At 39.8% G+C, this 144,179-nt stretch overlaps 1 protein-coding gene across 3 annotated transcripts; it reads left to right on the forward strand.

Moving 5' to 3' along the window:
- Positions 1–4,259: 4,259 nt before the first annotated feature.
- SLC16A10 (solute carrier family 16 member 10) lies at positions 4,260–118,407 on the forward strand. 3 transcript variants are annotated; one of them, XM_044757552.2, is made up of 6 exons: positions 4,260–4,748; positions 73,663–73,807; positions 78,098–78,560; positions 103,247–103,390; positions 113,867–114,095; positions 116,953–118,407. In XM_044757552.2, exons 1-6 carry the CDS (start codon positions 4,466–4,468, stop codon positions 117,183–117,185), a joined length of 1,497 nt encoding a protein of 498 aa, XP_044613487.1. In that variant the 5' UTR covers positions 4,260–4,465; the 3' UTR covers positions 117,186–118,407. The 3 variants fall into 3 exon arrangements, with proteins under 3 accessions (XP_044613487.1, XP_070352740.1, XP_014721675.1); XM_014866189.3 differs by lacking the exon at positions 4,260–4,748 and adding an exon at positions 56,149–56,293; XM_070496639.1 differs by lacking the exon at positions 103,247–103,390.
- The last annotated feature ends 25,772 nt before the right edge of the window (positions 118,408–144,179 follow it).

Here is a 144,179-nt window from a genome sequence, read left to right on the forward strand (position 1 = left end):
GGATATTTTAGTTAATAAATAATAAGTTTAAATACAAACTACAGAGGAAAAGGCTTACACAAATGTAAAGCTACTGTTGGCACTTAGACCTAAGGAACACATATCTTTTATTTTCAACTTTGTTTTTTAAATTTATTTTTCCTGCCCTCCCCGCCCTGCCCTTTTCCCCTCTGGGAACCACCAGTCTAATCTCTATATCTACGTGTTTTGTTGTTGTTTTATCTTTTTATATTTTATAAATCCTTTCATCTCATAATCTCAAAGCACTTAAATAGAAACTCATTAAAGACCATACCATCACTATGAGGTAGTTATATATAAATAGTTTTATATTTTCAGATGAGAAGGTGAAGCAAGAGGTCAATCCAGTAACACAGTATAAGTTAGTGGCAGGTATAGACATAGAAATAGAATGTAGTTTCTCTTGGCACCCAAAACTTTGTTTCATTCAATAGCTTATTGGCATTTAGAAGTAAACACTTTCTTTTAAAAAACATTCTAACAAAAAATCTGATTTAATTTTTTCCCTTTAATATTAGCAAAACAAAAATGCAAACACAGGAGCCAGCCTGGTGGCGCAGCAGTTAACTTCACACGTTCTGCTCCGGCAGCCCAGGGTTCACTGGTTCGGATCCCAGGTGTGGAGATGCCACTGCTTGGCAAGCCATGCTGTGGTAGGCGTCCCACATATAAAGTAGAGGAAGATGGGCATGGATGTCAGCTCAGGGCCAGTCTTCCTCAGCAAAACAAGGAGGTTTGGCGGCAGATGTCAGCTCAGGGCTAATCTTCCTCAAAAAAAAAAAAGAAAGAAAAAGCAAACACAAACTTGGCTGATTTAATAAGAAGATATTCAGCCCAGAATCCAATTTGGGGTCCAGAAAATCGTTTTCACAGAGCAGAGAAACCTAAAGTAACACTTTAATTTTAATGTTTAAGGAACTTTATAGTTTTCAAAGTGCTGTCGTTTTATTATTTCATTTCACGTCGTAACATCTTTTCTTTCATGGACTTAGAAATTTGAGAAAAGCAAAGGAAAGCAGTGGAGGTGGAAGCAAAGCCAATCCCTCAAGTAACCCGAGTGGAACTGGACAGAAACTTCAGTTTTTATTAGTAAACTTGAGCATACATCCTTCACTCAGACCATAATCTGGAAGAATACTTCACCCTGGAGTGACTGAGCCAACCTTACCATAAAGATCAAGTTAGCGATGACAGAGAGATTTTGTATCCGATTTTGTAAGTGGTGCCTTTTCTGAGTTGGGGAAAGAGGAACTGGTGGAAAATAAAAAATTTCTGTTTGATGAATAAATATAATCGTTGAGGTCAAGGATGTCTAAGTTCCTAAATTTAAAAGTTTTTATATTTTAATTCCCCAACCTGATATATTTGTGATTAAAGGTTGTATTTATAAAAATGTTTGAATTATATATTTTGATTCCAATAAAACAGTAGTGACAGGGAGTCATTAGAAAACAACATCGACGTCATCAATAGTAAGAATAACTGCTAACATTTCCTAAGAGCGTGCTGTGTGCCAGGCACTGTGCTAAATGCTTTGTGGGTATTGATTCCTTAATCCTTTAAATCCAAGCTGCTCCTAAACCAGTCTCCTCTGAAAAGTGTCAAACGTTAATCTGAAAACAGTGTACAGTACATAACACTTAGAAATCATGTTGACACATAAATAGAAAAGAATTTTGAGAATGAGCTATATATTCAAAGATACCATTTCATAGGCTCGTTGTACAAATATTATACATAACAGTTACATATAAAATGAAACTTTAAAAATAAATGTATTCTATTAATACATTTTATGCACACATATATACATTTTTACAAGAATGGCATCGTGATACATATATTCTTTTAAAAATAAAGCTTATTTTTAGAGCAGTTTTAGATTTATTAAAAAATTGCAAAGCTAGAACAGAGGTCCCATATCCCTTCATCCAGTTTCTCCTATTATTAACATCTTAATTAGTATGCCGCATTTGTTACAATGAATGAGCTAATACTAATAATTACCTAAAGTCCATATTTTAGTCAGATTTCCTTAGTTTTTACCTAACTAACATCCTTTTACTGTTCCAGGATCCAGGCCAGGATATCACATTACATTTAATTATGTCTCTTTCAGTTCTTCTCGGTGGTGACAGTTTCTCAGATTTTCCGTGTTGATGACCTTGACAGTATTGAGAAATACTGGTGAGGCATTGTAGAATGTCCCTCAATTGGGATATGTCTGATTTTTTTCATGATGAGACTGGGATTATGGGTTTTGGGGAGGAAAACCACAGAGGTAAAGTGCCATTTTCTTCTCATCGTATGAGGGATACACACCTGACCATCTGGCTGAAGTGGTATTTGCCAGTTTCTTCAGTCTAGGGGCCACTCTGCTTTCCCTTTTTCATACTGTACCCTTTGGAAGGAAGCCACTATGCACAGTCCACACTTAAAGAGTGAGGCGTTGTCCTTCACCTCCTTGAGGCTGGAGTATCTACACAAATCACTGGGAATTTGTCTGCAGGAGAGATTTGTCTATTCTCCCCGATCCCATTTATGTACTTAATCACTTACTTATATCAGTATCAACTCACAGATATTTATTTTATATTTTGGGTTATAATCCATCCCTTTTTTTTTGTAATGTGCTTTCTTTGCCCAATAAAATGTTGTAGCCAACTTTCAAAGTCAATAGAGGCGGACATCATACCTTTTAGAGGTTATACAGTGTGAATTGAATCAATCCTCTACTGATGCACATTTTTGCTTCCACTTTTTCCTTATTTCCAACAATGCTGGCATAACATCCTTTTTTTTTTTTTTCTTTTTTTGAGAAAGCTTAGCTCTGAGCTAACTACTGCCAGTCCTCCTCTTTTTTGCTGAGGAAGCCTGGCCCTGAGCTAACATCGTGCCCATCTTCCTCTACTTTATACATGGGACGCCTACCACAGCATGGCGTGCCAAGCGGTGCTATGTCCGCACCCGGGATTCTAACTGGTGAACCCTGGGCCACCGAAGTGGAACGTGCGAACTTAACCGCTGCACCACCGGACTGGCCCCTGGCATAACATCCTTGTACATTCATTTTTGTGCACGTGGGTGACTATCCTGAGTTTACTCTTTTAATCCCATAATCCCTAAGACATATTGTATACATCTGAGCTTTGTTCCCTGTTCCTCAAGCACGCCCTGCTTTCCCACGCTATTTTCTCTACCTAAAATGCTCTCCCCGTCTTTGCCCACTGAAGTTCCCTGCATGATTCAGGGCTCAGTTCAAAGTCTCCTCGCTGTAGGAGCACTTCTCTAGTGTTTTGATGAGAATTTAATGCTACAATCCCACTTCTACTTATCATCTGAGCCTACTACTCTATCCCAGGACTTCTTTCTACTCGTTTATGAACTGGTAGGGGCAGAAACGTGATCAGTCACGCTCATCTGTTTATTCCATCACAGGGGTGGGCACATAAAATAACTAGCATAATTTTGACTCTAAAGCGAAAGATCTGAGTAACTGCGAAATTAAGAATTGTGCTCAATATTGCACAGCTAGCTACTCTTTCTTTCTTTTACATGGTTGCTCCAAGCTTTAGGGAACCGGAGGAGTTGAATACAGGTGTTAGCTTTCGTTTAAAGCGCAAACTATGCTGTAGTTTAAAAGCAATGCTTTCTAGCTGTCGTCAAACACGTTATTTGAAGACAACAGTCTGTGTCTTCCCAAATGAGCATCTTCAATGTGCCAAAGATTCATAGGAAATTGTATAATAATGCAGAAGAAATAAGGTAATTAAATAAGGTCTCTGATCCTTCCGACTCGCTTTGTAAGTAAGCAGGTGGCATAACGTATCTTACATATTATCATTAGTAATAAGAGGTGAATGTCAAAAAACAAAACAGGAACAAAACAAAGAGACAACGTCAGTTTGGCCGGCACGCTGTGTCAGTGGGCTGAGGCTAGAGAAGTTCCCGTCCTGCTGTCCCGATGACCCACGTGGCCTGCACCTGGAGGAGACGCGCCCTCGCCGATAACACGTGGAGGCGGGGTACCCACCTCCGCGGGCCCAGCCGGCCAGGAGGAGGCCCCGTGGCGGGCGCGCGCGCAGTCACTCGCCCGCACTGGGTCGCGGCGCCGCGGGGGTGTGTGGGGGAGGCGGCCCCGCCTCCACTCTCGCAAACCCGGTCACCTCAGCGTCTGCGGCCACACCCCCAGCGGGGGGCGGGGGGCGTCTTTAAGAGCCCGCCGCCGCCGCCCGCTCGGTCGGGCTGAGCGCCTGGAGGCCCGGGGATTGTTCCTGAGGCGCTCGCCGCCGCCCGCCCGCCCGCCCGCCCGCCGGGGGCTCCACCGCCCTCGCCTCCGCCGCGCTAGCCCGCCGGCCCGGCGCTCGCAGCTCCTCCGCGCGCCCGCCGGGAGCCCGCGTCCCTCGCGCTGCTCCCCCGGCGCCCGAGGTGGCCGCCTCGGGCTATGGTGCCCTCTCAGGAGGAGCCCGCCGCCGAGCGGGGGCCGAGCGAGACGCAGCCGCCCGGCCCCGAGGCGGCCGCCGAGAAGGTGGAGTTAGATCTGGCGGGGCCGGCGGGCGCCGAGCCCCCTCAGCCTCCTGAAGGCGGCCGCGGCTGGCTGGTGATGCTGGCGGCCATGTGGTGTAACGGGTCGGTGTTCGGCATCCAGAACTCCTGCGGGGTGCTCTTCGTGTCCATGCTGAAGACCCTGGGCTCCACGGACGATGACCTGATGGTTTTTAAGACAGGTGAGCGGCGGCGCCGGCCGCGGGCGGCCCCGGGAGGCGGGCGCGGGGCCCCGAGCGCATCCCGCGTGCGGAGTGTGCGCGCCGTCCGGGCGCGCGGTGGGTGCCCGGGGCGGGGGCGCGGGAGAGGTGGGTCTGCGCCGGGGCGCCCGCAGCCTGCCGCTCCCGGGGCCTCGGGGTGCCTGTCTCTCTGTGGACTCCAGATGCAGGGACTGTGTGTTTGGAAACAAGTCGCAGAACTTATTTGCCTTGATCTTCCTGCTTTTCTCTCTGCAGAGGAGGCGCTGAGAGTCTACAGCAGACTTTCCTCTTAATTTTTGAAAACGGACGGAACCTTCCAAACCCAGCGACACCGCACTGTCATTTTTACGGTCTGTTTCGTGACCGTGACGGTTGGGTTTTTGTTCGTCTGCCTCTGGGGCTGCAGAGGGGTGTATGTGTTGGGGGGCCGCCGGGTTGGCGAGGTGCAAGAGATTTAATATGCCAAGGTCACGGGAGTTCCGAAGGGAGCCCTGCAAGAGCCACGGTTTCGTGTTTTTTTTGGGGGGGGGGGCGCGAGGTGCACTTTGTGCTAAACTTGGAAAGCGTAGGAGGCAGCCGGGTTAGGGGCTGGGAAAAGGAAAGTGAGGGGTTGCCCTTTCCTGCTGGGTTCTTTGTCATATTTAACCATATGCCAGTGAAAAAGGTGCAGACTCAACATTTTTTCCCCGGTAGAGCGTTATTACACGATCTGTTGACTAATGAGGCAAAAAACAAGTCCAAGACCTTCTGTGTAACTCGTGTACGTACATTAGTTCACTTCATCCTGCGAGGCAGGCATGGTCGACCCCATTCAGGTGCGACCACTGAAGCTTGGTGAAATAATGTGTTTTGGTGAGTAGCAGAATGGAGACAGAACATACATAACTTAAAGGGCTAAGTGATTTCCATGATAAATCAGGCTCCCTTCCTGCCATTTGGGGAACTTTATATGATTAATAGTCTTTTTTTTAACCTTAATTTTCTGTTATTTTTAGAGTGAATGTTCCTTAGGTCTTTAGCGTGTGTACAAGGAATATGCAAGACTGTTATAACAAATTCTAAGGCAGAGGTAATATTCAGAGTTTTAAAACCTTGTGTAAATAGTATTATACTATATGTATCATTCTGCAATTGGCTCTTCTACTCTGTGTTATGTCTGTGATTTATTCACATAATACCTGAATTTGAGCTGGTAGCTTAAATTCTTTACATTTTAACTCATGGTTTTCTGTTGTATGACCATATTATATATACTTTATTTATGCATTCTCCCTTTAATAGACATTTAGGTTACTTCCACACTTGCTATAAAGAATGCTGCAATGAATATTCTGGTACATTGTCTCTTTGCGCATGTATTGAATAAGGTACCATATTTAACCTGGAATTTCTGTTCCATAAATAGCTCTTGAAGCTGCTGTGTTATGCAGGTCACAGGGCTACGTATGAAAGCGTTAAAAATGTAATATCATATGCTTACTTTTTAAGGAAGGCAGCCATTGGAAAGTTTAGCAGGATAGATATGCATATACAATAGTAAACAAAAATAATTTTGTGCGTTTTCTATATGAGTGTCAGGTATCTGGGAGGGAAAAGCTCAAGGAGGCCAGATTGACAGAGTTAACATTTTATGACTAGGTCCTGCAGCATTTAGCATATTCTTCGGCATCTAGCAGTATTCTTGCCTGGGATTACAGATTCTTAATGCAGTCAAAGCAACAAGACAACAGTCTTTTGTTTACCATTGTTTTTGCAAACTCAGATGAGTAAATCCATTGGTGTCTATGGGTTTTTTTTTCCTCCTTCCTTCCTTCCTTTTTTTTGAGAGAGAGAGTGAGCAACTGCTGGAGAAAGACCATCGTTTTGCCAGGGAGCAGAGTTTGCAGTGTTGAAGCCTCTACCTACCTTCCATCTCCAAAGTTCCTCTTGGCTATAGTGTCCCAGTACTGGGTAGCTGAAGGGGAGGGAAGGGATGGGAACCTGTTCTCTTGAACTTTTTGAAACTGCGTATTTTCAGTTTTGATGAAAATCTTTCTCCATTTACTGCTAAATCCTTGACAGCTTTCAGTTATGTTTGTATAGGCGTGGATGTATATCATATAAATCGTATCAGCAGTTATACAGGTAGGCCAATTGAATACTGAAGATCTTTGTGCTTATCTGCATGACTGCCATGTATGGGTGTGCCCTTGCTCAAAGGTGCCCAACTCGGGGTAAGTGGAGACTGAAAACCAGCCTGTGCTCTGGGTGCCCTTTATCTAAGTCCTACAAAGGAGCCCTATGCACTTGTGACGGGCTCGTACAATCCAGCAGCTAGAGCGAACAATGGCCTTTACTTGGATGCTGTGTAAGACATGTGCAGCAGACACATTTTAGGTCTGAGGAAGAAAACAGATTTAACCTCATTTGTGCAAAAAGGGTGACAAGATAGTCTTTAAGCCAGTTAATGTTGAGATATCTGTGCTTCCCACTGCTGCCCACACGGGTGTTTCATAAAGTCCATCATCTATAACAGGCACTGAAGTATTTGAAAATACCTGCTTTGAAGTTTGTTCAGGCTTTTTCACTTTGATATTCTAATGCTGAGTCATCTGTGATCAAACATGTGCAAACTTCAAGTACAACGCAAAAAATATCTGGAATTGTTTAAGGCTTTTCTTTGTCAAAGTTTTGGTCCATTTTCTATTACCTTATTCTTGATTGATAATCCTGGCGTTAGAGGGCAGTTAATTCTGTCTGCATGTTTTCATTAGCTTCTTCATAGTGAGTAGCTCAAGGATACACAGGGAGGTGGTAATGGAATGGGAACCTAAGTTTCCAAATGATGGTTCACGTTTCTTTTGTTTATTTATTTATTTTAAAGATTGGTGCCTGAGCTAACAAGTGTTACCAATCTTCTCTTTTTTTTTTTTCCTGCTGCTTCTCCCCAAGTTCCCTCAGTACATAGTTGTATATTTTACTTGTGGGTCCCTCTAGTTGTGGCATTTGGGATGCCGCCTCAGCTTGGCCTGGTGAGTGGCACCATGTCCACGCCCAGGACCCAAACCAGTGAAACCCTGGGCCGCCAAAGCGGAGCACTTGAACTTAACCACTCGGCCACGGGGCCGGCCCCTGGTTCATATTTCTTGAGAACTTCCTATGTGCCGGGCCCAGTGCTAAGCACTTTACAGGCAGTCCTATTTAAACCTTCCTGCAACCCTGTGAGATAGGCTTTATGTAATATCTTTCTTTTCAGATGTGGAAACTCAGGCTTACAGAATTTAAGTAAGCAGTGGAGCCAGGATTCAACCTCAGGTTTGTCTGACTCCAGAAGCTGGATTTTTAACGATTGATCATATTGCATTGGCCAGATAAGCCTGTCTGCTAATCCTGTGTTCTTTATGTTGTTGATTAATTCAATATTAGCAATTGATTGAGTGCTATACCTGAATTTCTGGGGTTAGAAAAGAAGTCTGAAAGATTAGGGACCCTGTTTCTTCATCTTACTTTGCTGTCAATAAACAATTGCCGGGCCAGCCATGTGGCCGAGTGGTTAAAGCTCCATGTGCTCTGCTTTGGGGGCCCGGGGTTTGTGGGTTCTGATCCCAGATGTGGACCTACTCCACTCATCGGCCACACTATGGAGTCATCCCACATACAAAGTAGAGGAAGGTTGGCACAGATGTTAGCTGAGAGCTAATCTTCCTCAAACAAAAAAAGAGGAGGATTGGCAAAATATGTTTGCTCAGGGCAAATCTTCTTCCCCAAAAACAAAACAATACAAACCAAAACACAATTGGCACTTGTTGATGTCTCACTAAAATAGATTTTTGAAGCATAGAGTGACTTCCCTGGAGAAACAACATAACTGCCTATGGCATTCGGGCAGAAGTCTGGGGTTTCCTTTGAGGAACCACGATGACTGATCCAAAGCAGGGCAGTGTTTCCAGGCAGAAGTGGAGAGGAACCTTTCCCAGGCTCACCTCACCTCTGCAGGGCTCACTTAACTCTTCTTAGTAACTGATGATCCACCCAAAACTTCTCAGGAAAGGGCCTGAAGAAATTCATTCATACTAAGATATAAGTGAGTTCACATGTCTTAATGTTACTCCTCATTCATTCTACAATGCTTACCAAATATGTGACAGCCTCTATGCTGGGCGCTGAAGATGGATGGTAACTGAAGGGACAAAGTCTGCTGTTCCCAAAGAGCCTTCGATCTGCTGTGGGATGCAAATAAGTAAAAAAGACAGAATACTTCTCTCTGACATTTTCAACATACTGGGACTCAATCTTATTCCATACGGCTGAAATTCTAAGGAAATTCCAGGCAATGGTGGGGGCTGGGAAAGATGTTTGATGGCTTCTTTCTCCATGGTAATAAATCTCACTTTGTGAAATTACGACTTTGGAAAGGGCAAGCAAGCTGAACTCCAAGTTAGGCAGTAGAAGCAATGAAAAATGTTGAGTGCATCACAGCCCCGCTATGTTATCCTGGCTGCCAGTGACATGGTACTCAGATATGCCTCGCTTCTACTGCTGCGGCAGTCCTGTCGGTCAGAGGGAGCAGGCTGAGCTTGAGTTGTCTCTTTTTGGTCAAGTTTTTACCTGTTCATATGTGCAGCTTCTTGCCTGGGTGGAGGAGAATCAGACACTTTTGGGAAAACTAAAACACATAGTACAATAAACTGAACGTTGTTTTCTCTTAGAAATTGCAACTTTGCTTTAACTTTGCAAGATATTGGAAACGCCATTTTTAGCTCCTCCATGGACCTGATAAAGAGCCTAGGGTTCTTTTATCTTCTTGATGCAGTGCTGTGGACGCTCTCTGGAATCTTACTAGGATATTAATCTAGTTTACTCACCTGCTTTCTTCCTGGAGAAAGAAATATATTTCAGTGGTATATTGGCTCTTTAAAAATATCTGTTTAAAACAACTATGTTTTCAGAATCAGTTTTTAGGGTAGTTTGTGGTATCCTTTTGAAGAAATTACGTCTTCGTGGTCCAGAGGCTTTATCGGGAAGACTTCTGCTTCTCTCAGTAATTACCAAAATGTGCTCCTTAATAGCCTTTCTTTAAAGTAGAGGTCTATGGTTAAATAAGTTTGGGAAACACTGCACGTTGTCCTCATCTCTTGGATATTTAAAGGACAAATCAAGGTATTAAAAATTCACTAGTTTTATCAAGAATGCAATACCATTCACAATCACAACAAAAAGAACAAAATACCTCCGGGTAAATTTAACTGAGCAAGTGAAGGACCTATATAATGAAAATTACAAGGCCTTTCTGAGAGAATTGGATGACGACATAAGGAGATGGAAAGACATTTCATGCACACGGATTGGAAGAATAAACATAGTTAAAATGTCCGTTCTACTTAAAGCAATCTACAGATTCAACGCTATCCCAATCAGAATCCCAATGACATTCTTTACAGAAATGGAACAAAGAATCCTAAAATGCATATGGGTCAACAAAAGACCCCGAATTGCTAAAGCAATCCTGAGAAAAAAGAACAAAATGGGAGGCATCACAATCCCTGACTTCAAAACATACTACAAAGCTGCAGTAATCAAAACAGCATGGTACTGGTACAAAAACAGGTGCACACATCAATGGAACAGAATTGAAAGCCCAGAAATAAAACCACACATCTTTGGAGAGCTTATCTTCGACAAAGGAGCTGAGGGCATACAAAGGAGAAAAGAAAGTCTTTTCAACAAATGGTGCTGGGAAAACTGGAAAGCCATATGTAAAAGAATGAAAATTGACCATTCTTTTTCACCATTCACCAAAATAAACTCAAAATGGATCAAAGACCTAAAGCTGAGACCTGAAACCATAAGGCTTCGAGAAGAAAACGTAGGCAGTACACTCTGTGACATCAGTATTAAAAGGATCTTTTCGGACACCATGTCTTCTCAGACAAGGGAAACAATAGAAAAACAAATGGACTTCATCAGACTAAAGAGCTTCTTCAAGGCAAATGAAAACAGGATTGAAACAAAAAAACAACCCACTAACTGGGAAAAAATATTTGCAAGTCATATATCTGACAAAGGCTTAATATCCATAATATATAAAGAACTCTCACAACTCAACAACAGAAAATCAAACAACCCAATCAAAAAATGGGCAGGAGACATGAACAGATATTTCTCCAAAGAAGATATACGGATGGCCAATAGGCACATGAAAAGATGCTCATCATTGCTGATCATCAGGGAAATGCAAATCAAAACTACACTAAAATATCACCTTATACCCATTAGAATGACAAAAATATCTAAAACTAATAGTAGCAAATGTTGGAGAGGTTGTGGAGAAAAAGGAACCCTCATATACTGCTGGTGGGAATGCAAACTAGTGCAGCCACTATGGAAAACAGTATGGAGATTCCTCAAAATATTAAAAATAGAACTACCATAAGATCCAGCCATTCCACTACTGGGTATCTATCCAAAGAGCTTGAAGTCAGCAATCCCAAAAGTCCCATGCACCCCAATGTTCATTGCAGCATTATTTACAATAGCCAAGACATGGAAGCAACCCAAGTGCCCATCAACAGACGAATGGATAAAGAAAATGTGGTACATATATACAATGGAATACTACTCAGCTGCAAAACAGAACAAAATCATTCCATTTGCAATAACATGGATGGACCTTGAGGGAATTATGTTAAGTGAAATAAGCCAGCTAGAGAAGGATAATCTGTGTATGACTCCCCTCATATGAAAAATTTAAAAATGTCGACTAAGACAACAGTTTAGTGGATACCAGGGGAAAGGTGGGGTGGGGGGTGAGCACAAAGTGTGAAGTGGTGCACCTACAACACGAATGACAAACATTAATGTACAACTGAAATTTCACAAGAGTGTAACCTATTATTAACTCAATAAAAAAAAAAATTCACTAGTTTTAAAGAAAAATGGACTATCAGAAAGGTCCCCAAAGGGATGCTCTTTGGCTGCAATCTTTAACGCAACTCTGCCTTCCCTGTGTGGAGGTAGATTGCTCTTCAGATGTAATCATAAAGTAGGATTTTTAATAGCATGTAGCGATGAATGCATCTTGCAGCACCTCTCCATATAGTCTTACCAGCACCTCTGAAACTTCAAGTCAGTTAGTGCTTCCTGAAAGTTTTTTTTTAGAAAAAGTCTCCACGTTTACAGTTATGCTGCTATCTACATACTGTAGTTGTATGTTACACCTAAACTTAACACAGGAGGTTTTGGCTGTAGTTCACAACTGATCTGCTATGTCTGGCCTTTATGCTAAGGGCTTTTTGTGTGTGTGTGGAAAGCTGTCTGTATAACCATCTATAAATCTTAGGAAAGTTTTTAGTAATGGTTCTTTGTGGAGCTGGTTACAGTGAATGAATGATCAGGTTCATGGTCCTGTCCATCTTTCACTGTAAGATAAATACCTGACCTTGTTTGCACCGGAAGAGAGGTTGAAAAGCTAAGAGAACTCACTTATGGCAGCTGTTATGCTTGAATTTCCTTCGTTCTCCTCCATCTTAAAAGATCCAACCTTATATTCCATGTAAATTCATCTAAACTGCCTGCTAAAATAAGTCATTAGGACGTAAAAACGGTTCCAGGATTTTGGAATAATAAAGAAATGAGTGTGGTATGAGCATTTCATATTCCATTTCCAGAATGTTTGTGAATTCAGAGCAAGACTGAATAGTGTGAATAGTGTATTGTGAATTTTAATTAAATATAACAATATTAGTATTCCTGTGGTGTTTTATCATGGGATTTTTATCAATAAAATTAACTGCCAAAAGGACCAAATCAACCTAAAATAAAAGCATAACAGAATTATGTCAGGAGAGCTTTTGAGGTGTCTTTTAGAATAAATTGTCCTCTGTGCTCTTGGTGTGACTTGCTGGATCTTTTTATGCGGTCCTTATTGAATCCATGGTGCGGTTCCTTGAGGCTTAGTCCCAGGCCATGTCCTTGCTTCACTTTTCCTGCCTTCCTTGGGTGTCTCATACACCCTGTGGCTCAAGCCCCTATCTTGGGGTTCTTAGTTTGAAATCTTTTCTCTGTGTTCAAGACCCATACTTACTGTTTCTGGTCAGTTCCATTTGGATGCATCGTACTCAACTAAAATGAACTCAGTTTTTAGCTGCCCCATATAATCTTCACTTATCACCGAAAAACAACAGCCCACCTGCAAATAGACATAACATATCTTCTGAATTCTCTCAGTGCATGACATCTCTGGTGCTTAAGTTAGAAACCTGGAATTCATCTTAATTCTTTATTTCTCCCCTTTCCTTACCTATATTATTACATTAGACAAAGTCCTTTTGTGTTTACTTTCTTAATACCTCATAAACCAATCCCTTCTTTTCCTTTACTGCTGTGTCTTAATTTGTGCCTTCATTACTCTTGGCCTCAACTGTTGTCATACCCTTTCTCTTGTCTACCTGGCCTTTGTTATGCACCTGAGTGATTTTTCTAAACATTGGACTGCATCATTTTTCTGTTGCAAAGCTGTCAGTGATACCCATTACTTCTAGGAAAATGTTGAACTCCTTACGCCGAAGGCTTTCAAGCTTGACCCTCACCTGACCTTCTAGCCTCACTCTTACCGTGCTCTCTTCTTGCTCTTTATGTTCCAGAAAGCTGAGGGTCCTTTGCACTTTCTGGAATTTGTTCTGCTGCGTTTTGTGTCCGTGCCTTTATCTGTACCACTCTTCTCTTCACTGTGCTCGTTAGTCCTTGTAAGATTCTGATGAAGTGGCTGGCCATTTTATTCCTTTTGTCACAATGGTGGGACAAAATGATTTTATGCAACTGTTGTTAGATTTTTGATGCCCTCAGAATGTTTTGGGGGTAGCATGAATTCAAATGAGCTATGAATTAAGCTTGAAGTGGAAGACAGAGAACTAATTTCAACCTAGTCTAATCTAGCATTCTGTGAAAGGCATTTTAAAGATGATACATATTTGCTTAAGTGATAATTTGCATGGTTTACCATAAAGAAAGGGCTTTCATATACATTACTTAATTTTATCTTTTAGAGTAGCCTTGTAGTGTGTCATTACCTCCATTTATAGATAAGGAAGTTGCAGCTTGCACAGTTTAGAGTTGGGCCACATGATATCAGTGTTCACATCCATTATGTTGAATTTAGGAGCATCTTTTTTTAGCTGGGTAAAAATTTGTACTTAGGTCAAAGTTGTCCTGAAATGTAGAACCCTGCCTTTTTTTCCCCTTGTAACTATTTTCTGCATGTTTACCTATATGTTCTCTAGAACCTTAATAGTGTCTCTACACAAGTTATCACAAATCCTTTGAAGTTGTTTTTGGAATAGCATTCCATTTAGTGTTATTACAAACTAACTACAGATCTGATCTCATTCAAATTAAGCAAACAAACCTTAACAAAAACAAACTAAACCCCTGACACTACTGGAACAGTCAGCTCACCACAGCTGTGTGTACCTGCCTAGCCTGGTGCCACCCACGCAGGAACTGTGGGTGTTTTTATTGGCAGTGATTCAGAAGGAGCACTTCCAGCATTCTCTGGGAGCTGGACAGACCCACCACACAAGAGCCAGCCCCACTGACACTGGAGTGATGGAGAAAACAGTGCTTTCAAATGTACATGTACTGAGTATGCACGATCTTACCTTCTTTGCTAAGGTTAGCATTAACAGCAAAGATAATTCCCCACCTTGTGTACAGAGCTAGAACTAAAGAGCTGAGGAACTGATTTGCTTTATTCCCAAGTTGGAAGTTTTTTTCCTTTTTAATTATGGGGATATATGTGAAATAATGTTTGTGGACCAAAGCAGTGTTTCTAACCCCCTTTGTTCCCTCTTACTAAACATAACAATTTCATAGTCCTTGAAAATTTTGATACATACCTCCAAGGATAGTTTACCTTTTGAGTGAGAATCCCTAATATTCAGAATATAAAGCCATGCTTCTGTATTTATCCACCAACTAAGATTTTGTCACTTTACTTTTAGTTGTATTATGGAAATAATTAGGATTCTTTTTTTGTTTCTTAAACTCAAAATTATGATATTGAATATGCTTTTTTGTTTTTCTCCCCAAAGCCCCAGTACCTAGTTGTATATCCTAGTTGTAGGTCATTCTAGTTCTCCGTGGGAGGCTGCCGCAGCGTATCTTGATGAGCAGTGTGTAGGTCTGCGCCCAGGATCCGAACCAGTGAACCCTGGGCCGCTGAAGTGGAACGCGTGAACCAACCGCTCGGCCACGGGCCCAGCCCCTTGAATATGGTTTTTGAAACTATGCCTCCCTGGAACTTCTGATAGCTCCTCCTGGTGAGGGGGAACTGTGCTGCATTCCTCCTGCAGTCCCCCTGCTTGAGAAGCATTTAAACTCAGTTCAAGGCTTTTACATCACTAGATAATTAAATCTAAGTGAAATTAGTGGATAAAAGGGAAAGATGCACTGGTCTGCAGTTTAGCTATTACACATTTTTTGCTAAAGAGTAAATTGTATCAACAGTATTCTGTTTGTGTTCAGAAAGTCAAATTTATTCTTGTGACAAACTTAGACTGGCTCCAAAAACCAATTGTGAGATACGTTTTATAAAAATAGAAAACCCCTACTCATTAAGTGGAGATATTTATTGACTTTTCTGGTTAGATAGGTGTTAATGCCAAGTCGGGTGGGTTAGTCTGGTAACTGTTTTTAATAGCGAAAACCTTTTCATCTTGCTTAATTATCCTTTTTATTAGTTTTGACTTCATGTTCCAGTGTTGAATGGCAGCATCTCAGAGGATTCGCATTTGTCAATGGATATTTAAACAACAACATTCCACAAAGTTCATTGATGTTTTAGTGCAAATGGGGGGCAGAAAGTTGTCATTGTTGTCCTGTCATAATGTAATACCCAAACCTTGGCAGCAATGCCCCCAACTCCGTAGTTATCCCTGAATGCCAGGTTTTTGGGTTTTTTACTTTCTGATGGTTTGTCTATATAGCTTCTAATTTTTCTACGTTGAATAAGTGTTGCTTTTATAATGGTAAAAATATTAATATTATAAAAAACTCACCATTAGCATTAGAAATATTAACTTTCATAACTGTAATAGTAAACTTGTCCTAAGAAACTGTTTTGTAGGGATAAATGATAGATTTATGGAGTTTCAGTTGTAGGTATTATGTTTTGTCTCCTTGTACTCAGAGAAAAATGTTAATTATGGAATAGGCTGGAACTAATAAAGGGACCTGATTTTAAATAAGATCAGGTTATTTGGCTGCATTTTGTTTTTGGATCAAAACGGAGGTATTTAACATCAAAGGGACAATCATTAAGAGCTAGACCATGCAGTGCTAACCGCCCTGAGCCCCAGCCAGACTCTGGCTGGTACTTTTCTTTTTCGGGGTGTAAAAGTGATAGAGAAGGCTCGGAAGAGATAATAGACTCATGATTGTGTTTGTATGCATAACTACATAGGAAACATTAAATCCAGAGTTGATAAATAGCGTTTAACCTAAAATCATCTTATTTTGGTGGTTCTTACGTGTTTCTGGTACACAGGCTGCTTGTATGTGGGTCAAAGGCAAATAGACCATTTCCCCACATTTTGTTGCTGGCCACCAGAAAAAAATCTCAGAGGGTCCTTGCCTGGATAAAAAATGATTATATTTTAAATGTTTATTTAAACTAAAAGATTTGAAGTAATGCTTTTTAGTGATGTAAATTTTCTATCAGTATGTTTAAGGGCCACCTAGAAAATTCTTTTTAAAACATGAGAGTGTATTATTTCTTTCAATAAACTTGTATCTGTGGATGATACTCAGTGGGACTGAAGACTGACCCTTTTCCAGAAATGCTGTGAAATTGTCTACAGAAATCTGCCTGTATCTAATGAAAAAAGAAATTGTAGTAAGTTCAGTTTTATTAGTTTAGAATTTGTAATTATTTGGAAAGGGATTTGTTTTATCTAGAGTTATTTGTGTTTTTCACACATTCCTACAGATGAAGCATTATAAGGAGCCTTCCTGAAAGAACACACTCCTTTCAAGCACTTTTTTCAACGAAGCCAAGGAATATCAAGCTTTAACTCTTTTACTTTAAATTTTCAACTTATGCATACATATGCATGTTGTCATGTGTGTATAGATGTCATCAGTACGGGGCCATAATCCCTTATCTGAAACTCTTGGGGCCATATATGTTTTGAGATTCAGATTTTTTTTGATTTAAAAAAAGTAACCAGGTCCATACACCTATATTTTTTAACATCCCCCAGGGGAGTCTGAGGCAGCACCCTGTAATCAAATACACTGATATTTATGCAGCAAAATATATAGCTATTCAGAGTAAGTGGGACACGTGGAGGACATAAATAGCCTCATATCAGTTCAGATCATGTTTTGCTTCCAAGTGAGTGTTGATACCATCTTAGAAAAAACTTTGGGTTTGGGATTTCAGAATTACAAATAAGAAATTGTAGATTTATACATAAATATTTACTTTTGTTTTCTGTTTCTCATTGAATGCTCTTCATATCACTTAATGTACCTATGTAATGTTTTCAGTAAGTGTGGTATTCTACCATATACTGGTCTACCCTAGTTACTCAACCAGGCTTCCTTTGCTGGGTGTTTGAATGTCAGACAGTCTTACGCAATGTAAGTAGCATATCTATATACATCTTTGAACAAATTTTTTTCTTTTTTTAAGGAAGATTAGCCCTGAACTAACATCTGCCAATCCTCCTCTTTTGGCTGAGGAAGACTGGCCCTGAGCTCACATCCGTGCCCATCTTCCTCTACTTTATATGTGGGACGCCTACCACAGCATGGCTTGCCAAGTGGTGCCATGTCCGCACCTGGGATCTGAACTGGTGAACCCCGGGCCGCCAAAGTGGAACGTGCGCACTTAACTGCTGCACCACCAGGCCGGCCCCTGAACAAATTTTTTTTTCTCCTTTGGATTGCTTCCTTGGGGTGTACATCCAAAAGTACGATTACTGGTTCAAAGGGTATGAACAACTTTATGACACTTGTTACCATTGCCAGATTGTTCTTTAGAGAACTTGAACTAGTTTACTGTTCACCAGCAATAATACACTGGCTTCCTGAAAGCCTTACCAATGTTAGGTTTTATTTTTATTATTTATTTTTAATATTTGCTAATTTGATAAGTGCCAATGGTATTTTTAAAAATTAGTTTTAAATCGTATTTTATTGCTTTTAGGGCTGTGTGTTTTCCCAGTTTTTGAGCCCTTCAGAAGCAGCAAATGGCTTGGCAATTTTATATAATATCTGGGAATACAAGTGGAAACATACCAGTGAATATTAGAGTAAAACTTTCTTATCACAGGTGGGAATATGAGGAAGGCCTGAGGTTATCCTAGCCCTTAGATTCTCAGGTGACATACCTTGGCAGGTGGAGCACACCCTTGTCCCCTTTCCTCTGCTCTCTTAGCCCAGATGTTGATCAAGGCCTTTCTTGGGGCTTGAGTGTGGGGATGTAAATTAACCATCAGGACACTTGGCCATGAGGACTTCCTGACTCTTCCAGGTGACAACTCACCCTTCAAGTCTGCAAGGCAGCCTGGTGTCTTCTCTCTCTGTGTTGTTGCCTTGCCTCAACCTCCTCTGGACCCAGCTAATTCTGTTGAAAATAGCTTTAATTAATTAATTTGGGTGTATGTGTGTTTAAAATTACTTTTTGCTTTTACTTATTTCTAAAAGAGATATAGAAAACATTTAACTTATTGAGCACAAACTATGTGCTAGGGGCCATGCAAGAAACAAATGAATTTGACCTATTCCATACTCTTGGGAGGTTATGAGGGGAGACAAAATGATATGGCATAAATAATTCTACAGCAACATGCTACACATGCCAAATGCAGTGTAACAAGACAGAGAATTTTAGAGGAAGGCAAAATGACTTCTGACTGAGCTGATGTGGGAAGGCTTCTTGGAGGAAGCTTTTGGGTTAGGCTTTAAAGGATTGGTACACTTTCCTCAGCAGATTTAGCAGAAAAAGATATACCAGGTGAAGGTACAAGGCCTGGCAAAGGCTAGGAGGCAGTCTGACAACGAATGTCATACTGTGCTTTACTGTGTATTTTATATTGTCTTGTTTTATCTATCCAGTAATCTTCTGATGTAACTGCTGTTGTGATCCTCATGTTTTAGATGGGCAACCGAGGCTGGGAAGTAGTGGGGCTGGATTTGAACTTAAGTCTGGCTTCAGGTCCCAGGTTCTTTATACCCAGCTACACACTGGACTTATTAAGTGAGTGACAAAGAGTTTGGTTTGGCTAGAGCCAAGGACATAAAGTGGAAAGTCACAGAAGATAGGCTGGAAAAGAATGATGGAGCTGAGGAATGGAGACTTTGAATCCCGAGTTAAGAGGTTTGGACATTATTTAATAGACAGGCAATGGGGAGATAGCAAGGGTTTCTGACGTATGCCTCAGAAAGATGTGACTGGGTTGCAGAGGGAGTGAAATAGGAGGAACGTCAATTACAAAGTCCTTGGCTGAGAGCTGGGTGAGATTTGAGGTACAGAAGTGGTAATAGGGAAGGTAAAGGTAAAGGAAGGGACAGATGAGACATTTCAAAGGACAGACTGGGGGAATTTTGGCAAATGGTGGGTGTGGACGGTGATACGTAAACAGAGATGCCTGCATCTGGAGCCTGCTTTTTAATACTTTCTTTTTTCTTTTTTTTTTGAGGAAGATTAGCCCTGAGCTAACTACCACCAGTCCTCCTCCTTTTTGCCGAGGAAGCCTCACCCTGAGCTAACATCCGTGCCCGTCTTCCTCTCTTCCTCTACCCCATATGTGGGACGCCTACCACAGCATGGCATGCCAAGCGGTGCCATATCCGTACCCGGGATCCAAACCGGCGGACCCCTGGCCACTGAGAAACGGAACGTGCGAAATTAACTGCTACGCCACTGGGCCGGCCCCATGCATTTTAATACTTTTTGAGCTGGGATCCCCACATTTTCATTTTGTCCTGGGCCCTACTAGTTACCTAGACACTCCTGGATGGTGCTGTTGTCAGGACCAGGGGCATGAGGAGGATGAGTTGACAGGGAAAGTCTGACACAGCTGTTAGACATGTAGAGTGTTAAATGCCAATAGGCATCCTCTATGATGAGAGGATGATGTCAGGCACATAACTGAAAATGCAAACCTGAAGCCTCAGAGTGAAGCTGAAGCCAGGGGTAGAGCTTTAGAAAGAACATACGTCTCTAAGAGGAGCACGATGTAACAACAGAAAGCCAGAAATTCTGTCTCAGGCATACCCTGGGGCTGCTTCTAGGTAGTTTAGTTAGTTTCCATTGAAATCATCATCTTTAAAAGTAACAAAACTTCATTCCTTAAAAATCTTCCCATGGGCTGGCCCAGTGGCACAACGGTTAAGTTTGCATGTTCTGCTTCCGTGGCCTGGGGTTTGCCGGTTCGGATCACAGGTGCAGACCTAGCACCACTTGTCAAGCCATGCTGTGGCAGGTGTCCTATGTATAAAGTAGAGGAAGTGGGCACACATGTTAGCTCAGGGCCAGTCTTCCTCAGCAAAAAGAGGAGGATTGGTGGCAGATGTTAGCTCAGGGCTAATCTTCCTCAAAGAAAAACAAAAAATCTTTCCAGCATTTAGATTTCTCTAATTTAGATTTGCAACTTTCCAAAGGTCAGAATTGTATTTTTACTATCATTGTCTTAAATATTTCTAAAATTTAGTCCTAAGACTTAGTTATTTTTTCCTTTTAACACAGCCTCTAAGACTATTGGCATTTACTCTTTCCTTCATGATGTAATTAAGCCAATCTGTAAGTCTTTTTTGTTTTTAAAGATTGGCACTTGAGCTAACATCTGTTGCCAATCTTCTTTTTTTTTTTCTTCTTCTCCCCAAAGCCCCCCAGTACTTAGTTCTATATTCTAGTTGTAGGTCCTTCTGGTTGTGTTATGTGGGACGCTGCCTCAGCATGGCCGGATGAGCAGTGCCAGGTCTGCGCCCAGGATCCGAACTGGCCAAATCCTGGGCCACCAAAGCAGAGTGCATGAACTTAACCACTCAGCCATGGGGCCAGCCCTGAAAGTCTTATTTTCAAGATGTTCTAGACAAAGAGACTGTGCAAATAGCTTAGAATAATTCCAATTAATTTATGTACTTCAAATTTAAAGTATTTTCTTTTAAGATTTTATTTTTTTATTTTTCCTTCTTCTCCCCAAAGCCCTCCAGTACATAGTTGTATATTCTAGTTGTAGATCCTTCTGGTTGTGCTATGTGGGACACTGCCTCAGCATGGCCTGAGGAGTGGTGTCATGTCTGCACCCAGGATCCGAACTGGTGAAAAACTCTGGGCCGCCAAAGTGGAGCCTGTGAATCCAGCCACTTGGCCACGGGGCCAGCCTCTAAATTGAAAGTATTGACAGTGGTAGAAAACTCGTTCAACAGGTAGATGGTATTATCTTGTAGATCAGTCTTTGCAGAGTTTAGTAACTGAGTCAGCTGCTTTGTTCACAACTCATAATGAAAACGGCTAACTTTTGAATGTAGGCTTACTCTAAAATGTTGTCTAGGAAAGGTACTAGAAAACTAGAATAAATGAAATTAAGTTCTCTGTTGACTAGCACTGGGGTGGAATATTGTACAGTTTGTTAAAAAACATGACTTGCTTTTTTGCACGCTCACGCTAGACATCTGAGGTTTGACAGGGGGAGGAGGAGGTGTCACCTTGTGCTCACTGGCCAGGAACAGACTCGGTCCTAGTTGAGAAAATAAGTGGGCACTGGCTACACACAGATGTGTTTTGCCTTAGTTTCCTGTCACACAGCTTAGCAGTGGGACTCAAGTAAGATAATGGAATGTCAAGTGCTTTTAAACGCATAAAGCACTACAGATATGTCAGACACTGTTGTTACTGAGCAGGTTGGCACGGTGCCTGTATGCGGGCGTGTGTGCTCACTCACGTGCTGCGCTGTAAACTCTCACGTCCTGAATTGCTGTCTTGTGATTGAAGCCCAGCTGCAGGTGCTGGAAGTGCAGTGACCCTGGAGGCAGAACCAGTAAAGGCAGAGGTGGAGAAAAGGGAATCGATAGTTGTGCAGGAAGAGGATATCTGCCTTTTTTTGCAAGTCCAGACACCCTTCCTCTTGCAGTAACAGTTTCGTCTTTTAATATCATTTGGCTTCATTTAGGAGGTCTGTATTAGCAGTTGGCAGGGGTGAGGGCAGTATTTGGGCCATGCTTGTGTGTTGTTGTGCTTGTTGGGATGAACGGAAGTACTGGCTCGCTCACGAGTAAATTTGATATCTAACAATTATGGGGAGAGGAGGAAAAAAGTCCAGCTGAAGCATTGTTTCCTCAGAGTTTGAGAAGCAGAAGCCATATAGCCTTTTAAATCCCATGCCATCACAGACACAAAGACACCAGACACAGAGACTTGCTGAGAGCCAAGGTAGGGATGGCAAAAGAGCCATGTATGTTTTGGTATTGACTTCAAAACACATTGTTTCCTGTAACTTAGTGTTTGTTGTGTGTAAGTTATAATAATTAGTTTTGTATATGTGGTAGTTGGTTTTTGTAACTGACTAGGAAACACATGCTGAGCCGTTTAAATCAAAAGGCAGACTATTACTCTTTTTGGAAAAACATTGGGTACAAATTAATGCTTAGTTCAATTAATCTGTCTTCTACCTCTAATTCATTATGATGACTTTGGGTGTCTGGTGGCAACTGAGAATGGGTTATGGAAAAACATCAAGGCAATGTATTCCCCATTATTTATGGTCACTTAAGAGGATAAATTAATCATTGGTCACTAATCTTTGGATAATTACTCTATGTAGCTGGAAATATCCTTAGTTTTTTGGAAAGCGAGTGAGTGAGTTAGTAGAACTGTCAAAATTGATCAGCTTTTCTAAGTCTAACAATAAGTGAGGGGAAACCAGCTGCCTTCAACCTTTTCTCCCCTGTGGTGTAGCATGATCATTCTATAACTCTGGAAACTGCATGTGGACCCACAGAGAAAGTACATTAATACACTACCTTGTGGTTTTCAGGTAGGCATTCAAAGCCTTATCCCAGCTGAGGATTAACAGAGCAGCCTTAACAGGTAAAGGCTTGCAACCTGTTCATGTGTTTTTGGTTACTAGAATTAGGCAAGTTAATAACACCATAGAATAGGTTTGAATATAGATTGTTTAGGAAGTGTGTCTTTGGGTGACAGCGATTCTATTTATTTATGCATTAAATAAATAAATATTTTGAAGGAGTCAACATTGTTTAAATACCGTATTTATTAGATGGTATGGGTGCGAGTGGGAATAAAGAAAAATGTACATTTAAATTCCAAGGAAAAAAAAAAGGAGGAAGTCCTTGCCTTGTGTTTTCCACATGAGGACAGTGTTTCAAAGGCAGACCAGTGTCCACCTTTTGGAGTTTGAGGTCTTCATTCAGGAGATTCTCAAAGAATCTTTATATTTGAGAGCAAATGAGGTTGCAATGCAGGTGGAATCAGAGACATACTACTTATTTATCACAATCAAAATCCTGTCATTTTCGGGGCTGGCCCTGTGGCGGAGTGGTGAAGTTCGTGCGCTCTGCTTTGGTGGCGCAGAGTTTTGCCGCTTTGGATCCTGGGTGCGGACATGGCACCGCTCATCAAGCCATGCTGAGGTGGCATCCCACGTGCCACCACTAGAAGGACCCACAACTAAAAGAAAATAGACAACTGTATACTGGGAGGCTTTGGGGGGAAAAAGGAAAAATAAAATCTTTAAAAAACAAAACAAAACAAAATCCTACCGTTTTAATAATAACAAAATTCACCTACTTACATTATCAATTGTTGCCTTGATAAGATTTCTGGAAATAAAACATAATTCTGCTATGTATTGCTGCCAATCAGTAGAGAAGGATGTCTGTCATTGTGAGAAACACTACATATGCTATTTTTGGGATTGAATTACCTTAGAGCTAAAATACAACTTAGGACTTTAGAATACAAATGCAGATTTAGAAATCTAAACTAGGACGCATTTTAGAAGACTCACTTTAATTTTTAAAGGTCAACTTTAGTGAGGGATAGTTTACATATGATAAAATTCACCAATTTTAAGCCTACAATTTGATGAGTTCTGACAAATGTATACAGTCATCAACCACCGTTACGCTCGTGATGTGGAGCGTTTCCGTCACCCCAAGATGTTCCCTTGATCTCCTGTGCAGTATTCCCCTACACCTCGGCTCCTGGCAGCCATTGATCTGCTTTCCATCACTATAGTTTTGCTTTTTCTGAAATTTTCTGTAAGTGGAATCATACAGTGTTTTCTTTTGTGTCTGATTTTCACTCAGCTTGATGCTTTCAAGATTGACCCATCTTGTTGTGTGTATTAGCAGTTCTTCTCTTTTTATTGCTGAGTAGTATTCCATTCCTATACCTAATTTTTTATCCATTCACATGTTGATGAACATTTGGGTTGCTTCAAGTTTTTACCTGTTATGAATAGTGCTTCTGTGAACATTTGTGTGCAAGTCTTTGTGTGGACATACACTTTCATTTCTCCTGTGTACCTTATTTTTATTTTAATTTAATTTTATATGCTTATCTGTATTTTTAATTTCACAAGAGGGTAATACTATGTATTTTTTTTAATTAAAAGAAATTGTTACTGAATGAGGAGGTGAAATAGAGTGGAGGACTCTGGAAAGATAGGTTTTCATATGGGTGATTGGGTGAATGGTGGTACTGTCCATCAAGAGAGTCAAATAAGGCTAAAATTTTTTTTTTTTTTTGGTGAGGAAGATTGGCCCTGAGCTAACAGCTGTCTCCAATCTTCCTCTTTTTGCTTGAGGAAGATTGTTCCTGAGCTAACATCTTCTGCTAGTCGTCTTCTGTTTTGTATGTGGGACGCTACCACAGCATGGCTTGATGAGCAGTGCATAGATCCGTGCCTGGGATCTGAACCCGTGAACCCCAGGCTGCCAAAGGGGAGTGTGTGAACTTAACCTCTATGCCACCAAGCTTGCCCCTAAGATTTACTATTTTTAAAAAAGACTGAAGAGGGTCCATTGAAATGAGTCAGTGAAATCACTGATGACTTCAGCCAGGGTACCTTCATTGGCCTGGGTGTGCAGGGAGTGGGGCCTGATTATAGTGTGTGGAGCAGTGACTACAAGGTAGACAGGGGGTGCAGGCTAGGAAGTGAGGAAGTGACATCAAGGGGAGAAATAGGGTGGTAGCTAGAAGAGAAATAGGGTCAAGGGAGGGTAATAATTAATTGTTTTAAAGATGGGAGGAGCTGAGGAGAAGGAGCCTGTAGAGAGGGAGAAGGTGAAGTTACCAATTGGCTAATTGATGGAATAAGGGTCATGAGCAGCTCAGAGACAGGCAATCCAGAGCACAGCAGGTGGTGGGGGTTTGCCAGAGGTGCCATGTAGTAAGGGCCTGGAGAGAAGAAAGTAAGAATGGAGCAAGTGGAGGGAGGGTTGGTGAGGATCTGGAAGCTGAGGGGGCCTTTGTTTTCTCTAGGGGGAAGTTATTTAAGTGTGGCATGTGGGGTTGAGAAGCAGATCCGAAGAGCACGGCAAAGGTTTGGGAGCTGATTCGTGATAAGGAAAAGGATTCATAACAGTTTGAGAACTCCATCAAGACTGAAAACTGTGAATTTGCAGTGAAACCAGTTTCTAAGATTGTGGATTTTTTTTCCAGCTGTGCTCTGCAGGCTGATATGTGAGCAGGAAAGGTGACCTGGGCACTTGATGTAAGGTTAGAAGAGAATGGAGCAAAGTAATTTCACATTTTCTTTCTGTTTTCAGCTGGGTGTTGTGTGGCTTCCTCTCCTCTCCACCTTTTTATACCCCATTCTGAGACTGGAAAGTACTCATGGGTTTTAAGTCTTTGGTAAACTGGATGTATTTTTTTACAATATTTTTATATTGTAGTAAAATATTTATAACATAAAAGCTATCATTTTAACCTTTTTTTTTTTTAGGAAGATTATCCCTAAGCTAACATCCACTGCCAACCCTCCTCTTTTTTGCTGAGGAAGATTGGCCCTGATCTAACGTCCGTGCCCATCTTCCTCCACTTTCTATATGGGATGCCTGCCACAGCATGGCTTGACAAGCAGTGTATAGATCTGCGCCTGGGACCCGAACTGGTGAACCCAGGGCTGCTGAAGTGGAGCATGTGAACCCAACTGTTATGCCACTGGCCCGGCCCCCATTTTAACCATGTTTAAGTAAATAATTCAGAGGCATCAAGTACATTCACAATGCTGTACACCTCACCACTATACTACAGTTTTAATTTGAAGCAAGGCTTTGTCATCTCTTTTCTTCCCCTTGTATCACTCCTGATCTGTAAATTCAACATTGTCCTTTACTGGATACAGTATTTGTATTTTTGAAATTGAGGTATTGGTAACAGTATGTACTGAGCTTAACTTTGGCAGGTGCTGTGCAAGACACAAATTATGGCATTACTTTTCTCACTATTTGGTTGTAATTATTTGTTAACATATGTCTTCCCTACTAGACACATAAGGTCCATGAGTGCAGGGGCTATCTATGTCTGTTGTATTTACAGTTATATCTGTACTCTCCAGCACAGTGCTTGGCACAGACTGGCATTCAGTGAAGTTTTTGAACAAATCAGTCCTTCACTGGAAGAATTTGTTTGTTTAATAAGTTCTTTCTGAATGCCTTGTATGAAATAGGCAAACCTTGTATTCACACATTAATACAGATTATAGGGCATGGCACATTCCAGTGTCTAGTTAATTAGTAAAAGTCAAAAAGGGTTTATATTTGTAATTTCACCTTGGAGGGTATTAGAGCAGACTGTACAGAATTGGCAGCAATAATCTCAAAGCTGGAAGGCTGTAGGTTAATTAGGATCACTTGACAGCAAGTGAGTTAATCAAATTTGAGAGTTAAAAGAATGTTCCAATAATTTATGTTCAAACACACTTCAAATATATCAGCAGGTAACAAGAACTTTAGTTGTATAATGCTTCAAAACACCAGTGGATTTTATGGCTTACAGTAATGTTTTGGAGAAAGAAAACCAGTAAAATTTTTTGGAGCTGTTTGATTCTATTACCCTCTATTAAATAAAATACACTAGAGTTTAAAACATTACCTTTGTTAGAGATAAAAAGATAGTTTATTAATAAATTAAATAATTTAGGAATTCTATTTCTCTCTTACAGTTATATTTATTAACAAATTCAGTAATACTTTTAATTATTTAAGAAATATGTTTAAATATGGGCATTTCTCCATTAGCTGATATGAAAGTAGTATTTTTTTCAATGGCCTATGGTTACATGGAGGTAAAGCGGCAAAATACACATATAATAATTAATTTACAATATAATATATCCCTATAAGAAAAATCACAACACGTCCTCTGATTCTGAAAGGTAATGGCTCTGTGTGTGTGTTTGTAGAAAAACCCACTGAGGCCCTTTTAAAAAAAATAAAATCTGCCCCCAGCGAAGTATTTTTGGATCATATGGAAAGAGAAAAGAAAAAGCTGTCAGGAGTTCTAGTTCTATCATTCTCTTGCCCCTTTTAACTCTCAATAAGCTAAAACTGAACTTTGGTTTTAGGAACCAATAATGGAAATTTTCTTATGTACCGTCAGCAAAATCTAGGACTGAGTGGTTACTATGGCTTTTCATTGTGTGATGTGTGAGTAGTAGGAGAACAGACAGAGAGACAATGGACATAGGTCTTTGAAGTGGACTTCCTCAACTAAGGTAATAGAGGAATATCAGTGAGCAGGGAGAGAGGGCAGAGGAGAGATGAGGGGAGGTGGTGGGGCAGGGAGGAGCAGAATCAGAGGAAGCAAAGACTCAGGCTGCAGTCTTGGTTGTGTAAATGCTGCTTGTTTGTCTCTCCATCACGGTGGCCTGCCCTATGATGATGCTGGTGTTCAGCGCGCTTTGAGTGAGAGGAGTTGGCTTTGTAAAGGAGGATCTGGGGTCTTAGTGCCTTCTTGGCTGACATGAGCAGGTTGCATCTCTGGCTGGGCGCTGGAGTAGCAACAGCCCAGATTTCCAGGAAACAGTTCCTCCTGTCATCATTTTTATTCCAGAGTCAACAGGTTTAGTTATTCAGACGTCTGCTCTCCCCAGCTACTTGCAAATCAAGCAAGCAGCTTTTTCTGTTTCTCTCCTTTCTTCCTTTTTTTCTTATTTCCATCTTGTTTGTTATTCCTTTATTTTAGTCAAGCTCACACATTTGAACATAATTGTGACTGTTTCCACTAGCCAGCGCAGGGCTTCCTCCTTACCTAAAGGACTCCTAATTCTGTGGTGTGTAATGGTGAATCAAGACATTTAAAGATGTTGCATACATGTAACAACATCGTTAAACCTCAAGATCATAGTGTAGTGGGGCTGGCCTGGTGGCACAGCGGTTAAGTTCGCGTGTTCCGCTTTGGTGGCCTGGGGTTTGTGGGTTTGGATCCCAGGTGTGGACATGGCACGACTTGGCAAGCCATGCTGTGGTAGGCGTCCCACTTATAAAGAAGAGGAACATGGGCACAGATGTTAGCTCAGGGCCCGTCTTCCTCAAAAAAAAGACAACATAGTATGGTGTGAAAATATGAAGTTGTAGAATGTTTAATGATTCTATTTATATTTTATTTAAAAAACCATGTAAAACAATACTGCCCCATTTCATAGAATCTAAAACATTACTGATGCTAAGATGCACCATTATTTTATGTACACTGAGAAGAGGGGAAAACCTGCAGATGAAATTGTGATATAATGCTTCATTATGGTTTGTGAGATGCATCCCAGTTTTTGAGATGTTATAATGTGAACAAAAGAGGCATCATAGAATTGAAGAAATAAGGTAAATATATTATATTGAAACATACTTATGTAATAAAAATATAAAACATGCATAGAAATCATGTATGTATAGCCAATTAGGGAAGTGGTCTTCGTCTATGAAGGGAGGGAGGGGAATAGAGGACGGGGCCACATCAAAGGCTTCAACTCTATAATTTATTTTTATTTTTGCTTTTTTTTTAAAGATTGGCCCTGAGCTAACATCTGTTGCCAGTCTTCTTTTTTTCTTCTTCTCTCCAAAGCCCCCCAGTACATGGTTGTATATTCTAGTTGTAGGTCTTTCTAGTTGTGCTATGTGGGACACTGACTCAGCATGCCCTGATGAGAGGTGCTAGGTCCGCGCTCAGGATCCAAACCAGCAAAACCCTGGACTGTGGAAGCGGAGCACATGAACCCAAACACTCGCCCATGGGGTTGCCCCTATAATTTATTTTTAAAAATCTAAAGCAAATATTGCAGAAACTTAAGATTAAACAAGGTTGACTGGTGAGTTCCTATAATTTTCTGTATGCTGTAAATATTTCATAATAAAAATTATATATTTAAAAGCTACATAAAAAGCAAGTTGCAAAAGCCTGCAAAAATAGTAGATCCTATTTTATTTTCTGGTAGTAGTTGATTTTGTGTTCTTTCACACTTCTTCCTATGTTTATCATACCGAAGCAGTGGAGTTTCTGTTATTGTTGGAAGGTGAGGGGCTTTCTACATCTCCATTTTTATGTAAATTAAAAGATGTGTCATGTATTGTCTTAGTAATGATAAAAAGAGGCGAAAGTACTTAATGATATAATGTCACAGAATGAATAGGATTGGCTGGCATTATTTCTTGCTATTAATAAGTAGTAAGAAAAATGTTTTCATTATTTGTTTCTTTGAAACCATTTCTCTGGTTGCTTCCTCATTTATTTTTTCTTAGTCATATGGTGTTTAGAGAGGGGTTAAGTCTTGAGAAAAAGAATTATTGTACAAGTTGAAGAAAAATAAGTACTATCATGTCTGGAAATCTGATAGACACTTTTAAAATAGTCATGAAGCTTATGAACTTTTTTTACCGTTTTACTGAAACCTAAAAAGAATGTGTCAGTTTTGCCCTCCTACCACCAGATGGAAGGTCTGTACATAGGGTGTTTGCTTATTATGCCCTAAGCAGTGAGGAATCCAGGGGCTGAAAGGGATATTTGTCGTATCACACTACCTTTAGAGACCCTTCATCTCCTACTTCCATGAAAAAGGAATATTTCTCGTGTCCCATAATATTATGTTAGTATCTCACTTAGGTATTTAATAGTACTTACTGTTAGATTAAAAAAATAATTTGGCAAAATCTAAAAAAAAATCCAAATTTAGTCACTTGAACCAGAATCTCATTCTCTAGGATCTTGCCTAACTACTCATAAGAAAAAAAAGCTATATGCATAAAGATCTTCACTATACCATTACTATGACAAAGTAAAACTTTGGAGTCAACTTAAGTGCCCCCCAATACAGAAATGGTTAAATAAATGATGGCAATCTACTTTATGGATTATGTTGCAACTATAAATGATAATGATTGCTCCTAGCAACATGGAAGATGTTTGATGGTGAAAAGAGCAGGGCGTAACACATGATTATGACTCTAAAAATGTGCACGAATGTGAAGAAAGATGAAGGGAATATGGAAGACAACAAAAAAAAGTTGCATTAGAATGGTAGAATTTTGAGTGGATTTCTCCCCTCACCGTTTGTAAAAAATTTTGTCCTTGTTTTTGGGGGGACCAGATCTTTTAAAGAAAAACTTGAATTTCTCTTTAAGAAAATGACAGATAGAAGGATGAGGGATACTAGAAAACTAAAAGTAGCGGCCCTTTTGAAGATAAAACTAAAACATTTTAAACCAGGATTGCTTTAGCAATGCACATATTGATTATTTAATTTTGTCTTTTAGAAGAAAGTTGGCCTAGTGCAGCTGTGTGGAAATCAGAGTATTGAAGAGGATTGGTAAAAAAAAGTGGGCGGATCAAAGCCAATATGACTGGCTTATTCTTTTGTACCACCAAATCAACGAAATTTTTGGACTGCGTTTGTGTTAGTCAATATTTAGTTATTTGCTTTGAAGCTATTTGTTTGCAATAATGCCATTAACATCTCAACAGAGCCAAAGTCTGACCCTGAGATGGTAGAATCTTAACTAATTTTATCATTTATATAGAAATCTTTTAAGGACGTGAAGGACCATTTCTTTTCTCTAAACTTCTTTTTGATTTTCACATCAGCATTGACTTATGGCTACCAAAAAAAAAAAGTCCCATAATTAACTCACAGTTAAATCATCTCGCCATCATAGGTAGAATGGGGCTGATGATGACTGGGGAGAAAACAGAAAAAACTAATAGACTAAAAGAATTTTAGACCTCTAGGGCCTTGCTGACCAATTAATCCAGTCCCTTCACTTTACAGGTAAATAATTAAGTCCCAGGGACTCAGCAATGAACCCATGTGTTAGGACTCCAAATCCAGTGCCCTTTCTATTGTCCTGCAAGGAGGGAAGGAGGGAAAGGAAGAGCAGAGCCAAACTGTTGACATTTTAAGGGCTGTTTTTTCAGGATGAAACATTGGACTTGATGTCATTATCATCTTAAGTTATAGGGGTTTTTTTTGTTTTAAAGATTGGCACCTGAACTAACAACTGTTGCCAATCTTCTTTTTTTTTCTGCTTTTTTCTCCCCAAAACCCCCCAGTATATAGTTGTTTATTATTTGTTTTAGTTGTGGGTTCTTCTAGTTGTGGCATGTGGGATGCTGCCTCAACATGGCCTGATGAGCGGTGCCATGTCTGTGCCTAGGATCTGAACCGGTGAAACCCTGGGCCACCGAAGTGTAGTGCGCGAACTTCACGAACTTACCCTCTCGGCCATGGAGCTGGCCCCTAAGTTATAGTTTTTACAGAGGCTGCTATCCCAAGCAAAAATAGGTAAAAGACACGAACAGATAATTCACCAAAGAAGATGTACAATAAACATTAAAAAATATGCCATGTAGTTGAAGAAATGTAAATAATAAAATAAATTCATATTGCTTACTCAAGGTAAAATATTTACATATGAACTTTATTATTCAGACCATTCGCCTTATGGGGCTTCTTGTTGACAATCTACTCTAATTTTTGGAAATGTAATTAGAATGGAAAAAACTGATGCAAATGGTAAAAGACAAAGTACAACCTGGTCAATAAATTTCATGAAAGCTGTGGTAGCTTTAAACCTCTTTTTACTCATTCACTCAGTCCTGTCTGGCTCCCATAGTGGGTGTTTGCTGACAGTGGACCACTAGGAAGGAAGTTGTAAAGGGCTCAAAGCAGTTGAGAATAGGTATCAGCACTTTATTTTACCTTCCTCTCCTGACCCACACAAGCAGAGAGGCTGGTTCAGATCTAACTAAGGAAATGTCCTCATCCCTATTCACAAGATACTACAGGATCCCAAGGAACGAGAATAATCCAAACAGGAGCAGGACCACAGTCAAGCACAATTACTGGAGGGTGTCATGCTGAAAAAGACAGGGGTGGGACTCTGCCGTGACTCTGAAGCCAAATGTGGTTCAGTGAAGCTAAGTTTAAGGGGACTGTCCTTGGCAACCATGTGCCGAGTCTTCTGAACACACCTTATCACCTTCGCCAGACCAGCACGGGAGTTCTTACAAGAGGTCTGAACTTAATAATACTGACACAAACATAGTTCCCTTCAAGTATTATGCTAAGCAAAATAAGTCAGACAGCGAGAGACGAATGCTGTATAATTTCACTCATATGTGGAAGATAAACAAACACATAGGTAAGGAGAACAGATTGGTGGTTACCAGAGGGGAAGAGGGTGGGGGAGGGTGAAAGGGGTAAAGGGGCACATATGGTGGTGGATGGAAACTAGATTTTTAATGGTGAACAGGATGCAGTCTATACAGAAGCCAAAATATAATAATGTACACCTGAAATTTACACAATGTTATAAACCAATGTGACCTCAATAAAATAATTTAAAAAAAAAAGATCCCCTGAAATCCTACTTGGAAGTAAACAGGGTAAAAGTGATAAATAATCAATGTTATTTTTTAAACTTAATTATATATTTTAGAAGTGGGCCCAATCAGACCATATAGAGATGTCTCGTTCTTTTTAATCCTCTGTAGCAACAGTTGGCAAATGCTCTCTGTAAAGAGCCATATAGTAAATATTTTAGTGTAGACCAGACAGTCTCTCTCACCACTGCTCAGCTCTGCTGTTACAGCATGAAAGCACCATACGCAACATGTAAGTGAATGGGTATCACTGAGTTTCAGTAAAACCTGATTGGACACTAACATTTGAATTTTAGATAATTTTCATTTACTGTGACATATACTTCCTTAGATTTTTTTTCCAACCATTTAGAAATGTAAAAACTATTTTTAGCTTGTGAGCTATACAAAAACAGTCAGCAGGCCAGATTTGGCCTGCAGGTGATTGCCTGTTGACCGCTGCTCTATGCAGTTGAACTATAAGGCAAGCCATATGCTATGTAAATCAAGGTCTTTTAGTAACCATATTTAAAAAAGTAGAAGCCAGTAAAATTAACTTTAATAATATATTTTAGTTAACCTAATATATCTCAATGCTATTATTTCACTAATCAATGTAAAAAATTACTAGTGAGATATTTTGCATTCTTTTTTTTATTTTTTTGCCAGAAAAGATTTGCCCTGAGCTTACATCTGTTGACAATCTTCTTCTCTTTTTTCCCCCCCTCCCCAAAGCCCCAGTACATAGTTGTATATTCTAGTTGTAAGTCCTACTAGTTCTTCTATGTGAGCCACCACCACGGCATGGCTGCTGACAGACAAGTGGTGTGGATCCACACCCAGGAAGCAAACCTGAGCCGCTGAAGTGGTGAGAGCACCGGACTTTAACTGCTAGGCCATCAGGGCTGGCTCCTGCATTCTTTTTGTTTCATATTAAGTCTTTGAAATTCTTTATGTGTTTTACATTTATAGCACATTTCAATTTGGGTGCTTGAGCCTGAGATATTTCGTATCTAGGTTTAGATTTCTTAAAATGTACAGTTGGAAAAAGTAGATTCACATGGTACACAGTTGTTCCACACATACTTTAAAGTTTCCCAATAATTGAACTGAATATCAGATTTGTTTAATTTTCAAGCGCTCAATAACCACATGTGGCTGATGGCTACTAGATTATATAGTGCAACTCTGCAAAGTTTCATTGTATGGATGTACCATAATTAACTGGTTTCCATTGATGGACCATAGGTGGCTTCCAATCTTTTGCTTTTATGAACAATATTATAATGAATATTTTTATACATATAAATTAAGTTAACGTGTTGGTAAATTTGTAGATACATTCCTAAAAGTGAAAGTTCTGGGTCAAAGGATATGTGCACTTTTTCACACTTTTAAAAGCTTTTTAATTTAGAAATAGTTGAAAGAATGAGATTAGTATAAAGAATACCTGTAAATCCTTTGTCACCTCTTGTTAACATTTTACTCCATTTGCTTTATCATGTGCACTTGCTCTCTCTTGTGTATATACATATATACACACACATGTATGTTTGAGAAAAAAGAATTTTCCAAATCATTTAAGAATAAGTTGAGTATATTATGGCCCTTTCTCCCTAAATGCTTAAGTATGTATTTCATGAAAATAAGGATATTCTTTTGTAAAACCCTGATAAGTTATAACTTCAATAAATTGAATGTGGATACATTTCTTTATTTTATACTGTCTATTCCAATTTTGTCATTTGACCCAATAATGTCCTTTTTGGTATATATTTCTAATTTTAATAAAAATTAAAAATTTTTGTCTCCATAGAGGTGGTGCCACTTTACATTCCCAAGAGTGGTACATGAGAATGTGCAATTTACCCTCAACTTCACCAACACAGTGTGTTAACACTTTTTGACAATCTGTGACAGAAAGAATGTCATTTCCTTATAACTTGCATTTCTCTTATTATGGGTCAGGTGGGAGATCTCTTGTGTATAAAGAGTCACTTATTTGTATTTTCTTTTTGTGAACTCTCTGTTATATCCTTTGTCTATTTTTCTACTGGAATGTTAACATTTTTAATTGATTTGTAAGCATTTCTAATTTATTGAATAAATCAGCCATTTGTCAGTGGTGTCAGTTACAAATATTTTCCCCAGTTGGTCATTTACTCTTTGTCCTTGTTTATGGTGGGTTTTTTGTTATTGCTGCCATTTGTTTTCATTTGGGGCATTTTGAAACTATGATGTAATGGCAGATGAATTGTGAATATTTTGTATTATATTTAGATTTCATAATCAAATCCACAAATGTGCTTAGGATATCAGTAGAGCAATATAAGAAAGGAAGAGAAAGGTTTTCACTTCTTGGTATAATGGAGTGAGTAAACCAAATAAAACAGGACACATTTATTTTGGACTTAATTGCTACCAACCTCTCTGTGCCATGGGCTGTTATCTCTGGCTCTCAAAGGAAAACATCAAAGAAGAGTTATGGTGAAGATGTTTAATGTTGTCTGAAACTTGATCATACCCAGGCCTTACCGAGGACTTGGAATTTTGGAAACTAAACAACACTGCAGAAGAACACTATAAACTTACTGGTTTGGAAACCATAGTGCTGGTAGGAATTCTGGGCTTTATTATTGGATGTCTTCCTTCAAATATTTTATGGATCCAAACTCATAATTTCTGTGATAAAGGAATTTCTTTTAAAGCTGATTAGGTACAGTTTTTAAATGTGAAGTTGGTTTAAACCATTAAGTAGTATTAACGGGGACATCTATCATAGAAATTAACTTAAAATATTTAGAAATGTAGCAGATGAGCTCATAAATGTAATGCCTGTGTCTATTTCCATAAAAGCTGATTTGCACATGTCTTCACATTGCAGAATCACACTGGTATTCAGAGAAACATGCTGATTGTTCTTCCAACATCCTTAGTTTGGGTTTCATGAAGCATTTTTTCCATTTCTCCTTTTTCTGTGTATAATACTGTCTCAGATTCTTGGAAAAATAATCAAGACATTTCCTCTGGGTCTACTTATAATTATTAGTGTACACATAGTGTGAAAAGTGCTCATCAACATTGTTTTAAAATATACACAAGCACACAAAAATGGGCCCCTAAATCAGAGGTTAGTTGATAAATGGCAGTTTTCCTACAGGTCACTGTTTTAGAGATTTTACTTAGCTTATGAACTAGTTTAGGGCTTGATAACTCTGGCAGCCTTTGCATTTTCAGGTATGCTTTTCTATAGTTATGAGTTTCTACACAATATAAATTTTATACCTTAAATGGAAGGAAAGTAAAATGCCAGTTGGAAGCTGTTATTGTGTGCATATATCCAGTCCAGAATTACTAAAAAAGAAAAAGGAAGCAGTTACATATTGATTTTGTATTTGTATTTTAGATTATTAGATTTATCAGACATAAAATTTTCCTTTCAAATTGCCGTAAACATTTCTAAACACTCTCAGTTTCTTTCATTATCTTGTCGTGAGCTGGTAATAAATAGTTCATAGACCTGCACCTATCTGTGGACCACTTTAAACGTTGGTCTCGATGACTTTAACTTATGCTGTGAGCCAACAGGCACTGTAGATTATGTGACAGCCTTTTTAAAAAGAAGATGGACATCATGTCATAGTGCTGATTATTAGTACGTGAACAAAATATTAGGGTTGTCTCAATCACTGCCCCATGTCCATTGCCGCTCTTCACCTGGGGTGGTGACTTGGTTATGTTGGGGAGGAGGAGGCCCATGTTCTCTGTCACCCTTCACCTCCTGTTGGGACCTGGATACAGGCTTAGGGAGGGTTGGGGCCAAGTGCCTATGTCTTGCAGTGTTGTGAGGAGTGGTGGTAGCCAACTCCGTCCCAGGCTGGCAGCACACTGTGTGGTCCGAAGAGAAAACCTGGCAGTCATCAGGCCTGAGCATATACTTGCAGGACTCCCCCATCTGTAAGGGTCTATACTTTACCCATGAGTATCCTTGTGTCCAAAGGAGTGCTCCCTTGGGTTGGCTACATGCCTGGGGGCACCCTCTCTTCTCTTTCCAACTTTGTGGACTCTAGCTTGAATTTGTTTCTTCTGTGTGACTTGAGGTACCCTCTGGGCATGAGCTATGAAATACAAATTGTGTCATTTCAGTGATTTTGCATACGTGTTAAATGCTCTTATATTTGCATTTAAAACTGGCATTGTACAGCATAAAAATAATGGTAAAATTCATGTTAATAATTAAACATTTTTATTTTTCTTTACTGTGACTACACAGTGTCAGTCAGTGGCCTCTGTTGATTTGTTTCAAATAGAAAGATAAGCTTTCTTCATAGTTGGATCAAACCAACATGCATGAAATCTGATATGTGATAAAGTGGGCCTGTGACCTTTTGGTCAGAGGAGTGATGCCACTAAATATTCTATGGTCTCACTATATACAGTACATTCTGCCAGAACATATCTTTGGTTTTTTTTCTGAGGAAGATTTGCCCTGAGCTAACATCCATTGCCAATCATCCCCTTTTTTCTGTTTTATGTGGGCCTCTGCCACAGCATGGCCACTAATAGATGAGTGGTGTAGTTCTGGGCCTGGGATCCGAACCTGGGCCACCGAAGCAGCGTGCACTGAACTTAACCACTAGGCCATTGGGGCTGGCCCAGAGCACATCTTTACTATACTAAGTGTGTGGTTTTATGTGAGCATGTAATGCCAGGAATGATTTCTGCTCCAAACAGAGTTTCTTTCCTGTCCTTGTGCCTGTCAGCTTTCTGGTTTCTGAGTTTGGGAGCCCATGGGCTTTTTGACTGTGACACCCTTATTGTTGCTTTTGAGTCCCCCAGCCTTGATAGATATGGCCCTTCATTCATCCATTCCCCTCATCAACAGCCTCTGTGTCTTACTCTTGTGTGACCTGCCCCTAACTCTACTCCTTGGCTTTAGTCTAGTCCCCGTCTCAGCACTCCCTAGAAACCCACTTCAGCTGCATAGATGAAGAAGGATTGGGATTTTGAAGATGGAACCCAATATACTAACTATCAGAAAGGAGTTCAGGTTCTGGCTGGACTGGGTCAACGTTTTTCCAGGGAAGAGAAGTGTCAATGTTTGTTGGACTGTCCACCAGTGAGAACTCCTTTCTCCACAGTGGGCTGGCTGGGGAGGAGCCCTGGCCTTTCATCTAGCTGTGCTCTTTAAAGCTTCCAGGGCACAACTGAGATCCTTCAGGCGCAGCTCCTCCATGCATACCTAGCACCTGGTTGAGGTAAGGGCTCTCGTTGCCAGGTTCTTATCAAGTTCTTATCAAACTCAGCACAGCTCCTGCTTCCTGCTTCCCCGGAGAGAACTGATGGGCTCTGTTTTACGTTGTTGTTCACGGTTGGAGTTCACCCTCACTTGCCAACCGTCACCCATCTCCTGGGAGAGGGGAGCTGAGCATAATCACTAGATACTGCTGTTGGTGTTTTATTTACTACCAGTAAATTCATCATTACTGAGAATCATTACATTTAGAAAATAAACATTGCCTCACCTGTTTATGGCACAATATTTTTACACTTGCCTTTCACTCACATGTTGCATATTAACTTTCCTTCTGAAAAGATCAGCATGCTCTTGGAGCCTGGTGTGATCTGGATTGAATTACCCCATGTATGTTTTTATCATCAGGCTCTTCCTCGGACTCTAGCCCGTCCCTCCCACCTGTCTTCATTCTATCAGACTGATCTCTGCCTGGTTCCACAGTGACTTTGCTTTTGGATTTTTGTTTCTTCTCCTTACTTACTCTTGCCTCCCCTGTCAAATATAATTTTCTAGTGTGCAACTGTGCCTGATAATCCCAATGTAAAGGCCCAAGATGTTTTAATGCTTGCAAGAAAGTCTCTTCAGATTACTACAGCGTAAAAGAATCCTTTCCTTTTTAGCCTCTCATTGCTTACTGGACCAATTATTTATTTACTTGTGTAATTCATGTCCGCGCTCAGGTATGTCTTAGTGTAGCTCTGAGACTATGGCTCCCTCTGGAGAAGGATCTGTGTCTGATTTTAGCCTCCTTCTTCAGTGTCTAATTTAATGAGGACCAAATTATGAGAAGACCTACTGGCTGAGACTCGCTACTCCCTCAGTTATTTGGTTCACTGTTTGAGCCCCAGAGCCAGGAGGTGACAGTAACCTTGTCTGATTCCATTGTGTTCCAATAGACTAATAACCCATAAAAGTTCCTGAATATTCTGATACAGATCTAAGGGGCAAATAGGAGTGTGAATCGGAGCCCCTCATCAGGGATGGTTTCCCGGGGGTGCTGGGTTTGAGTCTTTGTCCTCCTTAATACTAACTTCTGTGACTCTCCGTTCAAAGTGTCCTTTCCCACCTAGAGGCCCTGAAAGAAGTGCCCAGTATTCATCAGAAAAAGAGCAGTAGAGTTTGTGTTATGTTACATCAGGGAGACACCGGCTTAAAGTCCCACCATTCTGCCATTTTTTTCCTTTTTAAATCTCCAAGAAGTCCCAGAGTTAGGAGTCAGTACTGCATCAGAAGCAGCAGGAAAGTTAGCCAGTCAGAGTGGGAAAGGGCCATGGGCTCCAGGTGTTTTGAGAGGCTGCGTTAAGAACAAACTAAGGGGCCGGCCTGTGGCTGAGTGGTTGGGTTCGCGTGCTCCGCTTCAGTGGCTCAGGGTTTCACCAGTTCGGATCCTGGGCACGGACCTAGCAGTGCTCCTCAGGCCATGCTGAGGCGGCATCCCACATAGCAGAGCCAGAAGGACCTACAACTAGAATACACAACTGTGTACTTTGGGGGCCTTGGGGAGAAGAAGGAGAAAAAAAAAGATTGGCAACAGATGTTAGCTCAGGTACCAATCTTTAAAAAAAAAAAAAGAAAGGACAAATCAAGCACTCTTAGGTCCCAAGAGAAAATTGTTCTAAATCCAGGATGATTTCATCCTAAAATGTAAGCTAGAGGGGTTCTTGATTAGCAGTGGGCTTTTAGTTGCCACAAAGTAAGTAAACTTTGCGTGGTGGGGTTGGCCAGAGAAATACAAAGGATCCTGTGCTTCCAACTCTTCTTAAGTTAAGGCCTTTTATCTGCTTTTTCTGATCCTGATTATTTGGGGTTGGTTGATGGCTGAGAAGTGGACCTTTGTACTTACAGTTCCAAAAAAAATGTTTTTAAGTTTTTTATTTTCCCCAATAGAATGCTTTTCCTTCATTGCATCCCTAAAACTTTATTTTTGCTTAGGTTATTTTGTGAGATTGGCAGAGGTAATAATTTTTAATGTGGTCTTTAGTGTGATGTAAAAATTAATCTCTGAAACATGAAATAGAAAATGTTTTTTATAGACTTTCTATAGGAAAAAAATGTGTATAAACTCTGTTTATCAACTGTTTGTTTTTCCTACCTCTGCACTTTCATCCATTAATAACTGTCGAGAGCCTGCCCGGTGGCGCAGCAGTTAAGTTCGCACGTTCCACTTCGGCGGCCTGGGGTTCACTGGTTTGGATCCTGGGTGTGGTCATGGCACTGCCCGGCAAGCCATGCTGTGGTAGGCGTCCCACGTATAAAGTGGAGGAAGATGGGCATGGATGTTAGCTCAAGGCCAATCTTCCTCAGCAAAAAGAGGAGGATTGGCAGCAGATGTTAGCTCAGGGCTAATCTTTCTCAAAAAAAAAAAAGCTGTCAGAGGCTGTCAGAGTTCAAGTTCATTGTATCGTATCTGGAAATGTTCCTCACAGTTAATTAGTAAGACTCATAAGTGCTGATGGCTAAATGGCACAGTTCATTAACGATAGCCATACTTTAACCGTAGTACTATTCTACTGCGAAGACAAAATACAATTAGGAAAATATTAAAATATCTTAAATTTTATTAATAAAATTATTTTTAACCCTGAATTAGTCTTTTTGTTTCTAAATTCCTCGGCTAGATCTAAATAGATTGTGAAATCTGCATAGACTTATTTTAATCCAAAGATCTTTCTGCTTCTAAAACTAACCATACTAAAGCTCATGTTATCAACATTAAAAGCAGTATTATTAAATTACAGATAATTTATTAGTTCATCTCCAGGGCTAATGGGAGTAGTTTGAGTCGAACTTTTGTAAAAATGGTAGTATGTTTTGATAAGTGTGTATAGGCATGGAGTGGTTATCACTTACCTCCTGTGAAATTTCTGGAAAGGCATGTTCTAGAAAACTGGGACACATTTACAGAAAGATGTTATGATTGAGACTCATTGAAAAACTACCTGACTTGATGAGTTCACCAAAAAACTACTCTCTCCATGTCTCATCAAACTGCCCTTGAAATCCCTTTGCCACTGTTAAGTTTTTCTAGACAGTCTAAATAAGGGAGTGTAATTTCTTGGATATGTATATGGTTAAATGAGTATTTCTTACGACTCTCTTCATTCCTGAATATCAATAAGAGTTTATATTTATGCTATGTATTTGCTGTTAGAATCGCTGTCAATTGCTGTATAAAAAATGTAAAGTCTGTTTACTGCTTTACATTTTCTGATGTTTTTTAAATAACACCTTTAATCCTCACTTGACCAACATGAGGGATGGTGGTATTGTTATTATTATTATTATCCTCAAATGTACAGATGAGGAAACTGAAGCTCAGATTGACTATATCAAGCAAGATGTACCCGGAAAACCTAGGATGCAAACGTAGATCTTTGATCTCCAAACTCTGGGTTCCTTCTCCTGCTCTATGCTGAATGCTGTTGTATACTGGTGTACATTACAAATTCTTAGTGAAGACAAACACGGCAGTTAGTAGCTTGAATCAGTGGTGGCTTTGTTCAAACTCAGGCACGTGCATTTTTTATGGTATATGTTTCTATGTAATATTTTCCTAAATTCAGAATTATAATATTGCCTTATTTTTAGATTTACAGTTGAGAACCACTTACTATTATAGTGGGAATTATCTTCAAGTCCTAGAATAAGGGATAACAGTTGTCCCTCAGTATCCACCAGGGATTGGTTCCAGGAACCCCTGCAGTTACCAAAACCTGCACATGCTCGAGTCCCTTATATAAAATGGTGTAGTACAGTGAATACAGGCTGCCTTCCGTAACTACAGATCCAAAACATGCAAGTATGGAAGGCCGACTGTGTTAACATTTTGCAGACTGTTAAAAATAGTGTTCCATATTGGGTATTATCTTCATTTTTTTCCATGTGATGAATGAGGAGCCAGTTGTACTGGTGTTTGATTATAAAGGTAAAGCTGACCTCACCAAGAGTATTTTCTTGGTATTTATAGGTCCTCTTTTTGATGCTAATCCTTTGGTTAGCTTCTTCACATGCTTCATACTTATGCAGTTGTGGCTGAAGAATAGGTGGGTAGAACTTGCATTGATTTAGGTTGAAATATGACTACATGGTGTGTCAGATTCACACTGCTACTGACAGCTGCCAGAGGTGAGGTGTGAGATTAAAGAATTTTATTGCTTACTGCATTTCTTTTTGACCTAGTTAGATTCATGTTAGGCAGTCCGTAACTGTTTTAGGATATTGTAATACATCTGCATAGCACTTTGTACTTTTTAATCTGTTTTTTTTTTGTGTGTATTTGCTCCTCACAATAAACCTGTCAGGTGAAGTGAGATGACATGGTTATTAGCAGATTACAAATAAAGAAATCTGACTTGGAGATACTGTAGCACTGTGGTTAAGAATATAGGTTTTTAGGGGCTGGCCCCGTGGCCGAGTGGTTAAGTTCGCGCGCTCCGCTGCAGGCGGCCCAGTGTTTCGTCGGTTCGAATCCTGGGCGCAGACATGGCACTGCTCGTCAGACCACGCTGAGGCAGCGTCCCACATGCCACAACTAGAGGAACCCACAACGAAGAATACACAACTATGTACCGGGGGGCTTTGGGGAGAAAAAGGAAAAAATAAAATCTTTAAAAAAAAAAAAAAAAGAATATAGGTTTTTATATTCTTACATATTCTTTTATGAATCAGACCAGAATCCTGGCTCTGCCAGTTACTACCTTGGTGACCTTACAGAAAGTTAATCTCTCCAAACCTTGTATTCTAATCTGTAAAATGGGGGGGTCTTATAAGGTTGTTGGAGAGTTTAAATGAGATAACGACTAGAAAGTGTTTAGAACAGTGAGGGTATATAGTAGGCAGTCAGTAAATGTTAGGTAGCATTGTCGTCTTCAGAGGTTATTACTCATTTATTTAATTCAATGCAAATTGAGAGCCCCTTCTATGTGCTAGTCACTGGGTTAAGCGTCAGGGACGTGGTGGCGAACTAGACAGATAGGATTCTTACTCTAATAGAGTTTTCATTTTAGTGGTAGAAATGGTAAATGAGTCAATAAGAATTTCATGAAGTGACAAGGACTTTGAGTAAAATAGAATGGGAGAGTGCTTGAGAAGGGCGTTCTTAGTTGGGAAGTCCTGTTGGAGAAAGTGGCATTTGATCTGAGACCCGAGTGGCCATAGCTATTGAAGATCTGGAGGAACGGCCTCCCAGAGGAGGAAGACACGGGTGCAAAGGCTGAGAGACAGGATAAGGATGGCACAGGACAGGAAGACTGTCCAGTGTGGCGAGGTGGAGTGGCTGGACTGTGTAGGGCTGCTAGGCCAGGGTACAGAGCTTGAGTTTCTGCTAAGTGTGAGTTTTGAGCAGCGGGGGATGTGTCCAGTTTGGGGCAAGCGCTAGGCCAGGTGCTGTGAAGGAAACAGAGGTGTAGATGAAACCTTTCTTTCTTCCTATAGTTAGAGTCTTCTGTGTCGTAAACTAGCGTGTAGCTGGTGAGCAGTTGGAGCACTGCGTAGTGTTCCTGCTGGGGTGCTCCTCGTCTGATAATGGGTGCTCTTATCAGGTGTTCTCACAGCGCTCATCTCTCAAGTGACACTATGGTTCTTGTTATCTATCAACGTATCTGTTTCTCCAACAGTCTAAAAAGGCATGGAGGGTGGAGACAGAGTGGGGGAAGAGGGTAAAGAGGCTATTTCTGAACGCTGGATATAAAATAGAGATTAGGAAAGAGGGAGATGGGAGTGAAGGGGAAAAGGAAGATCCCGTTGTGCACAGAGATGAGGATGCTGTTGAAATTGTGGCTCCTTGAGGTGGCATGGGTGCCCCTGCGTGGTCTGGGCCCTGTCTCTCCCAGGTTCATGGTGAATCCCTGCAGCGCAACCCCATGCTGCCGCCTTGACTCTGGAGCCTGAGACTGTTAGTAGCTTTTCTCATCTCCACTGAGGCCAAAAGGGGCAGTGATAGATACCCTTGTGTTTTCTTCTCAGGGAAGTTTGTTTCTTTGAATCATTCTGTCAGTTTAGCTGTGATAATCATCATGTATAATTATTATAGTAGCTCACATTTACTGCATGCTTATTGAGGGCTAGTTATAAGCTCTTTCACTTGCATTATTCTACTAATCCTTAAACCCTCCAAGGTGGGTGCTGTGGTCCTTCTCATTTTACCTATGAGGAAAATGAAGCACAGAGAGGTTAGTTAATCTGCTTGTGGTCCCAGAGCAGGTCATTGAAGCCAGGGCTCAAAGTTATGCTTAATTCTAGACTGGAGACTATGCTCTTAATTGCTCCTTCACATGCGTATATTTAACAGTTATTTATTGGTTATGTAGTGGTCTGATAAGAAGGGGGGGTGGTGCTCTTCTATTGGAGAAAGTAGAGTAGCTGATCAAGACAATACCACTTGGTTTTAAGAAGAAATAGAACAGAAGTTAATTCCATAGCACCATACAGTAAATCTTTGTGTTCCGAAGAGCTCCACCTGTATACCACTTTAAGTGAAATGCATTGAGGAAGGCTGTTTATTGAGGACAGAAATGATACCTCTGTCTCTTCAAAAAAGGATGTGTTGTCCATTATAGAAGGGGGCTTACCAGTGACAGATTGTGATTATTACCTCTTCACTGTTTTTTTTATTGTACAAACAATATAATAATAATAATATTAATAATAATTTATAAGTCAAGAAAAATCTTTATCCCAACAAATTAGCTGTTTTTATTTTTTCATTCACTTCAGTTTCTGTGTTTATTTGTGTATAATTTGTACATAGTTACCGAGTATTAACTTTTCATTTAACATTATGTTACAAAGGATTTTAAAATTAAGGATTACGTCTCTCCAGTGAAAGGGCAAAGAACGGAGTGTGAAAAGGCTACGGGGCATTAATAATTGATTGGGCTGATGCCTACCAGGCAGCCATGTCAGTTAGGAGCTGGCCTTGGAAGGAGCAGCTGTGTACTTGGACCTTGGAAAGCCTTCATCTTTCCATGCAGTCTGTCAGGCTTCCCAGAAAGCTGGGAGGAAATGGAAAAATACAGTGATTTGGAACCGATGTGGAACGAACAAGGTGGTTGAGTTCAGTGGTGGAAAAGAGGAAAAGCAGACCCCACCTGATGCAGTGCTTTAACTGAGAGTTTGCTTCAGTGAGTAGGCAGTGCCTCAGAATTTGTCAGAATTACCAATGTTGTGCTCTTTCCAGTGACTTTAATAATTACTTAGTTATATGCTTGGTTATAAAACCAGTTTTATCAGAGCGGAAGAACAAAGTACTTGACAAATGCTATTTTAGAGATAAAGCTGTTATTCTGTATTTTAATTCAAAGTGGTTTTTAAGTTTCAAATTTGTGTAACTATAGACTAGCCAGTTGGTATTCAAAGGCCTCTGTGGTCTAAAGCCAAACGCCCTGAGGATGGAATCCCATATTCAAGATCTTTACTGATAGCTCCCCCATCCAAATTGCCTTTGTTCTCTTGGGTCTCTGGATGTGATAAGAGGTAATTTGTGAAAGGCAATGGGACAAAGTAGAAATCCTGTTAAACCTGTTTGGAGAAGGCCTGAGAAAATTGATAGAGATTCTTGTTTCCTCTTTTCGCCTTCATAAGATAAGTAAAATTCAAAGTAATTTTTTTCTTTAGCTTTGGCACGTTGGGTTTAATCTGATTGAGGTCATTTTATATGGTGAATCCCTGGGAAAGTAATAATTTACACAAACTAGAATTCCAAAATCAGGTTTTACGTTAAGTTTAGGCCATCACACTTCAAGGAAGCCTTCATTTGAGTTATGAACTGAATATTTAATTGAGACACATCATCGTATCAGAATATGGAGTTTGCTTTAACACACTTCATTGTTTGCTCTTAGACGTTTCCCCCTCCTACTTTTGTCATAAAAATGTGAGACAAACATTGGTACTAGAGTGTATATGTGTGTCAGGGGGAAGATATTCTAAATGAAATGCCACCACAGTGGAGTCAGTACAGTGACATTTCACAGGGAGCAGGTCTTCTTGTTAAATTCACGTAAAGAGTTTCTTTACTATGGAAACTTGTTGGGGCCGGCCCTGTGACCCAGTGGTTAAGTTCGCGCTGCGGTGGCCCAGGGTTTTGCCGGTTCAGATCCTGGATGCAGACATGGCACTGCTCATCAGGCCACGTTGAGGCGGCGTCCCACATGCCACAACTGGAAGGACCCACAGCTAAAAATATACAACTATGTGCTGGGGGGATTTGGGGAGAAAAAAGAAAGAAAAAAAAAGATTGGCAACAGTTGTTAGCTCAGGTGCCAATCTTTAAAAAAAAAACTTGTTTGTGTGACAGTCTTCAGTGAACTTGACACTGAAGTGTGGCCATTTCCTTTGTGTTTACATATAATGTATGTATATTACATATATATATATATATATGTATAACACATATATGCCTAGAAAGAAGCATCTTTCCCCAAGGCATTCTTTTTTTGGTGGTCTCTGACTTTTTATGGGTGCTCCAGTTGAATGACCTCTCAGCACTGACATGCTGTTGTGTGTGGGTAGAGCCGCCTCCTGGCCTGGAAGGCATTACATCTGCCCTCAGGGAGGCTCCAGCCTTGCCAGACGGAAAGGCCACTCGTGTTTGCTGCTGCGCTTTACCAGGGACCTTTGTTTCTGCAAGTGCACACCCTCCCTCCTCTTCTCCCTGGCTCCTGGTCTTGGGTTCCATTTAGCCATCATCCAATCTCTCATCTGCCCATCTCTGCTCTGATCAAATCCAATAGGATAATAGAGTAGCTTTTTCCCACCAGGATAATCTGGTTTTTAGTAGATAGGCAGCATTGTACAGTATCAAGAGCACCATCCCAACTGCCTATGTTTGAATCCTGGCTGGGTTACTTACTAGCTATGTAATCCTGGGCAAGTGGCTTAATCTCTCTGGACCTTGGTCTCCTTAGGTAAAAAGGGGATAATAGGGGCCGGCCAAGTGGCGCAGTGGTTAAGTTCACACATTCCGCTTCTCGGCAGCCTGGGGTTCACCGGTTTGGATCCCGGGTGCGGACATGGCACCGCTTGGCACGCCATGCTGTGGTAGGCGTCCTACCTATAAAGTAGAGGAAGAGGGGCATGGATGTTAGCTCAGGGCCAGTCTTCCTCAGCAAAGAGAGGGGGATCAGCAGTAGTTAGCTCAGGGCTAATCTTCCTCAGAAAAAAAAAGGGGGGGATACTAATAATGTCCTCCTTATAGGGCTGTTACAAGAATTAAATGGGTTGATATTTATAAAACACTTAGAATTGTGTCTGTTTTATGGTAAGCATTATATAAACATAAAATAAAACAAATGCTTTTTTTCTAATTATAAAAGTAATACACTAACCTTGTAGAAAACTTGGAGAACTCAGAAAAGTTGTATTATTTATTAAGAGTTGGAATGAATAAGTAAATGGAGTAGTCAGGATGGCAGGAGCGTGTTTCAGGCAGCCAGGTGTGTGATGTCAAGGAGCTGAGACTAGTATCTGGTCTTTGAACCCCTAGCCTCGTTGTCGTATGCATCATGATGGTTCGCTTGTTTTTCCAGTTCTTAGATCTTTCCTCCACCATTGATAAATCAGTACATTTGGTATATTTGATGAGTGAATCTTCAGTGAACTGGCCTTGAGCCAGCCCTCTCCTAACTAGCTCTGTGGCCTTTTGGAGACTTATTTAATCTTTGTGAGCTTCACCTTTCCTACCAGTGAAATGGAGTTAGTACTTCTTGTCTCTCAGAGTTGCTGCAAGGATTAAATGACGTATGTATATGGAAAGCCCTTGGCCCTGTGCCGGGGTACTGTTTGGATGTTCTTTCCCAGCTCTTCTGACAGTCCTGGAGCTGATGTATGTAGAGGGTCCCTACTTGCCTCAGGGAGTCAGTGTCCTGGAGAGATGTGTGGCTCAACTCACATCCTCCACAAGCTGAATTCATGTGTAAACAAAGTGAGGGGACTCACTCTCTTTCACCCGTACTTTACACCAAGTTTAGTTGGAAGATTCACAATCACATATTGTGACCTTCTGAGAAGATTTTTCCTGTTCATTTTCCTCTTCCTTTTGCTGTGAAATATATACCTATGTAGAGAAAAGTGCAAAACATACTTGTATAGTTTGAAGGTTAATTCTGAACACTAAATATTAAAAATTATTAAGATATTAAGATTATTAAGATAAAAAAGCAAGTCGAGACAATTGAATGGGGGAAAGAACAGTCTTTTAAATTAATGGTGCTGCCACAACTGGATAGCCACATGATGAAGAATGCAGTGGGCTCTTATCTCACACCATATACAAAAATTAATTCCAAATGACCCAAGATCCAAATATAAGAGCTAAAACTATAAAACTCTTAGAAGAAAACATAGGTGTAAATCTTCGTGACCTTGGATTAGGCAGTGGTTTCTTAAATATGACATCAGAAGCACAAGAAACAAAAGAAAAAAGTAGATAAATTGAGCTTCATCAAAATTAAAAATGTTTCTGCTTCCAAGGACACCATCAAGAAAGTGAAAAGAGGGGGCTGGCCCCGTGGCCGAGTGGTTAAGTTAGCATGCTCTGCTGCAGGCGGCCCAGTGTTTTGTTGGTTCAAATCCTGGGTGCAGACATGGCACTGCTCATCGAACCATGCTGAGGTGGCGTCCCACATATCACAACTAGAAGGACCCACAACGAAGAATATACAACTATGTACCGGGGGGCTTTGGGGAGAAAAAAGGAAAAAAATAAAATTAAATTAAAAAAATCTTTAAAAAAAAAAAAAAAAGAAAGTGAAAAGAGAATGTACAGAGAGGGAGAAAATTTTTTGCAAATCATACATCTTAAAGCACTAGTATCCAGAATATATAAAGAACTCTTACAACGCAACAATAGAAAGATAAGTAACACAGTTTAAAAATGGGCAAAGAATTAGCAATAGGCACATGAAAAGATGCTCATCATCGCTGATCATCAGGGAAATGCGAATCAAAACTACACTAAGATATCACCTTACACCCGTTAGAATGACAAAAATATCTAAAACTAATAGTAACAAATGTTGGAGAGGTTGTGGAGAAAAAGGAACCCTCATACACTGCTGGTGGGAATGCAAACTGATGCAGCCACTATGGAAAACAGTATGGAGATGCCTCAAAAAATTAAAAATAGAACTACCATACGATCCAGCCATCCCACTACTGGGTATTTATCCAAAGAGCTTGAAGTCAGCAATCCCAAAGTCCTATGCACCCCAATGTTTATTGCAGCATTATTTACAATAGCCAAGACATGGAAGCAACCTAAGCGCCCAGCAACAGACGAATGGATAAAGAAAATGTGGTACATATATACAATGGAATACTACTCAGCTGTAAAACAGAACAAAATCATTCCATTTGCAATAACATGGATGGACTTTGAGGGAATTATGTTAAGTGAAATAAGCCAGCGAGAGAAGGATAATCTGTGTATGACTCCACTCATATGAGGAATTTAAAATTATGGACTAAGAACAGTTTAGTGGATACCAGGGGAAAGGTGGGGTGGGGGGTGGGCACAAAGGGTGAAGTGGTGCACCTACAACACGAATGACCTATCATTAACTCAATAAAAAAAAATGGGCAAAGAATTTGAATAGACCTTTCTCCAAAAAAGATGCAGAGATGGCCAAGGAGCATTTACAGAGATGCTCAACATCATTAGTCATTAAGGACATGCAAAATAGAAATCACAGCAAAATGCCATTTCACTCCCACTAGGGTAGCTATAATAAAAAAGACGAACAATAACAAATGTTGCCAAGGATGTGGAAAAACTGGAACCTTCATACATTACTGGAGGGAATGTAAAATGGCACAACCACTTTGGAAAATAGTGTGGCAGTTATTCAGAAAGTTACCTTATGGTGCAGCAGTTCTATCCAATTGAAAAGATATGGGCACACAGAACCTTGTACACAAATGTTCATGGTGGCATTATTCATAATAGCCGAAAGTAGGAAGAACTCAAATGTCTGTTGGTGAATGAATGGATAAACAAAATGTGGTATATCCATAAATGAAATGTTAGCGACAAAAAAAGGAATGAAGTACTCATACATGCTACGACTTGGATGAACTTGAAAACATTATACTAAGTGAAAGAAGCTGGACACAAAAGGCCACATATTGTATGCTTCCATTTATATAAAATGTCCAGAATAGGTAATTCCATAAAGATAGAAAGTAGATTAGTGGTTGTCAGGGACTGCGGGGAGGGAGGAATAAGAATGACTGCTAATGGGTACAGGGTTTCTTTTTGGGGTGAGAAAATGTTCTGTAATTAGATGATGATGATTGCACAAGTTTGAATATACTAAAACCACTGACTTGGATATTTTAAAAGGTCAAATTTTCTAGTATGTGAATTTTATCTCATTAAAATAGTTACATGAGAAAAATATCAAAAGGCAAAAATACAGACTATAAATCAAGAATTTTAATTTTTAAGCACAAAATACTTATAGCTGAATTTTATTTACTTTTGAAATTTAATAAAATCTTATTAAGTAGTTTTATAAAGCCAAAACTGTTCTAGCTTTCAGTGTCTATTAATCCCCAATATAAGCACTCAGTCATGTTTCACTCATCTTAGGTCCACCAACATATGTATGTATTTAAGAGTAATGTGAGTTGTTTAATACTGCAAAGTGTTTCTGTGTGTGCATTGACTGTGAATACCAGGCTAATTAGTGAGTGCTCCAGAACTGTAAGTTGGCACAAGAAGAAAAGCAAGAAAATGAACACTCAGCACTACCTGGAAGTGAAACTTCACCATGTAAAAATCCATTGCATTCACACTCTCTTAGAGGAAAGCTTTGATAAGTTAATTTGTTCTTCTCTTACCTATGTGCTTCTGCTGCTCATGTCCTTGGCCGTGCCAGTCTCTGAGTTTGGCAGTGGCATAGCCACAACTTCATGGCATTTAGATGAGATCCCCTTTTGTTTTGTGAATGTAGGATAACAGATGTGGAGATGTGCTTCTCTGAGGCCTGAACACGAGCTGGTATTTAGAGTTACAAGTCTCACCATGTCAGTGCTGAGCGGCCACATATTTTTTAATAAGGCAGAAGAGAGTCTGCGTCTGTGATCTGCAGGGGTCCAGGGCAGGGCTCCTTCCTGTGGGGTGTAAGGAAGGCTGCTGGTCACATCACGTGCATCTTTAGACCTGACTTGATCACCAGTCTACCTTTTCACTGTTATACTTTCAATAGATGCCTGTTATTTAAATTTGATTTTGAAATTAAACAGAACAGCAATATAATTTTGATTTGGCTAAGATAAATCAATCTTTCCCTTCATGCTTTGGCAAGAAGACTGAGATTTCTAGAATATAGTAGAGTGGAGCAAAGATTGAATGGTTTTGGTGTCCTTCCTGTCTTTCTTTTAAGCTGTTTTCTTTCTCAGTTATTCATCAACTCAACTTATCTTAATAAATTCTTCTGTATAAAAGATGATCTGGGTCCAATATCCACTGATAAGGAGGAATGTGAGTGAGAGGCTTGGCTTGAAACTTGCCTACATATGCAGTTTATGGTTGACCCTGGCAGTTTAAATGTTCTCTCTTAGTTTCCTGCTATTCAATAGTAGGTAACTCCCTGGAAGAATTACTTATGGCTAGGAATGCTGTTATCAGAACATCTTAGTTTAGTGGTACTTAGGACACGGCAAGGAGGCACTGGATTCACTGAGATAGAAATCCACCTTTAGGTAGAAACGTGTGTCTGGGTTGTTGCTTTCTTACAGTATCAAGACTAGGGGCAGCTTGGTAGCACAGTGGTTAAGTTCGCGCACTCTGCTTTGGCAGCCCAGGGTTCATGGGTTCAGATCCTGGGCGCAGACCTTCATGCTGCTCATCAAGCCATGCTGTGGCGGCATCCCACATACAAAACAGAGGCAGATCGGCACAGATGTTAGATCACGGCGAATCTTCCTCAAGCAAAAAGAGGAAGATTGGCAGCAGATGTTAGCTCAGGGCCAATCTTCCTCAGCAAAAAACCAAAAAACAAAAAAACCTCCGCACCATGAGAATATCAAGGCTTGTTTCTGCATGACAGTTTTAGGAGGAAGTGCTCCAGTGTGTCTCCAGAGGTTTGCTGTGGCTCTTTACAGAAGTTGGGCTGCTTCTGGTGGGTCATATGTAGTTGTTAAGAACACAGCCTCCAGACTGTCTGAGTTCCCTTCCTCCACTGTGTATCTTTGTGGCCTTGGGCAAGTTGTTTAACCATTCTTTGCCTCAGTTTCCTTATCTGTACAAGGATAATAAGGGTACATGAATCACGGTTGTTGAAAGGATTCAATGAGTAATGCATATAAAGCACTCCATCAGTGTTACTTAGCATGAAACTATAGGAAATGTATACATAGTTCTGTGCTGGGCTACAGGAGGTATGACAGTTTGAGATTAACTGGAAATGTTCCCTCGGAGTTTGTCCCAGCCCTCCCTAACTTAGTTGTACTCTGATAAACCCCTTTGAATGGAGTTAACAGTTCTTTCTTCCCTCTTGAAGGGAATGGGGATATTGGAGCTGTCTGCAGTGACTTTATCACTCTGAGCTCCATGAGGTATAATATTCCTTTTTACTTTTTAAAACAACACATGCTGCTATTAAGTATTAAATAGCAAGATGAAGCTTTATGATTTTAAATCACTTTTAAATGCTCCAAAATCTCTCAAAGGACGTTTTTGGAATAATGGTCGTCCTCTCCTTAGGCTGGCCCGAGTTTTACCTTCTTCGGCAGAACTGACAGTGCCTGGCAGGGGGCCCTGTTCATAGTCGGGACCCTTCTTCAGTTTGCTCTGTAGCTGTTACTTTAACATTCCATTTTCTCTTCACATTGCGAATATTCTCATTGTTAAGGGAGGGTTAGTTGGCTTTATGCCTTCAAGGGTCTGATGTTCTGGCCACTTAGCAATTGAACTAGGATTCTAGGTCAGACAAAACTAGTTATAAGCATAAGACTTTTTTTTTTTTAATCTTCCTCCACCCCAATCAGGAGAAGCTGTGTTGTAACTGAGCTTGGGGAACCTACCTCTATCTTTAATATCTGACCCACAGATTCATTCTATTCCTGGGAATTTGGATCAGAATTCTCAAGTCTTGAGCCAGGCCACACTGCCATCACGACTCTATTCCTGGTGGTGTCATTCTTGGCTTAGGCTGTTTGCTGTGAAGTTTTAAGTTATTTCATCATAATGGGATTGTATGATTTTTAAAAGCAGGGACTTGGTTATATGTCCTGATTCATTCTAATAAAGTTGGTATCAGTTTTCTTTCTAAAATTAATTTTTATGATTATCAAAGTCACATATGTATAGAGCATAAAAGATAAAGTTCTCTGAGGCTTATAATAAAAAGCCGCATTCCCCTGTCACACTCCCCTCACCCTGGGCACCCTGCTCCAAAGGCAGCTGCTTCCAACTCTTCATATTTCTAAACAAAATGCTTATATGGCTATATTTTGAAGTTTCAAATTTATCTACAGACTTCCCTCTGTGGAAGATGAAGATTTAACTCTTTTATACTATCCCTTTTCTCAGCCTCTTAATATAGCCCATATTACAATTTTTGGTTAAATCACTTCAAAGCAGTATAGCATAGTGAGGGCTCTGGGCTCCAATTCTAGCCTCACCAACCACTGGATTTTTGTGATTTGGGGCAAGTTTTTTAATCTTGGTGCCTCAGTTTCCTCAAGAATAATCTACCTCCTAGGATTGCTGTGAATATTGCGTGACTTAGTACACATGAAGCATCTGGAGTGTCTGGCACATAGTGAGTTTTAAATCAACTCCAGCTGTCATAATCTTCAATATCATTATGATCTATGGCCATCTCATATCTCCCTCTGCATTTAAAGGACGGGGCTGGTGTGGCAGTTACAGGTGAACTGGTTAGCTGTAAATCTCTCCTGCAGGCTTGACCCTGTAAGCTTTTGTCATGGATGCTCAGAGAATTTGGACCTCCTGAGGACAGGCCACTTACTAAGGAAGAGAAGAGCCCAGAAGGGGCTGACTGAGCGTGCTCCATTCCTTCTACCAACAGCACCAGTCAGAAAGTCATCTTCCCCAGGAGTAGTCTCTAGGGGGGTGGAGACAAGCCTTGAGTTGCCTCCAGGGAAAGCTCCTGAGGGAAACAAGAGGCCAGGGAATGTGGAAAGTTCCCTGTGGCAAGTCTTAACTCGCACAACATTAGGACAGATGAGTTTGTCCTGTGGGTGCATATTTATGATCTCGACAACATAAGTGCGTACGCACCATATTGCTTTTTGAAATTTGTAACATCCAAACATGCCAGTGTGAGGTATGCTCCCAGGAAAATTATGAATCTGTGTTAAATTTCTTTGTTCCTTTTTAACCAAGTCCATCCATCAGGTGACCTCTAGTAGCATCCAAACCCAGCAACAGTAGAGGTAGTTTCTGGCTTATTTGTCTTCCCCAATAATAATTTGTTCAAAATACAGAAATTGAGAGAGTGCCCCATGATATGGAAACCTTTGAAAGAGAATTTAATATAAAGCAACTACTTCTTCCCTGAGGAATAATTTTGGGAAAAGAAACTTGCCTTACACTCAGGCATAGTGAGTAAGTTGCTGGCATTTTCAAACAAATTCATCATCTTCTGCCTTCCCCACTCCCCAAACTGATTCGTTTTCTTTATTCTTAGACTCTGCCTCTGCTCTTCCCCCACTTTGTCACATAGCCAGATCTTGTAAGAGTCAACCTTATTGCCACTTCCTTCATTTTTTTATATCTAATAAATGATAAGTTCTGTTGAGTCCATCACTCACATCTCTCCAGTCTGTCCCTTTGGATACTCTGCTACTTCTGAATTGGGACCATTGTCGTTTGTCACTTGTAGCAGCCTTCCAACTGCATCCCTCTCAGGCTCCCCCCTGGATAGTTCACTCTCCAAAATGGTGGCAGAGTGAAGTTTCTAAAATACCATCCGATCATGTAATTTCTGGGTTAAAACCTAGTGATGACTCCTTAACATCTAAAGGATAGAGCAAGGACCTGGCCCTGTGGCCGAGTGGTTAAGTTCACACACTCCGCTTCTGCGGCCCAAGGTTTTCACCGGTTTGGATCCTGGGCGCAGACATGGCACTGCTTGTCAGGCCATGCTGAGGCGGTGTCCTACATGCCACAACTAGAAGGACCCACAACTAAAATATACGACTATGTACTGAGGGGATTTGGGGAGAAAAAGCAGCAAAGGAAAAAAAAAAGAAGATTGGCAACAGTTGTTAGCTCAGGTGCCAATCTTTAAAAAAATAAAATAAAATAAAGGATAAAGCATATTTCTTGGGATGGCAGACAAGGCTGCGTTGTGATTCTGGCTGCACCCTTAGATAACCACTTACAGATATTAATTTTGTACATGCTCTTCCCTCTACAGGGAGTGTTTCTGCCTCCTCTTTCCTCCTTCCTTGCCTGATTAGGGCCTGTTCATCCTTCACGTAAGTTTGAGTGCTACCCTGAGGAAAGAGTGTCTGACAGCTCCTTCCCTCCCACGTCTGGGGTGGGCACCCCTCCTAAGTGGTCCCATAATACATGGTTCACACCTTGGTCAGTTTTCACGCTGTACACTGCTCTGTCTTTGTCTGTCTCTCTTGCACATGAGCTTCTTGAGGTTAGGGATTGAGATCCCCAGTCCTCAGCAGAGTCTAGACTCAATACATGTTTATTGTGTGAGTAAAGCTATGTATCCCCTTCCCATTCATATGTGTCCATCTAATTTCCTGGACTCTTTGTGTAAAATGCTATATCTTTTCTCGGTTAGATTTGATTTTGTTGCTTTGAGTCTCCTTTTCTTAGAGATTTTGAGTTCTGATTTTGCCAATTAGCATATGAACCATTCTTCCTAGCTTTTTGTCCCCAACTAGGATGGCAACTCCATGAGGGCGGGGATGTGTGTCTGTTTTCACTGCTGTCTACTCAGCTTTTAGAACAGTACCTGCATGTATGTTATAGGCATGCAATAAATTTTTGTTGTATGAATGAATGTGTCGTGTACAAATTTGATAAATAGAACTCATGTTTCCTTTTAAGTCTTGGCTTAATCCTGTGAATCTTACAGCAGAACAAGGCTGGACTAAGAAATTCAGGGAAAGTCTTAATGACTAATTAGGGCTATTTCATTGTGAGAGAAGTATTCTAGCAACAACTGATACCATACTGTAAGTAGTTTTAATTGTACATGCAAGTATTCTTTTCTGGCTTTTCAGAAAGCATGCTGCCGGAGTAAGGGAGGAACAGCTTACTGTGGACAGAGGAGGTGGATTTGGATCTACTCCTCTTCGAGAAGGATAGAGAGATCTATGTCCAGCAGTAACTTCCCTTCAAGGATTGAATGTTCCCATTCATTCATATACTTGGTATGTTTTGAGTATCTACTATGAGATGAAGAATAGAAGAGGGGAAAGCATGTATAAGGCATAATGATGGCATTTAAGAGACTTAGACCAGGGGTGTGTGTGTGTGTGTGTGTGTGTGTGTGTGTGTGTGTGTGTGTGTGTGTAAAAAGACATTAAACATGGTAAAGAACCTTGGGTCAGTGACAGTGGCACCATGGTAAGTGCTGGAGAAGCTCAGAGGGAGAGAACACTGACAGCCAATATGATGGAACATTTCTGGAAGAGCTTGGTTCTAGCATATTCCTCCATAGAAGGGCATTTTAAGGAGCTTTATTGGGTCCTTATTATCCTGTTGAAAGGGTTACTAACTTGTTCTTTAAAAGCTTCCCCAGCTTAGGTGCACTTACAAGAGGTTATAAAAGCAGTATGTTTGTTTACAAGGGGTGGAGGAGTAGACAGAGCAGAGCTTTGGACCAGGCAGTATAAATCTAGAGGCTTCCACTTAATAGCTGGGCACCCTTAGGCAAATCACTTAATCTCTGAGCTTTGGCTGCTTCCAATAATGTAACGTAAGGATATTGTCTATCTCCTGGAGTTGCTTTGAAGATTGAATGAAGTGGTATAGGTAAAGTGCCCCACATACTGTCTGCCATCTGGTAGGTGCTCAGTAAATGTTACAAAGACGAGATGCTTGCTCTGAGTATATTTTTAGTGTTCTTACTGGCCATTATTAGTTATGATTTTAATTTTTGGCATAGCCATTACCCACATGGTTCAGTTTGTATAGTCAATAAGAAAGACAGAGGTTCACCATGAGGGAGAAGAGGTGCACGGACATGGGTGTAGGGAAAATGGATGTTTGAAGGGGATCTAATTCAGAGGGTATTTTTCTTGATGGCCCGGAATTTAAAAGTATGTCATTGAGTCTTATGAGAAAATGATGTTTAGAGGAGTATAGTTGTTTATTTCCTCTCTGTTTTGGAAACTATTTTCAATATCTTATATAAGAATTTAGTAAAAAATTTTCCCCTTAACTAAGTTTCCCGCTATAGGCCATTAATCCTGTTACTACTGCAGAGTTTAAACAACTATAGTAATAATAGGATTATATGTATATTAATTTATACTACCTTATTCCACAGAGGATTTGAGGTTGTTTTCAGGGATAAAACCAATAAAATGGTATGACAGAAACAGAAAATAAGAAATCAGGAACCATTGAATATAAATGGTATGTGGTTAAGGCCAGGGGGAAAACAGTAGCCGATACATAAATTGTAAGGGCCTGTCTTGTTACAATGCAATAACAGATTTGACTTTAAGCTTCCTGGCAACCAAAATGAAAAGGGAAGCATGATGGAGGTGGTTAAAGAGGAGAAAATGTACCTATTACTTAGGAAGCAAAGTGTTTCCTAACCCCTAGCTTCTTGTAGGAAGCCCTCAGTAGTGAGTGAAGATTGGCATTACCTTCCTGGTAGATATGGTAATGGATTTTAGCAGGCAGTTTCTCCAGGTGTCTCTTGCTGAAAGCCGAGGCTGTGACATCGAGACAACTCTGAAAGCAGTTCTGCCAGGGGCCAGTGTGAGCTGATGTGAGTTCATAGGTTCCAGGGCTGGCCTAACCTGAGGGTGATGCTCCAGAGAGTGCACTCCACAATTTGACCATCTTCCGTAAATACCATGGCTTTCAGCAGGGCTTTGATAAGGACCTATATTGTGCATATTTTATTGTTGAATTACACTGGACTCATCTCCATTAGAGATCAAACTAGAGGACTGTCAGGTTGGCATCCTCTCCTGGAAACTGAGAAGCCTGTTCAAGACTCACATTTAGCTGGATGACTGTCACACAGCCTTATGGACATTGGGCTGAGAGATTTTATCTTCTGCTTTGAACAATGGTAAGGTTAGAGAATGCTCATTACTCTGAATTTTAGTAAATGAGGAGCAAGGAGCTTTGCCTTAGGGGCCAGAACTGTGAATCTAGGTTAGAAGTGAAAAAAAAACCAAACCCAAACTCAAAACTGTGTGTGAACTACTCTGAATTTCTGAGAGCTGTAAATTAAAGGTGAACCCTGGAGACTCAGCAGTTGATATGTTTATGCTGTATTGTGATTTTTTTAACCTCAGACTTTGTTACTTTTCATATTTTAGGAGTAGTGTATAGTACACAATCCCAGAAACCCCTGTGGTTGGTAGAGCCATGTTACTTGAGTTCAGTGCTTTGCAAGGGAGGTGAATGGTTATAGGTAGGTGTTGATCCCCTCAGCACTCCTGAGTCCCAAGTCCCTGAGCCATCGCCTCCAGGCATGAGCAACCTTGCCTATTTTACCTCAGTAGACTGTGTGAGTCTTATTATTTTCTGTGTATGCCATGACCTGGAAAATATTGGGAAGTGAAGCATTATATCTGAGTGAACTTAGTATTACCTTAAAGTGCTTTATTTATAGAGTCTTGATATTATGAACAAAACAGAAAAGTATGGTTATTTGGAGAAGTGATTTCCTCTCGAAGCATAAGTTTATTTCTCCTTTTTTTTTTTTTGAGGAAGATTAGCCCTGAGCTAACATCTACTGCCAATCCTCCTCTTTTTGCTGAGGAAGACTGGCCCTGAGCAAACATCCGTGCCCATCTTCCTTTACTTTATATGTGGGACACCTGCCACAGCATGGCTTGCCAAGCGGTGCCATGTCTGCGCCCTGGATCCAAACCAACGAACCCTGGGCTGCCAACACGGAACGTGTGAACTTAACTGCTATGCCACGGGGCTGGCCCCTATTTCTCCTTTTATTTATGTAACTTTCTGAGGTGAAAAGTAGGAGTTTCCCAGATTTTTCACTATAGGAATGTTAGGTTACAGACAAGGGAGAAGGCTAGAATGACTCATGTGATACTGGGTTAGAGTTGGAGATATCAGTGTGAATTCATATTTAGTTTAGTATAGATATAGATGGTTACATATGGAAAATATTTATAGATATGTGGGTTAGGTACATACCTGTATTTCCTAGCTCTCTCAGCTGAGAGGGCCCAGAAGCAATGACACCTGTGTAGCAACAAGCACACCTAGCACCTAGGTCTTGGTTTCTAATATAGTACTGTTCTCTGATAGAAGGAACCAGGGCTCTTTGGGAAATGGCTGATTCTAGGACTGGGGTAGGAAATATACAAGATGAGCCTGGAGCATCCCATAGTACCAGAAAGCTAGGAAGTACTAAAAAACCAATCCACAAATAACTCTCCTCCACAATAGTTAGAGTATGTCAAAGGGTCACAGGAACCTGTTGACGAAAATAATCCATAACCAATCTATAAATGAAAATTTGGGTGAGTTTATTCTGAGCTTAAATCTGAGGATTATAACCTGGGGCCTTTCTTCCCAAAGGAAGAAAGGGCACCAAAGAAGTGGGGTGCACAGACTGGTTATATACCCCCAGAGAGGATGTTTCACATAGGATTGAAATGTCCCTTTTACAATAGTCGCGAGACTGCTCTGTCGGCACAGCGATTGATGGAAACAGCAGGTAGGTCTTCTGTCTCAGTGAACACAGCAGGGTGGCAGTCTGTTGTGTCCAGCTGAGTGGTCACAGGTGAGCTGGGTGGTCAAAGGTGAGTGCAGCAATCAGTTCCTAGCCTAAGGAATAATGCTAATGTAGGGGGAAGTTGCACCTTTATCTCAAGGGCCTTTGTTCTGGCCATAGGAAATGTCTAACCAGATATGCAATGCGTGCTCAATAGCCACAGTCAGGCCCTTTTGGAAAAACAAAGTCAGGCCGAATTAGGTTTATACCAAATGGCTTCCTCATGTACTCCAATATATCCTATTGCTTGCCATTTTTATTTGTCAAGCCAAATGAAAGAGCTCCCACTGGCCAATAAAATCAAGTAGTACTGGATTATAAGTCACAGTATAAAATAAATATCCGTGAGTTCATACTGATATAAATAAATGATTGGATAAATAAGTAAGTGTGGGAGAATAGACAAATCTCCCATGCTGAAGAATTTAAAATAATTTATGTAGGTAGATACTTTGCCCTCAAGGAAGTAGAACATAATTCTCCACTCCTTAAGTGTGGGCTTTGCTTAGTGACTTCCAGGAATGCAGTATGAAAAAGGGGAGAAAAAAGGTGAACTTTACAGTGGGGAAAACTGATAAACACTACCTCAGCCAGGTGACCAAGGTTAATATCAAAAGTGGTAAGTCATGTTGGAACTATGTTTTCTTGATATGGTGTGATGAAATGGCACTTTACTTCTGCGGTCTTCCTTCCAAAAGAAAACTCCTAACTGCAGTCTAATCATGAGAAAAACATCAGACAATTCCCAATTGAGGGACATTCTATGACATACCTGATCGTATAGTGTGGTACCCTAGATGGGATCCTAGAGCAGAAAAGGGACGTTAGGTAAAAGCTAAGGAAATCTGAATAAAGTATGGACTTTAGTATAGACTGAATAATGTGTCAGTATTGATTCATTAATTGTGACAAATGTACCATACTAATGTGAGATGTTAATAATAGGGGAAACTGGATGTGGGGTATATGGGCACTCTCTGTACTATCTTCACAATTTTTCTGTAAATCTAACACTTTCTAAAATCAAAGTGGCTGGCATGGTGGAGTAGTAGTTAAGTTTGTGCACTCTGCTTCAGTGGCCCACGGTTTGCGGGTTTGGATCCTAGACATGGACCTATACACTGCTCATCAGGCCATGCTAGGGCAGCATCCCACATACAAAGTAGAGGAAGATTGGCCAGACGTTAGCTCAGCAAAAGTCTTCCTCAAGCTAAAAGAGGAAGATTGGCAACAGGGACAGTCTTCCTCACCAAAAAAAAAAGAAAGAAAGAAAGAAAAAAAGGGAGAGAGAGTAATTAAAAATAAATAAATAAAGTAAAAGTTTATTTTTTAAAAAGTAGGGAAATCTCAAGATTTGATCCTACCATTGAGATAAGACTTGGGTATTTTCATCTGAGAATAAGGTTTCTGAGAATTGTAGATACAAGTTAGCTAGACCATCAGCATCATGAAATCATAGACTATAACTTCAAACCACCTGTAGTTTTAAGGCAGGTGTATGTGACACAGCAAGTGTCAAAACTGTGATCCTAACTGCCAGCACCTGAGCATCTTTTTTGGCTACAAGTGTAGTCAAAAGAGGTGCCTTTCCCATCTGCATGCATCATGAAATGCTATCAGTATACCGAAGTGCTGGAGGAGGGGGCTAATAGAGAGCTTTCTATTGTATTTTCATTTGTGTTTTAAAAGAACTATTAATAATAAAATGACAAGAGAAGCTCTAATTCCAGAACAGTGGAATATATGGGAGTTGAAGATTTCAATTTTGCCAAAATCATCTCTTTCATTTTTAAAGTGAGCTTTATAATGGAAGGAGTTTGAAATTATTTTCCCTATTTTTGACCCTTTTTTGTAGAACTGTTCTGCCTCCTCTGGAATAACATTTTGAGGATCTTAAAACTAACTTTATAGATCTTTTTTTACTATTCAGTATTTCAAACAGAAAAATGTAGAGAACAGTATAACAAAGGCATGTTCCATATACCCACTACTCAGATCCTAATATTTTCTTAGCTTTTAAAAGATGTAACATGTTACAGACTCAATTCTAGTCCCCTGTTTACCTTTCTCCATTCCTAATCTCCTTCATCCATGCCTTCCTAGAGGTACTCAATATCCTGAATTTGTTTTTATTGTTCCCATTATGTTTTATATTGTTATTACATATGTGTGAATTCATAGTCCGTGGTAAATACCTACGTTTCTTTTTTTGTTCTAATGCTGATGGTCATTTAGGTTCTTTGCAGTTTTTGCTATTACAAACGATGCTTCAGTGAACAGTCTTGTTCATGTCTCCTTGTGCACATGTGTAAAGTTTCTCTGGAGTACGTACGTGGGAGTGGAATTGCTAGAATGTGGGGTAGGCATATCTTTGGTTTTTCTAGATGGTGTGAAATTGCTGTTCACAATGGTTATTCCCATTTATGTTGGCATGCATAAAAAAGTCCCCATTGCCCCATAGCCTCACTAAAATTTGGTATGGTCAGACTTCTTAATTTTTGCTAAATTGTGGTGATTTATTTTTTTAGCTTGCATTTTTCTGTTTACTAGTGAGCGTGTTTGTAAATGTCAATTGGACATTGGGTTTTCTTTTCTGTATATTTTCTCCCAACTCTTTTGCCCATTTTTCTGTTGGGTTGTATTTTTCTTGACTCATAGGCTGTCTTTATAGTTGCAAGGTGAGAATGCTTCACTGGTTATATGCACTGCAGTGGTCTCCCATTCTGTGGCTCATCTCTTTTCGCTTTGATTCTAGTGTCTTTTGTTGCATAGAAGTTGTAAATTTTAATGAGGTCTTCATGGTTTGTGATTATGTCTTGAAATACTTTTCTATCATAAAGTCAAAATATTCTCCTTTAAGATCCTTAATTTTTTGTCATATTTAGCTGTGTAATCTGGAATAAACAATTTTCTCCATCTACTAAATTTTTTAATTTGTGACTTTTTTTTATATACAGGATTTCTAATTAGTGCTCTTTTTTATGCACTTGCCCTTCTTTCAGTTTTTTCTCATTTGTTTCTTAATTTGTTTTTCAAATGAAAATTGTTCCTCCTTTTATTTCTTTCAAAGTTCTAAACATAGCGCCTTGGAGTGGTTGTTAGACTGGTCTGTAGAGTTAATTCCACCCAGAGTGACCGTATTGCTGATTGATGATTTTGTTGGCTGTCTTTCTCAGCATTGGATTGGTGTCGGTTTTTGGAATTTGAGTTACAGAATCATTCCGAGTGAGAAGTATATTGTTTTGTTTGTTCGATTCTCTCCATCGTCACCCTTCCTCCCTAACAGTTTGCACTGTCTTCCACCTCTCTCCCTGAATTCCCAGTTTAGAACCAGGCCTTTTAAGTTTCTTCATAGTAACACTGAAAATCCCAGGCAGAGAGCCAGCGGGGACCTTGTTGCAGGGCCTGACCATGAGGCTGAGTGTGCATCCTCCTCCTTCCCCTAGAGGCTTGTAGGGTTCTAAATCTTTAATCTGTATGGAAATCGCTAAATTCCCATTCAGCTCACTCTCGCCTCCAGCCTCCTTTCACAAGATGTGAGGGAGTTCCAGTTGTGGCCTTCAGACAATGAGCTTCATTCTCCTTTCATGTCTCACAAGCAACACTTTTAAGTCCTCTTTACAGCTGCCAATGCTTGCTTCCAGATCCGGACCCCAGAAAGCAGGCCTAACCCAGCCCATCCCTTTTTGCACCTCATCTGTAGCTTATGACCAGGTCTTTTTTGTATCTTCTTCTTCTTCTTTTTTTCTTTTTTGTATATTCTAAATATGTTATTACTTTGTCTTTGGAACACAGGATGATGGATGGAAGTGTGAATTCACTGTGTCATCTTGACTGAAGCTTGAATTTTGTCTTAATTTAGCTAGATTAGCTTCTCCAGGGAGGGATATTTTTTATTAACAACCTCAGGCGTGGTGCCTGGCTGTGGGTGCGTGAAAACTCTTGGGTATGTCTTCTTATTCCTGTTTCTACCTGCAATGTTTAGTTTGCACCACACCAAATTTGCATGACATTGGCAAGTTGCTTAACACCTCTTATCTCTTTTTTCCCACCTTTACAATGAAGATATTGCTTCACAGGATTGCCTGAAGATCTAATGACAATTTTGTGCCAGGTCCTTTCCATGGATTAGGAGGCACTGTAGAAATGTTAGTTCTCTCCTCCATCTGTCTCCACCCCACCCTCGTCAGTGATTCACAATTTTCCTGGCAGAGCAAACAATTTTCTGCAATTGTTGTTGGGTATAGCATTCTATAAATGTCAGTTAGGTTAAGATGGTAGGTAGAGTCATCCAGCCTTCTTTATTTTACTGATTTTATTTTGGTCTGCCTGTTCTACTATTTACAGAGAGAGGTGTGCTAAAATATGCAACTATGATCGTGGATTTGTTTAGTTCTCCCTCTAGTTCAGTCAGTTTTTGTTTCATATTTGTTTTTTATGACATCTATTTGTTGTTGTTGTTGAAATCTTCCATGGAGATTATTTATCAGCATTATTGAGATATAATTGACATATAATAAACTGCATATTTTAAGGATACAATTTTATGAATTTTGTCATATGTATATACCAGTGAAACCATTACTACAGTCAAGATAATGAACATATCCATCGCTCCCAAAAGTTTCTTTGTGCCCCTTTGTAATCCTTCCCTCCATCTCCCTCCCTCCCATCAGGTAAACACCGATATGCCTCCTGTTACTATAGATTAATTTCTATTTTTTAGAGTTTTTTGTAAATGGAATCATACTTATGTATTGGGTTTGACTTCTTTCCCTGAGCAGGATTCTTTTGGTATTCATCCATGTTGTATTTATCGGTAGTTCACTCCTGTTTATCACTGGGTAGTATTCCATTATGAATACACTTGTTAAACAACAAAAAATCAACCCCTGAGTAAATTTAGAGATCTAACTGGCTTTATTATATATCAGCGATTCATGAATCAGGCTGCCTCCCGTCCAGCAAATAGGAGCTCTGAGGAGTTGTACAAAATCAAAGGTTTTTGAGGCAGAAAGAGGGCGGGACAATGAAGTTAGAAGGGTAGATTATTTCAGAGAAGATTGCCTTCCCTAAGGTCTTGTCAGGTAGGTTATCTTACTAGTGTTGATCAGGAAATTCCAGACTGATTGGTTTAAAATGCCATTCCTGGGAGAGACTGAAACTGAATTTAGGTTAGGTGTGAAGTCTTGGTGGGGCTTAGCATAAGTAACTCCATTTTGGCCTGTTCTTTTTTTTAACACACTGTAATTTGTTTATCCAGTCACTTAGTTCTGGACATTTGGATTCTTTCTAGTTTTTGACTATTAGAAATAAAGCAGCTATAAGCGTCTGTATATAAAGTTTTGTATGGACATATACTCTTCTTTCTGTTAAGTAAATACTTAGGAGTAGAATGGCTGGGTCATACTGGGGTATGTTTAACTTTAAAAAAGCTCCTAAAATGTTTTCCAAAGTGGCTGTACTATTTTCTGTTCCCAGTAGCAGTGTATGACAGTTCCACTTGCTTTCCATCTTCACCAATACTTGGTATGATTAGTCTTTTTCATTTTAGCCATTCTAATAGGTATGTGTGTTTTTTCATTGTTATTTTAATTTACATTTCCCTGATGACTAATTATATTGAACATTTTTTCATTTACATATATTTTTTTGTAAAGTGACTGTTGAAATCTTTTGCCCCTTTTTTAATGGGGTTGCTTGGTTTTTATTGAGTTTTGAGAATTCTTTATATAATCTAGATACAAGTTCTTTATTAGATATGTAATTTGCAAATCTTTTCTCTCAGTTTGTGACTTCTCTTTTGTAGGAGAGGAAAAATGATTTTCCCTATACCCTACTAGGTTCTTGGCTGAGACCCCCTGGTAATAAAAGACAGTTGAACAGGAGAAAAACAAACAGAAGTTTAATAACGTGTATACCTCCTATATACATGGGAGATACCCAGGAAAACTGAGTAAGTTCCTGAAATGCCCTAAGCCATCACCTTAAATACCATCTCCAGCTAAAGACAAAAGAGGTTGGAGTCACAGGGAGCCAGTTATGGGAGGTTATCAGGAAAAGCACAGTAATAAGGGTAAGGTTGCTATGAAGATTTAAGTCTCTGCCTTCTCCCTTGATAAAAGTTTCTGGAAATTTAGCCATCCCCCTCTTCTGGTGCAAAAAGGAAGATACCCTTACAAATGGAGATTTCCCTTAAATAAACTTCTCTTACAAAAGTGTAACTTCTACTCAGGTTTTCAGAGAGCTTCTCCTGTGTCTGTTGTTTCTTACAAATAATCAGCCTAAAATAATCCTCATGCCAAAGAGGCATATTTTGGGGTGAGAAATTCTGTTCCCCTTTACTTTTCATTTTCTTAACAGTGCTTCCATAAGAGAAGTTCTTAGTTTTGATGAAGTTTAGTTTATCAATTTTTTGCTTGTATGGATTGTGTTTTTGATGTTGTATCTGAGAACTCTTTGCCTAAATCAGGGTCACAAAGATTTTCTCCAGTGTTTTCTTCTAAACATTTTATAGTTTTCAGTTTTACATTTAAGTTTTATGCTCCATTTTGAGGTAATTTTTCAATATGGTGTGAGGTAGGGATCAAATTTTATTGCTTCCTGTATTCTGAAGCTATGTTAGTAGGTGTATATGAATTTATAGTTGTTACATCTTCCTGATGCATTGACACTTTTATCATTATGAAGTATCCCTTTTTGTTTCTAGTAATACTTTTTGTCTTGAAGTCTATTTTGTCTAATATTAATATAGCCACTCTGGCCTTCTTAGGGTTGTTTTTAACAGGGTATATCTTTTTATGTTCAACTTATTAGTATATTTGTAGTTAAAGCACATCTCTTTAAAGAGAATGTAATTGATTCTTTTCTATCAGTCAAACAATCTTTGCCATTTGATTGGAGTCTTTAGTCTATTTTATTTATTTAATTAATTAATTTATTTATTTGAGGAAGATTAGCCCTGAGCTAACTACTGCCAATCCTCCTCTTTTTGCTGAGGAAGACTGGCCCTGAGCTAACATCCATGCCCATCTTCCTCTACTTTATATGTGGGACACCTACCACAGCATGGCTTTTGCCAAGCGGTGCCATGTCCACACCCGGGATCTGAACTGGCGAACCCTGGGCTGCTGAGAAGCAGAACATGCAAACTTAACTGCTGCACCACCAGGCCGGCCCCTAGTCTATTTTATTTAATGAAATTACTGATATGGTCATATTTAGATTTTACATTTTACTATTTTCTATTTGTCTCTTTGCTTTTTGTTTTTTTATTCATTCTCTTCTGCCTTCCTTTGCATTAGTCAAATAATTTTTAGTAATTAATTTTAATTCCTCTATTGGCTTTCTAGCTGTATCTCTTTGTGTTATTTTTTAATGCTTTTTCTAGGGATTACAGTATGCATCTTTAAGCTATCCTATATTTTAAGTTAATACAGAATTGCTTCAGGTAAAATACAGGAACCTTTCAATAGATTATTTTCATCTACCTCCATCTAAGGCTATTGTTATCATACATGTAATACATCTGTATACAGTGTTATAATTTTTGCTTTAAACAATCATATATCTTGTAAAGAACTTATGTGGAAGAAGTGTATGTGTGTATTTCTTGGATCTTGCTGGTGTCATTTCCCTTCAGTCTGAAGAAGTTTCTTTAATATTTCTTGTAGTGGAAATCTCCTAGTGACAAATTCTCTTGTTTTTATTGTCTGAAAATATCTTTATTTTGCATTCATTTTTTGAAGGCTAGTTTAGCTGGATATAGAATTCTTGGTTGACAGCTTTTTCCTCTTTCAGCAGTTTGAATATGACAGTTCCAATGTCGTCTGTCCTCCATTATTTTTAGTTTTTGTGAGAGGTAAACTGATAATGTTATCATTGTTCTCCCTGGATATACTATGTCATTTTTTCTCTGGCTGCTTTCATAATTTTGGCATTCAGAACTTTAACTATGATGTGCTTAGCAGTGGTTTGCTTAGTGTTTGTCCTGATTGAGGATCTTTGTGCTTCTTAGATCTGTAGGTTAATGTTTTTCATAAAATTTGTGATTTTGGGAGGACCACTGTTTCTTCATATATCTTTTTTCCATTCTTATGTCTTCTCCATTCTTCTAGGACCTCAATTATACTTATGTTTATGCCTCCTGATTTTTGTCCCATAGATCTCTAAGACTTTATATTCATTTTTGTTTAATATTATTTTTCTCTCTGTTCTTTGGATCAGGTAATTTCTGTCTTCAGATTCCTAGATTCTCTTTTATTTTATATCTCCAGTCTGCTACTGGACCTAGCAAATGCATTTTTCAGTTATTTTCACCTCCAGAATTTCCTTTTTTTTTTTTTGTAGTTTCCTTTTTGTTGTTGAGATTCTCTATCTGTTCACTCAATGAGACCACTTTTTATTCTTTGAAAAGGTTGTCCTTTAATACTTCTAATGTATTTATAATAGACATTTTGAAGTCTTTGTCTACTAAATTCAACACCTGAGGTCATTCAGAGTCAATAAATATTGATTACCTGTTTCTTTGCATGTCTAGTAATTTTAGGTTGAAACTTGGACATTGCAGATAATATTTTGAAACAGCTCTGATTCTATTAGTTCTTCCAAGGATCATTGAGTTTTTGTTCCTAGTAGGCAGTTAGCGTGCCTGGACTCCAGCTGTGAAGTCTCTTGCTCTGTGATGCGCAGCAGCTGATACCTCTGCTCAGTTCTTACAGCTTCCAGCTGCTGCTTCTCTTTAGTCTGTCCCCTTTCCAGTCTACCTAGCGCCTGCATAGTTTGTTGACCCTCAAGACAGCCCACAAACTTGCAGTTCTTCCAGCTTCAGCTTTTTAAGAGTTAACTCTCCTCTGACTTTTGTCTGTTTTTAGGCATTTTCCAATGTGGTTAAATATACTTTTTTCTCCCCACACAGATTTTAACATTGTTGTCTGCAGGAGGGTTTGCTTAACCACTTCACCCTGAGGCCATTAATAGAAGTTGATAGCAAATAATTTTGAAACCATTCCTGAGTGAAGTATAACTACCAAATAACCTTTAGATTGGCAATAAAATGGTCAAGGCAAGTACAGTCTACGAAGTCTTGAATTTGTGTGTAGTTGCCAGACAGCTCCATGCCCCAAGACTTGTTAGGACTTTGCTACATAATACTTTGCATTTTAATCTCAATTTTGTATAGTATAGTTTCACTTCATTTCATTTAAGGCTATTAGACTAATGTTGAGATATTACAGAGCAAAGATGTCTTGAAAAAAGCCAAAATCAGGTGGAAATGGAGGTTCAAGCTACCAAAAAGGGGCAAAAGAACATTTATGAACACTTTGCCCTTGCCATCATTTACATCTGCATAATTACAACACCTTTATTTTTCTTAATATGCAGGAAAATCTTCTTTTTCTTTTTTCCTTTTTTTTTTTTTTTTTTGCTGGGAAAGATTCACCCTGAGCTAACAACTGTTGCCAATCTTCCTCTTTTTTTTTCCCTCCCCAAAACCCTAGTACATGGTTGTATATTCTAGTTGTAAGTCCTTCTATGTGAACTGCTGCTGCAGCATGGCTACTGACAGAGGACTGGTGTGGTTCTGCGCCTGGGAACTGAGCCTGTGCTGCCGAAGTGGACAGTGCCAAACTTTAACCATTAAGCCATCAGGGCTGGCTCAGGAAAATCTTCTTAAATATTAAACTTAACCACTTCCTTGGAGTGATTTGCATTTTTATTTGGCCAAACACTGAGGCTGAGGATTTGTTCTCCGTATGGAGTAAGAAACAAGGAGGATCTGGATGGGGAAATTGGAAAGCTTCCTGGTATTTTTTTAAAAAGATTTCCCAGCATAGTTTTCATGGATGTGTCTCTCTGTAACATCGAAGACACACACATATTCAAATTAGAGCATACAAGCATGTTCTAAAACCTTTCTTTAATTTACATTTTTTGACATCTCTATCTCTCAAAACATTTAGCACATTCTGTGTGGTGTTCTAGTGGACCTTTATTTGCATGTAGGTTACTAGACTGAAAATTAGTGGAAGGTGGAGGAATCTCAGTTGTTTTTGTATTCTCAACAGCCTAGGATAATGCCTAGAACATAATAGGCACTTTTAATAGGAAGAGAGAGAATGTTGTTATTCTGTAATTTAAATAGCACTGCTTCCGTTGAAAAAGACTTGTTTCTTCAACAATATTAGGAAACCTGTGGGGGTGTTTGGTTGAATTACATAGAGGGACTAGGGCTAGTTTGCATTTTTTAAATAAAAGTTTTACCATGCTGGATTTAGCGACTATGTACTTCAGTTTCTCGATTGTTGAATGAACTTAATAAAAGTACCTATCCTTTAGAGTTTTGAAGATTAAATGAGGTCATCTCTGAGCACAGCAAATATATTGTCACCTCAACAGCTAACTCTGTTGAGTTTTTATTATTAATAATAACCACACAGACTTGGAAGAGGTGAAAGAATAACAGCCCATTTTATTTTTTGGTGTATTTCATAACCCTTAAGACCTTGAATTCTTTGGGATGCCATGTTAAAACTTTACAAAAACTTGAAATTTTGTGAGTTTACAAGGGCAAGTAATTACTCATTCAAGAATTAATTTCTTTTCAAATGTGATCAGAAGATAGACCCAATTTTGTCTGTTGCTAATTATTAGTATAACAGAATATGCTATTGGGATTTTAGCTGAGACACTAAGGGACAATAGTGTATAATTCAAAGGTGAGATAGTTCATGTTCAAGAACTGGTTAGAAGCTCTAAAACCCATAAAGAGGATGCTTATGGGTCAAGGAAGAGCACTTTATGAGGATTCTTTGAGAAGGTTATGCTGTGGCTTCTCCCCACCCCATGAGAGAAGTGGGGGTGCATGCTCTTTCACTTGATAACTAGTGAGAGGAGCTTTCAAGGGACCACTTAGAGATTTAAAGAATTCTCTTCAGTTAGGGGGTGCAGAGGACTAGGGTCTGAATCCCCTGAGAAATCCAACAAGGAGAGAACTGTAGCTGGCTAACCGCTCCCACAGCAAGAGCTACCCAAGATGTGGCTGTGTTGGAATTTGCCTACACTCCAGGGTTTGTCAGGGCAAAGGCAAGATGAGTGTTTCTTACAGCTCAGAGACAGGCCTGCTGGAGGAAGGGGGACAGCCTGAGCTGTTTTGACTCCTGCCCAAGTAAACTGCCCAGAAGGGCAATGAGGCTCCAACAGTGAGTCTTTTAAGTGACACCCAGAAAGCCAGAAGGAGAATGAATTATCCATGTCAGTGGAGCTACAGCCAGAAGGAACTCTGAGGTGAGACTCTGAAGAACCCACGGAAGTGAATCTGAGAAAAAAAGAGTCAGCTTCAAACATCAGACAGGCCTTTTTTTGGCAGGACCACTTAAGTTGGAATCTCCTTCCTTCCTTCCCCCCCCATCCCATGCCCACCTTGGAGAGTACTGACAGCTAGGGACAGGGAGGGAGGTCATGGCAAAGAGACAAAGCTCATGTCAGTCCCTTCCCAGCTGGGGCTGGGAAAATATATTTGATCACCAAGTGAAGCTTGGTTTGTTACCTAAAGTGGCCATAGGCCTTTCTGTTATTTAACACTGGCCAGAAGAATCCTGTGGGTCTGCCCAAGTGGTCATGCAGTGGCACAGGAACATTTTTACCTACCACATAAATTTTAAGAGGATAGTTGAGGGCTGGCCTGGTGGCGTAGTGGTTAAGTTCACGAACTCTGCTTTGGCAGCCCAGCTTCTCCAGTTTGGATCCTGGGTGCGGACCTATGCTCTGCTTATCAAGCCACGCAGTGCCAAGCATCCCACATATGAAAAGTAGAGGAAGATAGGCATACATGTTAGCTCAGGGCCAGTCTTCCTCAGCAAAAAGAGGAGGATTGGCAGCGGATGTTAGCTCAGAGCTAATCTTCCTCAAAAATAAAAAGAGGATAGTTGAGACAAAAATAAAGTTGTGTTTGATTATATCCTGCATTTAGTGCTTGTTTGGTGGACATAAAAATCTGTAAAATTGTTCATATTTGGTATAGCAAATCAAAATGGACAGTAATGCATAAAGACTTGTCTTTATTCTTGAAAATGCCTTGACTTATATCAGCATTAAGTGCAATATAAGTGTATGTTCTTGGATTTCTTAATGTGGTCCATTAGTGTTGTCTTTTTACTTAATTGTAAAACTGCCTTTATCCAAAAATAGATGTTAGGATGTTATTCTTCTAGTCTGCCTAAATTGTTTAGATCGTTTCTTAAACATGATAGATGACTAAACTTTTTTGAATGAGATTAAATTATTATAAATCAGTGACATTTTTATATTAGATAGTAGACTAAAAAATCCTACTTCTCCTTAAGCAGACCCATCCTGAACGGCTCTGCACATCTGGGGCTAGGGTGGTACTAGCTCATGTGGCCAGTCGCTTCTTTCTACCGTCCACTTCTGAATCCCCCCACCAACACCTAAGTCAAGATCACATTGTTGGCACAATCTCCTCATTGTGTTTTAAGATTATTGTCTCTCTTGTTTCCAGTAAGGGAAGAAAGGAACTATGGCTGATTAAAATATACATAATTTAAAAAGTAATTTAAAATGTAAGAAGGCAATGAATTAAATGAAATTGTTAGTCTGGTAAAGCTTCATTTGGACCCCATCACTAAGAAGTAATTATTTGCATAAGGTCTGGACTTACTTCCTTTGCTGAGGAAATAGAGTAACAGACTAGTAGACTTCCAGAGCTGAATGGAACTCTAGAGATCATCTACTTCAATTTATACTACAACTTGTTGTTGTTAAAACTCTAAATTATTAAGAGCTTCTGTGCTAGATACTGAGGTTTAGATAGATTTTCTCTAATCCTTAATAATTCTGGAAAGGTATGTGTTTGAGCCTCTTTCAAGATAAGCAAACAGACAAATGACTTGCCCACGGATGCATTATAGTTAGAGCTGGGGGATTTGGGCCAGGTCTGTTTGTTCTGAACCCACTGTCACTTACTCCCCATTAGTTTATTATTCTTTTTAAGAAGAATTTACAGACTTGATATCCTATGAGATCACTCATTTCTTTGGGTACCAAATTATGATAATTTTTCCTCAGTATTTCTTTTTTTTACAGCAGTTGTGATTTTTACAGCATCAGAACAGGAAATTATGACTTCTGATTCTTGCTGTTTTTTTTATTGTGAAAAATAACATACTCTCAGAAAAGAAGATAAAGTGTATTTATGGTTTTATAAGTAAAGTGAATACCCAGTAACTATTATCTGGGTCAACAACTAGTCTACTAAGAGTATGACTGGATTCCCTTAACAAAAGAACTAAGCCCAGAGTCTATGCAGATGATCAATTCTTAACTACTGGGTCCAAATGATTATAATTCTCTTTCCTCTCCCCAAGAGTTAACCACTATCCTGTCTTCAGTGGTCATCATTCCTTTGCAGTTTGACCACCTAGGCATGATTTCTAAACGTATCTCGTTATTCTTTTTTAAGTAAATTTTCTTTCCATAGAGTAGAAGTTGCTTAAAATCATGGATAACAGATTAGAGATTAATAGTGTTTGCATCATAGGAGAATGTTTGATTTATTTAAGACTACAGACTTTTCAAGAATTTATTAAACACAAATAATTGCTGTTTACATTTAGTATTGGCTGATCCTTTGAACTGTAATTTAGATTTGTTACTAATTTATCCCATCCTCTTCCCATTCATCACAGTACCTTTTCTGCATTAATATTTTTCTAAGTATGCATTATATACTGTGAGATAAGTACAAATATAGTTTACCATGTCATAGTGTCCCTTTTTACTCTCTTACAGCATGGGTAAGTTCTCTCTCCATGGGGATGATTTTCTTTTGCTGCCCAATAGTCAGCGTCTTCACGGACATATTTGGTTGTCGGAAAACAGCCGTCGTGGGTGCTGCTGTTGCGTTCATTGGACTCTTGTCCAGTTCTTTTGTAAGGTAAGTACTCAGTTTCTTCATGTTGCTTTTCAAGAACTATTAGATACTTCAAAGTTTTCCTTTCAGGAACTTTGCTGTTTCCAAAGAAAAATCCTCCTTTTCATTGCTTAAGACTTTAAGCAGTATGACTTACATATTGTTATCCATAGCAGCTCATAGAGCTTGAGAATCTTTTAAATTTAAATACTTTTGCTTGCAGCCCCTGAGTTAGAGGTCATCAGGATATATGTGTTCCCTGGAGCCAAGCAAAAGGGCTCTCCTTTGTTTGTTTCTATTCACATAAAAATCCTAAAAGAACTCAAGTTATAACAGTGAGTTGTCTAAAGCAGTGGCCTTAGTTAAAGATAGCTCAGTCTGAGGCCCAAAGTGTACAGTAAGTGGTGTTTTGAAGCAGTTGTTCATAAGCTCAATTTGAAATATTTTTATTAATGAGATCAAAACTTTGCTTTTGGGGCCAGCCCCAGGGCTGAGTGGTTAAATTCCCATGCTCTGCTTCGGTAGCCTGGGGCTTGCCAGTTTGGATCCTGGACGTGGACCTACACACTGCTCATCAAGCCATGCTGTGGCGGTGTCCCACATAGAAGACCTAGAAGGACCTATAACTAGGATATACAACTATATACTGGGGCTTGGGGAGTTAGAAAAAAAACAACTTTGCTATTTATTTCAACTCAGGTAGAGAATTCCCATCTACATTTTGTGTCTGTGCGTGTGTGTGAGGAAGATTGGTCATGAGCTCACATCTCTTGCCAGTCTTCCTCTTTTTGCTTGAGGAAGGTTGTCGATGAGCTAACATCTGTTCCAGTCTTCCTCTATTTTGTATGTATGACATCACCACAGCATGGTCCAGTGAGTGGTATGTAGGTCCATGCCCAGGATTGGACCCTGTGAACCCCAGGCCATCGAAGCAAGTGTGCAAACCCAACCACCATGCCACCAGGCTGGCCCCCGTCTACATTCTTTAAAAAAGAACATGTTCAAATTTTAAAAGATCATGAGGAAAATGAAGTTGTCAAATGCAGCTTAAAATAAAACTTAATATCAATACAGTTTCCCTGTGCCTATTAAAAGATGTCGTGCACTGAAGAGGGACTAACTGCAAAGAGCTGATGGGCACATTACTGTTTGAGGCACCTCTCCTTCCATCTCCAATTCTACTAGTAAATCCCTCTCATTGTCAGAATAATCCCCAGGCAGAGAAACACTGGTTAATATGTAGCTCTGGCTAACAGGAGTGATAAACAAGAAAACCTCTGAAGATGATTTCCATCCTCTGTCTCTACTTTAGTGGTTTATCTTCATTTCCTGCCTCTTTCCCTTCCCTAGCTATCTTCATGCTCTAGTTGAAAAGCATTATTGTGATCATTAGGAAAAAAAATCCAACTTACATTTCTTGCCCTGTTTATTTTTACTTTGGGAGATCAAGAGAATCCTTGGTTTCACTAATTCGACCCCTCCACCCCCCACCACATACACCCCTTCCCCAACTCTGAACTGAGCTTCTTTCTTTCACTTAACTTAGAAATTTTATTTGGATTCTAAACAATTATTTTTATTTCTTGGTAGAAAATAGATATTCTATCTTTAAAGTGCCTTTATGATATTTTTCCTCTCAAAAGTTGTTTTTTAAAGGGAAAAAAACAGTTTTGTTTGGATTAAGATTCTGGTTAGGTAATTCTGTGAGATCATTTACTTTTAGTTCTTTTTTATCAGTAATACAGCATCGTTTGTTATTGCATCGTGAGATAGCTGCTTTGGTCTCGGAGCCTCTGGGTGCCTGTTGTAGTTCCTGTGGCCGTGGCACTTACTGAATGTGTCAGCACTCAGGCCTTGATGAAAAAGAACTCAGAGGCCGAAAACCTGTGTAACTGTTGCCTTCTGTGGTGGACAAAACACATACCTACAACCCTACTTAAAGCGAGCAGTGTTTTTCAAGCTTTTTCTACCATTGAGAAATAAATATTATGAAATATATTCTACATTGTGACCCAGTTCTCTCTCTCTCCCCAACTGAAACAAAACTATTTGAAAGCATATTGACCTTGCTACATGTTCTCATATTTTCTATTCAATTTCATTATTTAATGCACTGATCAAAGCTACCAAAATTTCAGAGTAATTATAAGAGTGAGGGGGAATGTGGTATAAATTCCAGGTGTTGAACAGTGGACCCACTTTTCTTCTCGCCCGAGTTCTGCCTTTCTGGGAAGCCTTCTCTACCAACCACAGGTCACCTCAGTGCCCCTTCTCGGAATCCTTTTTGCATACATGGTTGGTATCTCCCTGATTACTCTGCACTTATTCAGTGGTTGGACTTCAGCGGTTTGAACCATCTGTTACTGAGGTGAGCCTTTAGAAGTAACTGAAAAAGCCTCAGCAGCAGTGAACATCCCAAAGCCTTTCCTTTGTAGGAGGGAGACCAAGAGAATCTCACCCAGCACTTAGTGTTTAAAATTGTGTGCGAAAGAATGTTCCCATTCATACACAGGGCTCTCTGGTTTTCCACTGACAGCTTCAGTATACTGTGGTAAATTGTACAGAAATTGATGTTCATGGTGATACTGTGTTGCCAATACTATTTTTAATATGTGCTTTGAAGAAGGCTGAGAAATATATAACAGACTTAGATTTTTCCTTAAAAATTGTTAAGTAAGTTTCAGTTATCTGGAAAACTGCTTACGTGGGAAAACTGGTGCAGAATGAACAGAGTATTATTTATATCTTGTTCTGTATTATATTCTTATTATTTGGGGTAGATATCTTGTTTCACTAAGCTGACTATGAGTCAGGTATAACCACATTAAAAAAAATTTTTTATCACCAAGTACCCGGAACATAGTAACTGTTCTCAGTATGTGTTTATTGAGTAAAGAGTTAGGATTCAGTCAAGGGTGGTCCGAGTGAGGATGAGGTTAATCTGGAAAAGCCTAGGAGCAACTCTTGAGGCTGCATTGAAGGTGGTGCTAGCTGTGGATTAACAGAAGGGGGAGAGCATCTCAGAGCGGGGATTGCTGACGTGCCTTTTGTGTGTATGTGTGAGAGGAAGATTGGCCCTGAGCTAACATCTGTTGCCAGTCTTCCTCTTTTTGCCCGAGGAAGACTGTTGCTGAGCTAACATCTGTGCCAGTTTTCCTCTGTTTTATGTGGGATGCTGCCACAGTGTGCCTTGATGAGCGGTGCTAGGTCCATGCTTGGGATCTGAACCTACGAATCCCGGACTGCCAATGCAGAGCACGTGAACTTAACCACTATGCCACTGGGCTGGCCCCCCAACATGCCTTTACTTGATCAGATTCTAGAGTGCTTGTGATTACCTCAGCATATTGCTAGACCAATATTGTCCAAAATTTAGTTACTAATCAACTTTATCTATCTTGGTTTCTAATAAATAGTTTGCCTTTATGGCTGATAAATAGCCTTTTGAATTGGATTTTTCAAGAGAAGAAACTTTAACCAGTTTTCTTTTACTCGTTACCTTGTTTCCACGAATATTAATGATATAATCCTTTACTTTCATAAGAAATGTATAGTTATTTGATTAAACTATAAAATTCTTAATCCTTTGTTATTCTTTTGAGACATACATGGCCTTAAAGCTTGCAAACTAGAATCACTAATGAACACACTTCATTTAGTCTTTCTGCAATCACAATATGATTTTTTGTTATCTTGCATAACGCTGAGAACAGCGTAATACAGGGCGAAGGTTGGTCTGCAGCCCTTAGGCCAGCAAAAATGAAAGCCTGCCGCTTCTCTCTGTGAATGTTCCTGACATAACCTTGGGGAGGAAATATCAAATGCAGCTTTTGCTTTGAATAGATTGCTTACTAAGTACCTGGGGAAACTCCATGAAATAATGAGTTTTCATAGTTAACTTATAATTTGTTTTAACTTTTATTGAGACTAGCTTTTTTGTTTGTTAGCTTAATCACTCTCACTTGTCCTGAGGCCCTTCCTGGCACCATCCTTTCTTTCTGAGTTGTGGAGAGCCAGCAGTTCTTACCCAGTGCTGCCTGGTTCACCCAAAATCCATGGATAGAGGAGGAGGAACAAAATCCCTTATGACCTTAATGGTTGTTTTTCACATACTCAAGGCATTTTTATTAACCATTCAGATTAAATTAAAATATTTTTCATGCTACATTCTTGACTAAGTTTTTTGCCTCTGTTTTTGGTTAATTTTTATTTGTAGAAGATACATTGATTAACTAAAAGCCAATTTCACGATAAGATTTTATTCTGCCAAGAACATGATGAAAATAATGAAAGCTGCTTTTCATCTTTTTACAGTTCCATCGAGCCTCTGTACCTTACCTATGGAATCATATTTGCCTGTGGCTGCTCCTTTGCATACCAGCCTTCACTGGTCATTCTGGGACACTATTTCAAGAAGCGCCTTGGACTGGTGAATGGCATTGTCACTGCTGGCAGCAGTATCTTTACAATTTTGCTGCCTTTCCTTTTAAGGGTTCTGACTGACAGCGTGGGCCTCTTTTATACACTGAGGATCCTCTCCATCTTCATGTTTGTTCTCTTTCTGGCTAGCTTCACCTACCGACCTCTTGCTTCCAGTGCCAAAGATAAAGAGAGTGGAACCGAAGGAAGCAACAGATTCTCCCTCTTTTCCAGGAGAAAGTTCAGTCCTCCAAAAAAATTTTTCAATTTTGCCATCTTCAAGGTGACAGCTTATGCAGTGTGGGCCGTTGGAATACCACTTGCACTTTTTGGATACTTTGTGCCTTATGTACACTTGGTGAGTATGCTTCTTTGGCTTTGCTGGTAATGGATATTATTATTCCATACAGAAAACTTCTTAGAAGAGCAAGAGAGATCAGTTTGAAGTTGACCTTAAACATTATCCTGGTTGTAATTCAGGGACTCATGAAATTCAAGGTCTCTTAAGACAAGGCCAACACATCCATCAGATCATTAAACGGAGCATATGTTTCATGGTGTGCTTTGGGTATTTAAAAAATAACCAAACTTAAAAAACAAAAACAACTTAAAAAACAAGAGAAAGGCTAAAATTAAAATGTTGGAATAAATGTCGTCAATACAAAAAACTTGATAGGTCGCTTTTTCTTTAAGTGGCTTACAACCCATAATCAGGGACAAAGACGGTGCAATGATTTTGCCAACATCAATAAGTTATTTTTCAGGGCTGGCCTGGTGCGCAGCGGTTAAGTGTGCACGTTCCACTTCGGTGGCCCGAGGTTTGAGGGTTTGGATCCCAGGTGCAGACATGGCACTGCTTGGCACACCATGCTGTGGTAGGCGTCCCACATATAAAGTAGAGGAAGATGGGCATGGATGTTAGCTCAGAGTCAGTCTTCCTCAGTGAAAAGAGGAGGATTGACAGCAGTTAGCTCAGGGCTAATCTTCCTTAAAATAAATAAATAAATAAATAAATGAATAAATTTTCAATAAAAGGTGCAGAAGTTAGTTACATCGTAAAAGCCAATGGCCTTGACACAAGGAAGCATTACATCCACTTGTGGGACACTTCTGGGAAAATGGGAATTCTATTCAGAGGATTATTTGAGAAATGTTAGCAAGTTTCAAATGAGGGGAGAGAGCAAGGGTTTCATAGAAAATTAGGATTTCAAGTGCTCAAGCAATTTATATATTGCTTATTTCAAAGGCAAATTTCAGCCTTTTTATACTGAAACAAGAATAAGCAGCGTCTAAAGTATTTGCCTCTAACAAAATTTTCTCAGAAGTGCTTATTATGTTTCTTCCCTTTTTCTTACTATTGTAGCTGAAAATATATTTCTAGTTCGATATAGTTGATAAATGATAAACAAAAATGATACTAGGATAAATTTTGTGTGTGTGTGTGTATAGTATGTGTGTGAACTTGGATCTTTGCTAGCTTGCAGTCTAATTCTGGACATTCGTGCTATTTTTCTTTATTTCTTTAAAAGTTTTAGAGGCTGGCCCAGTGGTGTAGTGGTTAAGTTTGCATGCTACGCTTCGGCGGCCCGGGGTTCACCAGTTTGGATCCTGTGCACAGACCTATGCACCACTCATCAAGCCATGCTGTGGCAGGCATCCCACATATAAAATAGAGGAAGATGGGCACAATGTTAGCTCAGGGCCAATCTTCCTCAGCAAAAAGAGGAGGATTGGTGGTGGATGTTAGCTCAGGGCTAATCTTCCTCAAAAAAAAAAAGTTTTGGTGAAAGTTGGTGACACAATTCAAAGAATTACTGGGCTCAGGGGGTCAGCTAGTAAACTGCATCATCAGCTCTTTGTGGGTTCCATGCTTAGTTCAGAAAGGATTTAGGTCAAGGAAACACGAAGAGAGATGGTAGGCATGTCCTGCATCTAAGAATAGTTTTGATTTCTCATTTCTCCTTTTCCTCTTTTTGCCAGAGGTGTTGAGGCAGCAACTGGGATGACCACTGGGGAGAGAAGGAGAAGGACTAGTTTTTCATACTCTGAGCCACTTGGCATTTTGCAGAGACTGAGGTGCTAGGTGAAATGACCTAGTATGTGAGCCCTGCCACATATGCAGTGTGTACCTACATCTGGACCTGATAGTCCATTTTCACACTTTTAGTTAGGAAGCCATATCTGAACCATCTGAGGCTATTTTTTCTGTGGAAGGATCAACTTAACCAACTACCTTTTTCCCTAGCTTCTGTAGTTAAGAAAACATTTGTTATGTTCTTTTAAAAGATGTATAGATTTTTTTTTTTTTTTTAATTTTCTTTGGTACTACAAGGTGAACACATCCAGAGAAATCAGTCTCTCAGCTTTGCTAATACCAGACATTTACCAAAGGACAAGTGGTAGGTGATTGTCTATTTCTGGTAATATATTTGTAATTTGTAAATTAATTTCACATATATTATTTCATTTGTCCTTCACAATAAACTGTGGAGTAGGCAAAATAAATAGTATTAGCCCATGTTTTACAAACTGGAAAACATCCGTCATTAAGAGAGATGTTAAGTGAATCACATAACAGCAGAGCAGGGGTTGACTCCCATCCGCTGTGCTTAGCTGGTAGCAAATCTAGTACACCTCCCTGGATATACCACCAGACATGTCCATCTTACTGGGGGTAAAGGAAGTGTAGTAAATATTTTATTGCGCCTTTTCCTAAAGTAGACCAAATTTCATAGTGAGTGATGAGTTAGACAGTGTTTTAGATACTATTGTTATCAGGAGGCTGTAAATCAGAGGGTACACAGAACAATGCCGTCTCTGTTAACTGATAACAAACCAGGCCTTCTTTCTGTCCTCCCTCCTTCCAGGAATGTTTTCTTACAAAATGTGTTCATATTTTTCATTTGGGCTTTTTTTCTTTGTCAAACTGTTATGGCACTGAAGGCCACGTTGGAGAGGAAACACCAGTTAAATGCTGTGCAGGCTGATGGGTGCACTGACTTTGTCACTGTCTTGTAGCTTAAGGTTTGGATTATGGATACTTAATCCAGGCATCTTGGAAAGGGACACCACTTTGCTCCTTAGGAAATCTTTCCAAGACTAGTAGATAATGTTCAATTTATATTAAACCCTTTATTGGGTGTTGAAGGGGATACACATGAGCGGCATAAGAACCTCTCCCGAAGGAGCATAAAATCTAATATGTGTAATAATGAAGACCATTATATGGACTTTTACATGCATTATCTTATTTAATCTTCATAACAATGTGGTGTATCCTCCTTATTTCATGGCTGAGAAGACTGAGGCTCTGAGAGGTTTAAAAACTTGCCCAGGGTCCCAGAGATAGCGACTGATGATTATTAGGATAGTACTTCTGTGCAAGAGGCAGTATGTATAGTGGGTGAACGGAAAGCTCTAAAGTAAGACAGATCTGGGTTTAAATCCTGGTTTTGTCCCTTACTAGTTGCATAACCTTGGATGATCTCTCCAAGCATCAGTTTCTTCATCTATAAAATAGGGATAAACACAATTTTGCAGAGTTGTTGTAAGGATTAGAGAGAATGTATGTAAAGCATTGATCCAATTCTGGTATAAAAATGAGTTATTTTGATAAAGACAATGTGATTGCCAATTGAGTGGTTTGGGGGGGGGGAGTCTATAGAAGAGTCAAAGGAGAAAGATGATGATCCACTTGGAGAAGTGGTTAGTAAAAGCTTCACAGGATTGGAGTTGGGCCTTGAGCATGAGATTTGGTGTTAAAATCAGATCCTTAATCAACTAGGGAACTAATTTATCTAGGTCTTCTTTGAAGATTCAGAAGTATAATGAAGTACTCTGATGGTTATGCTAAAAATTCTAAGAACTTATTAATTAGACTATACATGATGATTTGAGAGAGAATGTGTATGCTCTGTGGCAATCTTGTTCTCAAAACAAGGTTTGGGGGCCCAGCCCTGTGGCCAAGTGGTTAAGTTTCTGCGCTCTGCTTCGGAAGCTCAGGGTTTTGTCAGTTTGGATCCTGGGCGCGGACATGGCACCACTCATCAGGGCATGCTGAGATGGCGTCCCACATGCCACAACTAGAAGGACCCACAACTAGAATATACAACTATGTCTGGGGAGATTTGGGGAGAAAAAGCAGGGGAAAAAAACAACAAGGTTGGAAGTTTATCTTTTTAGTAGTTGACTTTTAAAAATGAAGAATTATTTCATTTGCTTGTTGGAAGCTGTTGTGTGATCTGTCTTTCAGGCCTACCCACTTATAATCTCCATTGTAAGGTTACAAATCATAAGATCAATTTAGGTGAGACCTAACTTTCTAAATAACCATTCCTTGTAAAAGCTGCTTCAGTTTTTATGAATTGCCCCCTTTTTTTAAAAAAAGATTTTATTTTTCCTTTTTCTCCCCAAAGTCCCCTGGTACATAGTTGTGTATTTTTAGTTGTGGCATGTGGGATGCTGCCTCAGTGTGGCTTGATGAGCGGTGTCATGTCCACGTCCAGGACTTGAACTGGCGGAACTCTGGGTCACCGAAGAGGAGCACGTGAACTTAACCACTCGGCCATGGGGCCGTCTCCTGAATTGCCCCCTTTGCCTGAGAGGTTTTTTTTTGTTTTTTGGGTGAAGTTTTTATGGTTCCTCGTTATCCAGTTTTTCTTCAGAAGCATAAGTTTCTCTTAGTTTTCATTTTTCCTCTCCATCACTCCTTCTTAGTTTCTTTGCTGGTTCCTTCTTTTTCACCCTCACCCTGAGTATCAGTGTGTCCCAGGGTTTTGCCCCTTGATCTTTTTATCTACTCATTCCACTGGTGCTTTCATCCAGTCTCCTGAGTTCAAGCATCATATATATGCCAGACCTGAATTTATATTTCTAGCCCAGACCTCTTTCCTGAATTTTCCACCAAACTTTTAAAGCCAACTGCTTACTTAATGTCTCCACTTGGATGACTGCTAAATGTTTCACGTTTGACATGTCCAACCCTGAGGTCCTGATCTTACTCTCTCAAAACCTGCTCTGCCCCCAGCCATCCTCATCTTGGGAGATGGCAATTCCATCATTCTAGTTGATCAGGCCCAAGACCTTGGAGCCAACCTTGGCTCTTCTTTCTATGACACCACATTCCTGGTCCAGACTGGAAATCCTGGCGGTTCTCCTTTCAAAACATATCCAAGATCTGACCACCTCTCATCCTCCTCTCTGCTACACTTTGGACCAGGCCACTATCATCCCTTGCCTGGGTCACTGCAATAGCCTCCTAACTGGGCCCCCTGCTTCTTTCCCTGCCCTTTGCAGGCTGTTCTCTACACAGAAGCCACAGGTATTCCTTTAACACATGAGTCACTCTGCTGAAAATCCTTCAAAGCCTCCTTTCTCTGAGAGTAAAAGCTAATGTCATTATCGTGAGCTAAAGGTCCTCCATCATCTGGCCCCTCCTGCCTCTCTGATCTCATCTTTTGTCCCTGTCCCCATCACTTACTTTGCTCCTGCTACACTGGCCTCTTTGCTCTTCACCTTTTAATGAGGCTTAGCCTGACCACCTGGTTAGAACTCCCTTCCTCTTCTCCCTTCCACAGCATTCCCAAGCCCTCTCACACTGCTTTTTCTCTTTTCCCATAGCACTTACTACCTCCTAACGTATTCCATAATTTACTCATCATGATGTTTGTTTGCCATCTGTGTGTATACCTCTGCTAGAATGGAAACCTCACGAGGCTAAGGATCTTTCTCTGTTTTGTTCAGTGATAGATCCCCAGCACCTGGCACAGTGCCTGATGCACAGCGGGTGATCAAATATCTGTTGAATGACTAAATATATTATGGATAAGTCTAAAGTGACACTATATAAGCAAGATTCATTTTCTCATCATTTTAATCTTTAAAATTCTCTGCTTTGATGCCATAATGATCTTTTACGTTTTGTACTTAAAGGACATGATGGTATTCATTGTCATTAAACACATTTTAACAAATAAGCTCAAACTTAGCAAACCTGAGAATAATTGCACTGATGCCATTTCTTGATGGAGAAAAGAGTTGACGTGTTTTGCTTTGAACCACAGCTTTATATGCATAATTGAAATTATAACTTGATAAATAGAAGAAATTTCTATGTCTCTGTCACTACTGTAAGTATACAGAAGGAGGGAGTAGCAACTCTTGGTAGCCATCCTCATTAACAAGGAAAGCTAGGCAATTGGTGTCTACCCTACTGTGTAGCAACTAAAAATCTCAGAGAGCCCTGGGTGGTGTGTGTAAGAATAGGATGAGGATGCAGGAGCCATAGCCTGAACACAAGTCTACACAGCTTTGGTAGAGCAGTGACAACAGGGTCACGTCAATCAGATGACAGATAAATGCCTACGAATGGCAGTGATGTTCTAACTTTTCTCAGTGGCATGAAATGCTCTATCCTTAATATAAGGGTGATGATTTACTTTTAATTGCTTCATGTCTCTCCACCACTAATCACCTTTGAAAAGCAGCTATTTAGTACCCGTGTCCTTTGGCTCCAGAACACGTGATAGTTGGGATAAGTTTTAGTTTTAAGCTTTAGACCTACATAGTTCTCTTATCAAAGAGAAGATGACTGACTCGTGTTGAAATCTGCAATATATGTGTTTATTAGCCCGTTTTCAAAAAAAACTCCATGATATAAGTGTGTCAGTTTTTTTTTTTTTAAAGATTGGCTCATGGGCTAACATCTGTTGCCAATCTTCTTTTTTTTTTTCCCTCTTTCTTCTTCTCCCCAAAGCCTCCCAGGTACATAGTTGTGTATTCCAGTTGCAGGTCCTTCTAATTCTGCTATATGGGACAACGCCTCAGCATGGCCCGACGAGTGGTGCCATGTCCTTGCCCAGGATCCGAACTGGCAAAACCCTGGCCGCCGAAGCGGAGCACACGAATTCAACCACTTGGCCATGGGGCCGGCCCAGTGTGTTGGTTTTGTGGTAGATAGTAATTGTTCTCAAAAGAAACTTGGTCTGGTAGAGTGATCTCATTTACCTGATGCTATGATTAAAGACACAATCATTTGCCTGCTGACTGGGCAGTTAAATGGACACCAAAATCAGTTGTAATTGGGAACAAACAAGTTGTATTTTTAAACTAGACATGAAATTTCAGGGCATAGAAGCCAATAAATGGGGCATGTAGTATCTCAAGAGATGTTTTATAGCCCCCTAGGAATATACAGTTCTATGTTCAACTTGGTTTTCTACAATAAACGTTAAGTATAGCAGAAGACAAAAATGGACAGATGTACAAATTTGTAGCAAGGTCTATCGTATATTCAATTGACGTAAGTACTATTATAGGAAAATGGAAAAAAGTAACTTGCTCAACTGGCCCTGATGGCCAGTGGTTGAAGTTTGGTGCTGTCACCGCTTCGATGGCCTGGGTTAATGTCCCAGTCTTGGAATCACACCACCCGTTTGTCAGTTTCCATGCTGTGGCAGCAGCTCACATAGAAGAACTAGAAGGACTTACAACTAGGATGTACAACCATGCACTGGGGCTTTGGGGGGGAGGAAAAAAGAAAAAAGTAACTTGCTCGAATTTTAGACTTACATATTAACTCTTTGAGGCCACTCATGGATCAGTAGTGTCCTGAGAAGGCCCTAAAGAGTTAGTGTGTTGGAAAGCTGTTCCTTCTTTCTTGTTAATGTGTAAATTTCACCAGGTTTTTGTTTGATTTTGTTTTTAAGTATCTCAGGGTTTATTTGGTAAAATATAATATACTTTTGAATAATCTCAAAGTTGAATTGTAATATAGATATTTACTTATCCCTCAAATCCTTAGATTACTATCAAATTAAAGTTTGTTCAAATTTAAGGAACCTAAATTAGCTGATAAGGGTCCTCTCATGATTCTTATACCAACTAGAAAATGAAAATTGTTGTATAAATGGATGAATCGAAATAGAAATCTTAAAGAATCATCCTTGGCTGTTACCCCACCTTTCCCAGGTGGCTCTGGCAGGTGGAGAGAGCTGTCTGATTCATTGCTGCTAGTTTAACCTTATCTCCAAGTTCTCGGGCGTCTCTTTGGAGAAGCCCTTACAGACACTAACTCCAAGGCTTGCAGAGCATAAGGGGAACAGGCCTTGGTTCCTATTCATGCTGTAGCGAAGAGTCTTTAGCCCCCAAAGGAGGTTTGAGGGCTGCACATCTCTCGTGTGTTAGCCCCAGATGCCCATGCTGCTGTCCATTTTCCCCTCTGCCTTTCCCCCTTTCTATCGCTATTATCTCTATCTAGCTCCCCCTACCTGTTTGGGAAGTTTATATTCCCTCCTAACAAATTGGAGAAAAGCTTCTTTACTGGTAGGCAGTGCTTACCATTTGGAGACAAAATTGCAGATGGGCAGCTGGTGTGCAGTTGTGCAATTGAGCTGTATCTGCATCCCTGTCAGATTGAACTGATTCGTTCCTGGAGTATCATGGCAAGAACCACCGCCGCATCCAAGCTCCAGGGCAAGCGTAAGATGCTACAGACCCAGACCTCACAGCCCTGCCTGGGTATATTTTAAACTGGAAGTTTCTTTTAAACAAATGTAACATTTATTTATTTCCCACACTTTTATTAACATTTAGTTTACAAGAAGCTCCCACAAGCATTCTCTCTCATTGGAGTCTCGGGGCCACCCTATGAGATGGGCATGATCAGTGTTTCCATTTAGCAGGAGAGGACGTGGGTGGTGAGACAACTTGCTCAGGGTTGCAAGGCTGGTGGCTGGGTTTTCTTAAGAGTGTGGCTTTTAAATAAAATATTTAAATACCTGCAAAAAAAGTATAACAGTAATTTAGAAGTTGTAAGGGATGGCACAGGTCACTTTGATTGCACTCGGGTTTCTTTTTAGACCGGTAAAGGAACTAAGGCACAGAAAGCTTAAGTTGCTTGCCAAAAGTCACATGCTTATAAAAGTGGCAGAACGAGAGGTAATGTCCAAGAACATCCATGGAAAATAAATAGAAACTTATCGGAGCTTAAAATGTAAATGTGTACATAGTAGAAACAGAATTGTTAGAGGAATGAAATTTTCTCACCTAACATAACCCTGGTCAACTCACAGGGTTTGTTTCCCAGTCAGGAGGCTGCTTTGCCATTTTGACACAGTCCCGTTCTTCAAATTGCAAGTAGCAGATGTGCTGGCTTTGTGGCCTTTCTTTTGTGGAAATATTTGGAGCTCAGGGTTGCAGTTGTTGTGCGGCAGAGCCCTGAGGATGCAGGCTCCTGGTAGGATCCTTGTAAACCAAGGTCACTGTATGTTGGGCCCGGACTGGGCTGCTGAGCTGACGTCTCCTGCTGCCTTTTTTCTGCTCACTGGAAGGTTCTGACAGGATAAAAGTCTTGGGATCCATTACAAGTCACCATCCTTGGGGATGATGAGTACAGAGTTTTGGAAACATTTTTAAATTGATTTACAGTGGAGCTCTATAATCTGAAGAGTTGCCCTATCTCAGTCTTGTTAGCGGGACAACCAGATTGAAGAGGTCGAGTTAACATTTTAATTTTGTTTTTAGCCTAAAAGCTAAACACTGAAGGCTAAATCCTAGGGTCTGAAGGCTTCATTTTCTCCCTCCCTTCTTTCTTTCTTTTTCTATTCTTGGTTTTGGTTTATTATTCTGATTGTGTTGTTGTTACTTTGACATTTATTAGCTAGGCAGAATGTTTTGGTACTTTGCAGAGGAAAAAGTAATCCCATTGCTTTTTCACTAAGATTTTCTAATTTAGGTTATTTTTTTCTATTTTTCATTCAAAAACAGGCTTATAAAATTTCTTTGACACAGGATATTTCTTTGTGTAGTGTATTAATCAAATGGCAGAATTTATCCAGTGAGATTTGCTGTGTGCACATACACGTGCACAACCCCTACATACATTTCTTGTATTTTTTGTTGTTATGTGGTCTGAAAATAGTTTTTTCATTCATTCATTCATTTTCATTTCATTCATTCCCAGTAAACTTCCAAAAAAGGTTATGAAGCTCTTTACTTGACACACTTTTTTTTTATTGAGGTAACATTGGTTTATATAAATTTCAGGTGTGCATCATTCTATTTCTATTTCTGTGTAGACCACAGCATGTTCACCCCCCAAAGGCTAATTACCATCCATCACCATACACATGTGCCCTATTACCCCTTTTGCCCTCCCCACTTCCCTCTCGTAACCACCAGTCTAATCTCTGTATCTATGTGTGTGTTTGTTGTTTTTATCTTTTACTTATGAGTGAAATCATATGGTATTCAACTTTCTGCATCTGACTTATTTCACTCAGCGTAACACCCTCAGGGTCCATCAATGTTGTTGCAAATAGCAAGATTTCATCTTTTTTTACGAGTAGTATATATCTTTTTTTTTTTTTTGAGGAAGATTAGTCCTGAGCTAACATCTGCTGCCAATCCTCCTCTTTTCGCTGAGGAAGACTGGCCCTGAGCTAATATCCGTGCCCATCTTCCTCCACTTTATACATGGGACCCCTACCACAGCATGGCGTGCCAAGCAGTGCCATGTCTGTACCTGGGATCCGAACTGGTGAACCCCGGGCCGCCGAAGCAGAACATGTGCACTTAACTGCTGCGCCACTGGGCCGGCCCCTGCCACATCTTTATCCTGTCGATGCAAATAGTCCACCACCAATGTATAAATCAAAATTGGGGTGAGTGTGAGCCAGATCTGAGGACTAGCCTGGGGCCTTCCTTCCCCAGTGAAGGAAGGTCACCAAAGAAGTGGGGTGTACAGAGTGATTGTAGACAGTCTTGGAACAAAGAGCATACGTCATATATGTTAGGAATGTCCCTTTTACAATAGTCATGAGATTGCCATGTTGGCACAGCGAGTGATGGACACGGCAGGTAGCAGGTCTGTGCTCTTGAGCTGGGAGGTCACAGGTGAGCGCAGCAATTAGAGAGATGCTTATCCTTAAGGAAATGCCAGTGTGGGGGAAGTTACATCTTTATCTTAAGGGCATTTGTTCTTGCCTTTGAGACATAGCAAATGCTTAAAAGCAGAGATACAATGCATGCTCAATGTCCATGTCAGGCTCTTTTGGAAAAACAAGGTCAAGCCGAATTAGTTTTATGCCAAATCACTTCCTCATATCCTCCAGTAGATCCTATTGCTTGCCATTTACTTATCAACCCATTCATCTGTTGATGGGCACTTAGGTTGTTTCCAAGTCTTGGCCATTGTGAATAATGCTGCAGTGAACATAGGGGTGCACATATCTCTACATATTTGTGTGTTCTTTGGATAAATACCCAGAAGTGAAATACCTAGATCATATAGTAGTTCTATTCTTAATTTTTTGAGGAATCTCCATAGTGTTTTCCATAGTGGCTGTACCAGTTTACATTCCCACCAGCAGTGTATGAGAGTTCCCTTTTCTCCACATCCTCTCCAACACTTGTTACTTCTTTTTTTTTTTTTTTGAGGAAGATTAGTCCTGAGCTAACATCTGCTGCCAATCCTCCTCTTTTTTTCTGAGGAAGACTGGCCCTAAGCTAACATCTGTGCCCATCTTCCTCCACTTTATGTGTAGGATGCCTACCACAGCATGGCTTGCCAAGTGGTGCCATGTCTGCAGCCGGGATCCAAACCGGTGAACCCCGGGCTGCCAAAGTGGAATGCGCGCACTTAACCACTGCACCACTGGGCCGGCCCCCACACTTGTTATTTCTTGTCTTGTTAATTACAGCCATTCTGACAGGCATGAGGTGATATCTCGTTGTAGTTTTGATTTGCATTTCCCTAATAATTAGTGATGTTGAACGTCTTTTCATATGCCTGTTGGCCATGTGTCTTATTTTCTTTGGAAAAGTGTCTGTTCAGATCTTTTGCCCATTTTTTAATTGTGTTGTTTGTTTGTTATTGAGATGTATGAGTTCTTTATATATTTTGGATATTAACCCCTTATCAGATATATGATTTGGAAATATTTTTCCCAGTTGGTGGGTTGTCTTTTCGTTATGTTCATGGTTTCCTTTGCCTTGCAGAAGCTCTTTAGTCTGATGTAGTCCCATTTGTTTATTTTTTCTTTTGTTTCCCTTGCCTAAGTAGATGGTATTCGAAAGGATGCTGCTAAGACCAATGTCAAAAAGTGTACTGCTTATATTTTCTTCGAGGAATTTTATGGTTTCAGGTCTTACATTCAAGTCTTTGATCCATTTTGAGTTAATTTTTGTGTATGGTATAAGATAATGGTCTACTTTCATTCTTTTGCATGTGGCTGTCCAATTACCTCAACATCATTTATTGAAAAGACTTTCCAGGGCTGGCCATGGCCGAGTGGTTAAGTTTGCGTGCTCCGCTTCAGTGGCCCAAGGTTTCACCAGTTCGAATCCTGGGCGTGGACATGGCATCGCTCATCAGGCCATGCTGAGGCGGCATCCCACATGCTACAACTAGAAGGACCCACAACTAAAAATAGACAACTATGTACCAGGGGGCTTTGGGGAGAAAAGGAAAAGTAAAATCTTTAAAAAAAAAAGAAAAAAGAAAAGACTTTCCTTTCTCCATTTTATGTTCTTGGCTTCCTTGTTGAAAATTCGCTGTCCATAGATGTGTGGTTTTGGGCTCTCAATTTTGTTCTACTGATCTGCGTGTCTGTTTTTGTGTCAGTACCATGCTGTTTTGATTACTATAACTTTGTAGTATACTTTGAAATTGGGAAGTGTGATACTTCTGGCTTTGTTCTTTCTCAGGATTTCTCTGCCATACATACATTTTCTGATTCCACTCTCATGCTAACCTTTTATGAGGAAAGCAGCACTGATACCAGTTCTCCGACTAATAGATAAGAACTATGAGGATCAGAGAGGTTTTATTTTGCTCATGGTAGCACAGTAAGTGGCAGGGGTGTTGTTAGAATAGAATTAGAATGGGTTAATCCATTGTCACGGTTTTTTTCCCTTGCATGTGTGTGACTTCCTTTAATTACAGCTCAGTTGAACAGATTCAAGCATCCATTCATTTGATAGTCACTGAGCACCTGTTGGGCTTCCCAAGTGTTCTAGGTGTGGGGACACAGCAGTGAGAACAGATGTAGTCTCTGCTCTCACAGAGCTCCATAAATAAGTAAACACATAAATAAACAAGGTAGTTTTCAAATAGTAATATTATCTTTGAAGAAAATAAAATGAGATGGAAGTTGATGGTGGGAGGTGACTTCAGTTTGGGAAACCAGAAACCGCTTTGAGGAGGTGACAGTGAATGCCTTCTGTTGGTGAAGGGCAGCATTAGGTATTTGGAAAATACAAAAACAAGGCAGCTTCCTGTTGCTCTCAGGAAGCCTGTGACATAGAATTTCTCTAGTTTCTATCTTTAAGACCAGCTAACAGTTAATGAATTTTTTTGTCCAATGTATTATATTAAAATCTGCATGTTGAAAATTAAAAATTCTTGCATAGGACGCAAGCATTGCTTTTTCTTCAGGTATTTTATTCACTATTTATATCTTTTAATAATATACTATTATTCCTCAGTTCTCATGTGGTTATTACGTGAATGATTAGACATCTTCTCTCCTTCACTTTATCCCCCCTTTTTTCAGATTTTTTTCAATGGTGTCTATGCTTTTCTTGCTTTTCTAACCTTGCATTTATTTCCCTGCAGATCTCAACATCTGCTGCAATTTGACTACTCAGGTTAGTGAACATTTGCCCATTTATCAGTTTGTGCTTAGGCAGCATTCACCAGCATTCCCCTACGTGAGATGAATGAGGATCTTTACTTCTCTGGCCACCTGTGACTCATTAATGGTGAAGTTAAATATCGACAGAACGTTCTCATCAGAACAAGCTAGTTGGGGGTTTTTTTGAGTTTGTTTTTTTTTAATTGTAATACACTAGCATAGGAACTTGATGATGGGACAGGCCGTAATTAATACGTGAGTAATCTAGAAAAGTAATCATTTACAAATAGTTAAACTAAAACAGAGCTTTTTCTTTTAGTAAGGCAAAGTAAGTTTGCCATGTGTCCCAAATTATATTTAGTTAGCCAAAAATAAGTATTTATAGACAATTCAACAGTACTTTGTAGAACTGACACATGGTTTATTCAGGTATGAAAATTATCCTGAGAAAGTAGGCCCCAAACCACAAATTTATGGGGGAGAAAGAAATCCACAAACATTTTTAAATATCTAATTTGAAATAAATTAATATATTTAGAAATAAATATCTAAATTGAAAAACAGCAGTAGTGTATTTTTGTTAGGCCCTTATACTGTATAATGTATTCAATGTAAGTATGAGAAAGGCTGGTGAATGAAAACTGTGGATTTATCTACAAGATACATTGGGGACTTTTATGGGAAGTGTCCTGACACCTCAGGAAATGATAAAGAAGCAGATGAGATAGACTGGACACTTCACACAGGAAAGGACTGAGCCCCCCTCTTCATTGCTCCATCCCCAGCACCTAGCTTGTGCCTGGCGCTTGTGTTTTTGACCGATTTCAGGCTGAGCTTACAGGTTGGTTGAACTGGTGAAGCAGCAGGTCTGCTAATTTCCCTTTTCATGACTCCTTTTCATTCTAACAGCACTTTATATTCCTCATGTTCTTTCTTTCTTTGCTCTTCAATATGTAACCACTGAAGGTGAGAACAGTTTTATCTCCATCTTACAGGGAAAGGAGTTAGTTGGTTTAGAGACTTTCTCTGGTCACATGCATATAGTTAGTCACAAGGTGTGGTTTAAAGCTTAAATAATAGAAATAAGAGTATCCTTACCTAGACTAGTTTCAATGTGGAGAAATTTAAACATATGGAAATGGGTAGCAAGAGGTACGTAGTCAGCCCTGCTGAGGTGAGATAACACCTCCTATGCTTTGTACATTCTCCCAGATGCTTCCAGAAGAATGAGATGCCTGAGGGTGACCACAGCCCAGCAAGTAGGCTAGCGGACGTCCACACTCCTCTTGACCCATGCACACATCTGTGGAATTTAGAATGCTGCCATATATTGATTATGGCATGTATGAGGCATTATAATAGTCTCAACATATCAAGCATCCCTGTCTTACTTAATTGTATCTCTGCTTATGTGAACACAAGGCTTTCTTTCACATGTTTCTTACTTCTCAGGAGCTGCCTCGGACTTTTCACAATTCCCTGCCAGGTGTCTTCCTTCTTACTACTCTTCAGTTCTCAGCTGCTCTGAATCCTGGGATCAGGATTGCCTATCCTAGTCCTCATGTCCCTGTCCCACCTCTTCCTTGTGAGGTGCTTTCTAACCTTTGCATCCCGTTCACCTTCACAGCAACCCTGTCACGTATCTAGAGCAGTGTGTCAGACCCAGTGCCTTCTTTTCTCTCCTGAAATAAAACTCCTAGATCAGGGGCCGGCCCAGTGGCACAGCAGTTAAGTGTGCACATTCCGCTTTTGGTTTGCCGGTTCGGATCCTGAGTGCAGACATGGCACCGCTTGGGAAGTCATGCTGTGGTAGACGTCCCACATATAAAGTAGAGGAAGATGAGCATGGATGTTAGCTCAGGGCCAGTCTTCCTCAGCAAAAAGAGGAGGATGGGCAGCAGTTAGCTCAGGGCTAATCTTCCTCAAAAAAAAAAAAAACCTCCTAGATCATAAAGCCTACTTGTACACATAATTTTTTTAAAAAACTCTATAATGACTCACCTGTAACATAAAGGAGAAATAAAAGAAGTAATTTTTGAAAAAAATATGTATCTTAAAAGGTAATGCTTGACATACATGCTATAAGATGGATGAAACTTGACATTATGCTAAGTGAAATAAGCCAGACACAAAAGGTCAAATACTGTATGATTCCACTTAGATGAGGTACCTAGAATAGTCCAATTCATAGGGACAGAAAGTAGAATGGGAGTTGCCAGAGGCTTGGGGAAGGGAAGAAATGGAGAGTTACTGTTTAATGGGTATAGAGTTTCAGTTTGGGAAAATGAAAAATTTCTGGAGATGGACAGTGGTGATGGTTGCACAAGAAGGTGAATGTACCTAATGCCACTGAACTGTATACTTAAAAATGGTTAAAATGGGGGGCTGGTCTGGTGGCATAGTGGTTAAGTTTGTGCGCTCTGCTTTGGCAGCCTGGGGTTTGCAGATTCAGATCCTGGGCACGGACCTAGCACCGCTCGTCAAGCCATGCTGTGGCGGCATCCCACATAAAATAGAGGAAGATTGACACAGATATTACCTCAGCGACAATCTTCCTCAAGCAAAAGAGGAAGTTTGGCAATATATGTTAGCTCAGGGCCAGTCTTCCTTACACACACACACACACACACACACACACACAAAATGGTTAAAATGGTAAATGTTATGTGATATAAATTTTATTAAAATAAAAAAGTTAATTAAAAAAAGGTAATGCTTAGGCACAACTATATCAGAAACATAAAAATAGCCACCACAGATTTCCAAAACACACCCAAGGGGATGGTACTACCAAAATTGTGAACCGACGTGTAGTATTTGTTTGAGATCAGGAAGCTGATGCCCCAGATCTTAGACTCAGTCAGGAGTAGAGCTCATGATTTGACTCCAAAGACTTTTTTCCTACTATGCCTAGGCCTTCCTACTCTCAGTCCACAAAAGTTTTCTCTCTGCTCTGCCACCTGCCTTAATCCAGCCCACTCAGGCCTTCTGCCTTCTTATCTATCCTCCTACAGGGGTGTGGTCTTTTTCCTCATGAACACTGTAAAATCACAAGACAGAACTGAACATGTTTAAAATAATGTTAATCACATCCCCCGGGGCGCCCGCCCTGAAATAGTCTTATGTCTTGAGTAAGGGTAGAAAGTTGGGGTAGACAATCTCCAAAGGATGTGGAAATGACAACAGTGGAAAGAAAACTGATCTAAGTTAATCCTAACAATTTTTAATCTTCGTTCAAATAAAAAATATTTTTCAATTTGATGTGAGACTAGGGAGTTAGCAATTAGGTGATTCTTAGACTTCTCAACCCTGTATGCCTTACACAGACTGGAGGAGAAAGAAGCACAGAAGATTTTGGTAAAGGAGTTCTCTAACAAACATCACTAGTCTGATGGGCTCTTAGAAGAAGGTAAAATTTTCATGGAAGGGTCAATTTTTCTTCACTTGAGAGTTAAGGGCAAGACTAAGAAGCTCAATTTGCTTCTCTCAAAACTCAGATGAACCTTAAACTAAATAAATTAAAATTTCAGTAAACCAACAGTCTACTCATCTTTCATTGTTCAAGATGAAATAGAACCAAGTTTGATAATTTACAAAATATCTGGCTTATTGACATTATTGCCTGGGTCATTGAATAAGTAATAGCGTTATCCCAAATCCTAGTGGTTTAAATAATACTTTCTGAAAAATTATACCTTCCTATTTTAAGATGAAGTCTATCTTAAATTTCTAAAATTTAAGTTGTTGAGTGCATTTGTTCATTTTGGACTACTTTTCCAAATTCGTGCAATTCAATTATTGCTTAGACTCCATAACCCACACTTGTCTATTTATTTGCATGCACATTTAGCCAATAGGTGACTTTATCACCAGATAAATCCAGAGTAAGTTTAAAAGAGCATATCCTTTTTTTTTTTTTTAAACAAATGCAAATGTGGAAACACATGCTGCCTCAAAACAGCACTAATCACAAACAGGAGCCCCCATTCCTGGAACTTTTGCAACCCCATGGATCTTCAGAGTGCTATACTGAAGTGGTCAGTCGGTCATGGAGGCAGGCTGTGGGCTGTGCCTGAGGCCTCCGGAGCCACCTTGATACCCAGAGTAGAGGCAGTCTATCTCCTTCACAGACAGCACTGACTAACAGTGCACAGTCCACTGTCTTGATCCAAACCAGCCAGGAGCCACGGGTCTGAGAGAGTGGTGACTCTGTGTGCCAAGAATGAGACTCCAAGAAAAAAACTATCAGAATCAAATTTGAGGGGCCAGCCCTGTGGCGCAGGGGTTAAGTGCGCACATTCTGCTTCAGCGGCCCGGGGTTCGCCGGTTCGGATCCCGGGTGTGGACATGGCACCGCTTGGGAAGTCATGCTGTTGTAGACGTCCCACATATAAAGTGGAGGAAGATGGGCACAGATGTTAGCTCAGGGCCAGTCTTCCTCAGCAAAAAGAGGAGGATTGGCGGCAGATGTTAGCTCAGGGCTAATCTTCCTCAAAAAAAAAAAAAGAATCAAATTTGGATTTGGGTGGAATGAATAAAAATTTAAACCAACAAATTAAACACCTCATTGTTCATGAAAGACTAGAACAATGTTTCATAATTTGTGAAATATCTGGCACAGAAATTGTCAGGGTCACTAAATAATTCCAAGTTACCTAAAAATCCTAGTGATTTATTTCTATTTTAAATGAAGTCCATCTTAACTTCTAAAATTCAGGATTATTTGAACTGGCATCTAAATCCATATTGGCTTTGATTGATAATTCCTCTAGAACATTTTGCCAAATCTTAATCTGACCTTAATAATGCTATGTCAAGGATGGACTATTTATTTTAATCTAAGGGAAATTATTTTCTGAAAAAAAAAAAAGCTGGAAAGGGAATGATAACAAAGGCTTTGAAGAATTTTTAGAGTTAGAAAATGTTTTCAAAATTAGACCAAGGTTTTTCAAGCCATCAGTCATCTTTCTTCCTTCTGAATTCTTTTTCTATTCCCTGGTGGCCGTTAAATAATGTTCACTCTGGAAACTCTCCCTTCCTTTTTTCTCGGTGCTGACGTTTATGTGTCTTCACAGCGCCAGGTGTGATTACTGACACCATGGAAACCCATGTTGATGCAATGGAAAGACTGGCGGTTTAAAAAAACAAACAGAACCAACTACCATGCTTCCTAGAGTCCTGTTAGGCCAAAGGTCAGCTCTCCTCTGGGTCAGCTGCTGAGGAGGCAGTTGGTACCTGCACCGCGAGTTTAGTTGCAGCAAACTATATTATTAGTAAATTGATACCTAAAGATGTTAGTCCTTAAAAACGTTGGCAAGCGAAGAAATTTTGTGTTTCACTTCAAGCATGTTTTAGAGCTGTTGTATTCTCAAAGGACAGCTGATCAAATTTAACAAGCTAAAATGACAGTTTGAGGCTGACCTAATCAATGAATGTCTATCTTAATGGCCATAAAGTCCTATTTCAATACTGAATGATGTAAAGGGCTTAATTTTATGTGCCCAGATCTCTGGAGTTATGTCCTGCCGCCTTTAATCCCCTCCCTGGGCTTACTGGTGTACAGTGCTGTAAAATTCCCTAAAGGAATGCCCTGCTTGTTTAACCTACTTCCTTTCCTTTGCTTAGCAAAAACAGAGATAGAGAAAACACAGGTGTTTAAAAAAGAAAGAATAAACAAGACAAACCCTCATTCCATTCAAAAGATTTCTGTTCATCTTACTTTGAAGTCAAAGGGTAGAGTAAAGTTTTGATTTGCAACAAATTCTGAGATTATCCATTAACCACTCCAGCAGGCTTTCTACACCCTTTCAAATGTAAGTCTAATTTTTAAAGGGACCAGGCTCTTTTCTTTGAGTTTACCTTTGAAAAAGTATATTCAAGCAGAATGGTCTTGTAGAGTTATGGAACAGCTTTTCAAATGTTGAATGGATATCTTCTTAGAAATTACTCTAAACTGCATGCAGATGATTGGCAACAAGCTGAAGCAGCTCATCGCTGGAGTGACTAGCAAGTGAGTCAAAGTGCTCTGAACTCAGTATCCCTGTTGGAAAGGAGGAGGCTGCAGAAATCATTCTGAATTCCAAAGTCACTGAAAATACTGTGTAGCTGTATTACCTGGTTTTTAGATGTACCATGTAAAGATATAGGTCCCCTGGCCTGGCCAGAAGAGTTTCTGCACCTAGAGACAAAATGAGCATGTGCCTACCTGTTGCCCACACCTCTTTTCAGTTTGATCTGAAGAAGAACGGCAGAGGATCAGGGAATCAAAATCATCACAAATGAGGACAGATGATGACTGTGTGCCTGGAATCTGTTTATCCCTGAAAGGGCATGGTAACGTCGATAGCAGTGGGTGATAAATATTGTTGGTTTTCCCCTTGGTTCTGCAGAGGCAGCTGTAGCTCTGTTAGTCCCATAGCCTGCAGTGCACTCGGGCCTGTTTCTGCCCTTGCTTTCCCGGCCTCCCTGAAACACTGCCTTCGTTAGCTCTTGGTACTCGAGACAGCTCTAACTTCAAGTATACCGTCAGAAGCAAAGTCATCTTTGTTTTAATTCTCCCGTGGTTCCCTTTCTTTAACTACTGTTCCCTAAGGATGTTTGTCTAACTTGTCTGCACTCAAGTTTATCATATGCTTCATGTAAGTAATAAATGATATAAACATTACATAAAAGACATTAAGCAAAACCCACTCATCCCCTTAAAAAGGTGAGAGAGAAGGCCAGTTGAGGCTAATGACCATCATGGCGTGGCCAAATAACACAATCTTAGAAAACAATACCGTAGGTAATTAGTGGACCTTTTGACCACTGACCTCCTTGCTTTGCAGATGTGTACCACACTGGGCTTCAAGGGCTTTCAAGGGTTACAAACAGGGATTCGTAAATAAAGTGATTTGGGATTCCCTTCTATTGGGTATTCTTCTGTTGTGAAACCATTTGTCTAGGAGAAGGTTGAGTTTTTAATCCACTTACTTTATTGGAGCTGGTTTTATACCCTGGCCACCCATTTGACTTCCTTCACAGTTGACTCTCTGAGAGCCAGAGGACTCAGTCTGGATTCTCAGTGGAAGAATACTATCTGATGTCTCCAAATGTCTGGCACTGTGGTTCCCCTGAAAGGGTGGGGAGGGCGTGTGTGGGGAGGGGAGAAGGCAGGGCTGAGGCCAATCCAGCGAGATGAATGCTTTCTTAGGCTGCTGCCCTCGACTTCTTAAAAAGAGATCTGCCCCTGGGATCTGGTGAGGGGAGAGGAAACTCTCCCTTCAGTTGGCTGGTCAGAAACATGCCGTCCATAGAGAGAGGCTGTATCACCATTTACTTGAAGTGGGGACGGTTAGGAGGAAGGAGAAACTGTGAAGTAGTTTGCCTTTTTTTCCTTCTTCCACCCATGGATACAGAATGAGCAGATATTTTGGGATATAAATTCTTGGCTATCTTTGGATAACAAACGAATAAATAGGGTTTCACACAATCCAAAAACGGCTTCTGTGGTTAGTGAAAATCGTCATTGCTTGAGGGATGGAAAATGTTTCAGGAGTAGGCAGTGTTCAAGCTGTCAATCAGCCAGGCTCTGGCAACCCCCAAGAAGTGTGCAGCTCTGGAGTAAATAAATATTTGAGAACATAAATAAACGACTAATTCCTGGGTCTGGCTTGGTGGCGCAGTGGTTAAGTTCTTGCACTCCACTTCCGAGGCCTGCGGTTCGCCAGTTTGGATCCTGGGCATGGACCTATGCACCACTTGTCAAGCCATGCTGTGGCAGGCGTCCCACATATAAAGTAGAGGACGATGGGCACAGATGTTAGGGCCAGTCTTCCTCAGCAAAAAGAGGAGGATTGGCAGTAGATGTTAGCTCAGGGATAATCTTCCTCAAAAAAAGGACTAATTCCTGCCCTAAAGGCACATATACATTCAAATAAAGTCTACTTTAAACAACTGCTCTACAAAATGTTATTTCCAGGGCTGGCCCCGTGGCCGAGTGGTTAAGTTCCCGTGCTCCGCTGCAGGCAGCCCAGTATTTTGTTGGTTCGAATCCTGGGCACAGACATGGCACTGCTTATCAAACCACACTGAGGCAGCGTCCCACATGCCACAACTAGAAGGACCCACAACTATGTACTGGGGGGCTGTGGGGAGAAAAAGGAAAAAATAAAATCTTTAAAAAAAAAATGTTATTTCCTATTTAGATAGTAGCCTCTATCAAAAGCTTTGTATTGGTTTAAGTAACTTAGGTTAAATATGGAAACATCTCTTCAACATTTTCATGTCTTTATCTGTGTAACCCCTTATTAGAAATATCAATTTGGCTCAATATTTATGCTTTCTGCTAAACTAAAGTGCATACCGGTCTCCAGAACATGAGAGATAGGCAGGGATTCCTAAAACAGTCCACAGCAACCATGGGAGGCCAGGCTGAGTAGACCACACTGCTCAGTGAGGAGCGACCTCTAGGACCCAGAGAGCCAGCAGCCTCAGATTCTGTTCTCCAGCCCCCCAGATGCCCTTGCTTACTGACCAAGAAAACTTTTTTAGTTTGCAGATTTTGGCTGAAGGTGGGGAGTGGGTATGAGAGGCTGAAGTTTTTGCTTTATTTAAATGACAACAACAAAGTTCAATGAAATAATGCCCCTTATGGTTGAAGAACTAAGTTTCCACTTAGGCATAATTTGAATTTACCTAATTTACCCTCTTTCAAAAGACACAAAACATTTCACCTTATTATTCCTTTTTAGGATTATAAAGTAGAGCAGGGGAAAAAATAAACCACTAATAAAGGATAATAGCAATTTGGCAGGCAGGTGTTCTTAGTTTCATCAAAAGAATGCCTGATAAATTCAGTCTTTTTTGAATACTAAAGAATGTCTTTTAAAAAGTTAGAATAGATCCTTTGGGTGCTTACTGAAGTGGATTATTATATTAGAGTCTGGATTCAGATTCTAAGTAAAGCTGATGAATACACATAATTATATCCCATCTGCCTTAGACCAGGTTATTCATTTTCTTCAGAACTGAACTGGAATCCATCTCTTTCTACCTTGTCTAATCTCACCTGACGGGGAGTGATAAGGGCCTGGAGGAATGAGCCAGTTTGAAGTCACCCTCATCAACATCTGTCTTATTTTTTCAGCAATAGTAAAAAAAAAAAACCCACACAAATTAGTTTCATATTTTATTTAATCAAGATAGCCAAAATACTCTTTCAACATGGAATCAATATTTTAAAATTATTAATGAGATATTTGCGTGCTTTTTTCCCACTAAGGCTTCTAAATTTGCTGTGTATTTTATACTCATAGCACATCTCAGTTTGAATTAGCCCCAGTCCAAGTGCTCACCAGCCCACCGTGGCTCGTAGCTACCATATTAGACAGCACAGTGTTAACACCATGCGTGTAAGGAGGCAGCTGGAGTGGGGCTGGCGTAGCAAAGCAGGAAGCCTTTACCTGTCAAACCAGAGACTGAGCTTTACCCTGGAGGCTATGGGAGCCATAGAAGGATCTTAAACAGAGAAGTGTTATTTTTAATTTTGAACTTAATTTGGCGGTCTCATTAGAGATTGAGGAGTAGGGGCTCAAGCAAGAAGCATGTTAGAAGGGCTGCAGTGATAAGCCCAGTGAGGAGTGGTAAGAACCCGAACTAAAACCCCAGGGACCATGGACCAAAGGAAGTGTGTGAGTGAGACGTAGGAGGTAAAATGGTCAGAACTTGGTGTTGACTACTGGATTTGAAGAGAGGGAGAGGGAGTAAGGGAGTAGGATGGTTATCGGGTTTCTGCCTTGGGTAGCTGAGCCAATAGTAGTCGTGCTCACTGAGATGGAGCCAGGGCAGGTTGTAAAGGGAGATGAGTTTGGCATGGGGCGTACTGACTTTGAGATGCCTTTGCAACAGGCAGGTAGCTCTGTCTAGTTTGACATGGAAGAGTTTACTCAAGAGAATGTGTAGAGTTAGAAGCTAGAAAGGCTGGGTAGGAACACTCAACACTTAAGGTGCCAGTGAAAACTTGAGGCAGTAACAAGAAGGGGATGTAAGGCTGAGGTAGTCAAGGACAGCTTTATAGGAAAAGTGGGATTTAAGCAGAGTCTTAAAGAATGGGTAAGATTTAGAAAGCCAAAGAAGGTAGAAGAGACAGCAGAAACATAGAGAGGTGAGGACATAGCAGACATGTTTAAGCGACACTGTGAGTAAATCTGTCCTGCTAGGCCAGATGGCATTAGGCTGAGATCAGAGCCGGCCTAATGCAGTTTGCAGGCATGCTATGATTGGCTTGCATGGGGTTGGATCATGCAGTGTTCCACATTTAAGTGAGGCGCCAACATTTCCACAGGGAAATCCAGATTTCTGACTTCTCCTTAAAATAAAAGGGAGGCTGGGAGGTAGACTTGGCAACACCAGTGGCCCTATATGGTAATAATCAACTGAAGGGTATGCTCCCTCTCTCCAGTAAGTCTGTTTTATTCCTTTATGCTATTTGCCTGGGTCCTCTAGACATTTGAGTTTGCTACTAGAGTCAAGGATCAGTAGGTAATAAAGGTACAAAGATAGACTAGTGACAGATTATGGAGGGCTTTTAATATCAAACTAAGGAATATAAATGTAGCCAATGGGCAACTGATGAATAATTGATGAGATTAAAGCAGTATTTAGGATTGATGAGATTAAAGCAGTATTTAGGAGGATTATTCTGGACCAGAGTGAGAATACAGATCTTAGGGAGAACAGTTACCAGTTTTGAAAGGGAAAAGATAGATACTATGGTGTTGGCATATCGAAATGGGCTTAAACATGGGGAATGGAAGTCTCAAGGAGATGTCATACAGAAAGGCTGCTAGTGCCACGTGGGAAACATCTGGGCCACTGAGCTTGCTGGGAAATTGGCTTTGCAGGCTTCCAGAATGCAGGCCAGTGTTTGGTGTCAGGGGCAGTGAGTCTGACTGTTTGAAACAACTGTTTGTTTTTGTTATAACATCTCATTGATTTCAGAGAAAGCCGTGGGAGTACAGACATGCTTTTTCTCCTTGCCATCAGCACAGATAAGTGATCACTGAGAACATGGAACTGCTAAGAAAGGCGTGGCAAACCGTGACCACAGGGCTGTGGGAGCAAAGCTCATGTCAGACAGCTGGTGCTCAGCTGCCTGTTTTGTCATCTGATATAACATCTGCCTGGTCACGTTGCCTTCAAAACCTTATCTTATACAAATTCCTATTTCTTTTATGCAAGCTAAGTCGTGTTAGCTTTTCTTCATATGCTCTTCTGAAAAATTATCACAGGAAATTTTATAAATATTCGAATTTGGAAGGGAGTGAGAGTCCACAGCATTGTAGAGACACAAAGGCATTTGTACAGTCTCAAAACTTGTCAAGTTTCCCACCATATTTAGTAGAGTGGCTCCTTTCTCTTTGGTCTACAGATGAAATATGTCAATGAAAGATTTGAAAATGGAAAAAACAAAGAGGTGGTTCTCATGTGCATCGGCATCACTTCAGGAGTTGGACGGCTGCTCTTCGGCCGGATTGCAGACTATGTGCCTGGCGTGAAGAAAGTTTACCTACAGGTACTGTCGTAAGCCTTTTTTCCCCAGAAAAATTATCCTTATTGCCTAAGGCTCTATAAATTCTTCCATAAAAAATGAGAACTATTTTCTAGAACCTAACTTCTATAAGCACATTTTTCAAGGGCAAAATCAGTTACGGGTTTTGGGTTTTCAACATGAGAAATTGGTGATCAAACAACAATCTTCTCTGTTTTGTCATAGAACTCCACCAAACCAAAATGTTTTTTGCCCATTGCTTTTTCTAAGAGGAATGTTTTATTTTTGGCATAGTTCTCATAGTCATGTGCCTTTTTCAATATCTTGTGAAATTCGAGGGGGTGTGTATCTTTTGAACTTCTTTATTGCAAATTGCCTCCTGGGTGTTGTGAGGTGTGCACTAAACAAATGCCAATTCCAAGAGCATATTGACACTCATTAGACAAGTATTTAAGTGACTCCTCCATGCCAGACAGTGTGCTAAATGCTGCAGATAAAACAGGATCTGTGCCCTCAGTAGTTAATGGTCTCATGGGGAGACAGATAAAACAGTGTTGCAGCACATGGAATGATGGGTATCTAGATGGGCGCCATAGAAACATAGGCGCCAAGCATCTGAATCACTAGTGAGGGTCTGAGCAGGCTTCCTGAGCTGGTGGGGTGTTAAGAGGTAAGCAGTAGTTAGATAGATAAGGAAGACAGAGAAGGGTGTCCCAAGCAGAGAAAACCACACTGGCAAAGAGACAGAGGTGCAACATCGTATGTTATATCTTGGAAACTGAATGCTTGAGCAGAATACAAAGAGAATAGGTTGATTGGCTGGGGTGGGTAGGCAGGAGCCAGGTTGGGAAGGGCCTTTAAGAGCACAAAAGTGGATGAACTCTATCCTGAAATCTACCAGGAGCCATTAAAGGATTTTAAGCAAGAGAGCGACATGACATGGGTTGTATCTTATAAAGCTTAATCCAGTAACTGTGAAGGGTAGAATGAAGTGGAGGAGGAGGCAAGAGGTGAGATAATCACAAAAGGCCACATATCGTATGGTTCCAATTTTATGAAATGTCCAGAATAGGCAGCTCCATAGAGACAGAAAGTAGATTAGTGGTTGCAAGGAGCCAAGGGAGGAGGGAATGGGGAGTAACTGCTGCTGGGTATGGGGTTTCTTTTTGGGGTGATATAAATATTCTAAAATTAGACAATAATGATGGTTGTACAGCCTTGTTAATGAACTAAAACTCACTGAATTTTTCACTTTAAATGGATGAATTTTATGGTATGTGAATTTATAGCTTAATAAAGCTGTTTAAAAAAAAGAGAGAGAGGAGGCAGAAAGACTAGTTGGAGACTATTGAAGTAGTCTAGGCAGGAAGAACCAAGGCAGAGATACTAGTATCAAACAGGGAGTGAAGCAGGGATACAGGGAATGAGAGTTTGCTGGAGCCACCTGAGCTGGGGTGAGATTTGCGGCTCGGGTAACAGAGTGGATGGTTTTACTGTTTTATCAAAATCAGTAATACAGTAAAATCAAAGTAAGATGATGAGTTCATTTTGCCATGTTAAGTTTGTGGTGCTTGTGGGAAAGCCAGGTTGAGTTCGAAGGTCATGAAAGCATCTGGATAAGAGTGGGACTTTAGCATTCCTGGGCTGTAGGGGGTGAGTGGAGGGCCAGGGGTGTGCAAGGGAGACTGAAAGGGAGCGGCCAGATTGGTAGGAAAAAGCAGGGCATTGCGTGTTTTCAGGCGCAGGAATGGTCAGCAGTGTCACTAGCTAGTAAGAGGGCTGGCACGTTACAGGCTTAAAGGTTTTCATTGGATTTAGCCACGGAGGGTAGTTTCAGTGGAGTGGCAGCTGCAAAAGACTGATCATGATCAGTTGAATAAGTGGAAATAAGGACAACTTTTCCCAAAAGCTTGGCTGTGGAAGGAAGGTAAAGGAGAGCCAAAAGGGGGACTTGGGACTGGGGACTGAGTGTGTCTGCTCACAGTATAGATGAGAGGCAGTATTTGAACAGGGTCTGGAAGGAGAGGTGGAATTCGGGCACAGGAAAATGATTAGAAGAGGCATTTATTGCAGGTAAAGTAACTTCCGTCAATTGATTTGAAGTAATACCAGCCACCATTTATTGAGCACTTCTACCGGCCAGACGATGAACTAAGTGCTCCCCATGCATCATCTCCTCTACTCCTCACCCCGGCCCTTTGAGGAAGGTACCATCATTCTGTCCTCTTAGAGTTGTGAACCTGGAGGAACAGAGAGGCCACCTCACTGTGGGTCTGTGTGTGTACAGGTCCAGGCAGACAGCCTCGGGAAGCAGTCTACACAGCTAGAAGGAAGTGTAGGCAGCTGGTAGAGTGCTACTTTTTAAAGTATTTCCTGTACTATGATCATTCCCCCTTCTGTTAATACTTGTGGATTTCCTTGTGGAACATTTAGCAGAACATTTGGTCTTGTTCTCAAGTGTCAAGGGAGCCCTCTAATGGACGTTTGTTGCATTATGGACTTTGGGCTTCCTCTCATTTATTCAAAAAATTCTGAGTGCCTACTGTGCCCAGAGCACCAGCCTAGACCCTGGCGGGGGTGATACAAACAAGACAGACATGGTCCCTGAGTTCCTGGAGCAAGACTCGAGGCAGGAAAAAGCTAGGCATGTTTGGGAACTCAAGAAGACAGGAGAGTGGCATGGGAAGAGGTTGGAAAGTTAGGAGGGGCCAGATTATACAGGGCTTTGAAAGCCAAGATGCAGAGAGATTACTTTAGGTCTAACGGGTCTTTGAGGGAGAATGATGCAGTCTGAGTTTACATTTTAAAGTCATTGTGGTTGCTGTGTGTGTGGAGGATGGATTACTGAGAGGGAAGCAAGAGTGCAAGAGGGGAGGAAGACCATTAGGAGGTCAGTGCAGTAGTCCAGGTGAGAGGATGGAAGTCTAGCCTAAGGATGAAGTCATGATATATTTTATACATCAACATTTTACTCCAAAACAACTTTTGAAAGTTTTCCTCACTACAGGTGGGGCATTCAGGTCATTTATAACATTTTTGGGTCACATTTTAATACATATTTTGTGTAATTTACAAAAGAAAGTATAGCCTTTCCTAATATGTCCCATGTTTGGTAGGCAGTTACACAGCAGTCAGTTGGAAGTCGGTAATTTCATTTTGGATGAAAGGTTAGCTTCAACTTGGCTTCGTTTAGGTCTTAGCTGGTTTTTTTCATCCAAATGTGGTGCAGTTTTTGTGGCAGCCAATAGCTGATGCTGAGTCACAGGTGAGATGACTCATTTCAGAGAGGCCTGTGAAGGGGAAAGAGGCCTTCAGTGTGTCCTGTGGCTGCTGGGAGCCACCAACTGGGCTCCATCTAGTGAACACAGTGGCTCAGGAGCCCATGAAGCCCAACCCATGGGAGCTCCTGGACTTGCTCCTTGAATCACTCTCTTCTTCTTCTCCCTGCCCTCCCTCTCTCCCTCCTTTTTCCTCGCTCCCCTGCCCCAACTCCCAAACATTCAGTGTGCTTTTGATTCTTGGCTCTTTCTTCTCTGCTGCGACCAACTCCAGCTCTGCCTGTTTGCTCATTCCTCTTTCTCTCTCCCTCCCTGGCTGGCTGCCTTTGGGCCCGGCCTTTAAGGGTTGGAATCCTGCTGCTTACCTTTCTCTCCTTCCTTTCATTGGTGGTATGTTTTCTCAGATATAACCACTTCCCTGCTTTCATCTGTTATAGCCCAACCTCATGGGGCTGTGACAGTTGTCTCCACTCCTTGTCCTCTTGAAGCCGCTTCTGAGTAGCAGCTAGGTACAGAAACACTCATGGCCTCCCACGTGGTCTCTTTTCTGGTCACAGTCATCTTGGGTTTGGGAGCCTGCAGAGCAGAAGAGCACAGGCTCTGGAGTGAGACATGAGTTCACCCTAGTCCTGCCATCAACTTGTCTCCAGAACCAACAGAGGGCTGTGGTGGGGATTCATGGTGACAGCTTATGTACAGTGCCGGCTGAGAGTGGATGACTGATGAGTCCTTGCTTTTATGTTTTAATATTCTATTAAATACTGAGGCAGATCCAGATTTACAACAGTGCTCAAGAAAGCAGACCTTGGTTATCTGGAACTAGAGATCTTTCCTTCTAGGTAACAAAGAGTTTAGGAGTATATCTCACACTTTGGCTTAAGAGTTCTCAATTTAAACTTACATCAAGGGCTGGATTCCAGGTATTTTTAGCCTAACAATTTTAAATGCTGAGCAAAGAGATAACGAACTGCATTAAATAGAATAAACAATGGTTAAAAAAATCTTTGCAAAGGTCCCCAGAGTGTGTTACTTTATTGGGAGAGGAAAGGCTGTGTCCCGTATCTTCTTACCACCTTTCTTAACTTGAGGCTTGTCTTTCTAGTCACCGTTAAATTACTACAGTTTTGTGTCTTTAATATATAACTGTTTCAGAAGTGTGAGAGTGTTTCAAAGGTTTGAAAGTTATGGGTCCATAATCAAAGTATTGAGAACTGTGGATTTAGATCATTTCCCATTGTGTCGTATTTCTCTGTGACATGGACATTGAGGTGTGGACATCATATCCATGGATGTAAAGCAGACAAACCTAGATAATGTGTGTGTGCACAGGGAAGGTTTAGGAGGATGCAAACCACATCGCTGGGTTGTTCCTGACCAGGAAAGTGGGCCTGAGTTGAGGGTGGGAGGGGGTTGAAGGGAGACTTTCATATATTACTGTGTACGTTTTTCTAAGGTTTGAATTTTGTAAAGAATATATTCATGAGTTACTTTTGTAATTTAGAAGTTTTTTTTTGTAACTGAGAAAAATGAATCACTTTTCTATCTGTCTTCCTGTGTAAGCTTCCTCTTCTGGCTGAGGTAGAATGAAGTGATAGTGTCGCCCAGGTTTTTTTCATTCCATTTTTAGCATTTTACACTTTCCTAAAGATGCCTTGGGATAAAGGTATATGCTTTGCTAAACGTAAGCTATTTCCAAAGTGGTATCCAAGCACTTAGCCAGTCCCCAGCCTGAACAAGGAATGAGACCACGAGGCCCTCTTCTCACCTGGGCTGTGCCCTGGAGCCAGTTCCTCCATCAGGCAGAAATGCGGGACTCATGTGCCGTGGAGAGAGTGGCACAGACTCCCTGTGAAGCACTTTAAAAGGACAGTGGCCTCTGTGTGCTTTAGGAGAAGCCAGCCACTCAGCTGTTGCCTGAACACTTCCCTTTAATTGGTGATGGACCAGCAGATCTCTACTGCCAACTGCTTTCTGCCCTGGGTTCCTAGCCAGAGGCTCTGAAAGTCTGGAAACTTTATACTGAATAAATTTACAGGAGCAACACTTAAATCTAACTGTGGCCAGTTGTGTGTCTGCCTCTGAAAAATGCCTTCTGCTTGTTCAGGTGCAGCTCATTTTTCCTCTTGAGTTATACTTAGATTCCTGAGCAAAACTTAAAGTGACATTTCTCCAAGAATGCTCTCTTTGTGATAGAAACGGGAAAGGCAATAGCAAAAAAATGTTTTTGTTCTTAGGTATGTAAACTAGCTCAAGCAGGGGGTTATTCTTCTACAGCCTATAATGTTATGACAGAAGATATTTCCTCCGATGGTTTTAAGGAAACAAAAGCAAGAAAGACACCTCAACTGTCAATGCCTTATTAAATGTCAGTGCTAGAGCCTAGAAGAGAATTAGGGACCCTTGAACCCCTTATTTAAATCCAACCAGAACTGCTGTGTTTGAGGAGGAAAAAAAATATTGTATATAATAATAAATTTACTCACCTTTCAAACTGGGGTCCAATATCTACAGATCACTATTTTTTTTAATTTATTTTATTATTTAATTAAAAAAATTTTTTTTTTTTTGAGGAAGATTAGCCCTGAGCTAACTGCTGCCAATCCTGCTCTATTTGCTGAGGAAGACTGGCCCTGAGCTAACATTCATTCCCATCTTCCTCTACTTTGTAAGTGGGACGCCTACCACAGCATGGCTTGCCAAGCAGTGCCATGTCCGCACCTGGGATCTGAACTGGCCAACCCTGGGCCTCTGAAACGGAATGTGCGCACTTAACTGCTGCGCCACCAGGCCGGCCCCTATAGATCAGTATTTGATATGTGGATCAATATTTATTTTGGGAAGTGATGAGGAAGTACTGAGCCTCCTCTGTGAACAGTTTGCTAAACCTTGTGGCTCCTTGTGGCTCAAGTGTCCCTGCATGTGAGAAATAGGTAGGTCCTCACCAGCTTGGCCTACTTACCTCCTAATTTAGCTACATTTTGGGGAGTAACAGCGGCTGAGAAAGAGCACCGTTTCTCACTAGCATTGCTACAAATAAGGTAGAAGAAGCTAGTTATTTTCTGAGAAATGCTAAAGAATAAATGTGTATATTTCTGTGAACTCAATTCTTTTTTTTTTTTTTTGAGGAAGATTAGCCCTGAGCTAACATCTGCTGCCAATCCTCCTCGTTTCGCTGAGGAAGACTGGCCCTGAGCTAACATCCATGCCCATCTTCCTCTACTTTATATGTGGGACCCCTACCACAGCATGGCTTGCCAAGCGGTGCCATGTCCACACCTGGGATCTGAACCAGCGAACCCCGGGCCGCCAAAGCGGAACATGCACACTTAACTGCTGTGCCACCGGGCTGGCTCCTGTGAACTCAATCCTTAAAGAAAACCAAGAAATTTTACTTTTAAATAACTAACAATTTTTATTTAATAATTGCCATTAAGTTTAACAATTTTAAGTAACAATTATTGTCAAATAATTGAAAAAGAATATAAATTAACATATTTTGAATTGAGAAAAGGAGAACTTGCAATTAGGTAAAGTATCAAGAAGTAATATGCTCAGGGCTGGCCCCGTGGCCAAGTGGTTAAGTTCGCGTGCTCCGCTGCAGGCAGCCCAGTGTTTCGTTGGTTCGAATCCTGGGTGCGGACATGGCACTGCTCATCAAACCACGCTGAGGCAGTGTCCCACATGCCACAACTAGAAGGACCCACAATGAAGAATATACAACTATGTACCGGGGGGCTTTGGGAGGAAAGGAAAAAATAAAATCTTTAAAAAAAAAAAAAAAAGAAGTAATATGCTCAAAATATAGTAATAAATTTGAAACTCTTAAGTGAATGATTTTCTTTTTACAAAACTGACCAAAGAACAAAATTTTGAAGGGGCCAAAAATGGATAGAAAAATCAGGGTAACTACCAAAAGTAAAGTGCCTGGGTCTCATGTTATATAAACTGGTCCAAGAAACCATTCATTTGTTGAGCAAAATTGACTTTGTGCCAAGGAGTGTGCTGGGCTTCCAACAGTTCACTCTGGTTCTCTTATCTTGGAAGAGATGTGCACCGAACAAAATAGTAAAAGAATAGGAAGCACGTTCAGAGAAGTAGGTATCTTCCTGAAAGCTGGCCTCACAGAGCTACAGTGGTGTGCTGGGGATGTTTGGTCTGTGGCTTTGCCAATTAAACCCATTGAATCTGGCCCCATAGGGCCCTAAAGTTTTAGGCTGGATTCTCTGGAGTGTGTGATGACAGATTGTTTCAAACATTCAAATGACTTTCCATGTTTATCTCCTTTTATGTTTGTAGGTAGAGTTTTAAAATGTAACTATTATTAAGAATATTAGGGTTTGTCTGGTTAGTTTTTCAATAAAAATAACTCCTTAAATCTTTACCTACTTGTTAATTTCACACCACTTTCTCCATTTTGATTTCTCTTTAGACCTCTTTTTGTTTAGATGGGAAGCATCAGGAAGTCTTTTTACTTGCTCGAGGTCACAGAGAGCCAGGACCTGGTCTCGTCCCTCTGAGCCTTAGTTCTTTCCAATCCCCCAGGATGCAAACCCAATCATCACCCACTGCTAAGAAATTATGCTTGTGCCTCCTGGAAGTTGTGTTGAAGGAAATGGTGTTTCAGCAGAAAATAAAAAATCAGCAGAATGGGGAGGTTGTGTTCTTTAGAAAATGTGAAGTGCCAGAAGTGCCAGACTTACTTTTCAAATAGTCAACTCAGAGTCTTAAAGAAATTATAATTCTACTATAAAGCCATATTTTAGTAATGAAGAAGAAAAACTTCCTCAGCTATATGGTATAATGGTGTCACAAAGAGACCTAACGTGGAGTTTGAAACCCTTTTCAAGAGCATCTTTCTTATTGTGGGGTCAGTGGACCCCTTGTGGTAAAGTCACCTGGGGAGCTTGTGAAAACCACCATTCCTGGATCCCGGCGCTCACACCCTGCATCTTCAGGAGCTCCTCAGGGCATCCTGATGCACACTAAGGTTGTGGGGGGCTGCCCTGAGGTGTGCTTCCAAGCTTGGTATGCCATGGGTGTGCCTAGTGGGTCCTCGGAAAAACAGAACAGATGAAGATGGTGATCCCGATGGCTGCTTTGTATGGTCTCTCTCTTCCTCTCCAGCCCCACTGTCGTTGGAGGGGACCCTCTAGGAACAGTTCCGTCTGCTTCCTGTTGCTGCCCATGCAGACCATGGGTTCCAGGTTGGCTCCATCTGTGCTTTGGGCACGTTACTAAACCTCTCCCAGCATCACTATCTTCATCTTTATAATGGGGATAACATTAGTACCCACTTCAAAAAGTTGTTGTTAGGATCACCATCTAAGGTGCTTAGACAAATGGTTGGCATTTAATAAACACTATATAAACGATAGTTGCTATTTTATGCATACTTTAAAAAACCTGTTTTCTAAAACATTTCTTCTGCTGACTAGTGAACTGTCTCATTTTAATTAATTCTTTGCCTTAAAAAGTTATTGAATTGTCTGCTCCTTCTTTTTTCCTACCCGTCATACTTGGAATATACAGCTCTGGCAACATCTAGAATCCTTCCTGTGTGCTTGTTTCTCTACATGTTCATTTTCCCACAACCCAAAGTTAGGAGCCAGGTCTTATTCACATGGCATAGTACATAGCATGTAGCACAGTAGCTGCCAAATGGCAGGCAACATCGGGTGTTTGATTCTGTTAACTGCTCTAACACTAAAATGAAAGTATTCGATGACTCAGAATATTTCTCAACCTTAACTCTGGGGTGTTTAAATAGGATGTATCTGTGATACACCACCAGAAGACATAATGTTTGAGAATATTTTTTGATAATAATAATATTGATTTATACTATCAAAGTAATAAAAATGGACTACATAAATTAGTTCTTAGCATGTTATAGAAGAATATGTTTACATGTTTACTGTTTTCATTGCATATTATGCATCATATATTTTCTATGACAGAGTCAAACTTAATTGGAATCTGAATAATCAAAATTCAGTACATATTTATATCATACATATCAAATCATTATTAATATCTCCTTTTAGGTTAGTAGTTGCTTTTTGTACTTTGGTGCTCCTGTGTTGAGTGTATAGATATTTATAAGGGTTAGGTCTTCTTGGTGGAGTGTCTCTTTCATCATTACATACTGCTCCTCTTTGTTTCTCTTTACCTGTCTTGTCTTGAAGTCTACTTTGTCTGCTGTAAGTATTGCAACACCTGCTTTCTTTTGTTTGCCATTAGCTTGGAGTATCATCTTCCACCCCTTCACTCTGAGCCTGTGTTTGTCTTTGGAGCTGTGTCCTGGAGGCAGCCTACTGTTGGGTCTTGTTCTTTAATCCATCTCGCCACCCTGAATACATATCAAATCATAGTTACTCATTTTAATCTCTCTCACTTGGTCTGAATATGCTCATCATGTCTGGAATATTAGCAGGCAGTATGTTTTAAATTGATTATTTAAATATCTAAAACTTACATCACTGTATTCCCCAAACTGGAAACTGTGTGATATGAAGAACTGAACTTGCTGGCATATTTTTATTTTGCAAAGGACTAATACCAATAAAGTGTATATAATTTCAAAGGTAAAATTTAAAAATCAAATTTTTTTTTTTAAAGATTTTATTTTTTCCTTTTTCTCCCCAAAGCCCCCCAGTACATAGTTGTGTATTCTTCGTTGTGGGTTCCTCTAGTTGTGGCATGTGGGACGCTGCCTCAGCGTGGTCTGACGAGCAGTGCCATGTCCGCGCCCAGGATTCGAACCGACGAAACACTGGGCCGCCTGCAGCGGAGCGCGCGAACTTAACCACTCGGCCACGGGGCCAGCCCCTTAAAAATCAAATTTTGATGAATGAATTTGAACTGATATTCAAAGGGCAATATTTATTGAGCACTGACCAGATATAAGATCCTTAAACCTTATAATATCTAGTTCAAAGATGACTTCTGTACAGATTCTGACCTCAAAGAGCTTACAGGCTGGAAGGGAAAGTAAGTATATAAAAATAGTTACTTTCTTCTTGTCCTTTACTGGAAATATTGAGAAAGTGCTAGGAGAACTCGGGGCGATGATTATGGGAAGTTATTATATATATAAAATCAAGGTGCACTGGGCTGGGGAGGTGACTAACAATAACCACTTAAAAGTCCTAAGCATGTTGCTCAGTAATAGTAACATTCTCTTTTCCTGAGAGCAGAGTTGACATTGTGCTGTCTGTCCTAGGTGCTTTCCTTTGTCTTCATTGGTCTCATGTCCATGATGATTCCCCTGTGTAATGACTTTGGGGCCCTCATTGCTGTATGTCTCATCATGGGTCTCTTCGATGGATGCTTCATTTCCATTATGGCCCCCACTGCCTTTGAGTTAGTTGACACCTGGGATGTCTCTCAAGCAATTGGATTTCTGCTCGGATTCATGTCTATACCCATGACTGTGGGCCCACCCATTGCAGGTAAATGTAATGATTCTCTGGTAATTATATTCATAGCATTTTCTACTGCAGGTCCCAAGTCTCACTTATAGGTAAAATGTATTATGATTTATTGGTTACTGGTCTTTTGTGTGCCTTATCTATAACATTTTTAATAAGACCGCTATGGATGGCATGTTGAAAAAGTTTGCTGAAGAGTTTCTCTTATCCTTGTTGATACCTAAAATACTCAATAAAATGTGTATTAGTAAACTTCTGGGCTTTAAGCTTTCACAATTCCTATATTTCACTTAGTATGTGTTTTGGAGGAAAGGGAACATGGTTTCTTTTTTAAAAGAAATGAAGATTCTGAAAGATTTCTAAATATGTACGCTTTGTATAACATATCTCCTGAGAAATAATTAATGCAAAATAACATTTAGTGGAAACAACCCAAGTGTCCATCAGAGGAATGGATAAATAAAATGTGGTATATCCATACAATGGACTATTATTCAGCCATGAAAAGGAATGAACTGTGCTGATACATGCCACCAGGTGGATGAACCTTGAGAACATCATGCTAAGTGAAAGAAGCCAGATACCAAGGTCACATATTGTATGATTCCATTTATGTGAAGTATTCAGAATAGGTGAATCCATAGACACAGAGGGCAGATTGGTGGGTGCCAGGGGCTGGAGGGAAGGGAGATGAGGGAGTAACTGCTTAATAGGTATGGAGTTTCCTTTTGGTGTGATGAAAATATTTTGGAACTAGATAGAGGTGGTGGTTGCACAACATTATGAATGTACTAAATGCCACTAAAATGGTTACTTTTATGTTATGTGAATTTCACCTTTAGTATAGACATGTCTCATGTTCAATATTACTTGGGTGACAGTATGAATTACTATGATAAGATCTGATAAAATTATGAATACATTTACATGTACAGTAGTCCCCTCTTATCCACGGGGATATGCACCAAGACCCCCAGCGGATGCCTGAAACCGCAGATAGCACCAAACCCTATATATACTATGTTCTTTTCACTTAAAGGAAGCACTTCACAGCTTCTCTTTGGCAAGTCTGAATTGCCAGCATCACTACTCTTATACCTTGGGGCCATTATTAACTAAAATAAGAGTTATGTCAACACAAGCACTGTGATACCTTGATAGTTGATCTGATAACCAAATGGCTTCTAAGTGACTAATGGGCAGGTAGCATATACAGTGTGGATACTCTGGACAAGGGATGATCCATGTCCCGGGCAGGAGGGAGCAAGATTTCATCACGCTACTCAGAATGGCAGGTGATTTAAAACTTAAAAATTGTTTATTTCTGGAATTTTCCATTTGATATTTTTGGACCACAGTTGAGCACGGGTAACTGAGACTGCAGAAAGTGAATCCTCAGACAAGGGGGTGACTACCTCATGTACCGTCATCTGTGTGTGGCACGTGAGGGGCTCCATGAAGTTCAGCTCAGTTCATTCTCATATCCAGCACCACACATATCTAGCAGCTTTGCTGGTTGGGAACCCAGTCATGAATCAAGCAAGCAGAGTCACTACTGAGCAGACCAGATAAAATTTAAGTTCTTCTGAAGGTTACAGCCTCCCTGTAGGAGAACCCTCAGTCCTTCCCTTCTGCCGCAGGTAATACACTATTCACATTACTTTTATACCTTACAAGCTCAGTTTCTTAGGGTTTCCAAGCCCACAGCACTTTAGTAGGAATGGTGTTTGCTACTAGAAGTAACTGATAACAGACAAAGAATAAAGGAGGTAACAGGAAACTTCCAGGGCAGATAGAGGAACACACTGCAACTGGCGCCAGAAAGCCCCTGCTCACCAGGAGGCTGCGAGGGATCACGGCATTACAGCCAGACATGGTAGTGTTCACAAGGATGAAAGGTTCGCTTATATAGGGAACATTCTGATTCAGGAGAGAGGAAAATCCTATATTTAGATATATTGCATATTTTAGTTTTTATCCAAAATGAATGTATACTTTTTTTTATGTGTTGGTACTTCACTGGACGAGTCCCCAGCTGTTTATGCAGCAGAGTCAGATATTCAGTACACTATGTTCCCTGGACGTTTCAGATAACTGAAGTATATATAGTAACTGAAATATTGTATAGTAAAAGTTACAGAAGTTTAAAAACACTAAGATAACTTTTAAAATCTGGATTTTGGTAGAGAAATTAGAAGTAAGAAGTTCTCTAAATAACAGTTTTCAGAAGCAGAGCCCAAGGGCCTATTAGAGAGCCACACATTATATTCTTCTCTCTTCCTCCAAGTGCTGACATGCCTTACTGTCTCTCCAAAATGTATTTAACAACCTAACTTTTCATCCTAACTCTCAGATTTATAATTTTTCATGATTTTGGGTTATAATTTTTCATGATTTTGCGTTATAATTTTAAATAGTTTCATCTTATTTCATAAACAGGCCCAAAAAAGGTTTGAAATGTAGGCATTTTGAGGTATATGTGTGTATGAGAGAAGTTTCAGCTGGTGGTCCGTCCACTTTTAGCTGAAATAAGGACCTTTACACTACGTGTCAGAATACCCTGAATGGCCTCTGAAGGGTTTTGAGAAAGCCAAAGCTTGGTTGCAAAGATTTTTTTCTATGTAATATCTTGATATGGAAACTCAGAGGCCTGTAGTCTGTGACAAGATTAAAGATATGAGATCTTTTCCTTCCTCATACCAGAAAAGGCTTTATTTCAGACCCCTTTCCTAAAAAATGTCTGATATCTGAGATGTTGTTTGAACTAGTGCTGCTGAGATGAAGTTATCAGGTAGGGAATAGAGCATCAGTGTGACTGATCTGAGACCCGTAAGAGCCACACTTGTTTTCTCTTGGTGACAGTTTTCTCCCTCCCCAGGGTTACTTCGTGATGAGCTGGGCTCCTATGACGTGGCATTCTACCTCGCTGGAATCCCCCCCCTTATTGGAAGTGCTGTCCTTTGTTTTATCCCGTGGATCCACAGTAAGAAGCAAAGAGAGATCAGTAAAACCACTGGAGGAGAAAAAATGGAGACAATGCTGGAGAACCAGAACTCTCTGCTGTCAAACTCATCTGGAATCTTTAAGAAAGACTCTGACTCTGTTATTTAATGTCTTATATACCTCCACCAGACTGGATTTGCTTTCAGAATTTTAAACAGTTTTCCCTTTTATATGAATTGCAAATTTCTTATTTTTTAATCACATCCTGAGAATAGCACAGCAATTGGAAAATAGAGCCCTGATTACTCCAAGAACCATTTTCTGCCACCAAATAGCCGTTCGGTATTTCCATGAGTCTGAGGGCAGAGACTTGGGTACATGGAAACATGTCTGAAAGTCAAATATTGTGAGAATTTGAAGCTATTTCAGTAAAAAGCAACTCTGGAAACTGTGAATGTATTTAGCTTGTACAAATATTTAAAAATACCTCAAGCTATACTGAAAGGGTTGCAGTTTGGTTAGGACTAGAAATATTTTTTGTTGTCTTACATGGCGTTTTGAGTTCTGGTATCTCTGTTTTAATTTCTTCTGCTATTTGGAAACTTTTTACAAAATTTAAGCTTGGATTCTAGACAATGTCAGATTTACCTAAACCTCAAGTCTGTGTTAAAGTTGCTTGTCTGCTGTTAAATAAGCCATGAAATTAAGTTATTCTGACTTGCTCCAGTGTCAGGGGACCACCTTGGAGCAGATGATAACACTGTATTCGAAACCAGTGTTTGGGATGAAAAGGATCCTGTTCCTGGGAGCAGAGCAGTTCAGGAATCAGGCATTTCTTTCATTTACGTTTGTTCCCTGTGGGTTTGCAGTGTGTCTTACTCAAGTAGCCAGAAACTCCCCAAATTTCTGAATTTGTTTAAATTGTAACAATAAAGTAAAATAGAATGAACGAAAGATATTCTGGCAGTTTTAACGTAGAATTTTTCTGGCTTCTGAATTTGTTAGGACTAGGACCTGAGATTTAAACAAAGTCTTACTGAGCATGTTGTTAAGTTGTAGTTTCAGGCACAAATGGGGGGGCGAAAGTCTTTGTATTCATGAAGAAAATATCTATTTGTGATAGAAACAACAATTGCTCAAATTGGTTTATGAAATTAATGGGTCTTGAAAGGTTAAAAGCACTCATAAAGAGAAACAACTCTCGGGCCGGCCCGGTGGTGCAGTGGTTAAGTGCGCACATTCCGCTTCGGCGGCCCGGGGTTCACCGGTTCAGATTCCGGGTGCGGACATGGCACCGCTTGGCAAGCCATGCTGTGGCAGGCATCCCACTTATAAAGTAGAGGAAGATGGGCATGGATGTTAGCTCAGGGCCAGTCTTCCTCAGCAAAAAGAGGAGGATTGGCAGTAGTTAGCTCAGGGCTAATCTTCCTCAAAAAAAAAAAAAGAGAAACAACTCTTATATTTCCAAAACTTCCTGGCAAAAATTTGCATTCATATGTATTCACCCTAGTGTCCTGCCCATTAACATTCCCAGTAGTTTTTCTGTTTATACACAGACAATTGTAAGAAAGTCATTGGAGTTTTAAGGACCTAAAATTAAAACCAAAGTCATGCCATGATTCCGGCTCATCTATGAAAAATAGGAACAGTGACCTCATCCCTGAAACTATACTTTAGTGCATTTTTTTCTTATTTAGTACATTTTGTTTCCTCTTCAGTACATTTTTTCTTTAAAAGTTAATATGCAAAATGTATTTAAATCCTAAATACACATGTATATTAGATCTTCCTCAAATGCAGCTTGTTCCCCTGGGAAGAAGAATGCTCTCTTCTTCTAAAGCACCTCCGGGATCCATCTGCTTCCAAATTCTGAGGAAAGAGAGAAACTTAATTATGTCCCTGCTTTTCCATTCACCTTCTCTCATTTCTGACAGGCAGAGCCCCTCCCTTCCTCGTCTCTGGCTGAAGATGGAGATGCCTGGGCAGCACATGGATTTGTGGTTGTTCATGTGGGGGGGCATGCAGGGTGCTGGAGGCAAGTGAGGCCGTTAATTAAGCAGCTAGAAAATCTACTAACTCTGCCTTTCAATATCAGTTCTCTCATTGCAACCTTGAACGTTCAAAGTGTAAATGCTAAATGTGCAATTTATCTTTAATAGGATTTGAAATAATTTTGATTGCGAAGACATTCAGCAACTTACTATGCCATACACATAGCTGCACCTTCCTACTTCCAGCACTTCCATATTGCCCATTCAGGGGACTTAGGTTATTTATAGTTTGGAAGGTTCTGTTGCATTAAAAGAAAAAAACCACACACACTACATTCTGACCATACAGCCCTTTCATGTTCTTATTTTAAGCTTTTAGAAAATGACTTAAAAATGATAAAGTAGTACATTATCAGGGTCTTCATTTATTCATGCCCACTTATGTAAAACATTATTTCCTCATTATTAGCTGTGCTTTTGAGATCAGCAAAAACATGTAACTAAGATCAGTCATCAAACCTGCCATTATAAAATGTTTATTTTTTTTTTACAGTTTTAGCAGACTTCTAAGACTTTCCCCCAATTTTACAGAAAGAATAATTCTAAAATAGAAAATGTACTCTGTAAAGACCTCTAAATGTTTTTCTTTTCAAAATTTGACTGATTTTAGGAAAAAAATAGGTAATAATCTGAAACTCAAAGACTTGATCTTGCTTGGTTAATTTCTACAATAAGAGAGCAAAGTGACTTAAGTATTTATAATAAAACTTAGATCTCAGAATACTGTTTGTGTATATTACACATGTATAGTTTTCAGTCTAATGGAATGAATCAAACAGGATCTATAACACTGAAAAGCTACACTATAATAGACTCTTGTGAAGAGTACTGTGCTGTAATAATAAAGAAAAAGAAAAACTATAAAAGATAAGGTGCTAAATTCCATAAAATGCATATTTAATAATATATTGTTTGGTACAAAAAGTTATAAAAGTTTTAAAAGTCTAAAGTTCTCAAAGTTCTATAAACTAAGAACGTGAAAAATACTAATATTCACAAAGATTTGTGTTTTACATCAAGAAATGCTACTTTACTCTTTCAAAATAAATCCTTTCTGATTTCTGGACTGTTACTGTTGCAATAAAGTGACCTGATGAGCCTAAATTTTTTTGTGCAATCCAGACGCTTTTTTAAGAGGAAAAGAATAGAGTCAGAGCTCTGCTTTCTCTCTCTCCATTCTGTTTCTGATAGGACTCAGCAAATTCTCCAATTCAAAAGGGTCTGGCTGTTGAGGCCAACAGTAACATAAGAAGGGGGGCAATTCCTCCTTTTCACAGAAACTCTGGATCACGTGCTATTGTAGCAGATGCCCAGGGATCCTCCAGAAACATTTTGGTTAAATTTAATTGCAGCGGATATTGTTGGGATCAATCCACTTCAGTAATAATAAACCACCCAGATTATTGATACTTTATTCAAAGGTTATGTCTCTTTGATCACAGTTGCAATGCTTAGTCTGCAGACCTAGTCCAAGACTTCTAACTTCCACTGAAAGTTGCATAGTACTTGCATTAAGCTTCACATTCTATTCATAAATAGAAACAAGACTTCATTTGCATTTCATGATCCATATATTATCTGTTTATACTTGTTTGCCTATGATCCCACAGGCTCTGCCCAAGTATGGAGAAACCTTTAACACTGTTAGCTTCAACGTCCCACACTTCTAAAGTAAATGTACACTTAGTTGTAAACTAAACATATGTTTACTTCTGATAATTCTAATCCTTTTAATTGCATTTAGGAATATTTTAATTTGTACCATTGTTATTTGTAAACTGTCCCATGTCCAGATGACTTTTGAGGTTAAATCAATAGAAAACTTGAATAGAAAATGTGGTATGGGGGCCGGCCCGGTGGCGCAGTGGTTAATAGCGCACGTTCCGCTTTGGCAGCCCGGGTTTTGCTGGTTCAGATCCTGGGTGCAGGCATGGATGTTAGCTCAGGGCCAGTCTTCTTCAGCAAAAAGAGGAGGATTGGCAGCAGTTAGCTCAAGGCTAATCTTCCTCAAAAAAAAAAAGTGGTGTGAGATTAGGGGTAGGCAACCTCTAGCATGGGTGGCTCTGAGGAGTTCCTGGTGGTGCACTTTCACACCCTCTCATAGGCCTCTTTTTTCTTACTCTTTTCATCTATCTTTATCCTTAGCATTCTTTTTCCCTTTACTTCCCCCATCCTTCAAAATCTGCTGAAGAGTCCATTACCGTCCTTACCTAGTTCCTGTGGTTGCTTAGCTGCACAACTTACTGGTCCCTATGGTTTCAGAGAATGGAACCCCATCCAATTTCATGTAACCTGGAGAACGGCTTGCTCTCAGCTTTCAACTTAGAGTTCTAATGGTCTACACTGAAATTTTTTTTAATTATGTGATTAAAATTTAGGGGGAGCGTAATCAGTTTCATATAATTGGCATCTTTTGTGCTAACATATAAAACTTTATTTAAATATTTAAGGTAAATGCTTTGAGAGAAAAGATTGTCAAGTTCTTAGCATAAATATTTTCAGAGAGCATAATTTTTTACTTTTTCATATTCCATTAAAGTTTTGCAAATCTTCCACCTGAGGGCACATCCTGGAGGATACTTGGAAAGTAGGGGGCCTCCAGGAGGCAGTTCCTAATGAGCCTGGTGACACTTTATGGGGAATGGTGTTAAATTCCCACAGTCTAGAAATATAAGTGGAAAGTATAAGCTAATTAGCTCTAATTTTTAAATATTAAACAATTTATTTAAAACTCCTTAGGAAATTTCTAACATTGAAAACTTCATTTTTGCTGGCATAAACATTAAGGAGCAATTTTTGTATTAGGTTAACAATTGTTGCTTTTTCCAATGCATGAAATGGAGAAGGAAGTAAAACTTTATTGCTTTCTTATTACATCTATGTGCCCTTTTAATCTGAAAGACAAGTGGTGTCTTGGCTAACAGAAAAATGCACCATCCATAACAGTTTAACTAACTCTTAAAAACACAAACCTTTTGCCTTGTTATTAAAACAAAAGAACACTGTCGTTCATAATGGTGACGTGGCAATGTGGAAGAAGAACACTGAGAAGGAAGCCTTGCTCCTTTCCCGACAACTGTTAATCCTGCTCATAGTACTCTCACTGATTTCTGTTGATGTTTGATGTAAGGGGACTAAAAAGACCGTCCAGAGCTGAGTCTGAGAATGGGTGCAGGGGCAAAGAATAACGAGGTGGAGAGCAACAGTAGACAGCTCCTGGGGTCACTGTAATGTTATAGCCATGGCCAAATGTGAACTCCACATACAAATTAGAACCATAATTGCTGAACTACCAGAAATGTGGACTTTTATTAGGTGACTCCTGAGACAAGAAAGACCCATGAAACAATTCATTGCCACAGCTTTGAATCACTCAAAGAAAGCTTGAAACTTGGGACACAGTAGTTTACTTAGCTTGTCCTTTGTAAATTATCCATTTTTAAATAGTAAACACTAATCATCTTGACCTCTATACATTCAAGGAAATCCCCCCATGGTACTATTTTTTTTTGACAGATATAAAATAATATAAAAGGCTACCTCATTTATGAAACAGGATTTCAATTCTTTATCAGTGTGTTGGAACAACGTTGGGAATGAAATAAAATCTTTTTAAGTACTTGATCATGATAGCCCACCTACCTCAGCTTTCAGTGTCCAACTAAAAGACCAGATTAATCAATTCTTGCTTAGTCAGAAGGGAGATAACGGTGGGTCTGGGATTAAAAGGCAAGTTGTTTAAGGGGGTCAAGATATCAGTAAAATTTCTTAAGTAAGTGCTTTGTTCTCATAATTGGATATAAAGAAACAAACATCAACTAATGTGGCCTATGGATAATCTGTAAAAGGAAAAAAACGGAAGAAATTTATAATCTGTATATAATAATGAACTCTTACTGAAATGCTTCACCAGTGGCTTTTCAGATGACACTAGCAGCTTGACAGGTTTTGCTTTCATTTGTGTTTTCTTTGGCAGAAGATGGATGATCACTAACAATGGGCTGTATTGTGCCCTAACCTTACAACTTACGTGTGAAACTGACATCAGACCCCCCCCCCCAAATCCCCAGTGGAACAAGGACCGTGGCAATGAATATTTGTCTCATTGGAGTTTTTACAAATGCTATCAATAATGTCGGAGTTAACCCACAAGTTCCCAATCTAATTAAAGATGTTTCTAGCCTGTCAATATGAGTGCTGTAAGAAGAGTATTTTGGAGTCAAATGTCACTAAGCATGTATGTGACAGGAAGTATCACCAGTATAAAATAACATTTAGAAATCAAATTAGATCTGTGATACTATTTTGGGGCCTCTGATATATGACTTTTCTTCTTGACTAGATTCTTTTCAGTATCTGTGAGTTACTAGAAGAGTCAATTTGTAAGTATTTTAAATGTGTGTGAACACGTAGACCTTTTCCACTGTGACCGTCCCTGTAGTCTTCTACAGTATGTTCTAATAGGCTGGAGAGTAATGGGTCAGTGTATCTTTCATAATTCAGCCTATTTTGGAATATTATTTCAAGGACTGAGGGTTTGTTATCAAGAGTGCTGTATTTTGACCCTAGGCTATGAACAGACTGTGTGTTTGGTGCCTTTTTTCCCCCACCAAAGAAAGATTATATCAAGATTGGTGCTAAATTTCATGTTCCTTTCAAAGTTATTTTTTCTTTTAAAATATATATAACACAATAAGAAATGTGTAGATCCAGCAGTATTATGCATGCTGCATTTTGTATCCAAGGGAAAAAAAACTTAGCTCTGAAGCAATTACTGAGTCCAAATATCTACTTAGAGATATGTGATTTTTGTTAGTACATAAGGCTTTAAAGTATGAAACTCACAAGAAAATGATCACCAAATGAAAACTTAATGACGAACACAGCCCCGCAAGATAATAACTGAAGAAAAAGTCCCTGGTCGAGGTTTCGAGCATGAAGTTAGCTACTCAAAGTATTCTGTAATTCTGACGGTATGTGAAAAAAGATTTATGTATATTTTATTATGTATGTATTTATACATACTCAAAATAGCTTTCCATTGAGCTTGTGTAAGTAGATATTTTAAGCTATTTTTCAGGATAAAATTGGAGTTTTGGGAGTCATCAATCTTAAAACTTGGATAATGAGTTACATTTAAAAAAAAATCACACCAACAGTATCATTGCTCATCTTTCAGATTTAACACTAAGACTGAAATTAGCAAGGACTGTGTCTGGTCAGTAAATGTCAGACCTGTGCTCCATCAGGGGCTCTCAGCAGCGTGGTTGTGGCTGACTGTGTGACACACACTCACCTAAAAGTCTACCTGAAATTCTATGTGGTCTCTGAGTCCTAACGCACCTCTCAGTGGGATTCAGAGGAAGTGGGGACCACAGGCTTTTATTTAATCCTGTTCTTTTATAGACTTTGCCTTAACTCTGTTTTATGCGGATTTTATAAGCATAAATTAGAGAAATGATACACATTATCCTTTTTCTAATTAGGAAGACCATGCATTTAGAACCTACTAGAGTATACTGGATTCTCTGTTAACTAATGATAACTCCTTTCTACTGTTAACATGAATTATTTGTGGGAGGGAGAATGGGGGCTTGTTAATCAGAAGTTACGGGAGAGTGAGATGAAATATCCCTTTAGTAATAACTTTTGATGTAACTGTTAATATACTGTGGTTTGAGAAATGTAAGATTGTAAAGGCATTGCACGATGCTTGATAAATTTGCATTTTGTCAGTTTGTTTTCCTCCTACCAGTTTATTTTAGCCTGAAAGTTATAGGTACAAACTGAACCCTGCAGTATTATTAAGAGAGAGTTTGGATATTTTAAATGTCTCCTAGTGTAATCTGACATTTTTCATGTCAACTAATTTTAGTTTAATGTTTATCTAAAAAGAGTAATTTTAAAATTATTTTGCATTTTTTCAAAGTTAGAAACACATGCTTTATCTTAGACATCAAAACCAAATTATTCCAAGTGCACCCTGCACCCTGCAGCATGGCTCTGCTCCTCTGCCTACACAGCATGCCATTTTTGGCACAATAGCTGTTTAAATGTAGATCACCATGCAAAATGATTGTGCTGGGTTTGGTCAGTATACAGTATTCTAGTACTTGCGTTTTAAAAATTTTGTTTCTTTTAAAAGAATATAATTAATTTTTTTAATAATGTGCGATTTAATATAGATAGCCAAGCCTTTTTAATGAAAAGAGCTTTGTAATCATTTGGAGGATAAGATCATTTTACTGTGGAACAATGTAATATTCTCAGTTAATACAATAAAAAAATGTTAGTAAATTTCCGTAAGGCTTTGTGACTACATTTATGGAATTCCCTGGGGAGAGGGGGGAAGGAAAAATTACTAAAGTGAAGGAAACAGTCTGTGTTGAATAAAAGAGAAATGAGCTGTGTGCTTTTTAAGCTGCATATATGTATTCCAAGTGTGTTTGGGTATTGTTATTTCTCTGGGGCAAAGAACAGGGATAAAAATGATCCAAAAGCACTGAATGGCCCAAAAACTATTTCTTCTTGACATAACTTTTTTTGTAGTTGTCTTACATTACTGTTTGTTTTACTTACACTGATTAAATTTATTCAATTCAGCTGGTACTAGGTGACCTCCTGTTTACTGACAATTTCAGGGGCTGGTCAGGAACCAGGCTGGAATTTTAAAAGACAATCCCGTTACTGTGGATTACCCACTTGGAGAAAAACTCTGTACTCAGCGATTGTTTATTATTTGATGAGCCCTAACTATGGGGCAAATTATTATTTATGTTTAATGGTGCTACAGAGATTTTATACATTAAGCTCAAGAATGTGGAATTTGTGATATATCATTTAATCCAATAATTATTTAATGTCCGCACACAGCTGCCAGAATGTATAGGCCATTGGAGGGCTGTTGAAGGAACCAGGAGAGAATGGATATGACACATTGTTACTTATCCTAAGCAGGATAAAATTCACTCTCTGAGATAATAATGTTTATGGGAAAAAAAATAGAGGACTTCTAATGTATATAGAAAACCTAATTTTTCTAGAGGCATAACTCAAATCAAATAGTTATCACAGTATCAAACTTGTAGGATTTAAAGATCTCTTCTCATAGTCTCCTACAGGTGAACCTAAAACTTTAAATTCAAGAGTTCTCTTTTTAAATCCTCAACTCAAGAGTCGCCAGTGTCTTCCTGAACCCTTCCATGGATAGGAAGCTCACTACCCCATGCAGGGTATCCTCCGTAGCTAGGCCCTCGGCTTCCTGTGCTCACCCCATCCAGTTCACCACCTCTTACCTGGCTTTGTCCGAGTCATCTGTGGGCCTCCCTGGTCACTCCCATACATCCATCAGTTACTCCACAAAAGCCTTTCGGTCCAAGGTTCAATATTCACGTGGAGCAACTTTATTTCCGCTCACACTTAACAGTGAGCCTTGGAACCTGGTCATCTCTGGAAGCGGCTTCATCTTTGAAATCTTGTATACCCACATCCCTCTCTCTTATCGCAGCTTCCTATCACTTTATTCCGTCTTCCTCACTTCATCGGGCCTGCTCTTCATTTTGGGATCACCCTCCCACTGACTCCTCCATTCCCTCTCAGTCTGTCCCGTCTCCTCCAGTCTTTACTTCGTGCCCTAACCCTTAACCCTGGGATCTGCAAAGCTCCACTCAGCTTTCTCAATATTCAGCTCACTAGTTGCCCCAACATCTTTTCCCCCCAAATTAAACACTTCCAGCTTCCTCAACTGTCTCTTCTCTCTCTTCTATCACCACTTTTCCTCTCTTTACTGGATCATTTCCATCAGCATAGATACATGCTGTTATTGCTCCCATCTTGGGAAAAGAAAAAAGACTCTTAAACCCACATGCCCCCTGCAGCTATTGCCTCATTTCTCTCCATCCATTTACAAAAGACAAAAAGACAACCAAAAGAAGTTCTTGAAAAAATTTCTACTCAATCTCTCCAATTTTACCTTCTCTTATTCTCTTTTGAGTCCGCTCCATCAGGATGTTGCCCCTACCACGCCACTGAAACTGCCCTTCTCAAGGTTACCACTGACTGCCACATCAGTAAACCCAATAGTCATTTTTCAGGCCTCATTTTATTTGAACGATCAGGACCATTTGGTACAGTGAATCGATTCCTTAAAACACCGTGTAAATTTCAGGTGTACATCACTATAGTTCAGTTTCTGTATAGACTGCATCGTGTTCACCACCAACAGTCTGGTTTTTATCTGTTACAACACATATGTGCCCCTTTACCCCGTTTTCCCCTCCCCCTAAGCGCCTTCTCTGGTAACCACTAACCTGTTCTCCTTATCTATATGTTTGCTTATCTTCCACATATGAGTGAAATCATACAGTATTTGTCTTTCTCTGTCTGGCTTATTTCACTTAGCATAATACCCTCAAGGTTTATCCACGTTATTGCAAAATGGCATAATTTGTCCTTTCTTATGCCTGAGTAGTATTCCTGTGTGTGTGTGTGTGCGTGTGTGTACACACCACATCTTTATCTGCTCATCTATAGATGTGTACTTGCGTTGCTTCCATGTCTTGGCTATTGTGAATAGTGCTTTGATGAACAAAGCAGTGCATATTATCTTTTTGAATTATTGATTTCATGTTCTTTGGATAAATATCCCTTAGTGAGATAGCTAGATCATATAGTGTTTCTATTTTTAATTTTTAAAGAAATCTCTATACTGTTTTCCCTAGTAGCTGCACCAGTTTATATCCCCACCAGCAGTGTATGAGAGTTCCCTTTTCTCCACATCCTCTCCAACACTTGTTATTTCTTGTCTTGTTATTTATAATGATTTTGATGGATGTGAGATCTCATTGTAGTTTTGATTTGCATTTTCCTAATAATTAGTGATGTTTGAACATCTTTTCATGTGCCTATTGGCCATCTATATATCTTCTTTGGAAAAATGTCTGTTCGTATCCTCTGCCCATTTTTTGACTGGGTTGTTCATTTTTTGTTGTTGAGTTGTATGAGTTCTTTATATATTTTGGAAATTAACCCCTTGTCAGACATATGATTTGCAAATATTTTCTCCCAGTTGGTGGGTTGTCTTTTTGTTGTGTTCATGGTTTCCTTTGCTGTGCAGAAGTTTTTTACTCTGATGTAGTCCCATTTGTTTATTTTTTCTTTTGTTTCCCTTGCCTGAGTAGATGGTATTTGAAAAGATACTGCTAACATTGATGTCAGAGTGTACCTATATTTTATTCTAAGAGTTTTATGGTTTCAGGTCTTACATTCAAGTCTTTAATCCATTTTGAGTTAATTTTTGTGTGTGGTGTAAGATAATGGTCTACTTTCATTCTTTTGCATGTGACTGTCCAGTTTTCCCAACACCATTTTTTTTTAAAGATTTTTTATTTTTCCTTTTTCTCCCAAAGCTCCCCAGTACATAGTTGTGTATTTTCAGTTGTGGGTCCTTCTAGTTGTGGCATGTGGGATGCCACCTTAGCATGACTTGATGAGTGGTGCCATGTCCGCGCCCAGGATCCAAACCGGGGAAACCCTGGGCTGCTGAAGTAGAGCATGCAAACTTAACCATTCGGCCACGGGGCTGGTCCCTGGGATTGTATTCTTGATTTCTCTTTCTGCTAGTTCATCATTAGTGTATAAAAATGCAACTGATCTTTGTATGTTGATTTTGTACCCTGCAACTTTACTGTATTCATTGATTATTTCTATTAGTTTTTTGGTGGATTCTTTAGGGTTTTCTATATATAGAATCATATCATCTACAAATAGTGACAGTTTTACTTCTTCCTTTCCTATTTGGATGCCTTTTATTTCTTTTTCTTGCCTAATTGCTCTAGCTAAAACTTCCAGTACTATGTTAAATAAGAGTGGTGAGAGTGGGCATCTTTGTCTTGTTGCTGTTCTCAGAGGAAAAGCTTCCTCTGAGTATGATGGTGGCTGTGGACTTGTCATATATGGCTTTAATTATGTTGAACTACTTTCCTTCTATACCCATTTTAGTGAAAGTTTTTTATCATAAATGGATGTTGGATTTTTCAAATGCTTTCTCTGCATCTATTGAGATGACCATGATTTTTATTCTTCATTTTGTTAATATGATGTATTACGTTGATTGATTTGCAGATGTTGAACTGTCCCTGCATCCCTGGAATAAATCCTACTTGATCATGGTGTATGATCCTTTTAATGTATTGTTGTATTCGATCTGCTAATATTTTATTGATATTTTTGCATCTATGTTCATCAGTGATATTGGCCTATAATTTTCCTTTTTTGTGTTGTCCTTGTCTGGTTTTGGTATGAGAGTAATGTTAGCCTTGTGTAATAAGTTAGGAAGTGTCTCATCTTCTTCAATTTTTCAGAATAGTTTGAGAAGGACAGGTGTTAAATCTTCTCTGAATGTTTGGTAGAATTCACCAGAGAAGCCATCTGGTCTTGGACTTATGTTTTGGGGAGGTTTTTGATTGCTATTTCAATCTCTTTACTTGTGATTGGTCTATTCAGATTCTGTTTCTTCTGGATTCAGTTTTGGGAGGTTGTATGATTCTAAGTATTTATCCATTTCTTCTAGGTTATCCACTTTGTTGGCGTATAGGTTTTTATAGTATTCTCTTATAATCCTTTGTATTTCTGTGGTGTCTGTTGTAATTTCTCCTCTTTCATTTCTGATTTTATTTATTTGAGTCTTTTCTCTTTCTTTCTTATGAGTCCAGCTAAGGGTTTGTCAATTTTCTTTATCTTGGAACCAGCTCTTAATTTCACCGATCCTTTCTATTGTTTTTTTAGTCTCTATTTTATTTATTTCTGCTATTTATTATTTCCTTCCTCTACTGACTTTGGGATTTGTTTATTCTCCTTTTTTTTAGTTCTTTTAGGTATAATGTCAGATTGAGATTTTTCTTGTTTCATGAGGTAGGCTGTATTGCTATAAATTTTCCCTTAAGTGTCACTTTTGCTGCATCCCATAACAGTTGGTATGTTATATTTTCATTTTCATTCGTCTCTAGGTATTTTTTTATTTCTCCTTTGATTTTTTCATTGATCCAATGGTTGTTCAGTAGCATGTTGTTTAGTCTCCACATATTTTTTTACTTTCCTAGCTTTTTTCTTGTAGTCAATTTCTAGTTTCATAGCATTGTGGTATGAAAAGACGCTTGGTATGATTTCAGTCTTCTTAAGTTTATTGAGGCTTGCTTTGTTTCCCAACATATGGTCTATCTGTGAGAACGTCCCACGTGCACTTGAGAAGAGTGTGTATTCTGTTTTTGGATGGAATGTTCTCCATATATCTAATTAAGTTCATCTGGTCTAGTGTTTCATTTAAGTCCACTGTTTCCTTGCTGACTTTAATATTTTTTCTTTGTCATTGACTTTGACAGTTTTAATATCATATGCCTTAGAAAGGGTCCTTTTGCATTAAGGTCATTAGGAGTTCTATTAGTTTCATGTACTTGCTTGTCCAGTTCTTTCCCGAGGTTTGGGAATTTCTCAGCTATCATTTCTTTGAATAAGCTCTCTGCTCCTTTCTCCCTCTCTTCTCCTTCTTGGATACTTATAATCCTTATATGACTTTTCCTAATTGAGTCAGATATTTCTTGAGGAATTTCTTCATTTTTTAAAGATCTTAGTTCTCCTTCTTCCTTCACCTGAATCATTTGTAAGTTTCTATCATCTTCGAGCTCACTAATTCTCTGCTCCATATGGTCTACTCTATATTTTTAATGCTTTCTACACTGTTTTTTCATCTCATTAATTGTGTTCTTCATTTCCATAATTTGTTTGGTTTTTTTAAGAGTTTCAATCTTTTTGTAGAAGTACTCCTTCTGTTCATTACTTTTATTCCTGAGCTCATTGAACTGTCTTTCTGAGTTTGTTTTTAACTGACTGAGTTTCTTTATGACTGCAATTTTGAATTCTCTGTCAGTTAGATTGTAATCTTCTGTGACTTCAAGTTTGGTTTTTGGAGAGCTGTCATTCTCCTGTTCTGCGGTGTTACTGTAGTTCTTCATGGTGTTTGATGAATTGATCGTCTGCTGGCTCATGTGTGGTATTAACCACCTTCCTTATTTGGGTACAGCTTTGGTTCTGAGCTGTTCCTGGTTGTATTTGAGAGCCTGTACTTTCCACCCTCCACTGCCTCTGCCAGGGCCATCCTCAGTGCCCTCCTTATGCCACTTGTGCCTCTGGGGTTGTTGGTGCCTTGCTGCTAAGTCGTTGCTTCAGTCTCAGGTGTTGCTACCAATGTCATCAGTGTGCAAGCACTCCTACTGCTTCTGGGGTCACCTGGGTCTCACGTTCTTCCACTGGTTCTCCACAGGCTCAGATGCTGCTGCCCTATGCACCTCCTGTGCTGCTGCTCATGGGTTGATGGGAGTGCTGGCTGCACCACTGCTAGGGGTGCTGGGTTCATGGGTGTTGCCATCACTGCCAGGTGCCCAGGGAGCTGGAGAATTATATGCAGTCCCCAGTACTGTTGGAGCTGGTGTCAGGGGTGCCACCTCTGCTGGTTGGGTCACTGGTTCTGCTGTGGTCCCTGAAATTTCTGGTTGCAGATTCCACCTGCCACTACTAGGGAGAAGCAGGGGCTAAGCAGGGAGAGGTTTTTGTTGCTGCTTGCTCTGCAGTCTCTGGTGCTAGCCAGTGTGTTTTGAAAACAGGTCACAGTGCCCCACTCCAGCAGGGAAAATATGAGTTTTGTATACTACTCCCACTGTTGGAAAGATCTGGCCACTGCCAGGGCAAGGGGAGGGGTGTGCACAGTGGGCCTGCTGGGAGACGGGCAGGGAGTGAGCCGGCCCACCTTCTCTGTCCCTGCCATGACCACTCGCAGCTTGGTCCACTGGGAGATAGGCAAGTGCAAGCTGGCCTACCTTCTCTGCCTCTCCCATGACTGCTTGCAGGCTTGCAGGCTGGATCTAATGGGAGATGGGCAGGGAGCAAGCTGGCCCACCATCTCTTCTCTTGCTGTGACTGCTCACAGGCAAGCAGGCTGGGTCCAATGGGAGATGGGCAGGGAGCAAGCTGTGTTTGCTTCCACACAGGTGTGGGGATCTGTGCCCTGGATTGCTGCTGCTGGGGGAGGAGAAAAGGGCTGCTCCTCCCAGGGGTCCAGTCCACTCACTTTCAGATGTATTGATACATGAATCTCTGTGTATGGAATCCTCTGTTGGTCAATGGATGTCCAATTGGTTGTAAGTTAGAGGGGAGAGACAAAGGGAACATCTCACTCTGCCATGATGTTGATGTTACTCCCCCTTCTAATGTCTTTATGGCTTTATTTTTACATTAAATCTCTAAACTCTGTATGATTTATTTTGAAGAATGGTATGAAGTAGGAATCTACTTATTTTTTTAAATGTTTATCCAGTTTGATACTGGATACTTTTTTTTTTTTTTTTGAGGAAGATTAGCCCTGAGCTAACTACTGCCAATCCCCCTCTTTTTGCTGAGGAAGACTGGCCCTGAGCTAACATCCATGCTCATCTTCCTCTACTTTATATGCGGGATGCCTACCACAGCATGGCTTTTGGCAAGTGGTGCCATGTCCACACCCAGGATCCGAACTGACAAACCCTGGGTTGCTGAGAAGTGGAACGTGTGAACTTAACTGCTGCGCCACCAGGCCAGCCCCTCTTTTTTTTTTTTTAAAGATTGGCACCTCAGCTAACGTCTGTTGCCAATCTTCTTTATTTTTTTTTCTTCTTCTTCTTCTCCTCAAAGCCCCCCAGTACATAGTTGTATATTCTAGTTCTAAGTGCCTCTCGTTGTGCTATATGGGACACTGCCACAGCCTGGCCTGATGAGCGGTGCCATGTCTGTGCCTGGGATCCAAACTGGGAAAACCATGGGCCACTGAAGCAGAGTGCATGAACTTAACCACTCAGCCACGGGGCTGGCCCCTGGATACTATTTTTTTGAATAATCCAATTTCTCCCCCCTCATCTGACAGTGTCTAATTTTCTACTATGAACAATGACAAAATTAATATTACCTCTTCCTCCCTCTCCCTACCCTTTTCTCCATCACTTTATTGTAGTAGGTAATATCTTTCTTAGTGTTTACCTCTGTATTATTCAATAGAATACTTATAACTCTACTACTTGGTTTATTAGCTTTAAGTGATAACTTTTGCCCCTTTACTGAGGATGAAGAAATCAGTATACTTTTATCCTTTTCCACATTTGCTTCCCACCTTTTGTTAGTGATATAATTTCTACATTATCAGGGCTGATAACATTTCATTCTGTTCTGTCACCAGAATCCCCATATTTTTCTTAGTCTTACAGTTCTCTTCAGCGATCACTGCCAGTCCCTTTGCAGTTGTTTTTTGACTCATCTCCTGCTTGGCTGAATCTTCTCTCAGATTTCTCAAGTAGGCTCATGAAAAGAATAGTCCCTGAGTCCTTTCATGTTCAAATGAATTGTCTTTTGCCTTTATACCTGAAAGAGAGTTTGGCTTATACTTTCTTTACCTTGGGATCTTGTAGATATTGCTCCAAAATCTTTGAGCCCTGAAGTTTGCTATGGAAAAAGACTGAGGCCAGCCTTTGGATTCCTTCCTCCACATTATGCCAAGGAAGCTCTGGCAGCTTAACCTTATTAACTGTAGACCACCTCTGAGTCCAAATTTTAGTCAGCCAACCAAGCTGTTACAGCCATCTCCAGCTACACAAAGGCCCACTTTGAATCCACCATCTAGTAAAGTGCACCCATATCAATGAATTCAGCTGGATCTAGTGTAATATTCTGTTCTCCTTGTTCTAATACCCTTAGCATGTACCCCACACATTCACCAGGATTTTGCTAATATATATTAACAAAGTATTACAATTCTTTTTTTTTTTTTTAATTTTATTCTTTGAGGAAGATTAGCCCTGGGCTAACTACTGCCAGTCCTCCTCTTTTTTGCTGAGGAAGCTTTGCCCTGAGCTAACATCTGTGCCCATCTTCCTCTACTTTATATGTGGGATGCCTACCACAGCATGGTGTGCCAAGCAGTGCCATGTCCGCACCCAGGATCCAAACCAGTGAACTCTGGGCTGCCGAGAGGCGGAACATGTGAACTTAACCGCTGCGCCACCAGGCTGGCCCCCAAAGCATTACAATTCTTTTGGTGTGTAAGCTATTTCCTTCTGGGTCACACTGTGTATCTATCTGTCCCCCTGAAGCATGTTGAGATTTGATCCTAGGGATGGGGCTAGTGGCAACAGAGAGTGGTTGTCATGGGTCCTGAGGATAATGAGCATCCTTTCAAGGCATCTGTCCCTGGTGACATTATCACAGTTTTCAAACAGAGATTCATCTCTTCAGTTACTGGAGAGCAAGCAATTTTCATTGGTAATGGAGGCTCGGTGCCTTGCAATGACCATCCTTCACCACTGAATGCTTACACATTTTAAAAAGCTTTGAAGCTTGCAAACATATCATATCATGAAATTTCATATGAACTTTTATAATGAAGCAACTTTGAAAAGAATACTTTTATCTAGAATCCTTATAGCATACAACCGAATATCACTCTCTTCTGTTGCCCCTAGCCATTTGAGAGAACTCTATTTGCCAAACTTTGAGGCAGACATTTTACCTGAGTGGTTCTCAGTTGAAGTCTTATTGCCCTGAGGGAACACTTTGGAAAGGTATGAAGGTGTCACAGCAACTAGGAGTTGCTGCTGGCATTTAGTGGGCAGGGGCCAGAGATGCTAGACATCCAACAATGTGTGGGATAGTTCTGTCCAACTTTTAATGTCCTGCTAAATATTCACTGAGTAAAGAAAACTTATTTTTAATTATCTGCGCAGACTCTAACTCTGTTGTAAATATAAACATAAAATATTTTTTGTATAATTCCAATAAACACCAAATTTTCCAAGAACATAAACTCTCATGTTAACTCGAGGGAAGACTGCATTTGGTTCAGTTAGAACTTTTTCAAGAGTGGTTCTCCATTTTGGAAAATCATCAAAGGCAATGCCACGCATGGCATCTGAGTGGTCAACACTCATCTAATCCAATCAGCCTGTATTTATAATGTTGCACTTACAGTGATTTGATCTATCTATATGAATATACTTACTTAGTCCTTATTTCATTAATTATAGAGAAAAAGTATCAATATTCAGTTGAATATTTCAAATTGGGTCTTACATCTTTGCCCACAAATAAACAGTTACCAAAATCCCATTTTGTTAAGAATTTTTTCTCTAATGAAGCAAGGAAACCATCAAGATTAAGTGACCACTTGACCAAGAAACATGGTGAAAAGGTGGCAGAGATATAGAATTCTTCTGAGATATAATATTCTGAAAAGTTTGAAAACTGTCTTACTATTCACTGGAATGTTTAACAAATTTTTCCTAATCAGAAAGATAGTTTTATTGTTTCTTTCAGAATAGCACAAATAATTGTAAACATGGTAGTCCTTCATGACATCAGTCTAGGCAATGGTTTCATGGATATGACACCAAAAGAGCAAGCAAGAACAAAAATAAACAAGTGGAACTACATCAAACTAAAAAGCTTCTGCACAGCAAAAGAAACAATCAACAGAGTGAAAAGGTAACCTATGGAATGAGAGAAAATATTTGCAAACCATATATCTGATAAGGGGTTAATCTCCAAAATATATAAGGAACTCCTATAACCCAAGGGTTAAAAAAACCTAGTAACACACTTTAAAAATGGTCTAAGGCCTAACAGTAATCAAAAGCATTCCAAAGAATTAAACTCCAGGACCAGACAGCTTTCCTGGGGAATTTTACCAAACTTTCAGAGACGATTTAATACCTATCCTTCTTAAGCTATTCCAAAAAATCAGGGAAGATGGAACACTTCCTAACGCATTCTACAAGGCCAACATCACTCTGATACCAAAGCCTGACAAGGACAGCACAAAAAAGTAAAACTACAGGCCAATATTGCTGATGAACATAGATGCAAAAATCCTCAACAAAATTTGGCAACCTGAATTCAGCAATACATCAAAAGGATCACATACCATGATCAAATGGGATTCATACCAGGGACACAGGGATGTTTCAACATCCGCAAATCAATCAACGTGATACACCACATCAATATATTGAGGAATAAAAACCACATGATCATCTCAATAGATGCATAGAAAGCATTTGACAAGATCCAACAGCCATTTATGATAAAAACTCTGCACAAAATGGGGATAGAAGGAAAGTACCTCAACATAATAAAGGCCATATATGACAAACCCACAACCAACATCATACTCAATGGGCAAAAACTGAATGCCGTCCTGCTGAGAACAGGAACAAGACAAGGATGACCACTATCACCACTCTTATTCAACATAGTACTGGAGGTTTTGGCCAGAGCAATTAGGCAAGTTAAAGGAATAAAAGGAATCCAAATAGGGAGGGAAGAAGTGAAACTCTCACTGTTTGCAGATGACAATGATCTTATATATAGAAAACCCCAAAAACTCCATCGTAAAATTAATAGAAATTATTAACAACTACAGTAAAGTTGCAGGGTACAGAATCAACTTACAAAAATCAGTTGCTTTTCTATACTCCAATAATAACTTACAGAAAGAGAACTCAACAATACAATTCCATTTGCAATCACAACTAAAAGAATAAAGTACCTAGGAATAATTTTAACCAAGGAGGTGAAGGACTTATACAATGAAAACTATAAGACATTACTGAAAGAAATTAATAATGACATAAAGAGACGCAAAGAGATTCCTTGCTCATGGATTGGAAGAATAAACATAGTTAAAATGTCTATACTACCCAAAGCATTCTACAGGTTCAATGCAATCCCAATCAGAATCCCAGTGACATTCTTCACGAAAATAGGGCAAAGAATCCTGAAATTCATATCGGGCAACCAAAGACCCTGAATTACCAAGGCAATCAAGAGAAAAAAGAACAAAGCTGGAGGTATCACAACCCCTAACTTCAAAATGTACTACAAAACCGTAGTGATCAAAACGGCATGGTACTGGTACAAAAAATAGGCACACAGATCAATGCAACAGAATTGAAAGCCCAGAAATAAAACTACACATCTATAGACAGCTAATCTTCGACAAAGGTGCCAAGAACATACAATGGAGAAAAGACAGTCTCTTCAATAAATGGTGTTGGGAAACCTGGACAGCCACATGCAATCGAATGAATGTAGACCACTATTTCACGCCATACACAAAACTAAACTCAAAATGGATCAAAGACTTGAAGATACGTCCTGAAACTATAAAACTCCTGGAAGATAATATCGGTAGTACACTCTTTGACATCAAACTAAAAAGGATCTTTTCAAATACCATGTCTTCCCAGACAAGGGAAACAAAAGAAAAAATAAACAAGTGGGAGTTCATCAGACTAAAGAGCTTCTGCAAGGCAAAAGAAACTAGAATCAAAACAAAGAGACAACCCACCAATTGGGAGAAAATATTCACAAATCATATATCTGACAAGAGGTTAATATCCATAATTTATAAGGAACTCACACAACTGAACAATAAAAAAACGAACAACCCGATCAAAAGATGGGCAGAGGATATGAACAGATATTTTTCCAAAGAAGATATACAGATGGCCAATAAACACATGAAACGATGTTCAACATCACTAATCATCAGGGAAATGCAAATCAAAACTTCACTAAGATACCACCTTACACCTGTTAAAATGGCTATAATCACTAAGACTGAAAATAATAAATGTTGGAGAGGATGAGGATAAAAGGGAACTCTCATATACTGCTGGTGGGAATGCAAACTGGTGCATCCACTATGGAAAACAGTATGGAGATTCCTCAAAAAACTAAAAATAGAACTACCATACAACCCAGCTATCCCACTACTGGGTACCTACCCAAGAAATTTGAAATCAACAATCCAAAGTAACATATGCACCTCTATGTTCATTGCAGCACTATTCACAATAGCTAAGACATGGAAGCAACCCAAGTACCCATCAACCGATTATTGGATAAAGAAGATGTGGTGTATATATACAATGGAATACTACTCAGCCATAAAAAAGACAAATTCATCCCATTAGCAATGACATGGAAGGACCTGGAGGGAATTATGCTAAGCAAAATAAGCCAGTCTGAGAAAGACAAACACCAGATGATTTCACTCATATGTGGAATATAAACAAATACATGGACAAAGAAAACAGTTCAGTGGTTACCAGGGGAAGGTGGGCAGGGGGTGAAGGGGAGCACTTATGTGGTGACAGTCAAGAAATAATGTACAACTGAAAGCTCACATTGATGTAAACTATTATGAACTCATTAAAAAATAAAAAATTTTAAAAAATGTACAAAAAAAATGGTCTAAGGCTTGAATAGACATTTCTCCAAAGAAGACATACAAATGGCCAAAAGGTAAATGAAAAAACACTCAACATCAATAGTCATTAGAGAAATGCAAATCAAAACCACAATGAAGGCCAGCCCGATGGTGTAATGGCTAAGTTTCAGTGCGCTCTGCTTTGGCATCCTGGGTTCACGGGTTCAGATCCCAGGCATGGACCTACACCACTCATCAAGCCACGCTGTGGCAGTGACCCACATACAAAATTGAGGAAAGATTGGCACAGACGTTAGCTCAAGGCCAATCTCCCTCACCAAAACAAACACAATGAGATGTCACCTCATACCTGGCAGAATGGTTATTATCAAAAAAAGAAAAAAGAAAGAAAAGAAAAAGACAAGTGTTGGTGAGGATGTGGAGAAACTGGAACCCTTGCACACTGTGCAGCTGCTATGGAAAACAGTATAGTGGTTCCTCAAAAAATTAAAAATAGAACTACCATATGATCCAGCAATCCCATTTCTGGGTATTTATCCAAAAGAATAGAAATGAGGATCTCAAAGAGATATTAGCACTCCCATGTTCACTGCAGCACTATTCACAACAGCTAAGATGTGGAAACATCTAGACGTCCATCGACAGATGAATAAAGAAAATGTGATCTACACATACAATGGAATATTATTCAGACTTTAAAAAGAAGGAAATTCTGTAATACTTGACAACATGGGTGAAGCTTGAGGACATTATGCTAAGTGAAATAAGCCAGGCACAGAAAGCCAAATACCACATGATTCCACTTATATAAGGTATCTAAAATAGTCAAATTCATAGACTCGAAGAGTGGAATGGTTGCCAGGGGCTCAGGGGAGCGGAAAATGGGGAGTTACTAATCAACAGGCATAAAGTTTCAGTTAAGCAAGATGAGTAAGGCCTAGAGACCTGCAGTACAACATGGTAGCTGTGGCCAACAGTGATGTGTTGTGGGCTTAAACACTTAAGAAGGGGAAAAAAGCAACTCTACAGGAATCTGCAATCATCTCTAGACAGAACTTGAAATGTTAAAAAGCGTTAGAAATGAGAATACCGCTTCCTATCATGTGTTATTAGTTGGGCAAAATAGTTAAAACTTTTTGGTTTTAGCTTCCTTATTTGTGAATTGGGGATAGTGCTGTTACTACGCAAAATTGGGGTTCTCTTGCCTGATGTGCATTTTAAGAAAAGCCAATTATTACAGCATCAGCTTTTGGGAAAAGAAAACAGCTTTACTGCCAGATCCACCTGCAAGGAGACGGGGCATATGCCCTCAGATCTGTCTCCCCGATCCAGAGCTTGGGGCAAATTTTATGAGATGAAGGGCAGGGTGGGCTTAGACGATCGGAGGTAGGGAGAGATGAGGTAACAGATGATCTGCACAGATGCAGTCAAGCTTCATGGCTCTTCCGAGGACACATGTTCACAAAATAGTGGTGGTAGCATGATCTGAGGGTGGAGTTTTTAACTCTTTGACATCAATAAGGTCACTTACTGAACATTTGTGCCGGCCTAGCTAATGGGTTGGTGGTCTCAACTGGCCTGAACTGGACAAGGGGGTCTCAGTTCCTGAAAAGCCACTCTTGATTACTCTGTTGGTAAGACGGGGTCAGTTGAACTCGTCCTGGAGGGCCCGCAGTTACAGTGGCACCTACTTTTCAGGTGAGATTTAAAAGGTGCACAATGTCTTACACTTCCAGAGAAATGGTAGCTTAATTAGTGTGTGTAAATGTGTATGTGACTATTTACTTTTTCCTAAATGTTAATAGTAAAATCATCTTTAAAAGTGAAATAGAGGTCTACAATGCCTTATCTGGGAGCCTTGGATGCAAATATATTTCAGAACCCAGATTTTTTTTTTTTGATTATAGAAAGGTAATATGACATATGTACTGTTGACTATATAATACCCCCAATGGAGTATGTAATCAAACACTCTACTATCACATTCACACTAAGTGAATAAAAACCATAATAGTTTCATATCAATTTGGGTCAGGTTTTGCTGCCAAGTTAGTTTTGACGCCAAACTTGTGAAAAACTTACTGTTTTTAGAGATTTGGAGATTTTAGAATTGTGGGAAAGGGAAGGTCAACTTACATAATCTTATCCCTTTTTAGAAATATTTTTAAAACTTCACAATTTTTTTGTCACCTTTATAGTTTCTGTAACATCACCAGCATAGCTTTATTAAAGGTCCCAAATGTATTGGAACAGAAAACATAAAAACAAAATGAACAAACAAAATGTGGCTAGCTATACAGTGTTAGAGAAAAATTAATCCTGCCAACTGTATAACAGGTTATTAGTATGAAGATGGAAAGAAATCAAATTGAAATAATTTCTTCTATTTCATTGAACAAGGATTCTCTTTCAGAAAGAATTGAGATAAAAACGATACTAGAAAATTGGTCATGTAAAGACTTGCAATCAAGTGAATTTCGTTACAAATTGATGCAAGCATTCTGCATAATAATTAATCTTTATTATGTGCATATGTAACACTCATAAGGAATAAAAGAATCATAAAAGAAAATTTATTTCCAAAAATACTAAGAATGGATACAATAATAGAAACTAGAAAAAAAATCTTAAGAAAAAATTCATCTTTTTCAATGTCATTGTTTTGCAACATATGAAACAACAGCTATGCTTGGTGGCAATATGGGTTTACAGTCAACTTCAAGTAGGATCAGGTATTTTCACAATTCACTGCATTATTCATCAACAATACTTGGTCTTTAAGGATCTTAATGAAAAGACTTCAAAATCACTGAATGTCACCAGTGCTAATAAACAAGGAATAAAATTTAAGAATGATCACTGAGGGTCCGGCCCTGTGGCCTAGTGGGTAAGTTTGGTGCACTCCACTTTGGCAGCCCAGGTTCGGTTCCTGGATGCTGACTTACACCACTCATTGGCAGCCACGTTGTGGTGGCAACCTACATACAAAATAGAGGAAGATTGGCAACAGATGTTAGCTCAGGGCAAATCTTCCTCAGTAAAAAAAAAAGAATGGAAGATTATTATTTTATAAACTACAATGATGAAGAAGAGTTTGAATGCTTATCCTACCCACATAAGTAAAATGGCTCTCCAGAACATATTGCTTAAAAAGATTTTGTTCATTATGGATACTATTGATATTTTTATTCCATTAATGAAAATTTAAACAAAAATTAAAATATTTTAAAGTTATCTGATATTTATTCTAGATGCATTTGAAAAGTTAATGAGGTTCTTTCTTATACTGTAATCTCATTCAAATGAGGGGATTTCTTGTCAACAAATTTACATTATTTAAAATACTTGCTTCCCAAGAGTTTTTATCACTTCCATCTTTGCAGCAGTTATGCAAGAAGAGGCTTGAAGATACCAATTTTGAAATACATTGTTCTCATTTGGGCGCTAGTAAAAAAGGCATGATGATTAGGATTAAAGATCGATATGAACTTAGCATTAACAGATGGGGTGCCTAATCCATTTGAAACGAAGGTGGAACATGGGAGAGTTAATTAAGCTTCAAAAAATGACCTTGAGGTCAAAGCACAATTTAATATCCTTCCAATTGTGAAAAGTTTTGGATGCATTAAGACTCTCATATCCACTTCTCCAGGAAGAAACTAAATTACTTTTTACAATATTTCCTACTACATGTTAAATAGAAAGGTTTCAGTGTAGAAGTACATTTAGTGCAAAAACAATGAAACGGCAAATATGTAAAAGGAGTTTTGAGATTCCTTTCCACAGACTTAAATCAAATATTATTAAATAGTGGAGATACATGAAATGCAGCAATCTTGAATTTCCTTAATGAAGTTTTTTTAAATTAAGATTATGATAGTTAACAACCTTGTGAAATTACAGTTGTACATCATTATTAGTCATGTTGTAGGTACACCACTTCACCCCTAGTGCCCTCCCTCCACCCCCCCCTTTCCCCTGGTAACCACCAATCAGTTCTCTTTGTCCTTATGTTAACTACCACCTATGAGTGGAGTCATACAGAGTTCGTCCTTCTCTGTCTGGCTTATTTCACTCAGCATAATACCCTCAAGGTCTATCCATGTTGTTGTGAATGGGACGATTTTATCCTTTTTTATGGCTGAGTAGTATTCCATTGTATATATATGCCATATCTTTTTTATCCATTCATCAGTTGGTGGGCACTTAGGTTGCTTCCACGTCTTGGCTATTGTAAATAATGCTGCAATGAACACAGGGGTGCATGGGACTTTTGGAATTGCTGATTTCAAGTTCTTTGGATAGTTACCCAGTAGTGGGATGGCTGGGTCATAAGGTATTTCTATTTTTAATTTTTTGAGAAATCTCCATGCTGTTTTCCATAGTGGCTGCACCAGTTTGCATTCCCACCAACAGTATATGAGGGTTCCTTTTTCTCCACAACCTCTCCAACATTTGTCACTTTTTTGTTTTGGATATTTTTGCCATTCTAACAGGTGTAAGGTGATATCTTAGTGTAGTTTTGATTTGCATTTCCCTGATGATTAGTGATGATGAGCATCTTTTCATGTGCCTATTGGCCATCCGTATATCTTCTTTGGAGAAATGTCTGTTTGAAAGTTTACATTTTTTTTAAAAAGGGGAGTCCATTTAAAAATCAGTAACTTTTTATTTCTAATAAGATAAAAATTGATTTCAAACAGATACCAATGTCAAATCCTTTCAATGTTATTTCTAGCTTTTCAAACTACATAGCACAAACATAAAAGTTATCTTACTGAAATTAAACCTTCGTGAGAGTTGGTTTTAACAGACTGGGCTTTTAGTGAGGAGGTTAAAGAATGATGGTTCAGTATACTGATCGAAATAGTTCTGACACCTAGTTTTCCTATGATGCGCTTTAAGTACTAATTAGATATTGTTTGATAAGTAGAAATGATAGTCCCTCCAGAAAATAAAGATGAAAAAGGTCCTAAGAGTGATGTGCAATCCCCAAGCGTGATCTATCTAACTTGTCACTCTCATCCAACGTAAAGTTTCAAGCTGAAAGATGAAAACTCTGCCTCCTTGTTGCCATTTCATCAATATGCGAAGATAGTACCATATGAGTGACAAAGATCCAGATTTCCTCCTTCTAGATAAATTGTTCTAGAGGTTGTAAAATAGCCATTTTTTCAAGGGAATCAGTAAAGCTATATTTATTTTCAATTAAGAAAATGGTCCGTCAATGTTTTTATTTATCCTGAATTGTCTCCTGAAAAAAATGTATCCCCACAATTGGCCGAAATGGAAGCCTGCAGGAAGCAAGGTCTTGGTTGATCACCCTTTTTTAAAAAGGTGGTGGATGACATCTGGAGGCAACTGGAAAAAGTGCTGCTTTCAGGAATGAAGTGGGGAGAATGAGAAAGCAGTCCTTTCCATTTAGACAAGATTTTCTTTTTTTGAAGTTTAACCAGGGTAAACTAAAACCTTTAATTTTAAAGTTAGTTGAACGAACCTCAATTCAGTTAAGTAATATTTATTAAGTACATAATACAATGCTACAAGGGAGATAGAGACATAAGACCCATAGTTTCCATCTCATTGAGCTTACAATCTACTCGGGAACGAAAGATAAGTGCTAAAATAACGATAATACTAGAATATGTGAGAAAATTTGGGCATAGCATAACTACACAGGAATTCAGATTTCAGTGAGGGTGTTCAGAGAAAGTTGACTACATTCAACAAACATTTCCTGAAGACTCACTGTGTGCCAGGCACTACTCTAAAGGCTAAATAAGACACACTACCTCCCCTCAGGCCCTC

Source organism: Equus asinus, chromosome 24 (assembly GCF_041296235.1).
Source record: "Equus asinus isolate D_3611 breed Donkey chromosome 24, EquAss-T2T_v2, whole genome shotgun sequence".
Classification (NCBI taxonomy): Eukaryota; Metazoa; Chordata; class Mammalia; order Perissodactyla; family Equidae; genus Equus; species Equus asinus.

Bases quoted from the DNA above. Each gene is read 5' to 3' on its own strand.
- SLC16A10 (XM_044757552.2), top strand. From the start codon at position 4,466: ATGGTGCCCTCTCAGGAGGAGCCCGCCGCCGAGCGGGGGCCGAGCGAG. The intron at 4,749-73,662 runs GTGAGCGGCGGC...ACTCTCTTACAG, and splicing joins CCTGATGGTTTTTAAGACAG to CATGGGTAAGTTCTCTCTCC. The intron at 114,096-116,952 runs GTAAATGTAATG...CTCCCTCCCCAG, and splicing joins TGTGGGCCCACCCATTGCAG to GGTTACTTCGTGATGAGCTG.